We start from the raw sequence: 134,121 nt of genomic DNA on the forward strand, positions 1-134,121 counted from the left end.
CACCAAAATACAGAATCCATTTTCTAAAACACTGTGTATTGCAGTGCAGCTAAGTTCTAGTCTACAGTACAGATCACATCAACGTGAAGGGATTCAAAAAGTATAAAACTATTACTGCTATAGATATATACTGTTTAAATGAATGAATGAATGGATCATTTTAAAGCTTTTAAGCATGTGTAATTAGTGTCACCTTTTAGTCTCAGTGACAATACTTGCACACGGCTTTTGTGTTTCTTTTCACTGCACCCCCCTTGTTGAAAAATAGTTCAAATCAAACTGAAAATTGTTTTGTGGGCAGTGGTTTTTAAAGAAAAAAAACAAAATCCGGATCACTGTGGTCCACTGATAAATGGAATAGATACAGACTTGGTCACTGGGGTCTGTTGTGTCTTTTTGTTTAGAGGATAAAAGAATGGAAGTGACATGAAGCCAGCAGGCGTTGGAGCTGACCTCCTCTTAGCCTGCTGCACTAATGAAGCCTCTGCCACAGCAGCACCAGAACATGAGAAATCTGCTTGTTGCCGTCGTTGCTCCACATTAATTGTAGTGAAATTTGCATTGCACAGCATGTGGTTGATGCTTTAATTACCCACGAGTCATCTTGGGTTGCTTTTTTTTTTGGACTTTTAAGTCTGAATGGCTTGTTTTGTTCTCAACATGAACGTATTACGATCTAAATTACTTCACAGAGGTTGATAAGTCAACATGTTTTTATTAACTCCTTAGCATATAGGTATTTACAATGTTACTAAATTTTAAATAATCACATGTTAATAAGACCTGAACCAAAGTCTGTCGCTTAAGGATTACGTTTAACATTTGTTGAACTTTTGTTGAATTTTAACAATTGTCACACATATTTAGAATAGAATAGAAAACTTTATTGTCATTGTCACCATGTACAATGAGATTAAAAAGTCCCAACCAATCTGTGCTTATTAAAATCACACTTCTACAAGTGATGACTTAATTCAAGGTTTTTAGGTCTTTTGACAACAGCACCAATTAAACTTGCTCCTATTTTATTCCAATTTTCACAGAAGGTTGTGTTTTCTAAAATCTTCAGTATACTAACAAATCGTGAGTATTTGTGGTGTTAATTATTGTTACTTTCGCTTTAATCTAGTAGTCAGGCTTGATCATCGAGCAAGATAAGATAAAGAATATAACAGAAAATGTACACCACACACATCAGTAACATGACTGGGAATAAAACATTTCTATAAATAAGACATACTGTGAGCTCCCTTCCGGACATTGTCTCCTTCAAGGAAAACTTTGTGGAATTGATTCAAGTCAACATGAGAACAAACACAAAACAGCCCAGTCTGCAGTTAAGACTTTTTACCAGGAGAGAAAAAGTATGTCCCTCTATGAAGCAAAGACTCCAGCAAAGAACAACCAAGAATCCTACATGAGGTCACAAAAGGACATCAACCCTCGTTTAAGACTCCAGCAAGTGGTCTCTGCACTGGAGCTGTTTAAACTAGAATTGGGCTCTCTAATATCAACTCATGACAACATTTTCAAGTGACATGAAAATGTGAAAAGTTTCAATGACAACACTGGTCTGAGCCACTGAAAACACAACTTTTTGAGAGCAGCTCTCAAGTTCGAACTTTCCGAAAAACGCTCTGACTTTGCCTCTGTGGAAACAGGGGTAAATGCATCTTTTTCTGAAACGCTGCTACTGTGCATGCACACCTTGGCCATAGTAAAGAGTTCACACATGCAATCCAGCCTCATACGAACGTCCGTGTACTCCCATTATTAATGCTTATTGTTCTCTGTATGGGTGTGTGTGTGTGGTTTCAATACAAAAACAAACAACAGCAACAACTCGTGGCCCTACACGCTACCCTACATCGTTTTCTGCATTTCTGTGTAAAAGGGTCAATATTTTCAAAATGTTGCCGATATATTTTATAAGAATTTTTAAATCAGATTCGGGACTGTTCAAAACGCATGGACTCATCAAATGATACCAGGACTATTTGACACTGACCCAACTCTTAATTAAATTTACCCTGCTTATCTGAGAGACACATGGACTCTTCAAACTGCACCCAGACTCTTTAAACTGGACAGAAACTGTTTAAAATGAGAGTAAATTCTTTAGTTTCAGGCTTCAAGTCAAACATTCAGATCCAACAACAGCCTGGAGACTGATTTCTGTTCCAACCCATTTAAACTGCACTGAGCAATGGACTAATGAATCTCTTCTCCAATAACCATCACCTGGGCTAATAATAAAAATTCAGCAATGGCAAAAACCAGCATTGCTTACTTTGCTATCTCCCATGGCTTCCTCGGTTTGGCCGGCAGCAGGCTTGTAGCCTCCCATCCCTCTGTACACATTGATTCTCTGGGCAATGAGCCCTGTTGGAGGATAGATACCTGGGTACAGAATAAAACATGCCGTTAGGATAGACTGAGAATATGCAGCACAAGTTTCCAACTTAAGTTGAAGTCCCATATGTAAACAGTTCATACTCTATTTGTAACCCATTGAAGTGCATTGACAAAATAGGTCACTTGAATTATATGATCTATTGTGTCGGGTTCTTATCCCAATAGATAAAGTGGAAGTTAGTCCAAATAGATTAAATGTAAGTACATAGCTAATCAGGTCCACATGACTTTGCAGACAAAATCGTGGGAACGATTATTGCATAATTTGTGATATTTTAAACCGCAAAACTTTTTCACAGTTTGTAATTGTCCAGATGGTGTATAACTCTCTCACTGTAGGCATAGCCAGAGGCTTTTTTTTTTTTTTTTTTTTTAACGGGAAGGAATCTGCCACTGCCAAACCTGTCTAAATGAGTGCAATCATGATGCCCAGTAACCAAGACTTACATTGTTATTTTATCCTAGGAAATGCAGAAAATATCACGTCAAAACAAGAAACACAATGCTGCCTTTGAAAATAAAAATTTTTTTAAATAGCATTTTGTACTTGCTTTTGTCTGTGATTTATTTTTCCAGGATCAAAATTGGCTTGATAAATCAAAACCAGATTGAAATGGATCAGAAAGACAATAATTATGAAAAAGAAAAATGATAATAAATCAGATTTGGTCATATTGTCCATGTAAGGTTCCTTATCAGCGGCTCTAAGGTGCGCTACACAATGGAGACACTACTAGTCACCATTGCAAACAATCACCTTGATTTCAGAGGCACCAATATCTTGACAACATTACAGTTTCCGGTGGTTTGAGCATCCCTCTTCGAAAATGCTTTGTGGTATCTCCTGGATACCTGAATGGAGTTCCTTCAAATTTCACACAAACTCTCACTTTGACTAGTTCATCAGGGAGTCAACTTCCCTTCAGCAACAGTTTGGTCTCCAAAAGTCAAAGGTCAGAGGCATTGTGTCTGCTGGCGTGTTTGAAAGAGCAAAGGCTTTGATGCACAACATAACACACAAGATTTTCAATGTGCTTTTACAGGTAACTATCAGAAAACATCTATAGATGTATAGAATACAAATACAGATATACACTCCAGAGAAGACTCTCTTTCGTTCAAGACAAAATGCACACATAAGCATGAACAAATCATCTCATGCAAACCCACGACCTGAGGGCTAAAGTACTATTTTCAAATGTAACACACGCGCCCTGCTGGTCTCCGTGGAAACCAGATTGCATACAGTACAGCCCACACAAACACGGGCCAAGCTCGGTCATGCATACAAAGACAGAGATACTTGAACTCCGCTTGAAGATAAGAACCAACCCTGCTGGTCCCCATGAGTCTCCTCAAACCCGCAGAGCTGCTCCATCTCAAGGTGGCTGGGAGGGATTTTGCGATGGACAAAGCTGTGGGGGTATTTCTCCTCCGGACTGTCCAGCTCCTGACCGTCCTCGTACACATGCTTCAGCACCCGGCCGCTGTAGGACGACGCCAGCTTGAACCTCACCTGCAGTTAGAAGTGAGACGTGACTGTTTGCGCCTCACGGCGTTCCTGTGCTGGGACGTTGCATCAGCGGTTAATGTTCATAGCTTGATGGCTCAGAATAGAATAGTTGTTCGAGGGAAAAGAGCCGTTTGATCAACAAGACGGCATGCAAATGCCTACAGCAGGTCAACACTCAGACTAACACCCAGTCCCTCTTTTTTCCCTCTCTTTCTCCATCTTTGCACTTTGAAAACAAAAAAAGACACCGAGAACTCGTGATTGTGTTAAACAATGTGTCACTTTTTACCTCGACACATCTCTAATCAAACATGACACATTTTTAAAAAGTACTTCCAAGATATGAAGTTCAATGAAAGTAGCTGGGTAAAAATAACTCACCTTTCTGGGCTTGGTGCCTTCATAGCGCTGATTCAGTTTTCTCTGGAGTTCCTCCATGATGGCCGATGAGGGGAGGATGCAAAGAGAACGTCAGTCCATCCAAGAATCTCCCAACCTCAGGTGAAACAACCCGATCCGGGCAGTGTGCAGCTGGCCGTGTTGCGAGGACGTACAGGATGGATGGATTAACGATTGGATTCATGTACAACTCGATGGAAGAAGTGAGAGGATGATGAAGATAGGGTGACGGGGCGTCTTTCCCCGTGTCCTGCCTCCAGAGTTTGACTGCACCTGCTGGTTTTAGGGGACCCACCGTTCTAGCTCTCCGTGTTAAATTATTCACGGTGAGATCGTGTGTACAAAAGGGCGGCTCGGAAACCAGAAGCCTCATCATCAAATAATTATGATCACCAGAAATAGATGGTAGTTGGAGCCTGAGTGCTGCTCCGTGTGTGTGTGTGTGTGTGTGTGTGTGTGTGTGTGTGTGTGTGTGTGTGTGTGTGTGTGTGTAAGAAAGAGAGAGAGAGAAGAAAGGAAACCTCTCCCTCTCTATTACCCTCTTGTGTGTGTCTATATCTGTATGTGTTTGTGTGTATTATTACAGTGTGTGTGTATATCTGTAAGAGGGTGTAAAGGATGGTTCTGAGTTTCCTTGTGTGTGTAAAAGAGAGCGGGGGGGGGGGGGGGGGGTGCAGGCTCTACATCTCTCTACCTCTTCCATGGCCGTGTGTGTTTGTGTGTGTGTTCTTGGGATGGTTGTATAGCTGAAAGTCATTGAACCAGAGCCGAGTGTATCAGTGTTGGTAAGTAAACACCATATTGATGTCTGCTGCTTCATGTCGAATATTATTATCTTTATTTATCACCTTCATCAAAAAAAAAGTGTTTTATGTAATAATAAGCTTCGGGAAAGAATCAAAGTGAAATATGACCTCACTTCATTTTATTGCTACGTCGTGTTTATTCCATTGCAAGCGCAAAAGGAGGAACCTTAGTGTCTTTGAGAACGTCTTCCAGTCCTCGGAGTGTAACGTCGCTCTCACCTTCCATGAAGTGAAGTTTTAACTCACTTTTATTTTTTAAATTTTCCTGCACAAGCCAGACGGCGCTTCAGGGACCTTGTCTCAGACTCAAGAAGATTTAGAGACAGATCTGACAGAAAGATTAAATAGACTTATATCACAAATGCAAATCCTTTACATAGTGTAATACAGAACAAAAAAATTAAGGGAAAAGTTTTCAGACATAAAACTGAGGTGAACTCTACCAAATGCAGCATAAGTTAAAAAAAAAAAAAAAGAGAAATCTTATGGCTTTGCCCCTGTGAGTTCCACTGATGTCTGATGCATGGGGGCCTTCATCTTTAGTGTTTGAGGTGAAATTCAGTGACGTTGGTACTTTAGAAAGTTTCACGCAGTACTGTGGTGGTTCCATGTTATTCCACAGTCCAGAAACACGAGATGGATCAAATATATCTGCAATATAACAACGCGAGGATTGTTCCAGCAAAGTTGGAAATCACAGTAGTTCGGTTGCATTGGAAGTAAAATGGTTCAACTATTAAATGATTAACTTATTCTTTACTCTAGTTTCATTGTGCGATTCTGTGAAGTGGCCCGTCATCCAATTAGTGTTCTAACGAAAACCCCATGTGCTAATTGTGTTCCTGTCAAGTGAGGTGGCACGGCTGAGGAACAACGGCCATGAATTCAGCACTAAATTTATGTAATAACAGGTTCACACAATATTTTAAAGCTTTTTTGTGTTTTTTTTTTTTTTTCAGTTCACATATTTATTCTCATCTGTTCGGCCACCTCTCAAGAATCCTGCCATTTTCTTATGAGGTTTGGATTATTTTTTTTTTAAATGTTCATTAAAAAAAATCACTTTTAGTTTTTGCATCTCGAGTCCGTCTGATTGGATGTGGGTCTGGCCCTCAGCGGCATTACCGAAATGTTGACCTCACTGCAGTCGGACACAATGTTAAAGAGGCGACGGAGCTTTTGCCTTTAATTCCTAATGGTTTTTCCTGATGAGCGAGACAAAGTGACATTTTATTGCTTATTTGCTTTACCTGCCTGAATGTACCCACTCATAATTGCTTTTGATGCAAAATACGAAAGACCTTGAAATGGAATCGTCTAATAAGAAAACACATTAAAGCAGAATTTTCTTTGATGAAAAATCTTGCCCTGCGATGTCCCTCCATTTGTGTGAGTCCGTTTTCTTTTTCTTTTTTCTTTCTCGCAAAGACAAGACTTTTTGTGTAAGCTGTACATTAGCGGTATTAATACATTTAACTTGCCATGAAACATGACATTAAACGATTCCTCCTAGAAAGAGGAAATCTTTAAACGCTGGCATTACATTATGCTTTATGCAGTCTAGAATAACTTCAACTTTATGACCTTTAAGTGTTTTACTGATTAATTCTTTGATATGAGCCAGATGAAATGTGTGTCGAGAAACCACATTTGAAATATTGGCCCCATAAGGGAGGTGATCTTTAATCAAAATAAAGCAATTAATATAATTATAGACCTATGAGAAGCAAGAGTTTTCCCTCCTTAAAATAATCACCTCATTATATATATATATATATATATATATATATATATTTTTTTTTTTTTATTTTTTTTTTTAAAGTACTCACATCTTTTCAATTTTACTCTTTGACATTTGGAGAATCGGCCCGTCTGACTCGTATAATGGCTAATTGGGAGCGATTCATGCTGTCATTGTCGTTTTATTCGCTCGTCAAAGATTTCAATCACATCTTTGAATGCCAGCGCAGAAGCTGAAGTCTCCATTATTTGTGCCGCACCTGTATCAGAGTCCAACCTGGCATCATGTGCACGTCGGTGGGAATCAGTGGAAACGTGCATCTGCTCTGTGTTTGCGAATGCAAATATCTGTATTTGTATATGTATATCTCTAATCCGTAAATACATTTTCATTTTGTTTTTCTCCTCAACACTGAAATGCCACTTTTTATCCTCCCGAGTTGAACTGACGTAGTGCCAACTTTTTCCTGCATCCGCGTGACGCCATTTTATAGAACAAACACTAATCAAACAAATGGATGCCATTAACCTCGTTCATGTCGAGATCAATCTCGCAATTATCCTCACAGATGATTGTTATTAAGCCGAGTGTGAATGAATGGTTTAACGGAGGGAGCGAGGCGAAGAGAGGCGGCATTACGAGCAGACACCGACCCTCTGTAGGATCTTTCCTGACCGAGCGTCAGCTTAATCAGATTGCAGAACAAGCAAGTATGGCTACTCAGGCGAGAAATTGTTTTGGGTGCATCGCAGTGAAGGAATCATTTAATGTGCCACGATTCTGGCTGCTTTCGGTTTAAATGATTGCCACCGTGTATCTGTCTCACTGTGTCTACACATTAACAGTTGGTGTATATTCTATTACCCCCATTATCCTCCCTCAGCACACTTTGCAATATGCAGCTCATCTCTCAAGTAGAAAACATGCTGGATGATAGCTATAGATCTCCATCTAATCTATTTTCGGGGCTCTGATGACATGGATCGAAAGTGAGGAATAACAGTTTTGGTTTCGCTCTTCTGTTGATAATGCAGTTTGGCCCAAGTGAAGCATCATTGGGCCTCACATTTAAACCTAATTGTAAATCTATTACCCAGATCGCCTGATGAAATGCCTACGTTGTAACTGCAGAAGTTTTGTAAACTCCATGAACCAGGTGTGTTGAGGACTTATTGCTCCTCTTCCTTTTTTTTAATAGTTGAAATTTGATGTTGTTTTTTTCTTTTTTTTTTACATGAGCATATGAAAACGCAGAACATATCTGAAAATATGTCTTTAATTTAGTCCATTTTGCAATGTATGATTCCTTTTGCAGGCGTAGTAAGAAGGTCAGTCTTTCCATCGCATGAATCTCCCTGATAACTTCAATCCAATTATCTAGTGTAGGTGCATCTTTCTGTTGCCATTTACGAGTTATTGCCTTTCTTTGCTGCAGCAGTTAGTATTTTCAGCAGGTATCTATCATGTCCTGTCAATCTTTCCGCTAAATCACCCAGATAAAGTGTTGTGCATTTCAATGGGACGTTCTGACCAAAGATGTGCTGTGTGGCTTCCTGTACGGCAGCTCCAGAAAATGCGGTGGTGATCCGCTCCCCCGTCCCCACAAATCCTCCAACATGCACGGCCCACTGGTGTAAAATGTGTTGTCATTTTAGGAGTAACAAAAAAGCAGGCAAGGTTCCTCCAGCAGAAGTCCCGCTAACACATGGAACAGGAGGGAGTACAGGCGGTCTCACACATATTTTCCCATTGTTCACTGGTTATTCTCTCATTTAATTCTCTGTTTGTTTTCCAATTCTTTTTTATTGTTGTATTTTCTGTTGCTGCATTTTGTATTTGGTTGACCGAATAAACGATTTCTACGACTACTATTAATACCACTAGTTTGTGGTCTCTCCTCTGCCCTTTCTTTTTCCCTGATAAAGTGTTGAAATCATTGAGTTGGTGTTGGTGTTATCCCACTGGTGTCTGGAGTTGCCTCATTCATCCTTATTTCTTTTAAGAAGTATTTGCATAATTGTAAATATCTGAAAAATTTGTGCTTTCCCAAATTATGTTTTTCCCTTAGTACCTGACAACTTTGTATCGTTTTCTTCTCCATGATATAAAAATTGGAATTATTGCTCCTCTTTCGATTTTTTTTTTAATCTGCTTCTGATTTGTTTCACTCTGCAGTGAGAAGTAGTTAGACGGCACACCTTAAGTTGTTTACGCCTCAAACCCATCTAGAGTTACTGTACCAAATCCCAGCTTACCCTGCACTGCTGGATGCTCATCATCATAGACATTTGTGTTTATGAAAGCATGCATGTGCAAAGTTGGATTATTCACCCTCAAGGGCTCAAGGACGTGTGTGTGTGTGTGTGTTCATGTGCATGTGTGAACACGTGTCACTCTTAGCACCCGAGGCCAACATATGTCCTTGTGAACTCATCAGACGACTCTGCCTTCCCCGTCTTTGCTCGATCTCCCCTTTTCACTGGGAACTTTTGCTGAGTGTAAAGTAAGTGCATTAAATAAATTCGCTTGCAGAAGGCACGTTGTCATTACTGCTTTTTGCCCCCTCTCTGACGGGGGAATGGTATCGACTGCCTCTCAGCGTCACCGTCACCTATTTTGAGACACGCACAAAAGAAAAGACACGAGTTTTGCCATTTTGAATGAAACCGTCTTTATCTACCCGTTTCAGCATCGACCTCAGATTGTACTTTTTGACTCTGTTGCTCTGCCCTCGGGCGGCTGGCAGGCGGCAAGGAGAGAGAGAGAGAGAGTGTGTGTGTGTGTGTGTGTGTGTGTGTGTGTGTGTGTGTGTGTGTGTGTGTGTGTGTGTGTGTGTGTGTGTGTGTGTGTGTGTGTGTGTGTGTGTGTGTGTGTGTGTGTGGGAGAAACAGACAACGCTGGAAGAAAGTGAAAAGCTGAAATTAGAGATGGATGGGAGCACGAGGGGGGGCGAGCGAGAAGCGATAAGGGGTGGGAGCATAAAAGCTGCGGATGAATATGAAAGACCGTATTTATCTTAAATCATGTCTCCAGACACTAATACCACTTCTTTCCTGAAGGTTACCCATAAAAGAAAAAAAAAAAAACCGCAAGGAGAGAAAAGAAATGAACTCCAGACAATTGATTAGGGCTGTTTTGGGGTACTCTAAGTACCCCTCATGTGTTGACTGAATCGAATACAATTATCTTGTGTTCTTCATGGCAAAGGTCTTTACAATCTTAAGTAAGAAATGCCGTACGGAAGAAAAATAATGCAATGTGACAAGTAAATCCGTTACAATATGCTATAGTCTTTGCCTAATTTCTGCCTCTGCAAATAATGAATTTGCACAAGCATCTCAAAAGAGAATGCATTTAAATTTCTATTTAATTTTAGCAAGCAGTAATAACATAATGAAAGCAATTCAGTTAAATGAGCCCAAAATAAGTCGTACATGCTGACCTGTGTAGGCAACTGTCGAAGCGAAAGCCTATTCCACCACCAAACACCTACACACACACACACACACACACACACACACAAACAATCACCCAGCACACCAATAATTCATATCTAGTACACGTACATATAGAGTGCACACTGTATATTAAAAAATAAACATGTTGGAATTTAAAAATTCATAAGTTAGTCACATTCTATTTATAAAAAAAAGAAGTCTTAATTGACGACAAAGCAGAAATCTTTAACACATAATTAAATTAGGCCACCATTCAAAAATTAAAGCCATAGCAGTGGTGTTTTAAATATGACAAATGCATTTAAACTTCATTATCTTAATTACAGTGTCTATCAAATGATGAATGTTGCAAGTCACAGTCAAGTTAATATTTAATATTTCAGTGGGAATTTATTAATTTTTTCCCATCATCTTATTTTAATTAGCTGCATGCGAGTAATGATGGTGTTCTGACCCTCACGAAACCTTACGCTCTTGTAGAAACACATGTCTGGGATGCTGCAAAGACCCATGACCTCTCCACCTCGCTCTAATTTAATTCTGAGGGGGAAAAAAAAAAAGGTTCTTCTCTAAAATGATGCATGACTTTCTCCACCAACTGAAACTCAAGTCAAAATGAGATTCAGGACAGAAACCCAAGAATCACATCATGGAATCAGCTCATACGTCTAGTGTGGTTTGACCTTTTGTTGTGATGCTCACTTAAAATCTACTAATGAGAAACTGAAAAGAAAACAGCTTCGTATCAGAAAAGTTTTTGACTTTCCATTCATATTCACTTCATATCATATTAATTTGATGGTGTTGGGCTTCAGCTGACATCGGACTAAAGTTAAGTTACACCTTGGCTTGGCATTGTTATATATTCATAGTATACCTCCTTTGTATGGATTCAGTCATGAAACAAAATTCAGATTCAAGAAGTCACCTCTGAGGTTATTTTAGGTATGAGCAGGCATGTTGAGTAACCTCTACAAACCTTTGTAAATCCATAGAATTAAAAAGAATATGTTTACTCCTGTAGAAACAGTTTTGATTAAAGTTTTGGTTTAGAAAAACCTAAGTAACCCATTCTGTTGTTTTCCAATGTAATAATGTGAACAAGGAAAAGAGTCTCACAAGCTGAAACAAACTGAAAATAACTCAACTTTTTGTGTCCAAGCAATGCTTCCCATAGCGATTTGTTATATATTATATAATCCCCCGACTACTGGTGTGTGTCAAATAGATGTGACATGATCCCTCTGTGCAAAATCACACATTTACAGTATATACTTGCAGGTTTTGCAGTCTGTTTATAAATCACTTAGTTTCTCACATTTGAGTTAAGTTGTAGCTGCGTCCACAAATCGCTCGAGACCGGCTGGTAAACGGGCCTGCTAAGGGTTAGCATGACGACACAGTCAGCGAGACGGAGTCATGACTTCACAGTGTTCAGCATGACAAGGCCAAATGTTCATTGCCCCGACGTGACAAATAGGATGCAGCTATAGTGAGAACAGCCGAGAGGCTGAAAGAGATGGCATTGGTTTTACAGATGAATGAACATTTCTTTCCTTGTGACGTTGGCTCTGTGAGAAAAATGTCAATGGATTTCAAATGAGATGGGAAATTAGTTCTGACGGGGGGCCAATGATGTTTGCAGCAAAACTAACAAATGCAGAAGTCGACATCCACGGTTGTGAAATCTGGTACTGATACTGAAACCTGTCAAGATATTTCACTGAAAGGCCCAAATAGGCAACCTGCTGGTGATGCAAGAGATAAAATCACAGGGTTTGTAGAGTAATTAGAACCCATCCTTTGGGAACAATAAATGTCCGAACAATTTCATGGTAATTTATCTCATAGAGCTTTGCCCATAGCATGGCTGAAAACATTAAGGGTCATGATCATTCTGGGTATTTGTTAAAGACTGACCGAAGGAACAGTGGGATCATTATGGATCATTTGTACATGGAACATTTTGAACAGATTACGCCTAAGAATAGCTCCCATTTCACATAATAAGCGTAAGTGGGGTTTGGATACTGACAATGGTCGGTTTCTATTTCTGAACACCTGTACTGAAGGGAGAGCTTCCAAACACCAGAACCAGAATACTAACCCTCTCTACTAAACTCAATGCCGTCCTGCGATGATGAAAAGAGCGACTGAGTGGTGAAGGGGGATGCATGTAAATGCATGAAAAAGCAACACAATGAAGTTAAAATCAAGATGAATATCTTGGTCTGTGACATGGATTATTGGGGATTCCCGTAGGCAACTCAGTGGCAAGAGCCTCGAGCACGACTTCTTCAGTCAGTCACACACACACACACACACACACACACACACACACACACACACACACACACACACACACACACACACACACACACACACACACACACACACACACACACACACACACAAAAAGAGCCTGTATCGTAACCAATTCAACAGCACAGCAGTTTTAAAACCCAAATGATGGAAATTTGTATTGTTCACTCCAGACAGATTATTTTTATGTTTCTGTTTCAAACACCTGCTCACCTGTCAGGATGTATCAGGCAAACTTAAAATAGGCAAACCTGTCACATCAGCATAAGAAAGGATAACTCAATGTTAAATGTCACAACGTTTCCATGGACCAGTTGGGTTGTGACAGACTGAGTTTTGGGATAATCAAAACGTAAAACATTTCAGAATTGACATGTGCCTCAAAAATGTTACTTAATGAGATAAAACTGAAATTAAGTAAAAAGGAGATTTGATGAGGAATTGGTGAAGCTTATGAAATACATGGAGACATACTGCTCTACCTATCATGTAGCAATAGAATAAAACCCTTGAAAGTCAAAGTGTTTATTGTCCTGTGAGGTTTCCCTCAACGACTGTTACTCATGCCGTACGACTTTCATACAGAAGAAAAAAACAAAAAACACACGTTTATATGAAAGTGCAATAGAATGGAAGGCGGTTTAGAAAGAGCAACAAGTGTGAACCGCCAATACAGGTATGTGTCACGTGTGTGATAGTACAGAGTTTGATGATTGTGAATGTTGTTGGAAAGAAGGAGTTTTTCAGTCCTGCATGTGAAACTTGTGTGTGTCTCCGGCCTGACGGGAGGAGTAGAGCTTGAGCAGGAGGTGGTGGGGTTCTCCGAGGATGGCGTTATCCCTTCAGCGGACTCTGTGGTTGTAAACGCTCGCCAGGGAGGGCAGTGGAGTTCTGACGATCTTCTCTACTCTCCGCACCATTCTCTTCAGACAATTTCATTCCATCGCAGTGTCCCTCGTATGTCAGTATGAACATGATGACAGGTGGGGGAAGTTCACATGTTGGTAGAACTTCAGAAATAAGTCACCAGCAATGATTAGAAACAAACGCATCTTGATGATGATGTTATGGAGATTGCTTGAAAAGCAAAAGACACATATTAGAAGAAAGAAAGTAGGTATTGTAAAGTAAAGCAGGCATATAGGTCTGCCACAGAGGACACCACGTCCAATTAAACAACGCATAGCCACATATCAAGACTCCTCAGATCAGCTTTATACAAGGGAGCATCACATACTGAGACCTGTTTCCTGTTGAAGACACGATAATCAGCCAAATAGAGAATATATTCCTAAATTAAATGTGACCTCTTGTTGTTGTTCTTTTTTTCCCCCACCTATTTTCACAAAACTGACTTAATGCCACGCAGCATTTCGTTTTAATCTCTGCCAGATTGCAGAGTTTTGTTGTTTTATTTGTTTGCTTCCAAAAATAGTCGAAGCAGCGGAGAAAACTGTGACAGCCTTCGACTGCCTCAGTCTCCGTCTAAATGTCTGGCTTCGCTTTAGAGAGCTCTTTCATTTCAAGGGGATCTGGCTGCACTGCAAAAAGAGAGATGGCGGTGGCAGATGTCACTTGAGAAGAGGGAGTTTACTCTGGAGTGAAGCCCCTTAAACAGACAACACTTAATCCAAAATGAAGGCAATAGCGGCACGCACCAAAAAAAAAAAGAAAAAAAAAAAGAAGATGAGAATAAAAGTAACGTCCAACACCACCAAATGTGAGGGGACAGAACAGACGTCTGGATTTACACGTCTTTTGACGTACAGACATCATGTCACGTCAGTAAAGACATGTTGTGTCCTGAATTTGCACTTTCAAGTTTGTGTGAGGTGATAGAAAAGCCAACTGAAATTAATTGTTTTTTGTCTTTGCCAGAACACAGCAAACACATAAAAAAGAAAAAAAAGGAAGAAAAATAAAACTGCATAAAAACAACTAACAAGTAGGTTACATTTCTGTGAGCATCTGGTGCAACTGGCGTCTAATGAGGAATCCATGTGAGAGCAAGCGTTACACAATGAATGTTAATTTAAATGTCAGAAATTAATTAACTTAGATAATGAACTGCTCAGACTTTTTGCAGATGTCTCTCTCTCCGCTGTCATACGATGTGCACCTAAACAAAGTTCCGGGCGTGTACGTCATTATCATATAGTTCAAATCCCTTGAAGTCTCACGTTTGCGTTTCCGCCTTGGCCGCCTTGGCCGCCTTCGCCGCCTTCGCCACCTATTCCAATCGCTCTTTCTCCCCGTTTCCCACTCAGCATTATAATTGGACTAATAATGGCGCAAAGAGCCGGTGGCTGGGTCTCTGCACTCAGTGCGTTCAGTCTAACGCCGTGCCTCAACCTGTCACACATTTCCATATTCATTTCAGGGAAAAGCTCATAGTGCTCTCTCTGCAGGCCTCTTGTTCAGAGATTACTTTTCTCCCCTCGCTGACAGAAATCCCCTGCACACGTTTTATTATTATTTCAGAAAAAAGTTGAGGAGGAAAAAAAAAAAAATTGAGAACAGATGCATCTGCATCACCAGTTGAGTTAAAATCAACTGAGATGGAAATGTAATCAACCTAATCCTATTGACTGTTATGGGATCCAAACAATTACACACTGATGACCTTTGGAGGGATATCACTGTTTATACTAACATGAAGCCACGCACAATGGCGTGCAGGGCTTTCCAGCACACTGGGGATAAAAATCCCAGATTGTTCTCGCTTCAGTGGATGGTAGACAAAGAAAAAAAAAAAAAAAAAAGTTTTCACCAGGCCTGGCGTGTCTCTTCAGCAGCCCTGTCTGCGTGCTTCTCAGTCAGGGCGCACACGATATCGCGCCGGATGCTTGTTCCAGGTTCCTTCACCTACGCTGCCCCAGCACAAATCCCCCACTACCTTCCCCGAGGCCGACGCGCACGAGATAAATCCTGAGCTGAATTCATTTCCCAGCATACCCCTGACCATGTACAGTTAGATTATGTGAGAGAAATAGCCCCAAAAAACTAAACAAGTATCACCTCGTATATCTGTTGTACCAGGCACTTATGATTATTACTGCAGCAGGTTTAGTGCTTAATCTTGTGCACATGATATCATATTCCCGTGGAAAAACATAAGAGGAATCTCAACCTGCTTCACCACCTTAAGAAAATGGAAAGTTGCCAGGGGCCACATATTGAGTTCCAGCATTAATATCAGTAGGTAACGTTTCTCTTTCATTTCTTCTTCTTTCCACAGCACATATTCAAAGTCCCATTTACACAACAGTGTTTCAAGTAAAAAAACGTCGGTTTTGTGTTTTTGCTTCAGAAAAGTGTCTCGTTTACACGTCAACGTTTTGAAAATGATTTAGTTTTCATGTGTGTCCACTAGTGGCTGCTGTTGACTGTTTTTGTAATGAAACCACACACAAATGCGCACAAAGAACAATAGGTTATAAACGTTAACAATGGTAGTACACGAACATTCGCATGGACAGAGGACAAAGTTGCATTGCTACCAAGTCCCAGGGAGAATATGGTCTGGGAGTCATGACACTCAGGGGGCAAACATTGTTATTGTCCATCTGCTTACGCGTCTGCTGCAGAAATATTTACTAATGTTGTGGTGCACATGCAAAGTAGCAGCGCCTCCGACGGAGCCCGATCGTTTACAGAAAGTTTCCCTTTGCAGCGTTTACATGATGGCGGTGTTGTAGCGTTTTTGAAAAGTTCCACCTTGGGAGCTGCTCTTGAAAATTTCCATGGTCACCGGACTTTCTTCTTATTACCGGAAAAAAAACAAAAAAAAAAACCTTATCCAGCAGTTTAGGAGGGATACTAGTAAAGATTTCATCCAGGTGTCGATATGGACTGTGGGCCTGAGGCTGATCAGTGGCCCAGATAACGAACAACAAAATAGGGATGCGACATGATAAATATTATAATTGCCATCTAATGTTTTATTTATCATTACATTGTCTTCTGATTCCTGTAATGATGTTTGTCAGTAATTAACATGGCTATGGTGATTTATTTTTATTTTTTTTTTTCTGATCGTTGAAACAAGTGTTGCTTCGAACCCGAGTGCTTGGCTGGTTCGAGGAGCGAGCAGTCAGGGAAACAGTTTGGACTCACTGACGAAGATATTCCGTGTGCATGTGTGTGACAGTTTTTCTCTTCATGTAGCTCATGTTTTTGTATTTGTTTCCAGTACGACAAAAAGCCGCTTACCATCTCCTGGTCGGCTCTGTTGCCTCTCGACAGTCTTCTTAGCCTGACCATCTCCTCCTGAATCCTGCACGATAAGCTTACGAAAAAAAAGAGAGATATTACTGCGCAGACGTGCACAAAAGAACATTTGAATAAAATGATTCAAACAACAATGCAGCAACAATCTACAACAAAACAACTTTCGTCGTGCCAGAAAACACACTGGTGCACGGGCAATTAAAAAGCTGCTGCTCGCCAGCTAAATGAATGTTGGCAATGTAAAAATAATATTTGCGAAAAAATCATATCAGAGACAATAGGTCAGTGCTGCTCTTTAACAATGTTCCTGCTTAACTCTGGAATATAATGCAAGAAAATGAAGCAAATATCTCTAGTGCATGCTTTCTGTGTGTTTTTTGCAGTGTATATTGACTGAATAGTGTTGATACGATCAGAATTCTGGCAGCTATTTAGAAAATAAATATCAGATTGGCCTTCAGGAATGACTGAAATCAGTTCAAGGAAAAGTAGTATTTAAACATGCACGTCCAATTTTTGCCCACAGTCACTCTAGCGAATCATTTTCTGGGTCTATCAGTGTAAGGGCTTTTGTCATCGAGCCTTGGTTTCAGCATAAACACACTATGGCTGCTTTTTTTGGGGAAAAAACAAAACAAAACAAAAAACAACTAATTATTATTTCCTCACTGTGAGTTCATTAGGGACCCTGACCCTCGACTGTCTAAGGAAAACGTGAGAAACAAGGTGTTGCATGGTAATGATACTTATTTCTGCTATTCTACTTTTTTTATTTCAAGTTTTAAAGTAGTAGTGTTGATTTTTTTTATTGATTTTTTTCCCCCTAATACATAGGGGAGTCATAATGAAAGTGTCGAGAAAGAAGTAGACAGCTTTTGGCTGGTGGCTCTGACATATACTGCAAGATCCAGAACATTGTTTTTGTGTGGTGGCTGTGTCTGCGCAACTGAGATGACAAGGTTAATACATAAAATCCTTTTCCTGGAGGAAACTGCAAACGTCAGGACAGGAAGATGCCCCACTCAACCAGGTAAGCCGCTCATTCCTCGATTTTATATATGAATGTCAGAACAGCACGAGAATAAACGCGAGTGGCAAAGGTATGCGTTGCTTCGCAAAAAGAAAAGAGCAAACATGATGAGAAGACCAAGCTCATGTTTGTGGGTTGGCTTTCAAATACTTCTGTCCAGATAAAACTCAGGATTCATCAATGCAGTAGAAAGTTAGAATTACCATAATTTCTGAAGAGAGTGTTTTGAAATCACCACTTAAAATCACCAGCGTTTACAGAGCACAGGAGAAACTTTGCTCTAAAGCTGTGTGCAACTGTCAGGACTTAATTTTTTTATTTTTTTTGCATTTAGTTTGCTTCAACAAGCCTGATTCAAATACATACAGCCGTCATCAGGCTCTGCAGAAGCCTACAAATGACCAATTCCTTTGAAAGAAGAGTATCGGAGCAGGAAGACTTGTAAAACATGCAGCGCAGTCAGCCCTTCGTTGGGAAACACTGTTGTTATAGGGAACAAATGATGGACCGTCAGGACAAAAATACTATACTGAATAAATATGTGGCGGCGTTAAAGCTTATATTTTAGTGTGTAGAACTGACTCTTGAACCGTTCTTGACACTCCTCGGAAATACGACATAAACACTGTGGAGACGAGTTCCTGTTTATCATCTTTCCAGTCCACTGATAGATTTTGACAGCACTGGGCTCAGCAGAGTTTGCGTGAAGACCATGGCGGCTGATTTTTTTATTTTTTCCTCCAAACTCTTTTCCACTCATCACCACCTCCCCCACACCTTGACCTCCATTTCTTCTCCTCCTCCCTTCAGCCCCTGAACTCTCTCTCTCTCCTCTCCTCCCTCTAAGCCTGATTTGCCTGTCACACTGTCGTATCCCGCAGGTCTCTCCTTCTCCTCCCTTCCTCGCTCGACGTGTTCCATCTCTTTTACACTCTGAGTAACACACAGCCAACTCTGCCCGCCTCCGACTTAGACATCCGATTTATTTGATACCCTCAGTCCTTTTTCTTTTTTCTTTTTTGATTCTATACAAAGCTGAGCCGTCCTGAACCGGGGCCGTACATGACACCAGCCACTCTCCTGTGCAAGTAGCTTTAATTACACACGGCTGTCCACATGATTACATGATGAGTGCTGATAGACAATGACGCAAAGCCACAGTGACACACTAAGTGTGGATGAGGGAGTCGTGGAGGAATAAGGAAAAAGACATTTTGATAATGACGCAGGACAAGATGGTCTATTGGACAGGAGGGAAATGTAGGTTGGTCGCATACAAAGAGAGAGAGGACTTGTCTGTGCTTTATTAACATGTATAATAATAATAATAATTCATATGGTTCAGCAGATTTGCTCAACGGTTACTTTTTTTGACGGTATATCCGTCTCTGAAACGGCACTCTAATCACACCCAGGTAATATTCTGTAAATTGCGGCCATCAAATATAACCCTCACAAGATTTTATTATTTGTGTTAACGTTCTAATCAGAAGATATTGTTTCTGCTATTACAGCCTGCCAGATTTTAGCATGGAAGAGGATGGACAGGGAGTGTCAACTGTTACTGTTGATAGAAATAAAGAAGTTATATCGCAGACGTATAGAAAAACAAGGGATCATTTCGTGTGATCTCTTGTTTCACTCAGCACAGTGTGTGCCATGCGGTCAGAGAATGTATAGAGTTATTGTGGCACTAAAATTGTGACCGAGCAATTCACTGAGTACATTTCTGAAATATCTCAAATTCGTTGGCATCCGACTGAAATCATTTTGCAAAGTGAGAAAAACTCTTCAATGAATACTGCTGGTGTTGTGAGGCGTTTGTGCGTGTACACATCTCTCAGTGTATTCATTAGGGTACAGTGATGATTCATTTAAAAGAAGGGATATGGAAATTGTATATGTCTCTACTTCGTCTACTCATATTCTACCTTTGAATTTGACACTTGACTAAACCATCGAAGTCTGTAACTTAAACAGCTGAAGCACATTAACTCATGTATGGGGGGGAAAGGCAGTGATAAACTGCATGTGTAGAATGGGTTTGACATTGCATGACTGAAACGATTGAACTAAAATGTGCAATGATAAGATTGCTGTGAATTACATAAACTTTATATGTAATTTACTGATGGAGTGGTCTGCACGGACTTATTTTGTGGCGTTTGAACGTGTGTGGTGTTTTCCAGGTTTCCCACCGCATGCATTTGAATTCAATAGCTGTCAGCGAGGATCATCTCCAGACCCCTGTGACAACTAAGTTTGATATAGAGATGTAAAAAAAAAAAATAGATACATAATTTTTCCACCGGGGTTACAGGTTCGTATAACTTGCTCAGTCATTCTGGCATCTGAGCAAATGTCTGACTTAACACTGACCTCTTTAAGACATAAGAAGCTCTGAATATTCATTGTGAAATGTAATGTTTCCAAGAAACTGTTACCCATGTGTGAAACTCATTGTGACAAAACTCATTTTCTTTTACTAAAATATAAAAGAAAATTGTTAAGAGAGGTCTATTTTCATTAAAATTAAAGCACAGCACCTCAAAAGATCCCTCTCACCATTGTGTTCATGCACAATGTATTGTTGGTATTCTTAATGCTACCAATACATTAAAGAATAATAACTACATGTGGTTGTTTTTTTTAAACCATTTAATCTATAACAATGGTTTTCCTGCCGTGTAAACATTCAGATTCTATCATATATTAATATGGTTTATCTGTAACACCACAAGAAAACCCACTAAAAGTGCATTTCCATTCAGATCTTCTCTGAAGGCTTATTTCATACAAACTATTTCCAAGATATGGGCTCATATAGGTGTGTGTGTGTGTGTGCGTGCGTGCGTGCGTGCGTGCGTGCGTGCGTGTGTGTGTGTGTGTGTGAGAAAGAGAGAGAGAAGAGAAAGAGGGTGCAAAGGTGATAGATTGTGCCATTATCCACAAACAGGTTTCTGCACCTAAATTTGTCATATTCGCGACCTTGGCTCCTGAAACAAATTGTACCTTTAACTTGCCATGCCACCAAAAACTTTTACCTCCCATATCTTCTTTCTCGCTCTTCAAAAAAAAAAAAGAAAGAAAGAAAGAAAATGGTTCGTACAGCCCTGTTATATCCACCGGTGGTTGGACGTCTGGAGTTGATCTGACTTTAAAAATAAATACATTTTGCACTGATGGCAGGATCGATGAAGAAAGAAAATCATCCCTCGTTCACAAAAAGAAACGTAAATGATTGTTTGGTTTTTTTTAGATTAAAGGGAAATATATGTTAAAACAAACATCATACTGCAGTAGATTGATCAGCACAGATGAAAACCAGGACTGAGACGGAACCATGTGACCCGCTCCTTCAGACAATTTCAGCCTGCGCAGCCATAAACATGCAGATTTCTTTCTAAAGGGCTAATCAGGGTGACTGCTGCAGGGATGTGATCATGCTCAAGGAGGACGAGAGCAGATAAGAACACCCAAGGACAGATGTTTTTGAAAGGCGCTATTTGGAGATATTGATTTTACTGCCCATTTGAATGACCGGATGACCTTGTATTCTTGCTGTTAACACAGTTTCTTCTCTGTGATGTAAATTCTGTCACAGCACTACTTAAAAAGAAATCACTGACATCATTTCAATGCTCACTCCAGCCCCCAACAACATAAACATTACATATTAAACAGATTCTTTCCTTTAAATCCGCCCCCCCTCACTTTATCTTATTCCTTGACCTTTCATCTCCCCCATTTCTCATTCTTCACCCTCCTCCGGTGGCTATCTCCGTCAGCTTGCTGCTACAATCACGTAGCAGGAAGGGGAAGGGTAGTTTCATTGTAATAAATAGAAGCATAGGGCACTTCATGGGAGCATTAGTCCTGAATGCCTTGCAGTTGTAGGGCAAAAGCCATAATTCTGGTATGGTTGTCTCCTGTGGAAAATAGATCTCAGACCTTTCAGTGCCACATTATTTCCATACAACTGTCACAGAAGGTGGAGTAGGACAGCAGTTCTGGACTGAAAGGCCACATATGATATCTGTATTATTTTATTGTATTTATTTTTTTTAGCACTAAATATAAACATCAAATCAAATTGTGCAGGATGCTCAAGGGGCTTATATGAAATCCTACCCAATTAATAAACATCACTGTAATGAAAATAAAAGGTAAAAAAAAAAAGAAAGAAAGAAAACTAACAAAGGAGTTAATAAAAACAGGCATCTAAACCACAAATCAGATCAACACATAATCAGTGAGATCCCATTTAGACAAGAGATAATCAAATAATTTAGTCTTACATAGGGCCAAAGAGCATTTTAAGTGATTAGTCCATAGAGTTCCAGAGAATGGGCCATGAATTGTAATAGAAGGTTGATGTTTTCTTGACGATAGTGCGGAAACCACAAGTCTTTCCAGGTCCTTGTTGGTTTGGAGTAAATGCCTTGTTTACTATTAATGAATTTATACACAAATGTGCATGTTGGTAGAGCATCAACAGATAAAATGTATAAAAGTTTGAACTTGCTAAACAGAGGTGCAGTTAAGTCTTGACTTCATTCTAAAAAAAAATGTTTTAAGGTAAGGTATTTCAGATGCTTCTATTTTGTTTGCAATAAAAGAGACCAGACATTAAATGTTGGGATTAAGATATCTTCCAGTGGCAGCAGTGCAGCTTCTTGTAAAAACGGTGAATATCTGTGAAGTGAGAGGAGCAAAGGCTGGAGGAAGATCTAGTGTTTTTGTCTTGTTCGTCATGATGGGCTTCAGCTGCAAAACTGGCCCCTTATGTGTGGAGCTGCCATGTTTTCCCTGACATCTGAACGAATTGCAGTTCAACCCAATAGTAAAGTATCTACACTGGATGGATGGAGTGTTTCTGTATTATTGAGTAATGATGTCTGTGGTTATGATCAGCAGATTTACTCTAATCTTCTCTGTAATAATTGCAGCAAGTGACCCATTTTGCCTGTAATGTCTGAGCCATTGGACACATGGTTCGGAGAGCTATATAAAGGAACATCCTTTTTGAGGTAAATATCATTGCTGTGCTTCTTCCTTTTATATATTTTGCTGTATGTTTACATTAGACCTGTGAGCTGTCACACAGTCGAAGTTAGTGTGTGGTCATCCACAGTGTGCAGATCAGCAAAGTGCATCCTTCTCCTGTGTCTGTCTGTCATATTTCACTTTATAAAAGCAATGTACCAAAGTGCCACTTGCCAACAGTTTTCCTGGTCTTCCGGCTAAAATGGCACGGATGGTCAAGGACACACTCAGATGTCCTTTGGACCATGTGCTTTGAATCACAACAAAGAAGGCAGTTTGTCTTCATGCAGCCTTGTTAAGAAGATGGGAAGAAGCTTGTTAAGGCACCTTGTGGAATTCCAAACAGAGGAAACAATGCAAAAGCAACAATTCCTTGGATGGGCTATTATCTAATCATTCCCAACGTCCTGCCTTTTATTTATAAAATCCGAGGAGCTCCGTGCACTTTGGTTGTCTGTTCTATTTTCCACTATTTGAGTTCAGCCTGTTTCTCCTCCTCTGTGCCTTGAGTTGTCTCTTGTTATCGTCTCTCCTGCTTGTTCCTTCTTGTACATTGTTCCACTGGACGGCGTCTTTGACATGTCAACTTTTTCCCCTCTTCAGACAATCAATTAAACAGAAAGTTTGGCGCACGGACATATGAGTGCTTCATTTTCCTTTCCATCTTATCTCCCCTACAAAAATATTTGTCTTCCTTTGATTGCATCTGTTCCCTCCCTTTTCTATTTTTATCAGGATCTTTCTTCCTGCCTATTCTTGCTTTCTCCTTGTCATTTTTCTGTCCTTTATTTGTCTCCACCTATCCCCTGCTGTGCTAATGAAAGACTGACTGATGTAGATGTTAACTTGGAGAAGGTGATTGCCATTCATTTCTCCCGGCTTTGCCGCAGGCCACATTCACTTCAACTGCAAAGTTACCGGCAAAGCTTTTAGCCCATGTTGTGCGCACACACACGCACAAACACACACACCCACACGCACACGCACACGCACACGCACATGCACACGCACACACACACACACACACACACACAGCCGTCCCACCCTGCTGTTGCCACTGACAGAGTGATGTTTGCTGGTGTCCCATTGAGTGGGAGTCAGAACAATACTCAGTAATTGAATCCCTGTTGCCACCGTGCACCTCAGTCCCTCGTTTTCATTGCGGCTACAATCTCCCGCAGTCAATCTCCCACTTCAAGTGTGATTCGTTTTTTTTTTTTAGTTCACGTCCAAATATTCTTCCTTTATCTCTACACCCGGCCCTGCCTCTTTTGAGGCCATCTCTTCTCTATTTGCTCAACATTTCCTGCTCTTAACGTTTCTGCGGCTCACCTTCAACCAGCGAACCGCAAAGACGTCACCCATTAATTCAGTCACATCTTTGCGGCGATGCTGATTCTGCGGTAAAGGTACATCTAAAGTGGTAAACAGAGTGATTTCTTCACGTGGTGTTGGCCACTTTAGTGTATGAATCTTCTGAGCAGAGTGACACCTCAACCAGTCGGTCTCCTCCATGCTTCATCGCTCTTCATTGTTTTCTTGTTCGTTTGACTGACACGTCGTCCTCAAAAGATGTTTGCATCGCCAAGGCACTCTAGATTGGACACGCTTGCGCGATCCCAGCCCGGGCTGTGTTTGAAGAAAGACAGACAGTTTGGTTCTGGTTTATTTATAGTCTCCCATACTTGTTCACACTCGGCAGACTATGTTTTGATTAGACGTCTCACAGAGGGAAATTGAGCTCTCAGTAGTCGCACATTATCTTCAATATTGGCTTCGGTGTTTTAAGGTTGGCGAGGTGTGTCAAATCAGGATGAGTTACAGCATTTCATCAAAGTTTGGGGATATAAATAAAAAGCCTATAATGTAAAGACCATAGCGAGCAACACAGCAACAGTTTTCCCTTTGCAATTAGGAACTACAGTATATATGTATCGCAGAAATAATTTTATCAGCATCGCATAGTCCTGATAACAATGTCACTGTCACAGAAAAACAATGTGGGCTTCATTAAAAGTCAATGTTTACTCACTTTTACCCAAACTTCCAAATAATCATTGCTATGTCAGTATTTCAGGTGATCCTGTCTTCATACGTTGTTGAGAGAATGTGAGCAACTCAAGTCCAAGCCTAAATATATTGTTTTGCAATGAAATATCAAAAACGGGGGCCCACAGTCGTGGTGATTATTTTTTTTTAATAAATAGTAAATGTCAATGATTACCAATGCAATTCCTAACAGTAGGAAGCAACTTTCCAATTAACTGTTTTGAGGAGTTTTTCTTGTTGTTTTTTACACTTCTGTTTTTACAATAAAGTTATGTCATTTTATTTCTGATACTTGGATTAAAAATATAAAAAAAGAAAAAAACAGAAATTAAAAGGTTGGAGGCAATAGGAACAGCTGATCTTCATCTTTAAGAGAACAACAGCAACATAAAAAGTAACTAATCATTTGACGGAGGAAAGCGAGTGAACCAATGAATGGGGGATGTTTCAAGAAACACACTGTCGTAAAACCTCTCTCGTCATATCTCCAAATGACAACTGTGACAAGCAAACACACGCTCATCTCGAGGTATGCGATAAGGTAATCCATTTACTGGTCGGGGCTGGCGTCCTGCTATCATCATCCTGCTCTTCCCTGTTCTCTCTCTCTCTCACACACACACACACACACACACACACACACACACACACACACACACACACACACACACACACACACACACACACACACACACACACACACACACACACACACACATTATAGCTTATCTTTTTTTTCAAGGATTAATCAGCTTAGGAGTATATGTAGGAGGTGGGAAATTTACCTTAACCCTGCACAGATAAGTGATTGAATGTTTTTCTCGAGTCACCGGGAAAGCAAAAAGGTCATTCATTTATACGTTCAACAGTTTGCGCTGAAGACGATTGACGAGCGGTGCGATTTGTTCTGAATATACCGTGTGTTTGTATGAAAACAGATTCACACGACGGGCTTATAGGAAGGAAAAAAAAGAAAAAAAAAGCAGATGGAGGCCAGCGCGGTGACTTCGTGTTTGTAAGAACAGCTTACGTTTAATAGCAATATTTCTGGAACTGGTTTAATCACAACATGTTGTTCTTCCACAGTAATGATACAGCTGATTGCACAGGGCCTTCTGGGGGCTCACATGTGAATAAAAGTTTAGGTCGAAGGAGATCAAAAGAAGTTTTCACTCAAGATTTTTTCTTAAGCTTAGAACGAGGGTTTGGTTATGGACAGAAGTACGCTGACTCAACAACAAGTCGGCAAGGGAATGATTGTACATCAATGTCCCTGGAAAGGATGCAGTGTTTCAACCCGACTTCCTCTTTGTGTTTCCTACTTTTTCTCACTCTGTAGGATCGATATGATGACAGAAATGCTGGACTCCCACCAAGGTTTTGCATGTTTTTAAAGATCAATATGTGGTTTTGGAGCTGAGGTGACACATAAACATTATGAGAAGACTGCAGAGATTGTGCCACGTGTGTGTGTTTATTACCAACAATGCAGAGATCTAACTTTGATTGTACACTTCCTCTCTCACGAGGTCGTCCCATTAACATCAAGTAATTCTACAACTGAAATCTTATTGGCTTTGTCTACGTGTGTGTTAATGAGCTCCATAGAGTTAGTTTGTTTTGATGTCTTATTCTATTGTTTATTCTCTTGAAATCTAGTGCATTTGGCACTGTGATCACTTTTCTGTGTATACATAAGTACACATAGGCACTTTTTTTTGTTACTATTTAAATTTGGGGATGTTTGGGGGATGGAGGCTGATTGACTTATGTTCCAGTTGTACCATCGTCCCAGTGGAAATATGAATCAACACAGCAGGACCTTATTCCAGTAAACAGAAAACAGACAGGCTGCAGCTTGAGCTCGTGGTAATTCCTTTAAAACCCTTGAAGAAGCACTAAATCTGGTTTCTTCACTCAGTGTGAGTACTTGACTGGGGAAAAAAAACAAAAAAAAACAGGAATGCTCAAATGCACCGTCTACAGGAGGAAGTATATAATGAATGTCAATTAGTGAATAATTTAAATATATTTTGGCCATCATCAAATATGAATTCATTAAAGTTCTAACCGCATTTTGTGAGATATTTTGTGCAAGATGTCACACATCACTCTGTCTCTTATCAGGTTTCATCATTTATAAACCTACCGGCTTACATCCCATACCTCAAGTGTTATGAGACGCTCTGGTGGAAAATGACAGTTTTTGCTAATTCTCCTCAATACTAAATCCATTGAACAATTATGATAATTTCTCACAAGCAAAGTTGTTTGGAATCATGGGACAAGCATATGGTTTGGGGTTGATTTGTCAATGTGACATTTTAACATTACTTCAAGGATGCATCTTGAGCCATTAATCACAGGTTGGCACATGCCAAGAGGAATGATAATGAAGCAGGCGATCCACGTAAACGTCCTAATTGGAGTGGTACCTGCTCTGATAATCTGATTATTATGTGCATGTTTGCGTAGCAATTGTCAAGTTCCACTTCCCCTCATTCGTTTAGCAGCTCCTGCTGTGCATAATTGGACTTTAAAAAAAAAAACGGGCTTCAATTTCGTTGAGCCTCAAACAGGAACCACCACCAGAGACTATTGAGGCTAATAAAGACTGAACCCCAAATACAACCCCAAAAGAAATGAACAGCAAAACATGGTTATGTTGAGGTTATTTTTCTAGGATTTCTTTATAAATTGTGAACCAAGCACGGAGAATGTTGTACTAAATTCTTGAACAATGTCATTGTCATGCAAGTGTCTGAGATGAGAGGCTGGCAGAAGTGTTTTTTGAGTACAATGTCATACAGATACATTGTGGCAATGTCACATAAAATGATGCTTTGACGCTCTGAATGAAATATTGATTAACAAAATGCCAGCTGAAACCATCAAAAACACTCAAATGTAGAAAACTGGTCACAAGTATATAAGGCTTATTTGGACATACACATTTCTCTTAATCATCTGTTGTATAAGGATGTTTATGTAAATGTCCACATTTGTGTTGGAAAAAGGTCCAAAATATTATCCAAAAACATGGTAAATGGAGAATAAACTAGATTATTTTCTGATGTCTATTACAACAGAGAGTTCAGTCTGTGAGGATGCTCTAAATTAGCTCGTTCCAATGTGACTGAACCCAGTTAAACAAACCAAGAGTTGCAAAAACACGTTTTCAATTGAGAACGGTAAACAATCAGTGGGACCACCTTAAAAATATAATCAAAGAACCTTGCTACAATAGTGCCCACTGTCAAGTGAAAATGTAAATCTTGTGTTGCATTTTGTTTGTCTCTTTACACAACAACGGTGTAACAGCTCATAAGGCGGAACCTTTTGAAAATGTGGTGTTTCTCTAGAAACTGGGGCCTTAAGCCTCTTCTCAAACTGAATACTGGTGAACCAGCCAAAAAGAACAAAAGACGGGAGCAACCAGCCCACATGGGGCCAGTAGAACAGGGTTCTCTTCTATCCCTTAAGATAAACCAGCTGAAGCCTAAACAAGGGAAACAAAGCCACTAAAACTGAACCACTGGGCCCCAGCAGAAACACAAAGGAGAAAAACAACAGTAACTCCTTGAAGTCACACACAATCACTACCCAGCTCTCGCCGCTGCTGTCAGGTCAGAATGAGCTACCGTCCCCTCCTCCTTTTCACAGGGACTCTAATCGCTGAGCAGCCACACCTGTTGGGAAGGAGACAGACACAGAGAGGGATCGAGCTGATCACCAAGCAGGGGCGTATGTAACACCAGCCTCCAAAACTGATGAATAAGGTTCAAGTGGGAGCAGGAAAACCTCCATCCAGAAGAATATCACATCTTGCGTTTGATTGGATGAAGCCTGATATCCAAAGTCCTGCACATATTAGATATCCTCATGCTCCAACACTCCTCAATCTGATCTAATTGGCATCATGACGCTCCGCAGAAAGCCTCAATTTTACTACTGTCACAAGTGCTGAAGCACGACAACGATTTAAATGTGCCCGACAGAAGCACACCAGGACTGGACCACACTATTTTGCTTAATAACCTATTAAGAACTCTATGTTTGAATGATTAGATATTTTCTGTGATAACTTTTAGAGCATTGCAAAAGATTTCGTACCTCACATTCAAATGGTGCCACAATGGTGCCAAAATGCCCCAATTTGTTTGTAAATATATTTTCTGTAATGTTTTTAACTCGCTATTGTCACATACGATATCACCTATGATAAACATGTGCAACAAAGCATTCAGTTTACTTGTTGGGCGTGTCCAAGTTTACAATTCAACCGATGGGCGGCAGAGTTTGTTTTGATGTCTGTGAACCCACCTTTCAAAGTGCATAAAGGTGCCTCATTGTTCCGAGCTACCGGTCACCCTGCGCCTCCTCTCCTCACGCCGGGCTAATTGAATTTAAAGGCTGTTTTTACGCAGAAAGCGGTGCCATTTACGGGGACCCTTCATTACCACGAATTAGCTTCTTCACACTGACCTGAGACCACAGAAAGGTATAATAGCACCTTTCTGGTTTTAAATAACGTTTCCGATTTCTCTGGAAACATGAAACACAAAGGCATCAACACCCGGTGCCGCCATGCTGGCTTTTCGTTTGAGACAGGAATTGATTTGGCTCTGTAACTTCCTCCGCTGTCGGCTTTAATGCCGCAACAACGATTCGTGTCCCTGCCCTGTTTATTGCTTTTGTGCAAAACTGCAAGAGGAAATAATGGTGCACCATTCTGACCCCCAATAGAAGCAGCTTTTCTCTTGGAAATATACTGAATAATTCAATTTTAGGAAAGACTGAACATCGCTTTGCTGGGAAAACATGATGAGAGGGTGAAAAGCCCTATTAGTAATGGAAAATGCCCTATACAGTATTTAATGTGGCGCATTGACATATGAATACTGTACTGATTAACTCGACTGTAGATCATATTGTTTTCATCATTTAATCCACATCATCATACAACAGGACAGCTGATTGCAGAAGGAATAAGACCTGACCATTATGAGTCATCTTTTCAGTTCCATGTTTGTAATTAGGATGGATATTGGATCCTGCAGGCTATTATTGCACGAAGTCCTAATTCCCTATTTTTCTGACGTAATTATTTTGCCAGATGTTGCAGATACGAGTCAGAACCTTTTCTGGTTTAATTATCAGGATGCCGGAGCAGACATTGTTTGTAATTAAGATGTGAAAATGTCTTCGGTCCGCATCTGAAGTCTGGCATGAGAGCAATGACGGAGAGAAGGGAGGACACCACCAAAAAGAGCCTCTGTGACTTCGGTTCATCCTCTCTGCACGGTGGCGACTGCCTTCACAGAGCACACCGACACATTTTCTCTGCACAGCAGCCTTTTGACATGTTCTAATCACACACATACAAACACACACACACACACACACACACACACACACACACACACACACACACACACACACACACACACACACACTTGAAGGCAGCAGATGAAAGAACGCTTACATCAATGGCAGGACGGTGGAAGTGAGTGCGGCATGGAGATTAAAAAGAAAAAAAAAAAAAAAAAAAAAGCATTATGCAACACATGGCAGCCCGCAACAAAGCTTCACGGCCAGTCAGCCGTGCGGCACCCCGCACGCAAATACATACAGTACGCACTAATAGGTCACATGATTTCAGCCACATGTGTGGAGAGAGACGTAAAGAAGACGTGCAGTACAGAAAAACTGATGTGACATTACTGACAGGCTGAAAACGGCCTGTAGGAGTTTTCTCAGCCTAAAGGATGATGATAGGCGACAGCGAAGCTGGAGCCCGTCTTCAAATAACAGAAATCTCTATGACAGCCTGGCCTCATCTTCAAGAAACAGACATTTTTTTATGAGATAACATTATGATGTAACTAATGGATGATGTGGAATAAGTGTTAATATGCCGGTATATAGTAAACAAAACTTCAGGAGAGGGATACTGGGTAGAAAACTACCAAAAGTTTCAGCAGAAAAAGTTATCAAAGAAAAGAAATCTGTCATATTTTACAAGTTAAACATCAATGTTGACGTTACAGTAAAGCAAAGTAAAGTAAATATGATTGATAGATATTATCTCACAGAATTAAAGGATACCATTGGTACTGCAAATTTAACAAAAAGCACAAACGGCTCTACTCGAGAGTTGTTAGTTCTTGATAATATTGTCATCTATATGTGAATTACAAGGGAATCACTGAGCAAGTTGCAAGTTTATTTAAACCTGTACAGAGGTTGAAATCTGTCAAAATCTTTGTGCATTTATTGTTGCGTTCAAGATGAGTCAAATGGCAATTCCAAGCTAATTGCCATTTGACAGAACAGAACCGTTCCCATTGGCCAAGGATATGATTACAGTTCATACTCTCCACAAAACCAAATAATTCCACAAAAAGCCTAAGTGTTTAAGAGGATAATGTAAACAAATGTTGTGAAGTGAAGTCTTATGTGTGAAGGTGTTGGTGTTTAAACAGATAATTATTATCTTGTAATGCAGACAGTGTATTGGAAATGTAAATCTGGGCCTAAAAGTGAAGCAGGAGCTTCTGTGGGGAAGGTGTGTTGTTGGGATTTCTCGTTGCACAGTGAATTGGCGAGAAGTCCTCCAAGCAGGCTGAAGGAATGACCCAAACATTTACTTTGAAGTTGTCACAAGAAAGAAGCCATCATGGCGCCATCAAAGGGAATGTTTATCCCCTCGGGTTTTCTGCTGGATGTTGAGGACTCGTGTTCGGCACTAACATCACACAATGTGGGTCCTCCAAGTCCGCAGGAACAAATCAAAAAGGTGACCATGCGGCAGCAGTATGTGTTGCCTGGGATGTATCGTTTCATAGCTCGCTCTCACATCAAAATGTTCAATTTCCCTTTTTTTTTTTTTTTTTCCAGGCAAAAGATTTTCTAATCTTTTTAAATTGTGCTCTGAAGTTTGAATTTCTGTAGAGGAACTCTATAGGTGATCAAAGAAAAGGCTGGACTGTGGGAGGAAACCAGAGGCAGGAGCTCCTTTTCTGGAGTGTCTAAACAAGAAAGAATTCCATTTTTGGTGAACTGGTGATAAACTACCTCGAAACGTGACCAACATTTCTGCAACCAAGCAACATTCTAAATGCCTGAAACTTCTCTTGTTTATTGTTGTCTCATGTTGCTTAAGTTTACACAAAACGTTCAAATCTGCCACGTGCCGTTAATTCAATTTATTTTACCTCTGAAGCGGCGTCGCTTCTTTTTCCTGCTCAGTGACATCTGGCCGAATTTCCAAAATGGTTCCAAGTAATCCATTGTTGTCCCAAAATTCATTTATAACTGGCTTACTGCTTTCAAAAACATTCATTTTTTTCTTAAAGACAAGCATATAATTCAGTGTGATCCATGACAAATTTGTAAACACAACCCATATTTGTTTATTTTAATTAATGCTGGAGCGAGTTCTGGCAGCAGTTCATGTTTAACAACCTCAAAAGATGAACAGCTTATTTCATGAGGAAAAAAAACAACAAAAAAAAACCACAGATCCACCCGTTTCTTGTCATGCAAGGAATTTTGAGGATGAATTCTTCAGCAAAGAATACAGTCCTGCTGGGGAGCAAACACAGCAAAGGCAGGCAAATCTCGAGCATTCTAATCCCTGTGTGTGACAGAGGTTTTTCAAGTCAAATCATTCCTACAATGGAATCTTCTGCCTGTTTGTCACCGAAACAAAAATAAATAATCTACACGGGCGCCTCCTTCGCCTGTGGGAGTGGAGCGCCGCCAATGAATTCTTAGCGTCCGTCATCACAGTCAAACAGAACCAAAGAGACGGCGACGCAGACTGCTATACAACAAGCTTCTAGCTGGAGGGCTGAATGCCCCCCCCCCCACCACCACCACCACCAAGCCCACTTCCACGATGAGAACGCGTACGAGGAGGAAGACAGAGTGAAAAGCAGGGGGAGACCGAAGCAAGAGGAGGAGACAAAAGGGCATCAGAGAGAGAGAGAGTGATACGGGGAGAGCGAGAGCGTGTGTGTGTGGGGGGGGGGACGTGTGCATGTATGTGTGTTATGTAAACCCCAGGTGGTGCTTGTTGTCCTGGATAGAAGTATCACCAGGGGGACGACTGCTCCGGCTTAGCAGGTCTCTCCACACCTCTCCCTCTCTTTACCCTACTCTCTTTTCCCACAGAACACGAGCAAACAGGAGGCAGAGGCAGAAGAAGAGACACATATGGGGGGAGAAAAAAAAAAAAAGAAGAGCAATGAGGCTGAGTTAATAATTGTTGTTGAGAGCAAAGACAAATCTGCTGCTGACGGAGGCGATGGGAAGGCCAGAACACTCCGTCTTCACGTCCTTGTTTCGGAGGCTCTGTTTTTCCCGGCGACGTGTGCGCCGTTACAGGTCCAGTTGTGACTTCACAGTGCGACTAACAGCCCATAATGAGCACCATCATGGTAGGAGCCATTTGTAGATACATGGGCATGTATCGCACACACGTTTCCATCTGCCAACACACAAACACACACACACACACACACACACACACACACACACACACACACACGCACACACACACACACACGCACACACACACACGCACACACACACGCACACACACAGTCCTCCCTGAGGGGCTGTTGTCGATAACAGCCTGCACTCCACACCTGATGCATCTGTGGGGAAAGTGGTGGTGGTGCTGAAACAGCAGGAAACAACATCAGCGGGGATATTTTACGGTGCGAGTGCTGACTGAGGGAAGGGCTTCACTGCTCCGAATCCTGACCTCTGCTGCTGCTGTGGAAGTCTAACCTCTGACCCCCACGTCAGCACTTAAGACTGATTTCACCCTGCTGGGCAGCTGCAGATCATAAAAAAAAACAACAACCCAGAACCAGTGGCCGAGTTCTGGGGCAACACTGACCCCTAATGGTGCAGACGTGAAGGTGTGTTTGGCAGAGGCTTAGTGATTGTGGTGACATGGTAAAGGGATTTCGGGATTAAGTGTGAAAGTGAGGTTGATATCATTTGCTACTTTGTGGTCCCTCTTGATAAAAGAAGCACGAAATCACATAGTGTGTGAAAACATATGCTCAGTTGCAGTTTTATGAGGCAAAATTAGTCGAAGGTAAAGCGGTCTAATAAAAGAGTTGTACAATAAATCCTACCGTCACATAGATTATAACAAAATTTATCCCTGAGACTGTTATAAGTACATATTGATTCAACTTTATAGTCATTCTGGAGGCTGCAGTTTATGGTGGTGCAGATCTTTATAGCATTATACATAGAGGGTGTCTTTTATTTAGCCTATAGGGCTGCTTAATGAGGCAGGGGAAATCATAAAAATCACCTATTAGTACATAACTGGTTAATTTATTTGGGATGGGGAAAAAAAAGTCGATGCGGTGAAATTTGTCTGGATCGAGGCACAAATCTCCAAAACTCTCTGCATGGATAAATACTGGTACTTTTGCATAAACTGACCCTTCAAAACTAGAAAATTGGTACTTGGGGGAATGGCTTAATGCCCCTTATAATGACAAACGCTGGTGTTAAAGGAGCAATACAATAAGCTTGGAGAGGCTAATAGGTTTGTATATGGGTGCTTAAAAAGTCTGTTTAAATATGGATAAAGTTTGAAGGATTCTGTAGGACGCGCAGAGAGTATATTTGATTTGCAGAGCAAATAGATTTCCAGTTTAGCAGCCCGACCGAGAGCCACTGGTGCCGAGGCAGTGATATTAACGGCACGGTCATAGCACGGGGAGAGAGGGAGGGATTTTACCACAGTGCTCGAATGGAAGTCTGTTTGAAGCAGATCCTGCTCAATAACGACCCCCAGTAGGCATGAAGTAGCAGAGCTGCCGGAGGATTTATCCGTCAAGGGTTTCTTAGAAAACAAGTATAGCTAAAAACGGGCAAACGTAAGATGCAACTTTCCCTCTCGTGGCAGTATTAAGAATATGTAACGTAAAGTTAATTTACGGTGCTCGAGTGATGGTTCTAAATGCAGTTACAAGCTGTTTTAACCTGGTGGGATGATTCCTGTTCTACTGTATACTGAGGATGTTTTCTCGTAAGCCATAGTGAAATCTGTGAGCATATGTTTTTTAAGATTTTTCGTGTTCGACTGGGAATTTGTAAGTTGCAAAATGTTCATCTGTTTACTCTCATGGCTTTGATAGGCATGAATACACAGAAGCAAGGAAGAGTGTTTATTTGGAGGGTGTTCTGTGCAGAGTGTGATTTCAGAGTCCACAGTGGGACACAAACTGGTAGGTGAAATACAACGATATGCAAAGCAGCTTTTTCCCTCTTCGACCGGAAGTATTTTCAGACATGAAGGAAGAAGAAGGGAGGCTTATGGAAAGATAGTTTCGATCCGTTAATGTCGTACTGATTGAGCGTGTTTACTCAAGTCAACCGAAAAAGGCAGATAAGAGTAAAATCCACTTTCATTCATGTGTCACATGACCAGATTTCATCCTTCACATCTCTCTCCTTTTAAACACCAAAACCAATATTCTCCCGTTCCCTATTTTATTTGAAGCAGCTGCCAGGTGAGAGGGCCACATCTGTAAGAGGTAAATTACATATTTGCCCTTTGAGGACCCATCTGTATGAATAACATTTTCATTTCCGTTCTTTGTGGTTGGTATTTCAGGTTCAGGGAACCAAAGCAATCAGGACTGGATTAATAGCAGAACTGATGCCTGAGGGTGAATTGGGGAAAACATGCATGAAAGAATAACAGAAATATGGAAATTGGCTTTTCTTTTCACCAAAACTCCACTTGAACCTGAACTGGACTATAATCAGAGCGACACTGTGGCCTGTGTGGTCGTCACTCGGGTGGCAGGTGGTTGTGCATACTGAACGATACTCTGAAATCTATTGTTCAGCAGTCTAAGTAATTACACTTACTCAAAAGGCCAAATGATTTCTAAAGTCAGAATTAAACAGAGCTCTTCTCTGCTCTTCTAACCCAGGCATCAGTCATTAGGAGTCATTAGTCCGATTTATAGTTATTGTCCCGTATGAAAAGTTGTGTTCTCGTATGCCTCAGGGTCTTATAGCGTTCTGCTCCCTCACATCATGTCCATCATGTCTGAAAGGGATCGCATGCATTACTGTGTCTGGTGACCTTTGGCATGCGTGACAAATTAAAGTGGCTGCGACAAAAAGATCGTGCAAGATTTCATTATTTCTACTCGCTAAAATATGCACGTGTGAGAGAGTTTCATGGAGTCGTAGAATCTTTCAACAATGTTTTACATCGACTAAACTGAAATAAACAGCAGCACAGAATGACTGTATTTCATATTATTGCATGTTCGTCTGGATGCTTCTAGAAGTTTTTTTTGTTTTTTTGTTTTTTAAATTCCTGGCGTCACCAAAACTGCAGCAGCTTTCCAGGGTCGGGTCTCATTCAATGTCTAGAAATTGTTCAGGAGCATTCCAGTGCGGTGGACACGTGATACGTTTGAGTCTTCATCCTCCGCTTCATCTCTCTTATCATCTGACAAACAGCCAGAGGGTAACAGCAACACACCGAGGTCCAGTCCTCACACACACTCCCCTGTGAATACACATGAACGGCAGACACGCACACGCACACACACACGCACATACGCACACACACACACACACGCACGCACGCACGCACGCACGCACGCACGCACGCACGCACACACACACACACACACACAAACACAGAGGGAAAAAAGCACAGGGACATACACAGCAGGAACACAATCAGAGCATAGCGTCACTTATTTCATGTAAAATTAGGACGTTTTAGAATCTAGGATTGTCGTTTTTGCTGTAATCACAATTATTGATATGATTATATGGCCTTAAAGCCTGAGCAGCCAGCAGAAAATCATATGTATCATTGAACAACTTAAAAAAAACAACATGATTCAAAACGAGTAAATATTTTTCTAGTGAAATGAGGGAATGTGTTACTTTCCAATTGCTTATGATGATTTTCCTTTGGGTTGAAGAAGATTCCAAATTGATGCATGTTCTATTTGTTCACAGTCACATAGTCCCGAGCTTATCGGATGTTCAGCGGCTCTCTAACAAGCAGCACACACACACACACATTCACGTGCCAATGTGGATAATACAGATTCTCACTTGAATCTTGAAGCGCTCTCGAATCCCAACTCGCATGGCGAACGTGGAGCCCGGCAGCAGAGGCAGGCACACACACTCCCCATACTGGTGAGCGACGCTCAGGTCCAAACAGCAGGGCATCAGAGCCCCGAGGATACCTGCAAGCACAAGTAGAGAGAAGACAGAGCGAGGAGTGTGTGTGAATATTTCTATCATCCCTTTATTTGATATCTTCTGCATTCAGGGCTTGAGGTAGCAGATCATCTTTAAATTCTGGAGTGAAGTTTTAGGATAAACTTTCCTCTGGTCTTCTACCTGGCAGCTACATCCTATACATTGTTATACCTTTTTTTTTTTAACTACATTCATAACTAAACCATCTCAACCTCATCCCTCTCAATTTGCCACCAAACTGTCAAACGAAAGCAGCACCATTTTTGTACTCACTCCTCATCCTCTTCATTCTGCTCACTTTCAGTGTAAAAACCTTAACGTCATCAGTTCTGACACCTCCAGTTCAGCCTCCGGTGTTTTGGTGAGTGCCACCAACGCTCTATTCTACTCTGGATGATGTTGAAAATAAAACAAGCTAAGTCATTAGTTTCCATGTGACATTTAAAAAAAAAACAAAAAAAAAACACTTGCATAGAATAAAAAAAAAAAAGCAAATAAATGTGGGAAGACTGACGTTTCTTTTAATGGAGGTTTTATGAAAACTGAACCGAGATCAACAAACTGGAAGAACACTAGTTTGAACACTGATGAATTCAGACACATCGAGCCCAGGAGACAACTAAAAAGTATTAAAGCGCAGCTCCCCCCCCAAAAAAAAGCTGTGTAGCCTGTGGGTGTTTGACTCTGGATGCCTGCTGGTGCACAAAGGGAAACATTTACACTCAAAAACACAATACTTTCCAAAGAGTTTCATTCAGAGATGAATGCTGTGCTCCAACTGTACAATTCAGGGAGGGAAAAAAAAAGAAAAAAGAAAAAAAGAGCTCAGGATAGCTGCTGAAAGGCCGCCCAGTATACTGGCAAGACTGCTACATCAGCAAGGAAGTGGCTGAGTAATGATCTGGGGTTGAATAGTGTGAAGTGAAAAGCAAGGTCCCTTTAGGATCGCCAAGAGTGCCAGTGTGACCTCCGCAAGATATATCATCCTGAGCCTTCCAATCTGTTTCAAAAATAAAAAAATAAAAAAGTCCTTTCTCACAAGACAAAACACCATGGATTTGGTTGCAACGGGACTCAATACAGAGTAATGTGGCAAGCGTCACTGATCAATATCAACCACGCAAAACAAACTAAACCAGGACGATCTATCTGAGAGGGAATTCTGTCATCAGAAGACGCGGTTGAAGCGATTCATAAGTCAAACCCCCGTATAGTTTACATGTATAATAGATAGCCATCCATCCATCCATTGTCCGTATCGCTTAGAAAACTTAAGGCTTCAGGATACTGGAGCTAATCTCAGCTGTCTCTTAGAGAAGAGCAGAGTACAGCCTAGTCACCAGTCAACCACAGGTCCAACCAGAACAGACAACCACACACTCACATTCACACCTAAGAACAATTCAAAGTCATCAATCAACCTCAAATACATGTTCCTGAGCTGTCGAAGTACATGTACACACAGGAAGAGCATCCGTCCATCCACGCTCTATACTGCTTTGTCCTATGTATGTTTGTGGACCATGGGAGGAAACCCATGCACACATACAGGGAACACGCAAACTGCATTACCATCCTGTCATTTTTGAATTATTTATCACCGAACTGTATCTTTGCATTGTAGTTTGACGTGAGGATTCAAAAATTCCTAATCTTGCAGATGGTTTAAAAATAAAACAAGACAAGAAATCAAGTAACCATTTCGTCTGCAGAGAACGAGTGCAGCGCTTCACACAATGTGTGCTTGTGTGTTTTGTGTTACATGTTGTCCGGTCTTCACAGACATCAAACAGGCCCGTGCTCCAGCCGCCTCCCGTCTGCGTGACGGTGGTGATGGTGGTTGTGGTGACGCCGAGGCCGGGCTGCGTGAGTACGGGGTCCATGGCGGCGGGAGCTTTGTTTGGAGTCCAGGTGACTTCAACCTCCGTGTCTCCCACTCCTTCAAGCGTGGATGAAGAGGTGACTGGCCGTCCTGGTCTGACATTATAGGTTTCAAAGAGATGAAGCATTTTTCCACCACATAACAAGTCTTTGAAACTTTTGTTGGCGCAGGAAAAGCAAAAAATTTAAAAAAAAAAAACTGTTTCTTTTGTATTGTCATTCATCAAAGTGGTATAAATGAATAAACAGCCTCATTTGAAAGCAGGATAAGATAAAAGAGCTGTTAGCCGGCTCTGCTGTGTTCAGAGGTGACAACAATGTGTAGTGGTAGGGACAAAAAAAAAAAAAAACACTTACTGGTGTGTGACTGTCGTCTCCTCCATGACTAGGAGCTACTGGCATCCAGAGCAATGAGACGAGGAGACGAGAGAGGAGAGCGAGCGGAGAGTCAGCAGGAATGAGGAGGTGGAGGAGGGGGCAGAGTGACACTTTCCCAGCGAGAGGGTGTGTGTTGGAGCAGATAAACCAGCAGTCAGATGGCTTGGCCAGAAGCTGTGTGACAGAGATAAGTCCCATAGTTGTCTTCAGCCTGAGACTTCACTGTGCACCCTGCTAATTCAGCAAATGCAGAAAGGGCAGATACACATCGGGGTGCATGAACATGACTGTCTGGCATAATAATGTGGACGAACGCATTGGCTTAATGGGGAGGGGGGGGCAGATCTGTGGATCCTGAAATCTCGCAGGTAGCAGGCTAATTGCTGGCAGCATACACACATTTGAACAGATCTCAATAGCAAGCATCGGTAGAAACACAATGAAACGCGTCTAACAGACATTCCATTTGTGTGATGTATTGTAAAAGACCGACTGTAAATGTTAGCCTTCCCCTTGAGGCAGCAGAAAGTCCTTTCAGTGAAAAGTTGGGAAGTGAAAGATGTATTTTCGTTACAACACCTGATGTTTTATGTTTTGCCTGAGAGAGGGCGACACAGGAATAAACGGGAAAAGAGAGGCTGAGGGACAGAATTGTCCATAACAAGGCCAGTGGACCAAAACCAGCCTGTCAAACCAGAATCTTTCTGAAACTGCTAAGATCCACTGAGAGGAGAGTCATAAGGCGACGCTGAGAGCCGGCAGGGAACAGCGGATTCCAGCAATGCCCGTAACGTTACCTCGTTTCATGAGCGTGAAAATCACGCTTGGCGCATTAGTGCACACCGACGACAAATTTTTACAAAATTTGAACGTGATAAAAATATTTTTAAGCTTATTCTCTGAGAGCGGAATACAGTGAAATGTCATAAAACCTCCACATCTATTTGCTGCATTTTGTAGCCTTCACGTTCACCTTTGTTTATTTACCCTCAGGAATGATTCTTTTGCTTTTTTAAGACATCAGGAATCTCTCACTGCTGCATCACTGATCTCTCAGTGTTGTGCTTTGTCCATTACTCTCAGCAAAATATCAAAATCCTTGGTTTGACAAATGCTGGTTCTAGTAAGTTTAAAAAAAGAACTCTTTCAGGAAAAAGGGAGAGAAACACACTTTAAAGTCATTAGTCAGAGCAGAAAACTACGGGACTGATGAACTAATTATGAATTGAGTGGTTGTTGAGCAACAACATAGTCAGTACATATTGGAAATAAGATTTAAAAAAAAAACATAGGTGAAATAATGGGTTAATATTAATTAGTTTCTGGTAATATTCGGATTATGAGGTGTTGTCAATACAAACTGCATCAGTAACTGAGCAACTGATTTGAAAAAAATATAAAAAAAGGGCTTTTCACTCCCAACAAAAAGTGATTTAAATATTACTGCACACTAATTGTCAATATCCATTAACTAACAGTTCACTGAGTTATGCTCGCACTACTTTTCCCTCTCTGCAGGTATTGGTACACGGGATCTCACAACACGGTCTACACACTGGCTCTGTTGGTTGTGGAAAAGTGAACGGGAACTCAATCAACGCTCGCCGACTTCCCTGCATCAACCGATCACACACCGACATACACACACACACACACACACTCAGGAGGTGTAGAAACTGGGTGGATGAATTCTCCGGTTTATACGCATCTGGATATATCCTGTAATAAAATGTTTGAAAAAGAAATTGTCATCAACTGAAGCTGATTGTTTAAGAAGCTTTATTTTATTTATTTTTTCTTCCTCTGGAAAAGTCCAACCAGAACCAACCTCGGCGAGAAGATAGGAAAGCTGTGTGATGCGCTGACAGAACATGAGCAAGTTATATATCTCAATGATGTAAAAAAAAAAACAACACCACAGACACATTACCATCCATATGAAAGCATCAGGCCCTCTGTAGGGAGCAGAATAAAATACAATGAGCGACTGTTCAGGCACAAACAGGATCCGTTGGTAAGTATTTGTTCTATTCGTGTCAGAAAAAAAAAAAAAAAATCACTTTTACAGTGTCAAACCTTTTGCTTGTTCACTGTGTCCGACATCAAAAAGTCGACCTTCGAGAAAAAAGACAGAGTACTATACAAGCAAGCATGACAAAAATAAAAACTTAAGATACTGTAAATGGTTTTTAGATTCTGCCTCTCTGAAGTACTGTATTCAAACCAAACTCCCGATGTAACCGTACTGCGAATATATCATGTTATGGAAAACGAAGACGGAAGCGAAAGTTTTCAGGTCCCACGAGCTTCAAGATTCCCTGAGGTCACATTCAGCAGAACAACCACCGGCACACTAACAAAACAAATGAAGGAAGGCATCTACAGGTGAAAAAAAAAAAGTCCCATTCTGTTGGGACTTTTTCATGATGCGTGTCATCGAGTCGTGTCCAGAGAGCTGACGGCTGAATGTGCCTCTGCGTGTCGGAGAGTTTTCCTAATTGACCAGATACACCAGAGTGTCCCCGATGTCGGCGGTGAGGCCGTTGTCAGCCAGACTGATCTTCTTCTCCTCCAGGTTGACGTTGAACACGGATGTGTTGGAGATGGGCAGCTTGCCTTTCTCTTCCTGGCCCAGGACGGGCACCCGGCGAGGCCCCGACACGGGGTCCTCATACCTCATCAGCTTCACTCTGGACAGATCTGTCAGGGAGGAGCGAGACACAGTCAAGCAGAAGTGGCAACCAAAAAAAAAAAAAAAAGTGGGGGGGGTGGGGGTGGGTGGTGTAAGGGATTTGAATCTAAAGAATGATGCAGTGCAAATGATGGTGCATGGAAGATGGAAAGTGATGAGCGAGGTCAGAAAGAACGCAAGTATCAAACATTAAAGACACAGAGAAGAGAATAACTGTCTTCAAAGAAAATTGGCCCGATTATTAACCTGCTCTTACATAAGCGAACGCCTCTTAACATCAAACACGGAGGAGCTGTGGGAGCGGTGAAGTCGCAGATTGTGAGAAAGCTTTCATGAAGACGTGTTTCCCAAATAATTCCATTCAACGCTGCTTGGCAGAGGAGACTTTGCTCATTTTCAATGGGCACCAGCAAAACGCTCAGCGCTGCTGCTCATCCACCAAACGCTTTCTTACAAATGTAGCGCCGTGCAAAAACTAATTATCAGGTTTTTCCTGAAACAAAAAAAAAAATGTCTTTGCGGTTTGTACATTAAGGTAGAATAATAATAATAACACAGAGAGTGAGACTTTCTGAATATTGTGTGTACTGTCATCACATAAAATACTGTAAAATAAAAAACTGACCTTTTAATGTGCCTACATATCTAAAGATAAACCAGGTCTGCTTTCAATAAATTTTTTATTTATAGAACATGCTCTCCGTTTCTCTTCCTGTGAAAATCACTGTCTGATGGCTAATCCAGCTTTTGAGGACATTTCCTGACGGCACCAGTCGGTGCACAGATATTTCCAGACGTCTCCAAAGAGGTTCAATCACATTCGCGTCTTTCTCTCCGACTCCAATCTGACTAGTCTCCTAGTCCCTGCCGGTAAAAAACCTCCCCGCAGCATGATGCTGCCACCACCATGCTTCACTGTAGGGATGGTGTTGACCTGGGCCCGGTTGTTCCAAACTGGGTTATCGTTTTAACCGGCCGTTAAATACATTTAACCGACCGTTAACTTTTAACGGCACTGTTATCTTGTTGTTCAAAACTCGGTTAACTTTAACCAGGCGTTATCTTGACGTTGAACTTAGCGGAGGTGCGTTAACTTTTTAACAGCGTGGTTCACTCTCACCATGCGGTTCACTGGCGGCGCTGCGTTCATGATAAGTTGGACCGAGGACTTAACTTTGATTTAAGTCAATACTGTAATGAAGAGTTATGTCTTTAAGGAGCCCCGGAGTGGCCATAGAATTTTATTTATTTTTTTATAAAATATATATATATATAACTCGTTCCCTCGTGTTATATTTTTTCACCAATGCTGCTTCCATCCCATCATATTTGCTGTTATGGAGCTTTGAGATCAAATGATACGGACCACATTAGATATTGGTGTTTTCTAACTAAAGCATGTGAAATACAGACATGTTTGGGCATTGCATAGTGAATTTCTGCTCCTTTCACTTTATTTCTGGACGTGTCTGAATCAAAAGCTTCACATGAAGCCATTAAAAGGCTCATTTTATGGCAAAAAACTCCAAGTTTTCATTTACAGTAGTTTGTTTAGTAGTTACTGATGAACCAAACAGTTTGCTGTATTATAAAGAAGTTCTGTGGAGCGTCTCATAGCAGAGCGCCCCCTGCTGCCTCATACAGACCTCTCCCTTCGTCAATCTCTTGGCCAGAGATTAAATTATCTCGTTCCCTCGCTTTATTGATTTGAGGTAACGACTTATTATCTCGTTCCCACGCGTTATTATTATTTTTCTCTCTGGCCACTCTGTCCACTTTCCATATCGTTCTCTCGGGTAAAAATTAAAAAGAAGATGAGGCAACATGAAGCCTCGTCTGATCATCCAGCTCAGTTTTCATGTTCCACTTTAACATCCTGGCAGCAGCGTAGTTTGTCATGTTTTATGGTAGTTTAATGGAGCAGGTAAAAACACTGCGCTGCCGTCCACCATGGGCTGTCATGTGCTTGCTAGGAGCTTGTCCTTCTGGGAGCTTCTCCTCAATCCAAAGAGGAACTCTGGAGCTCTGACAGTGACCGTCTGGTTCTTGGTCACCTCCCTTACTAAGGCCCTTCTCCACTAATCGCTCAGTTTAGACGGCTGGTCAGTTCTAGGAAGAGTCCTGATGGTTCAGAACGTCAGATGTTGGAGTTAACTCTGCTCATGAGGGCCTTCAAAGCAGCAGAACTTGTTGTTCTGCCTTCCCCACGTTTGTGAATCAAGACAATCCTGTCTCGGAGGTCTACAGACAATTCCTTTGACTTCATGCTGTCACCTGTGGGACCTTAAAGAGACGGCGTGTGCCTTTCCAAACCCTGTCCAATCAGCTGAATTCACCACAGGTCCAATTAAACAGCAGAAACACCTCAAGGATAATCAGAGGAAACAGGATGAACCTGAGCTCGACGTTGAGCTTCATAGCAAAGCCTGGGAAAACTTATGCAGATGTGATTCCTACGTCTTTTGATTTTAATAAATTTGCAAACATTTGAGAAAGAAAACCTTTTCACATTGATATTATGGGGTGTCGTGTGTAGAATTGGAATAGGGCTGTAACATTAAAATTGAAAAAGTGAAGCACTGAATATTTTCCGGATGCACTGTACCACTCAGAAGTCATTTCACAGGGTCTTTAAATGCAGTTTGTCACACTTGGAGTGCGTTTGGGTTCTCCACGGACACAGACTTTCTCAGTGACTTAGTTTTGCTGCATTGTTCTGCCGTTTCCAAAAGTATTCAAAAGCCTGTTCTCCCAGGAACAACTCAAAGTTTTGGAAATGCTTTTACACGTATGATCCCTGCTTTGGAACAGTTTTATTGCCGCTGCCAGCAGAGAGATCCCCGTACTTAATGCCTTGGCTTTCGTCTGACAGAGAGAAATGTGAGTCCTCATGCACTGACATAAGCCTCTCTAAACTTCTCGGAGTCATTTGAATTTCTCACAGGTGATCACAGTGGCGAGTTCTGTTCCATCACTGGCACTGTGAAGCCACAATAGTCCAACGCACCTCATCCAAATACACGGGTTGTTGTCAGGCATGTGCAGGGCTTGACGGTAACGTGAATACGGCACGTTGGAGCAGGGACATTTCTTTGAAAACCGATATGATAAGGTGAACATTCCAGAAGACGAACAGTCCCCGATTCCATTATTTTTGAACAATGAGAAATTTTGTTTCTGGCGGCATTTTTTCAGTAATTCATTCCAACGTTGTGAGCTAGATTCATATTGATGTAATGATCACTTCTAATCACTAAAAAAAAATTTTAATCGGCCGATACATCAGTTATCGGAATTTGGACTAAAAATAAATCCTTGACAGGTGGAAGCAAAAGGGACAAGGAGAGAGGATGACTTGGATCAACAGTCACAGGAGTAACTCTGGGTGGTGAACATTTCTTACATAAGGAGTGTCTTGTTTATCTGAATGACCTGCCATGATGTTTCTCACAAGGATGATTAATCAGTGAACATCTGAATGCATTTTGACTAAAAAGTACTAAGATATTAAGCGATGGGTTTAAACATTGACTCGCCAAGAACAACTTGTTTTGGATATGTACAGTTTTGACAAACCTTTGATGAGTCTGTTGATCTTGGCGAGCCTTCTCACCACACTGTCCTTGGTGTCGCCTTGTCGGATGTCAACTTTTGTAGAAAACAGACCGTTGCATGGTTGAGGGTTCACCAGAGACACGCAGACTCCAGGCTGGAGAAATGGGCAAAAAACAAGGTTTCTTTGAGAGTATATAAATGTGTTTTGTTTTTGTTTTTTTATCACTGGGGATGCATACATCCACCTAAGTACCTGCAGAGGAGAAAATATACACATATACTTGAAAGACCTGCAAACAAAACAAAATGAGGAAAAAAAGGCACATGAGAAGAAAAATAAGCTCAAAATTCATCCTTTGACACTGATAAAGTTTGAGCAGCCATCACCCAACTAGAAGCTTTTACCTCCGATCTGAAAACGCTGAACGGTTTCCCAGGGCAACAGTCCTCCTTCACTTTGTCATCACCATCGCAGGCAAACAAGACATCAATCTGCTCCAACTGCCGAGGAAAACAACGTCAAAAAGATAATCAGCACTGCACTCCACACGAGATAGGGTTCATACAGGTTTGTTTGTCATGCACGCTGACAAATGCTGGTGTTCTGCCACTTATTAGAGGAGAAACAAAGCAACACGACTGTAAACCAATAAGAGAGAAGATGAACGGTCTGCATGAGGCGAAACGAGGTTAAAATTATTAAAATGTAAAGAAAATCTTTAAAAAAAAAAAACCTTTCCTGGGTCACAGTGTTAGGATTAATGATGAAGGAATGTGTATCGCCTATCTTTAGTTATGATTTATTTAAACGACACACTTTGATTCAGACTTTTTTTTTTGACAAATATGAATCCTTCCTGCAATGCTGTGAAGTCTGTGCTGGTTTCCCTAAGGGATCTTAAGGACTTGCATTTTTTCTGACTAGGCTAAGCCTCAGTGCAGACAAAAGCATTAAGGGATTTTCAGACTGACAGCTCCAGATTGTCTCAACTCACTTTTGCAGAAGTGTGAAACTCAGCCGAAAAAGCGGAGGTATTTCTGAAGAAAGCAAATGCTGCGACTGCATCCTACAGTTTTCACATGCATTGAAAAGGCAAACAAAAGCAAGTGGAGTCTCTCCCTTTTGACTCTGCATTTTGAGATCTGCGTCGGTACCTTTGCAGCCCGGTGTTGTCGTTTCACCTGAACAAATCGAGTATGAGACTGCCGTCTTTATTCAACACAATTCTCCACAAAAGCCTCAGGTGTAGTTGGTGAGAATAGGCAAGTCCTGAGTCGGGTTAAATCACAAAGTGATTGGAGGGAATGCTTGCGTACCTCCAGAGAGTTGGTTAAGTAGACCAGGTTCTCCGTGAGAACAGCACGCTCATTAAACTCCAGCTGCAGATCCAACACTCTGGGTCCGTTCTTCTCCAAGTTTTCCTGAAGAGTGAAAAGCAGAAATAGAATAGAATAGAATAACAGCCAATGCAGGATCTTATCTCTTTACTATAGAAAACATGCTTTCATGGCTATAATTTGGCATCACACGCAACGTTCACCGGTATGTTAATGCCACAGGAGTAAAAATTATTCAAAGGGGTGCTTTATAAGTCAAAAATATGCACCCCCCCAAAAGAAAAACATCAAACAATGTGAGCCGGGAGAGAAAACAACATGAAAGCTGCAAGACCAGCTTGAGAGACAGACCGCGGACCAATACAGAGCTCATCATGATTATTTATTAGCTTCATTCTGTTTGATCACTGCAGTGAAACGGCAACACTTCAACAAAGCCCAGAGCACCTGTGAGATATGACACGTGAAATTTTAATTAGCAACATGCTTCCGTTTCATTTACTCGCAACTTGACCTTTACCGAGTATACAAGCGTGATAGAACAGCGACTATGACCACAGTGCTTCTTTTTATGTGTCGTTATTTGTGATAGTTTCAGCAGTTTTTCCATGTGAATGCTGCTTTGAGATCAAGAGAACAAAATGGTGGAAATGAAACAGAATCCAGAAGCAATGCAGCTCAAAACTGTGACATGAGGGCAAGAAGTAGGAACCAAGACATTCAGAACTTCAGCCAAGTTGTTGACGTAAGAAAATCTAACTTTTTTATCAATGTTGCAGACAAAGAGAAAAACACTGACTGAGCCCGTAAATGTGTTTTGTATCCCTTTGATCAATAAACAGACTGAACACATATTCCTGGAATTCCTTTGTGAAGTCAACGCAGCACTTGTTGAAATCATTTCTGCAATTTCGCCATTGCTTGATACAAAGATCAATACTAAGAAGAAGGAAGAAAAAAACTGCTTTTGAAGTCGAACACTACAGTCTTCTCTGCAAAATGACTGAGGCAAACTTTAAACCGCTCGTCAGCAAAGCTGTGTGCAAACACAGGAGATAAGCCACCTTGTGGAAGAACTGTTGAGTTTCCGAAGCGGTGAACAAAAAAAACAAACATTGCAGAACAACCGAGTTGTTTGGAATCGATTACGAAAAGGACTAAAGCAAGCAGAGAGGTGGCGAGCCGCGTTCTGCACACAGAAAGTCCAAGCAGATTTACCTTGATCATGGCAACAAAAGGCATCACTCTCTTCATGTACTTCTTCAGCTCGGGCAGCGCTCCCAGCTCGGTCGCGATCACTTTGTTGTCGGGGAGGACGCCGTTGTTGCTCTGGAGCGACATCAGGAAAGCAAAAACTGATGATACAATCGGTATACAATAGATTGATCCGGTAACTTCTTCAAATATGGACAACAATGACCCTTGCACTTTTCCTACAAAGAAATGTCAGACTTGACACCGTGCTGAATGTCAGGGAGAGCCGACGTCTCGTACCTTGTAGTGCTTGCCGAGCAGGGATAAGGCGCTGTGCTGCCATGGCGGGTAGCTCGTGGCCACGTAGATGTTGCAGTGTGAAGGTTTGCCTGGTGGCTTTGAGTCACCTTTCTGTTGAAGGAAAAAACAAACACGGTCTGCAACTGAGAGACGGTGGCAGAAAAATGGCTGAAAGCATCTTGATCTTTTGCAGAGAAGACGGAAAACTTTTATCATGACAATATTTTTCAATCCGTGCAATTTTACCTGCAGAATCAATCCCATCAATAGATAAATAACTGAGATTCGCAGCAAAAAAATATATTTCCTTCATCAGTTCGATTTAAATTCTTAACATAGCTATTAGAGTTTTTAATCCAGATTATCTTTAGCGTTTCATAGGCATCATATCCTTTCTAATGGTAAAATTGGCATTTGTCTTATCGATTTCTTGACAGTTGGTCTATAATTTCATTTTCAGAACAAAGCAATAATTTTGTTTTGCACTGATCAAGTTGATGGTCAATACATAAGTATGAGTTTCTGAATAAAAACCTTGCAAGAAACGTTTGGGCTCCAATAAAATGTGTTTGATGACGTTTTCAACAAGTCTATGTAAAGTATATGTGTGCCAACATATTAGATCAGTGATTACTAATGCTATTAAATAATTTGTCTTTATGTCCACGTCACATTTAAATTTTACGTCGGATTTATGAATAATTATACTGTTAAAATTAGGTAAACACATTGAAATTGCAGCTCCCTTTTTCCTGGTTGAGTAAAAACATACTGCAGCCTTCCCAACAGACATCTGGCTTAAAACTATTCTTATTGTACAGAGCAGATTGTTTCTCCCGTCTTTCCATCATGTTTTCATTTTGCCTCAATGGCAACAATACATTTGCAGCAAATCAATAACTATGTCCTGGAACCAGGAGATATCGGCTGTTTCAGATCTTGTCAATAGTCATTTTGCTTTCTTTCCCGCTGCCTGCAGCCATTTATCGAAGTGCCAAACTGTTCATAAATAATGGACTAACTTTCCCACAGTGAACACAGAGACTGGAGATTGTACCATAAGTGTATTGCAAAGAATACTACATGTAGGAGGGTCATGTAGTTGAGTACTATAAGGAAACAACATCGAGAAACTATATGTGATTTGAAGAATTAACCTGAGTCAAATTTTTTATTTTGTTTTATATCTGCTTTATATTTATTTTTGGGATCCAGCTTTAATAAGGTAAAATAGGGAAGTTTGTTAAACTCGTATGCAGATGTGTCTTTACCTCTTTAATAACCATCAGTTCATCATCTTAGTAGCAAATTATACTTGAGCTCGAGAGCGACTTTAGACCTGAAGTGTTCTCTCCAAGTGTTCAGTCGCTCGAAACTGGATTCAGGCATGATGAATTGCTGCTAAACTGCAGCTCCATTTTATGCTGCCGGTGCCTGATATTCCGAGGCTCGTTATTGTGCGGCATTTTTTCATTTTCTGCATCATTGTACTCCACATCAAACGACCATCAAACTGTTAAACAACACCTGAGGGAGGAAAGGCTTTGACATATTGCCGCCTCCAATTAAATCACTGGGCCTAATGAACACTTCGAGACAAGAGCTGGATTTCATAAAAAAAATTTATTAATTAAAAAATAATAATAATTATATATATATATAGCAATCAATTCCAACATCAATATTTATTCCAGAATTAATTGGCGTAGTTACAATAGTGAAGTGAAGACGTAATATCAGACCTTGCTTTTGGGGGGAAGCATGTACGCTTTGAGCCTCAGACGCAGGTCGTGTGCCGTCTCCATCAAGTACTGAGACGAGCGGATCAGGATCTCGTTGACCGGTCCGGCCACAGGCCAAGAGGCCTTCATCAGAGAACCCGTCTGGGAGCAAAACAGGGAGCAAAGAGGATGAGGAGTTAGTGAGGAGGAAAAACAGTTAGTGTGTTCTGGTCTAAAGACTAAAAAAAAAAAATCAAGCTCACCAGAGTTATTCCAAATCTCATAAACTACCCAGGCACATGTCACTCAAGATGTATAATCTTAGAAAAAGGTCTGGTTTTACGTTTGTTGGGTTTAGTTTTAATACAGATTTATGTTTATTTCAAGATAAACCAACTTCTATCAAGACACAGTATAGTCATACTGTACTAATACTCAAAAATCTTCACTTAAAATAGGAACGTCTTTCTTGTTTTTAAACGCTGATTTCCGACAAATAAGATATTTACTATGTTTTACTTATTATTGGACAGTATCAAGTTTGATAGTATTGAAAGTATTTTGATCTAAAAAAAATCAGCATTTTTAGCTTTTAGGATACTCACTTGGGATGACTTATTTCTAGATTTAAAACTCTTATCTCAAGATTTATCAAGTAAAATTAACTTGCTGCATGGGAGAGATAATTTCACTAGTTTTAAGTAATGTTCTTCTGAAATGTATATCTGACGAGGATATGTGACACCTCACACACCGACGTGTGTAGCTGTGTGTCCTGTGTGGCTCTCGGCTTCATAACTAGCGGTGCTGAACACATGGTTGAAGAAAAATACTGGTTTTGGGGCCTTTTGTGGTTGCTAAGCGACAGCTGGGCAAAAAAAAAAACAACCGACATCTCACACACAGCAGCCCTCCTTCATATTCATAAATTTGAGCGTTAAAAATATTCTTGGCTCTCTGTGCTTTTGAAGGCATGTAACGCCGTGTGCAGTCGTTTCAGAGGAAGTGTGAAGAAGACGGGCTCCCCGCGGACAAGCCCATCAACTGTGGAAATGTGTCAGCTGCCGCTGCACAAAGGTAGATGAACAGTGGGATCAGTTCCACTGCAGGCACACACAAACCTGGGAGGTTTAGAGGCTTGATCCCAGGTGCACCACATAAATGGAAATCAACACGGGAAGTCAAAATATTTTCCGTTTCACTTGAAAGCAAAAACAGAAGCCGAAGGGAGCCGAGCCTCAGAATTCAACACGGAGCAACCCAAGCCACTGAGAACATGAAGACGGCAGCGAGACTTTGGAACGACGTCTCTTACCTTCCCCAGCAGACCCCAGGTGTATTCACAGAGGTGCGGGCAGATGGGCGCCAGCAGCAGAGTTTGTCTCTCGATGAACTGGAAGACGAGATCTCTGTGCATCCCTTCGATGGCCAGCTCCCGATATTTATCTTTGGCGGCCTGAATACACACAGTGAACGTGTTTAAAGGTGTTGAAGGGCCTTCAGTGCACACTAGGTACCAGTTGATACTGGAATCCTTAATCGTTTTGTGTCATAAAGTATCCACAATCACAACATCTCAAAACTGGTAAAAAACGTCTACCTGGAACTCGAAAAAGCCCGTCTTCAGCGCCTCCTTGTACATCATCCTCTCATAGTGCTGATCCGTCTTCAGGATGCCTGCATTCATCTCACTGAAGCAAACACAAACATTTTAATCACGCTGCAATATGTACCGATTGTATACCAGCAGGTAATTGTACCGAAAGTATAGTGAAGGTCAAGATTTTCTCAGGAAACTTGTTTACACATCATCGCTTAGCTTGGTTTTCTTCCATTGCAACTAATCACAGTGTGTTTATTTCACCTTAAAAAAAAAAAAAAATCTGCCCAATTCTCCTGATCTTTTCAACCTGTATTAAACAGTGTCAAGATGATCTTTAAAATAACAGCGAAAGGAAAAATATTACACATTTTGAAAGACAGCTATAATTAAATCTTTTAATATTTCCAGGTTTCAGCGACTCCGATGTTATCATTTATACGCACCTTTGGCCTCATATTAAATAAATTAATTCTTCATTTTGGGCAGATGAAACTGATGCTGCTTTAAAGCAGTATTTGGATATTCACTCTACTATTGACATAGTGTACTAGTACTCCAGGGCATACGGGTACCTCGAGATACACTGGAGGTGCATGAATTAAAAAATAAATATATATTCTGTATGTATATATTTATGATTAATCATTTAGTCATGTATTTCTTGTGCGAAATAATTAGACTATAACCCCATCAACAAAAAGTATATGAAACAGTGACCATCCACATTGGTGAATCAATATTCCTACTTTCAGGGATAGACTTCACTACTATGAACCTCAAAAAATATTTGAAATTGAAGGACTTGGTCAGTTAAAAATCTATAAATCTACTGATTTACTTTTTTTTCTACTCACAAGGTCAATGTTTAGTATTCAAGACACTTGATGGCACAATGCTCTAATGCATTTTAATAATAAGCCTTTCCCCATTATAAAGGGCTGGAAATGGTCTGCTTGGCAGAAAGTGTATGTATTTCATGCTGCACTGTAGCTCCATCTATTGTATTGCATGCACTTCATGTCATTATTGTGAGCTTGTGTGTTTTGATTCTCGCTTCTAGTTATCATTTCTGTTTGTCACGATATGAAGCCCTTTGAATTACCTTGTTGCTGAAATGTGCAAAACAACTACAGATGCTTGGGCTTACTTTCACACGATCTCTCCGTTAACTTAAAATTGAATAAGAACTTGCCTACCATGATGTATTTATCCTCCACATACCTGGAGAAGACACGATCATTGAAGGTGTCAGCAGGTCCCGTCCTCAGGTTGTTCTGGTTGGCGATCATCTCCTTCACCCACTCCACCCAGGTGTAGAGACGGAGGATGCCGGCGTCAGCCATGGTCTCCACAAAGTTGGCGTCCTCCACTGTGTCGCCAGCATCAGCAAGAGCCAAACGCATACCTGCCAGAGGAAAAGAGAAGGCGGGTTACATGACAGGCTCAGTGGCCTTTAGAATGTGACTCGAACATCAAATATCCAGGCTCTGAACACAGCATTCCCTTTCTCTGCCAAAAACATTTCGGCACCTACGTGAAGTTTGGAGGCTTCGTAAAAAAAAATTTGTAGCATTTGAGAAAACTTCAGATACCCGGCAGACATCAGCGAGCTCGTCGAGAGGAAGTCGACTTAATACGTCTATCCGCTGTCGGAGCATGACGCTCTCTGCCCCCATGGTGGGATGACTTCAAGAGACATGCAGATCTATTATTCAGCTCTTTCAGAAGGTAAAAATAAAGAAGGTGCAAAACAAACAAAAAGGAAACCAGTCGGGAAAGGCTCAACTCATCCTGAGATGGAGTGAAGATATGTGGGATAGCAGAGTTAATCCAAGTGCCATCGAGGCATGGATGAAAAAAAAGAATCAAAAATATAAGAAAAAGAAGAAGAAATGTATTCTCTCAATGGGAAATTTAAAGTGAGCCTTTTGGAATTACATTTGACTTCAAACATTATTACTCGTATGCTCCTTCAGTATTTGCTTTTCCTCGACATCTTGTTGACCAACAGCAGTTGATGAAGGGATGAAGGTCATGCACATACATAATCCATGATTCCAATAGGGGGGGAAAAAAAAGGGACTGGGACAAGAACTAGGAGCATCTAGCAGGTAAGTTATTCTCAATATACACAGTAGTTCAGTCTCGAACATAAAAATGGATGAAGTGGCCAATGCACTGTGAAAACTCACTAATCTGCTCTAAATGAGCTTTTCTTCCACATTGTAAGATAATAGGACAAAGATATCGAGGCGTGAGAGGAAAACAGTGGAAGATAAGCAAAGAGTCGGAGGAAGATAAATCAAGTAAATGACTGTACCGTCTGCTGAAAACTTGTCTATGGCTTGGGTGAGAGTGAGGAAGTTCCCTGTTGATTTGGACATCTGGTGAGTAAAAACAAAAACACAGATGTTAGCAGTCAGAATCTTTCAAGTCTGACCACCCACACAAGCTCGTTACAAAGTGCGGTTCAAAAAGACCTTAAAGTCTGTGTTTAAAACTACAGACGATTGCAAACCAGCAGTGACAACAGCACGACTCAAGTTCTTGACAGCACACGTCTTTAATGTTAATTAACAAGTTCAATATCGTCATGAGAAGATTGGATTTTTGTTTTGCGGCAAAATACTTAAATGTTTTTGGTTTGTTGGACCAAACCTGCCTCCAAATATCCTAATCTTACAAACACATTGTCCGAAAAATAAATAAATAAAAATAAAATGACAGACGAAGTTTATTCCCAGAACCGGAGGTCTGCAACCTTTACGACTAAAAGAGCCACTTTTGCGTCAATTACATTTTGTCTGCAGCTGCAATTTCTCACTGAAAAAAAAAAAAAGTCTGATGTTTCATCACTACAATTTAGGCCCTGTTTACACGACAACGTTTCACGAGAACCACGACATCCGCATGGACTGATGACACATCGGATGCTATCAGGGGTGAGTCTCAACTATTAAACTACTGATCTGGGCGATAAAGCGAGATTATAGGCTGCGAGTATTACCACTATGGGGCCGCCATGTTTGTGTACAACTGGATGAGCAGGAGGGAGGGGGAGAGATGTGCATGCGCAGTAACAGGCTCTGTAGCCTCCGGCAGTCTCTGCAGGAGGGATTTGCACCGTGAAAGAATCTTTCCACCTTGGGAGCCGGATTAAAAACTTTGCGGATACAGTGCATCCGCAAACTGGTGCCGTGTAAACGGACCCCCCCCCCCAAAAGTGAAGAAAGTTTTGCGGATACACTCGAATTCGTTGTCGTGTAAACGGGGCCTTAGATTAGACATGTATTTCTTCGGTGGCTTTGTTTTTTGAATCATTTTTTAAAGCCATTTTAGTTGATGAAGCTGTCAGCCTCAGCTGTTTTCACTGTTATTTAGCTTTTTCTTTTTTCTTCTTCATTTGAGGCCACTTTTGTAATTTTTTTTTTTTCATCAGTTTCAGCTATTTTAGATGTTTCACTATTTTGTCTCTTTTAGAAATTTAAAAAAACAAAAAACAAACATAGTACAATATGCTCATAAAATGAAGATTTCTTTTTTTTTTTTTTAAACGTTATATTTTCTGACAGCTTCGTGGAGCCATTACAGCGGTGCTGAAAAGCCGCACGTGGCTCCAGCGCCCCAGGTTTCAGACCCCTGCCCTAAAGTGACTGTCCTCGGCTCTTTAAGCTAAACAATCACAAATCAGCCTCAACTATGATTCTAATAATTTCATGTCTGAAAAAAAAAAACACAGCCATAACATTCGATTCTTTAAAGCCAGAAGGTTCCTTGGTGGAAATGGCTTAATATACATCCGATGACGTTACATTTCACACCATTAATGCAGGACACACCTTTTCAGAGTTCAGCAGCAGATGTCCATTCGCTCGCACAGCTTGTGGCCACTTCCCGCTTTGAAGGAGAGAAAACGTTCATGGTGTGATTCAACACCTTCGTCATCAAGTTAACCTCGATTTCAAAAGAGCACACATCTTGTATATCGAAGCATTTCTTTGTCTGATATGAGCCAACCAGGGCTGGGCACATAATATTAGTAAGAAAAAGCTCACATAAACGAAAAAAAAAAAAAAAAAAAAAGGTATAAAAAGACTTTGTGTAAGCAAAACAAAAAGGTCATAATTTGATTAACTCTCAAGTACAATTGAGATAGAATTGAGACATTCAGACAGCAGAAGATCGACGAGTAGGGTGACATTATGATCCAACACAGTCGTAATTCGATTCTGCATATTGAAACTGAATTATCACATCTAAAGCAGATTTTATGCGTTTCTGTCAAAAAGTCCCTTTGTTTTGGGATTTTATGAACACATCCGCCTGGCTGAATACAGACAAAATTATCACACAAAAAAGGCTCAAACAAGCAGAGTTAATGCAGCTCCGGTTAAATGTGTCAACTCACTTGTCTTTAGGCCACATGGCCACATGGTTGTACAGGTAGTAAGACAGGTGGTTGGGCACCAGGTCTTTTCCAGACACGCGGACGTCCACGGGGTACCAGTACTCAAACTCCCTCCTGAGCTTCTGAAGATGCTCTTTTGGGATGTCCGTCTTCGGGAAGGGAGACGTCTTGAAGAAGATGAAGTCCCAAACCTCCCTGGTCATCTGCTGTGGCCTGTCGAGCAGGCAAAACAGAAACGTACCGCAATTTTGTCACAGTAACCGGAGACGTGTGACAACAAACACACTGGGGGCATATTTATCAATCAATGTGCAAATAACTTGTGATATTGTAGGACAGTAGAAATAAATAAAATTTGTCAAAAACATTTAATAACCTCTTATTTTTCCTTCCCATTTGGACAATTTTCAAAGCCATAAACCATAAAATGGGTGATTTTCAGTGAGATTATAGTTGTTTTTTTTCATATTCTTTACAACTGATAGCATTTTTTGTCTCTCTCTCTTTTTTTCTTTGGTGACTTGAAGTCTAATACCAGAACTGATCCATGGAATCATCTTCAAAATGTCCTTAAGGTTCACATGTCCCACTTTCAAATAGCACTTTGGTGATCGCCCAATAAGGGGTTGAAAATAAAGGGGGGGGAAGCATCTGCTATCTGAAATCTGTAAAAACCAATATTGTAAATTAAAATAGAATGCAATAAAATCTGCTGTTGCAGGTAAGCGGTTGTTCTTTAGGGATCATGTCTACGGTCTTTCGAAGGCACTGATGGAAGGGAAAGTGAAAGGAAGGCACACGAAACGAGGCTTCATTCAGGGCACAGTACAGCTTTAGTGTGTGTGTGTGTGTGTGTGTGCCTACTTGATTCCCAGCGGCGACTTTCCCTGTCCATTGAGCACGCCTCCCTGGAGGAGGTGCGCTACGGTGTAGTAAGCCATGTAGATGGTGGAGTCCGATAGCGACTCAATCAGCCACTGCTCGTCCCAAGGCAGCCGCGTTCCTATGGTAACCAATCGCCGTGCACGCACACACCCGGAGAGACGGAGAGACAAACACACACACACACACACACACACACACACACCCATGTAAAAGAAACAAATTGCAAATGGAGACAATGGCTAGCCCCCGTCTGTATTGTCAGTCTTGTTGAATTTGCCCTTTTGTTCAAGCTGCTTATGTCGGAGCAGCCAAAGAAAACATCTACGAAGAGGAATTAATTTACTGTAATTCCTTGTAAACAAACCAAGATGTAACCATTGTCAAATACTCAGAATTAAACCACATAAGGCCAAACTGTTGTTTTGACAGATGACGCATTAATCTGTGCATTTTTGCTGATTTTCACAACATTTTCTTCAACTTTAAGTTAGAAATGAAGCAACTAAATCGGGTACCAGTCTGCTAATTGCATGTTTGTGTCCGTCTACAAAGATATGATTGCAAAACTTCCCTTTTTACATTATTTCAACAGAGCTTTTAAGAAAAAGTGAGAATGTGCTTCAGTGTTACAACACAGACTTAATGTTGAACTTTAAAGGCAAGTGATTAAAGAACACAGTATATATGAAAGTGGCTGGGCTGAGGCACATGCACCCATAGGCCCTAATTTCCTGTCAATCCCCATCGTCACTTTCAATGAAAAGCATTCAGATTTATTGAGAGTAATGATTAAATTGAGCATTTAGTAGTTCAAATTTGCACTTTGTTCATATGCTGGAGAGCTGCATTTAAAGATGTAAAATACTGAGGTGAACAGTGAAAGGATAAGACGCGTGAAACACGTCTCCAGGAGAACTATCGAGAATAGCACACCAGACAGTTTTTTGTTTGTAGAACTCTGAGCTTCATATTCTGACACCGAGGGGTGTGTCTGGAGGATGCCTCGACTGTGCTGCACTGTTTGCCAGCTGGCCTTCAGTCTCCATCTATTCCTGTCGGCAGGAACAGGAGAGGCGGACTGTTTTTGTCATTAGTCCTCTGTCTCCACCTATGGACCGCAAACAATCCAGCCCAAGGTGAAATTTCATGAAGCTTTTAGACCTATTCATCGCTGACAAGGCGATTCATCAATATCAAATTGAAGCAGAGTTAAATCTAATTTAGGTCATGACATAATGACCATGACGTGTCATCGGACACCACCCACACTTACCAAGCCCGTAGGTACGAGAGCAGGCGTGCTCCTGCAGCCACGCCAGAGTCGCCTCAAAGTTTCTCCTGGTCTCCTCGCAGAACCTGTCGAGCATGTTGCAAAAAACTGTTTTGAAAATAAGGTTCAGTTAAACATCTTTTTGTACTTTGAGATCCGCTCCAGCCTTCCACTGACAATGACGAGCAGTAAAAGTATTTGAAGTTATTTTCTGTCCTCTGTTGTAGATTTTTCAAACCTTCAGAAAATCTGACAAGCTTTTGAAAAAAAACCCAAACAGACAGGATAGACTATTTTTGTCTCTCAGCTTTATATCTTACGTTTCCAAAGACTTGAGCGCTTCGTTGGCCTGCTGCTTCCACTCGGCATCCCCATAGTCCAAATACCTGAAAGAAAAATACATTTGATGATACAAAACTAGTAACACTTCAGTCTTAGCACAGTGACATACAAAACAGGTCTACTATAGATTCTGTCTTCTACATGTTAAGAGTATTTTGAAACAAAACAATATTCAAAACACTTCTCAACATAACTCAGTACCCCTGAACACCAAAGGATTTGTCTTAATAAACAGTGTTGATCATTTCACACTAAACTGAATCACGTATTAGTAAAGGCAGAATATACGGGATTTATCCTGATTTCTGTGACAATAAGGTACAACAGTGAATCTATTTGAATAAAAACACCTTTGTACTTCAAAACATAGACGAGCAAAATGGCTGTCGTACTCACCACTGGTCACAGAGAGCCACCACACACTCGTCAACCGAACGAGACATGACCTGCTTCTCAGGCTCCATGTAGATCATGGCCTCCCCCTGTGATTGAACAGCACATTCAATCACCATCATTCAGACAGAAAGACACTTTAAAAATAAACCAATTATCTCGAAATGCACAATAAACATTGCTGGACTGCAGTTCATCTTCACATTGAATTTGAAACAAACTTACCCTTTCCACCATCATCTTCTGGATGGGCTTCTTGACGTCCTGGACCTTCTGCCCTTTGTATCCCTCAACCAGCATAATCTGAAACAGGAATTCATTCTCAGAGAAATCTCACACTGCTGCAGGTCTGACTGGACCGATTCTGATCTTGTCCACTGTTACTGCCTTTCCGACAAAGCCGTGGACTGAATGCACGCATACTGTGATTAAGTCCCTTCAATTCGTATTTATCGATGGATTCTGAGATGGCAAATGTCAAATAAAAGAATCTGGCCTATTCCGGTTGAGTGCCATGCAGTGCAGCTAACTCTTGATCTTTTCAGCATTGCAGAGTCTAAACTAAACTATCCGAGTGTCGCATGAACCTAAAAGTCTGTTAATGAATAATTTATTCTGGCTTTAAGCTTTAAATTACTTGATTTGTGTCTGGGAGATAAATCCCACACTAAGTTGTATCCACCAGGGGTTTAGCAGAGAGGCAGCGTTTTGCTGACCTGCGTTAACGGGGTTCTACTCATTAAGCACCACAGGAACTCACCCCCTCATAAAATCCCTTCAGGTACACCCTCTCCTTGGCTTCCGCCAGCTTGTCCTTGTCGTTCTGGCTCTGGATCTTCAGCTCGTCACACACCAGAGGAGCAGACAGATCGCCATATCCTGGGATGTTTATGATGGGGATCTGAAGTACAAACAAATACACAGACAAATGTTCCTTTCTTTTTTTTTTTTTTTTCTTTCATTATTTGCAGCCGAGTCTGAATCGGTACTTTCAGAGTATTCTCAGTGGAAATCGACCTGACATTTGCTGGATTAACTTACCGGCTCAAAAGGCAAAACCATTTTGTCCTCGATCCCATACTTCTCGCGTAAAGCCTTTGAGGAGAGAAATTAAGTTTAATAAAGGGAGTAGAATATAGTGTGTTTTCAAGTGATAAACAAGGCACGAAAAAAAAAACAGGTTTTGGGTGCCTGAAAACTTGAAACACATTTTAAATGGAATTTCTTAAATATGGCTGGTCTGTGGCGTCACCTGTTTTTTCTTGATGTCTCTGAGCGCAGCAATATCATCAGGAGCATCAGATGGTACGCTGGTAACTACTCCAGTGCCTGAGGAAAGCACAACAACACATATAATCCATGAATCCTGGTCTTTCTTTCTTTTTTTTCTTTTTTTTTTAACTTCACTCTACACTTTTTCCAATCAGAAGCCCAACAATCCCATCACAGCAGAGAATTATAAACAAATTAAGTGAAAACTGATATTCACCATGTCACTCATTAGTCTCTTTTACTTTAATAGAGGGGAAACGAGGTTCAACTCTCGCTCACTTTCTGACGTTTCAACTCGGTCATTCAAGGAATTCCAATTACGATTGCGGAAATTCATCAACGGGACACAGAACACAAAGAGACAAACGACACCCCTCCAGCAACAAAGACCAGAATAGATAATACTGACGTCTAACAAAGCAGAGGAGGTCTGCAATTAGGTACATTTGATATGTTTGCAAATGGTCTACCTAGAGGGAAAACAGCAGCCATTTCTCTCTTCATTTGACACCCAAGTAAAAAAAAAAAAAAAAACACTTCTGAATCCTATGTTGACCTGCTTTTCTGAGGTCCTGGTATGTTTTGTGCCCATCATTTTAGAATTAATACAATATTGTGAGATCGTGCATATTCAGAAATGAAAATTTTAAAATTGATTACAGTTAGCTTTTGTTGAACTCTTGACAAACCACTACAGAGGAGAGCAAAGTGCTACACTGCAAGGTATTGTTATCCCTTCAGAAACTTTGGCAAAGAGCCACAGTTGTTCATAAATCCAAGAAGAGTATTTATTAATGCACATACATCCAAACTAAAGTTTGCTTGGCAGCTTAAATCTATAAGCAGTAAGTAGAAATGTCTACGATATGCAGTAATCTGCTGTGATAATCTGAAAAAAGCTTAAAGATCAAAAGCTTTCAGTATATTAGGAGCTTGAATATAAAAATAGAAAAAAAGTAATACATTGACAATTAGAAAAAAAATCTGAATTAAGTCCAAAAGGTTTGGACGGAGTAACACGCTTCACAATACAACACGGTGTGACTGATGTAATGAGATTATGTTTATCAAGAACATCCAAAAACAAAACTTTAAACAGTGCAGTTTCCTGGTTATCGGTGTGATCAGAGTTTGTTGAGCCGTACCTTTGTCCTCCTTGATGGTGAGCATGGGCAGAGCATAGATGATCTTGTAGGAGGTCAATGGGGCACTCAAGGCACAGCCCAAGATATCCTATGATAATAAGAAAGAAATATATACATATATATATATCAAGCAGAATCTGACTTATTTGTTCAAAGTTCAAGGGGTTACATCAGAGTGTCATGCTCATTTTAGTTCAGGGGGCATATTTACGGCCATATTTCCTCTTGAGTGAGCCAGACATGTAAAATAGTTCCACGAAAACCTTGAAATTTAAACCTTGAAATTTTTCCTTGTTGTAGCACAGAGTCTACATGATAAAAAGTTATTTATTGTCAGAAAACCAAAATTGCTACAATTTTAACATAAAGATAATGTTCACGATACTTTATGGTGCAAAATATAGTGAAATATCCCCAAACTGTCTCCTATAAGCCATTGCATTTGGTAGCAAGCTTTCATGACTGCATCAATGATCACTGATATGTCAGCGTTGGTCTGTGTAATGTTGTGTCCACTAGTCGTCAAAAAACTGTAAAACGTTAATTTCCAGGGACGAATTGGAGCCTCTTGTGGGCTGGTTTTCGACCACATGAATAATGTTTAATACACTTGAGTTAGAGCATTTCAGAAGGCTTTGATAGGTTCCATGTTTTGAAAGCACTATCTCAGAGATATTTTCATGCAAAGGAACTGCTTGGTTCTTATATATCATATTCTATTTTATGCCACACATTTTTCTTTATGTTTGTTGGAATTGGAAGCAGCACAGAAGCGAAGTGAGTACCTGCCCCAGGATCTCCATCACTACTGGTACGACTCCGTTCTCCTTGGTGAAGCCCTGAAAAGACATATTCCTGGCAGACCTGCCGGTGCAGATGAAGATGTCTCCATTGATCGTCTCGAAGGCGACGTACTTCATATCTGGCCTCACCCAGCAGTTGGTCTGACCAAACATGGTCTCTGGTCTCAAGGTGGCAGCCACCAGGAAGATGTTTTTGCCTTTCATGCCACTGCAGGGAGAACAAGGACTTGAACTGTACATATGAACTCTGCCGTATTCAGAATGAGGATTTAAAAAGAAAAAAAATAAGTGCAACACTATCCATATTGAAAACAGTCAACAACAGTACAGTGCCAAGTCTCTGTTACCTGCTATAGAAGACTTTGGATTTGAACTTTGCTGTGTATGGTTCAACCATCTTCATCTTGATGAGCGTGTACTCCTGAGGGCCAACTCCCTGTAAGTGAAGGACAGTCAAATGAAAATTGACTTCACATAACTACACACACAACTACAAGATACAATCCTGCTAGAAAAGTGTTTAATAAAAAACAATGGCTGAAAGTTTAGTCCCCCAAAAAAGTAAGTGACTTTACCTCTCCAGTTTGCCTGTCATGGTCCATACATGGCTGCCCGTCCTTTGGTGAGTAGATGGTATACCTGCAAGACAGTCCAGGGTTGTCATGGGTAAAGATCCAAAATCACACAAAAATCATAGTTAACTACCTAAATATGAACAATAATCTCAATTATTTAAAGGTTTTAAGTTTGCGTTCACTTGGTGAAAACAAAGACTCACAGGTACTTCAGGTAATGTCAAAACAAACAAATACAACTTTGTTCTCTCCTTAATCTTTCCTCCAATCATGACTAGTTTACAGGACTACTTTACCTTTTACCAAACTTGATCTTTTTTCTTTCCTTCAGCATGACAAACTGCCACCTGACAAACGAGTCGTAGAAAGGGTTCACGTCCGTGGTGAGGAATGAACGCCTCCAATCAACCTGAGACAATAGCATCAATTATTTAGACTTTACTCAATGCTATTAAATCCTGGGGTCTAGAAATGTTAGTATGTGTGTCCTTGTACTGTATTAGTGTTAATATGAAGAGTAATCTTAATCACTTCAATCAAAGCATGGTTCATCTCAGACAGAAGGCTACAAAAAATAAATAAAACTGCAGTTCTTTACATACATTATATCATCAGAATTAGTCACCTTCACTCCCATCTGTCTGAGGTCGTGGACAGCCAAAGGAGGGAAGTACTCAAGCCAGTGGTCAGCATTGGCAAACTGGGAAATCTCATTGTCTTTCAGGCCCAAAGACCTCATGATGTCCCATTGGTAAGTGGCAGATCCAGATTTGGCCACAGCTTTACTCTAGAGTAGAAGAAAAAGAGGCAAAATAGTTATGTCTGGCAAATATAGAACTAAAAGTCAGAGCGAAAAGAATCGACAATTCTTTTTTTCTTCGATACTGACCTTCTTGCCCTTTGCTTTGTCCTTGATGATGATTTCGTCAGATGCCTGTGGCTTCTCCTCCTTCTCTTCCTCTTCATCAGGAAACTGAGGAGGGTTACCATACAGCTCCATCTCCCTCTTCAGCTTGTCTGCACAGGCCTGGCGGATAAAATATGGGGTTCGGATTACTACTGGAAAGTGCACTAAAAGAGAACAATTCCAATGCAAATAATGTAAGGATAGCAGTACTAGTCAAGTTCCAACTTCCTAAGAAAAAGAAATTGCTGCAGGGAGCGACTTGTATACTGTATTTGTTTCTTTAAAAAGTGGCCATGTCAGATCTTACAATTTCGATAAAATGAACAATTATTGTTATAACACCGTGGCAACAATGTTTGTTTGCAATACCTCCTCACATAATGGACTGATGCAACATCTTACTTTGATTGGCATTCCTGTGCAGTGCAGCCCAAATGGAAAGAGGCAATTCTTTCCTTTCAGACGCTGGTAACCGACAGCAAACTGTCAGAACAAAACGGGAGAGCAGGACCTCAGAGACAAGTGATCTTAAAACATCAAGTTTAAACAAGCCAAACAAAGTTCTGCTCGAAGTTAATGTGCTTGTTCTTTGCATCCTTACCTCGCATTTCGACAAACTGAATGTATGACCAAGGTGCAACCGACCATTCATGTAAGGGTAGGGGAAGGTGACAAAGTACTTGTTTTTGCTGGGAGTGAGAAAATAAACGGTAATTTGTGAACAAATAGGATTTGATGCAGGGATGGATTGTGTTTTTTTTAAACTAGCAACAGGCTCGCCCTGTACTTATGATCACTGATTATACCTGCAGAGCTTGTTCTGATAAAAACAAAATATGCATGAGGAACAAAGAGTTCTTTGCGCATTGTTGCACTATACATACTTTGAAAAGAGAAAGAGCATCTGCTCTCACATTCCTCAGTACAACGAGCTCTTTCCTTAGCAAATGCATAGCTAGGTACTAAAGTCAAGAGGGTATGCAGTCCATTTAAGGAGCAGGTTTCTCACTTTGTGCTTTCCCCAATTGTTGTTGGTGCATCGAGCTGAAAAGCTCGCTCCTTCTCCCATTTCTCCTGGATTTCCACTTCAATCTTCCTCAGAAAGTCCAACTTCGCTGTTCCTTTGCGCTCCTTGAAAACAAAACAGCATTGCGAGTCAACGTGGTGCGATTCATGAGTAAATTGGTTGGCCACAAAAAAAACATTAAATCTGCTGTTAACATCTGACCAAACGAAGCCAAGTGTCTTTTTCTGCAGAGGTTTCGACAGCTCATGCTAGCTCACTTAGCTAATAGCTGCCTTAAGTTAATGTCCACAGAGGGAAACGCGTATCTTCTAAGCATTTATCAGTCTGAGGTGTAAATAAATAAGACATTGACGTACCGTCATTTTAAGCCACGCCACCAGTTCTTAGTTACACTGTGCTTTAATGAGAAATAGAAAGAGTTTGACAAGAGGAGAGCCACGCCGCCGGTGTATGGCTGACGACACACAGGATCAACCTCCCGCGTTGCTTTCTGGGTAATGTGGTTCACGCACTGTGAAAATGTAGTCCTCTTTTCCTTAAAACTATGTTTATTATCCATTATTTGATTTGAATCACCCTTAGATGTTTATTCGTGCGTTGCATACTTTGTCAATATTTTTATTATTATTTCTCTGACCGCTGTTTAAAAAAGAGAAAATATCCTTCTATGGCACTTTTTGTTTTATTCACACATTTTCAATAGGGCAACAGTATGAATTGCATTCAGTGAACAGTAACACTTTGACACTAACAGTATATTTATAACAGTAGAATGATCAAATAAAGATAGAAAGGAAAGAAAGAAAAATGTTGCATCTAATGCTCGGGGCTTTGAGTATTATAAATACATTCCGTAAAGTACACAAATCTATTTTTTTTAATTGCCTTTAGTTTGTCAGATTGTTTAATTTAAATGATATAATGTTTGGACTTGTTATGAAAAGCAGGTAAACGTGGCTTTTTCCCAGAATATTTGCAACAGTGCATGTAAGACATCAGGGGGAAAAAAAAAGGTTTATCAGGTAAGTAAGATTGCTTTTTAGCACACAGTCAAATCAAATAGTCCAAACAACATATTTCCCCCTAAAAGGGGTGAAATGATTTTCAATATTTCCCATATTTTAATATTAAATGTTCATTTGTCGTCAGGCGTGCGTTGCGACAGCTGAACTTGTGTTGTCATGCCGTAAAGCTTTTCGTCCGACCTGCGAGTGAAGAAGACAAGACTGAAGGCCTTAAAGCTTCTAAATTCATAGACGATGAGAGCAGAGTTATCAACGTGCACTTTCTTTTTATAGACAGTACTGCAGTCCCCCTCACGATGATCATAGAGAATGTGGAAGCTCTGAAGTCGTGGCTGGCAAAGCTCCTGGAGCCAATGTGAGTGTTTGAATTGCAACGACATTTAGCATCGCATGCTACCATTAGCCGGCTAGCCTGTGGGGCCAAGCCACACATCAATGGGGCAACTGATGGTGGATTCCTGCACGAGTTAGCCAGCCGCCGATCCCCGCTAGCTGGCCTGTTTCTGGGCAGGTGGGGAAATGTCGATGTTTATCAGCCAGCAAGGGTCGACGGGGTCCACGTTGTGCACCGTGTAGGCCCATTTGGCTTTATTAGTCGGTTATTTTCGGTTGGGCAGGCACGCTGCTGGTGGAAAGATATGTAACTTTATCACAGCTGTGCAGCGAGCCCCATTCAGCCTCAATACATGTGCTTTATTTTTAGTGTCACCTCCCAGGCTGAAGGTTTAGCTGTGAGATGCTTGTGAGCAAATTAAATACAAGTATGTATTTGATTGATTTTACCTCGTTAGATATTTGACACTACGTGTTCGAACTTGGGTGCCAGTGGGTCACATGTGCTCCTCCAAAGTTGAGTTTATTGAACATTTCCCTGCGTTTACATACATTGTTTTCAATAAATTTGGACTGAGTTTAAGTTATCAGGTTGATGAATAAAGATTTGTCATTTCCAAAAAGCCTATTGCTCAAAGAGTCAGAATACTGTTTGTTGTTATTGTTGAAGAGAGAACCCCTGCCTACAAACTGTCACGTCTGCCCTATCCTTTTCCCTCTTTCCCTAATCCCAACTGGTTCTGCAGAAAGTCTCCTCCTCTGAGTCTGGTTCTGCAGGTTGTTGGGTTTTTCCTGGTAAAACTGCCTTGAGATTACCATTTCTTGTTTGGCACTGTAAGAAATTGAATTGAATCGTTAATGACAATGAAACTTTGACGTGTGGTCCATGCATGTGACACATTATAAATATATATAAGAAGGTACAAGGTTTAAAAGAGATCAATCAAATGGCTGTAAAACATCCTTATATAAAGTACACTCTTGTACAGCATACAACAGTCGGTTATTGCACGTTTCATCCAAGTTGCAATGAGCTGTTTGCTCTGATTGTGGACCTGTGGTATAAGATGGTTCAGAGTCCATTTGTCCTGACTCCTGGCTTTAAAGGTTCTGCACTGTCTGCTTGAGGGTAGCAGTTGGAACAGTGGGTGACCAGGGTGGGATCTGTCTGAAAGGATGAGCTGTAAAGTTCCTTATCGTATTTTAAGCCACATCAGTTTTTCATGGAAGTTGTTCCTGTTTGTTTACATTATCAAAGTCCTCTGATTGCTATTTAACTAGACGCTCATTTCTTGTTTGCTCAGGCTCAAGTGACAAATATGATGGATTTTATGTTGTGTGCATTTTGTGAACTAGTGGCTGTAAATTTCTATATTTTTTTAATACAATAGCTGTATTTTGTTTTTAGTTTTTTTGTTTTTATCAAATACAAAATGTCTTTGTGAAGTTTTTAGTGAATTATTTATCTGACTTTCCAGAAAGATTTTGATTTCTAATTTATGATTTATTTATTATTGCAATATTTTGTCTCACAGTCCTGATGTGGTGCGTGCATGGACAAAGAGTCTTTCCACCCCCCTTTCTTGTTTCATAAAACAATTATTTCAGTAAATGTTCTTTGTTGTGAACAATGTTCAGCATATAATTGATCAATTTTCTGGACTTCTATTACTGACTATATATGTGTTGACCTGCAGATGTGATGCTGACCCCTCTGCATTAGCTAACTATGTAGTGGCCCTTGTGAAGAAGGACAAACCGGAGAAGGAACTACGAGCCCTTTGTGCTGATCAACTTGATGTCTTCCTGCAAAAAGGTACACACTCGACATGAAGCTTGTTTTTACCTTGTGTGAGAAAAACACAAGATTTTTACAGGTGGTTACAGATTTACTTTTCTCATTGTGCCAACAGTGAAAAGGGGGCGTTGACTACTCTCCTGTAGCACAGCAGAGTGTATAGAGTGCCGAGTTATCAATTCAGACCGTGTTTTAAGTTATGTTTGTACTAATAAAAACTAAAAGAAACCTTCTAGCATGTTATTAAGGAGCCATCTGGTACTGTATTTATAGAATGCAGTCCTCGAGGGGATATCATGGTAATAAAGTGTTTGTTTGAGAAGTCACCAGACAACTAAAATGTATAGAAATCAATGGTATCTTTTCATTTTCCCCCAAACTAGAGTGTCTAGTTGTATATTCAGCTTTACTGTAACATCATGGACTACTTATAAATCCCTGAAATGTCCACCAGAGGGAGTCTTGTGCTGTAGTCCTTTTTGCATGTTTCTATAAAGTTGACTCTCTCACTCTGTCTCTCTCCATAACATTACAATGGCATCTTGACATATCAGGAATATAGTTGGAAATCAAATAACAAGACTTGTTTCTGTTTGGTTTGTTTTTTAATCTTTTTTGTCATGTTAGTACTGTTGTCTGTGCAGTTCATTTTCTTGTTATTATGTTGTGGATATATTTAATGAGGGATGATTACTTGGGCTTTTCTTTACTTACAACTTTTTGTTTTTATCTTTAGTGTGAGTGAGCTCAACTGTACACATGAAATGCACCGGCAAGGGATTCATCCTGTTCACATGATGTGTTTTTTTTTTTTTTTTTTTTGTCCTTGCAGAGACTATGGGATTTGTCGATAAACTTTTCGAATGTCTGACAACTAAGAACTACCTTGGAAATCCTGTTGCCAAGGAAGCTCCCAAAGAGGAGATTAAGCCACCTGCTGTGAAGCCTGATGCCGTTGAGGTGAGAATGGTCAGTTTGTAAATGACTGGCTTAATCTGAACTGACAATGAGTTGCTTTCCTGTGAAAATGAATTGAGCTTCAATGTTGAAAACTTGTTTTGTGCTTTGGATAAAAATGTTTGATAAAGTTAAATTGACATCACTGTTGTTTTTTCTCCTACAAGGCTGAAATGCCAGAGGAGGAGAGAGAAAACAGGCGAAGGAGAAGTCCTCTGAGAAATCGCCCCGACTTCAACGAGTCTAGGTATGGCGGCCCCTACCAGGATACGTTTGACGTGGGGATACAGCTATACCCACCCCCCCACCCCGCCCCCCCAAGAGTTGCTTTTAGCTTGATGAAGACCCAGGTGTCCAGTGACTTGTCCCATGGCTGTGACACACACATTTACACATTGTAAGGATTCTATACTCTGCTGCTGTTTTCATGTTTCCTTGTAACTGAAGTGATTTGTCATATTTTCATTTCGATTGATCATTGGAATTGCATTTTCATTTCAGCTTTTTTCTTAAGAATAAGAATGAAAGTGAGTTTTGAAACAAGTCTCCTCTAACACACAGGAACCGTGAGGACAGGCGGCGGGATGAGCGCAAGCGCCGCGACTTTGATCGGCATGGGAAAAGCAGCAGCGACTCCCATCGCGAGCGGGAGCGCCACGAGCGCCGCAGGGGCAGCCCCCGTGGGAGGAGCTACAGCCGGAGTCGCAGCCGGAGCAGGAGTGGCAGCCGAGGCAAGAGCAGGGACAGGGAGCACAGGGGAGGCAGAGGTGAGGCAGCCCTCCACCTTTAGATCGCAGAGAAGAGGCGGAACACAATCCTGGATGTCCGTTCCTTTTGTTGCTCAGTGTTGTGGGGAAGTTGGTAGAAAGTAGAACGGGAGGAACAATGTGGAGGGCTTTGCAGTCGCACTCGTGGGGAGTTTGCAACACAAGTTGGAGTTGGCCGTATTATCCACAAGGTTAATCTGCAAATGGAGAAGAGAAAAAAAACAGCTACTTATTGATCAATCAAAATGTAAACATTTGTTTGGTGAAAATGATGCGGCTATGATACTTCCTGACTAACATTTGTGTTTCTTTAACAGACTTCAAGACAAAGTTTGAGGTTGAGAGGAAGGACACCGACGGCTATAACTCGTCTGCCACCTCCGGCCCCCAGCAGCAGCACCCGCCACCTCTCCTGCCACTGCCGACACCTCACCCCTTTTCTTCCTCTTCGTCCGTCGGCATCCCGGGAGCTGGAGGCGTCCCCATTTCAACCCCAGCTCATCTGCCCGACAGCACCACCGACAGCTGGTCAGGCTACTTCGGCGCGCAGAGGCAGGACGGCCCCGGCAAACCGTTCCCCATCAAGAACACTTCTCTCAAACAACGCTGCAGAGACTATGACGGTGAGAGAAAATCTTTTTGCTTTATGCTTTTTTTTTTTATCAGTTGCTTTGATTTGCACTTAAATACATTAGCATTCCAATAAAAAAAAGGAAGTTAGTTTATTTGAAAGCGAACGTGTCCTAATAAATGATGGTTACCATAAGAACTCAACCATTCTCATCCCATGACGGTTCAGTGCCTTGTTTAGTGTCTTCACTAATGACCACTGTTGGCTCTCGCTCCACGGTCCCCTGTGGCAGTAAGCAGTGAGGAGACTCACACGTAAAGCTACACAAGAGAGTTTAAACTTACCGACTGTCCCTGAAGGACTCTTTCAGTCGCAGCACCAGGGACCCAGTTTCTTAATGAGGCTGTGGGGGAAATGCAGGTCCTGTCTGTTTTATTTTCTGCTGCCTTCAACTCAAACATAGGTACTTGCTGATTTTTTTTTTCATTTAGTTTTACGTGCTACTTTTGTCAGCATTATCAACCACAGACGCTAATAGTTTTTTTTCGTTTTTTTTTTTTTTTCCAACACAAGTAATACCAAGTACACGTTCTGTGAGTCTGATTGTGCTCATGCATTGTTCAGCATCTCTGCTGCACCTGAAAATAAGACCATCATTTTAACCTAAATAGATGAGCTGGTTACCTGTGGAAAAGACACTTCCTGTAATTATTTATCTGGGATTTATGTGCATGATTGAACTGTCATATATATATATATATTTATTTATTTTTTTTTTTTTTTTTTTTTAAATGAGCAAAATAGGGAAACCTGTGGAAGAAGAAAGTCACAAAAGAATCAAATTGCATGAGATGTCTGTGGCGGGGAGAACGAGTAGCTGAAGCCTTCTGCATTCAACCACCCTTTTCATGGTTTAATCCTGGCAATAGAGAATGGAAAAGCTTTATGAAGCTTTAAAGTCATCAGCAAACTGAAATGGCTGCTAAGACTGTTATTCCAAGTCTTACTTTAAATACCTTCTCAAGCCTTTGTGAATCGTCTTCAGTTGAATAAAAAAAAAAAGTCGAGCCAGTGTTTTCTCACCTTGTATCTGATCTGAACCGTCTATTAAAAGATTCTTTGCTTCCTTTTCTCTCGACTCTTTCAGAAAAAGGATTTTGTGTCCGTGGTGACCTTTGTCTCTTCGATCACGGCAATGACCCCCTCATCGTTGACGACGTCAATCTACCGAACATCATTCCGTTCCCGCCACCGCCCGTCATGCCCCCCGCCGGCCTGCCCATGCCCCCCATCACGGAGCCGCCCCCCTCCCTCAGGATGCCTTCTATGCCTCCCTACGCCCAGCCCCCACCACCAGGCATTTTCCCTATGACGAGTGAGTATCACTGACAGTGCCGGGGGAGGAAACTCACCACTAACCACTCCACATGATTTCCCTTGATTTAAATACAAGTGCTTTGTGAAAAAGTTCGAATCTAACTAACAATTTAGAGCAATTTCATGTCATCTATTTGTGACTCGCAATTGTCCTGAAATTCATGTGCAGCCAAGAATGCAACGAAATGATGAAACCCACTATGATAAAACCTGCTGACAGATCTTAAATCTTCTCTGCTACAAACTAATGTCGGTTAAGCCTGCCCCTTCTCAAGGCACATAATATCTACATTAGTCAGCATGCTTGATTTCATCTCTCTTCCTTAATGCTGTGGCTTTCATCTTAATGCTACTTGACTTGCAAAATCTGAGTTAGATTTAACGGCTGCATCACTGATCTCTGGGCTCGGTTCTCCGATCTGAGGGGACAGTGAATAAAGTAGTTTGCTGTTATTTCCTTTTAAAATAATTTTTTATTTTTTAGCATTTTGTGAAGTTATCCTCCAGGGCTCATTCTGGGTGCATGTGAAATTTACCTTTTAAATGACTTGATGATAAACCTAAGCTGCTGCTGCTGCAAGAAGAAATCTTTTTTTTTTTTTTTTCTCCTTCTACGTACTCTTCATTGAAGCTCATATCTTTTTTGTGGTATTAGTGGGATTACTCACTCTCTCTCCTCACTTTTACCACCCCACATTACTTATGATTACAAGCCCGATATATATCGAGAGTAATCGAATCACTGTAATCATCTGATCTGACTTGTTTACGTGCACTTCACAAATCCTAAAATTAAAAATCTCCAGTTGTCCCATTTCAGTCCATTATCCGATCTTTTAGTGAGGCAAGACTCAAATGTCCTTATTTTAAAAGCGTCTGCTCTTGTCTTGTTGAAGATGGTCTTAGTTCAGGGATTTTCAATTCATTCATCATGAAAGTTGTCAACTCCTCACTCTTCCACTCAGTTATGAAATTCTGAAATAAATCAGATAAACAGGTATACATGCATGAAGGGATCAAAGTCGTCGATGTTCAACAACCAATACTTTCAATTTGATAGCTACTGTTGTCTGATAAAGCATCTGGTATTATACTGTTGGCATGATCATTTGAATAATCTGATAACTGGTGGAAGAAAAAGCCTTAAGTTTTCTTTGCATCTTCAATTACTGAGCTACTCGGTTACTGGTTGTATTGAATCAACATATAAGCTGCTTATTCAGCGCAGTGAATAAAAAAAATGAATACATTTGATATTCGGCTTCACATTTACTACAAGGCACACAAACGGTACGTTTGTTAATTAAAAGATTTTTTTTAAAGCTGAAGTATTTTTATATGCTCAATAACTTCCTTATGACACGCAAGAAAACACATTAGTTAAGTAATGACCAATGACATGAATTCCGATCATAGTCCCACTTTCTTTTATTCTGGCAGCTGCTTTTTTGGTACCGATTCTTCCTGACAGTGAGTGCAATGCTTTTCTTTCTTAATGATGTTTATTGTAAATCATGAGGTGTGCTGTCATGATCCGGGTCAGATCAGCGGTTCAAATCAAAGCGTGAAATCGATGTCATGCCTGCACAGTACCTGAGACATCAGCTTGGGCTTGTGTCTCCCTCAGGACCCCCACTGATAGCAACCAGTGGGATTGAAACCCCCAACCACCAATCTACCATCAATTCTTCTCCTCCTCCTCTCGGACCACCTGGCGTGGGGTTGCCACCTACTCTTCCTCCTCCTCCTCCTCCTCCTCCTGCACCTCCCTCCTCGTCCTCATCTGTGTCCCTTCGTCCCCAATATGTCCAGTCTGAATGTAAGCACAGAGGCGTTTCCTATTCAGATTGGGGCTGTGTTTAGAACAGACTCTTGCTTTTTAATTCTTTTTCTTTGGATTAGGGTTCTTAGGATTTTTCTTGTTGCCTCTGTGCTCAGCTATTTACTGTAAGAATTTATTATGTTAGTGTTTGATGTCTGTGGCTGCAATGACAGTTGTGGACCAGAGGGTAGCGCTGTTTGTTAACTAAAGAGGGGGTGTAGCTCTGAAAGCCAAAGAAATACTAAAAATGGGAGGTTCAACTTTTCATTTTTCTCTTCATAAGTACTTTATAATCCAATGTTACAACTGTCATGAGTTTCATTTAGCATACTTACAAAGTTCCAAGACTCCATTTTATAGTGTTTTATTATAGTTTATTGTGTCAATATGAATTTCAGTTATTTTTGTCCTTTTTTTTTTTTTTCCCATCTATAAAAAGTGTACTTAAAGCTGTATTCGCCATGTCATGGTAACACTCCAGTTTACTAATATAAACTATTTATATATCGATATATTGTGGGCTGTTTTACTGTTGATTGTAACGGCTTGTTTCCTCTGTCCTCTTGTGTTTGTGTGTTTACTATTTATACTCAGATAACTACGATCCGGAGGGATATAACCCAGAAGCCCCCGGCCTGACAGCTGCCGGTCGTAACCCATATCGTCAGTTCATTCCTCGGGTGCAGAGTCAGCGCTCCAACCTCATCGGCCTCACCTCGAATGAAGGACAAGGCTCCAGAGGTAGTATGTACTTCTTTCTTATTGCTATTTAATACTTCCTTTATTGATTCATGACTTTATTTTGAAAAAAGCAGAAAGCATAAAAAGAATGCTTGTGATTGTGTTTGTGTCCGCCAGCTGCCAACATAGTAATCCAGACGGAGCCTGCCACTGCAGCCAGCAACCCTGGAAGTAATGTGTCGCGTTTCAACTCGGAGCAGGACAGCAGGAAGAGGCCAATGGGAACCAATACATCCGAGGCACCGGCCATTAAAAAACCCTGGATGGAGAAGTACGGAAAATCACACATGCTTGCATTTGTAGTTTTACTCCAAATCCGATGGGAACTTTTGAAAAGGCAGTCCCCGCTTGTTAGAAGGAAATCCCGAGAACTAGGATTGTATACATTCAGTGCAAGCGTTTCTCTGTAACTTGAAGAACAAGGGCATTTGCAATTTGATCAATTTGGTGCCGCACCCCAATTCCCTTTACTGCTAAACGAAACCAGGCTACCTCAGGTCAGCAGCTGCTCCTCCTCCGTCTCAGTTGTGGTAAGCAGGACACACACAAATATCCCAACAACGAGGGTGCCTTTCCGCTGTAAAGGCCCTGCCTGTAATCCATCTTTTGAGTCTGGCAGGTTGAAATGGAACCTTTTTCTGCAAGCGTCTCCCATTATATGGCAGGAAGGGTTTGGGTTCGCTGCAGAACTTAAATCTCAAGTCATCAGTCTTGGTCCTGTTTCGGTTGCCGTCATGTGTGAGATGAACATTGAAATGAGTCACTCTGAGGTGATTTTCTCTTGATATCTTCCTTCAGGCCGAACTTTAACAACCAGCATAAGGGTAACTTTCCCAAGAGGAATCACTACGTCAACACAAAGCTGGAGGTGCGCAGGATCCCGCGTGAGCTCAACAACATCACCAAGCTCAATGAGCACTTCAGCAAGTTTGGAACCATCGTCAACATACAGGTAAAAAGGGTGTTTTGCTTTTAAACTTCACTTTGGACTGTTGCACGCAAGCATCTCACCTGGAGTGCGGCTCTGATCCCAGGTGGTGTTTGGCGGAGACCCAGAGGCAGCCTTGATCCAGTACACAAAGAATGAGGAGGCGAAGCGGGCCATATCCAACATCGAGGCGGTCCTTAACAACCGCTTCATCCGCGTTTACTGGCACCGTGAGTCCAACACCAACAACCCAGGCTTGCAGGAGCAAACCTCCGGGAGTCAATCAGCTGGGTCGGCGCCCAACCACACGCCACAGCATGGCAACATGCATAAGGTCAGCATTTAAAGGATGAAACAAACCTGTCATTTCATGAGCATAATGTTGTCTTTTTTTGGGGGTTGGAATAAACTGCTCATTTAATGTTTTGTGGTTTTTTTTCCCTCTTTTTATTTTTGTTTCGTCTTCCAGGGGATCAGGCAGCACAATCCAGCTGCTTACGTGCTAAACAAGACCGTACCAAAGCATCACCTTCCGACAGCCGGCCCCCCTGCTTTAACCAAGCTGGACGGTCTGAACGCAAACACAGAGTCTCCTAATGTATGTGTTCATCTGACATCAGCACCCTGCAGAAAATGTCACTGATGTTATCTCGGTTAGGAATCTGTCTGATTCATCTGGTGCTAGTGGTCCTTCAGTTAAGTGACAGAAACAATGTTAGAACTGTGTCAGAGTGCGACACTGGTATCGTTGAAACTTGAAAATTGTATTCGCATGCAGTGTAAGATGTTTTCTATGTGATTGCAGTTATGTGGCTTCTGTCTGTTGTCTTATCTTGATGACCTAATTTAGTTTTTTTTTTCCCTCTGTGACTCTTCAGGTAGCACCTGCGCTCACAAACCCACAAAAGGGTCCATACTGTTCCACAGCCCTGAAGTCATTGTCAAAAAGCCTCGGCAAAACGGGCAAAGCTTTGGAAGCACAGGAGGCCCTAAAAAAGAAACAGGCATGTCGCTCAGTTGAGATTGGCCTCCGGGTTTATCTTGGGTTTTCTTTTTATGTTTTGTGTCTATCTAAGCTATTTTTCTCCTTCTCATGTAGGAGGCTCTAAAACTTCAGCAGGACATGAGAAAGAAGAAACAAGAGATGCTGAAGACCCAGATCGAGTGTCAGAAAGTAAGACATTGTCGTTGCACAAATGCCTTTTGGAAGCGTTTTGCAGCCTAATTCATCTCGTTGCCTGTCCCTCCTCCTCTTCCTCCTTCTCCTCCTCCTCCTCCTCCTCCAGGTGCTGATAAACCGCCTGGAGAAGAACCGCGGTATGAAACCCGAGGACCGGGCCAACATCATGAAAACCCTGAAGGAGCTCACAGAGAAGATAACCCAGCTGCAGAATGAAATGAACCCGGCCTCCCAGCTCTCCAGTGGCAATGCCAACCACAACCAGCCCAAAACCAAGACGGATGTGAGTCTGGGCCACTTTGACTTTATGTGTTTTTAACTCAATGGTGGCAGAACTCCTCCTTTTTGCATGTTTCTTCAGAATTGGCAGTCTAATATAGTATACTGAACAAAACATTTGTGCAGGCCCAGAAGGAGTTACTGGATGCTGAACTGGACTTTCACAAGAAGATGAGCTCTGGAGAGGACACGACGGACCTGAAGCGAAAACTGGGGCAGCTACAAGTCGAGGTAATGCGTTCAGCCACACGGACAGCTCACACTGCCCCAGACACACACACACACACACACACACACACAGATACAACGAGAGAGGCGGTGACAGTATCTTGCATCATGAACACATTTCTTGAGAGCTCGATTAGAGGATGTGTTACCAAGAAAAGCCCTAGAGGAAGTTCGCAGAAACAACTGAATTCGCATTGAAGTCAGTCCTGCAACTGGAGCAGAGAGTTGAATTCTGCACATGTGGCAATGGTCTGAAGTCAAATTAATACAATATTGTTTTGTAACACCAACAAGGAGTAAGAAAGATGGAATCTGTTTTGTTTTGTTTTTTTTCATCAGATACCTTCATGTTTTATTGGGGGTCGTGTACTGAGCGTGCTCCATTCTGCCTCAAATGTTACACATTACATCTCAGTGTTGGCCGCATCACAGCCATACAGCGACTCTCGGTCGTAGCACCACTTCAGGACGTGGACATGGCCACGCCACAAACTTTAATATCTGCCATCAAACTGGAAGTTCAGTTTAAATACTGTCTGATCTGGCTCAAGCTTAATATGTTGAATGAGAGACCAGATGTGATCACAGCCATATGATGATGACCACCATTGGCCATAGCGCCACCTGTCGGAAATGGGAAGTACTGTGTAAATAGACTGAACACGATCTATTGTACCTCAAACTTTATATGTTGAATCTGAGTCAGGATCTGATCACAGCTATAGACATAGTATCGGTAGACGCTTCATTCAGTGTGGTAGAGTGAGCCAGCGTCTCCGCCATATTGGATGGGGCGTCTCACCCTCGGGCAGGCAGCACCAGAGTCAAAGCAGAGAGAGCAACTATGCCCCTATTTTGTTTACAAAAGGAGAAGAGCTTGATATTTGAACCAGGGCGAGAAGGTCAAGCGCTACTGATATCGTCTTGAGTTTGTCTCTGTCCGATAAATCCTGTCTGGTCCAGATGAGTTATATCTGGTGTGATGCTTTTGAGTTTCCAGCCTACGATTGAGGCGAACAGTTTGTAGTCTTGGTTTAATAAACTAATTGGTGTATAATAAGAGCAGCATCATTTTTCCTTTCTGTCCTTCGGTATTACTGCAATAACTGCCTCTCGCCATATGGGGGCATCTCACCATTAGAGGTACCCAATTAAAGGTTCTAGGTGGAATTTGAGTCAATGGTCCTTTTTTTCTTCCATTCAGCAGTTTATCTGTCTGTTCCTGGGGATTGGTTTGATTTGAGTGGTGATGTAGCCTTCTCCACTTCTATAGTGGTTATGTCGGCCTGTAATATTTAGTTTTCACCATCAGAAATTTCCATTCGATTGAGAAAATGAAGGAAGAAATCTGTCACTTTATCCCCTTTGTGTGTGTGTTTTTGTTAAGAGTAGAGAGTTTCGTAAAAGTTTTCAAAACCCTGACCCTGGTTTTAAAAACATCATTTCCAGTGTCTGTATCAATTGAATAATTTTATCATAACTTATAGTTATAGAAGTACTTAACTATTTATTTACATAAGTTGTACTTTGTTTTTTTATAGTTGCCCATGTTTAGCATCAGCTGTGAACTTCACTGGTCCTGTACATGGGGGGTTAGAGTAACAATATGGCAAATATTGGTATTTCCCTGCTCAGTTTTTTTTTTTAAAATATTGATACAATTAGTACTATAAAAAGAAATACTATTAGTGCTGTTAAGCAGAATGTTTTTAGCCCAAAAGCACAGCAAAGTTGTAAAAATGTCACTTTCCCCTCTCGTGTCTCACGATCAGACAACATAGCTTTTGTCACCCTTTTTTGTGTGCGTGAGTGTCTGTGTTAACCTCCAGGTCCTAAATTAGCTCGTTGTTAAAAATGCATAGATGCCCCCACCCCCACTCCCCCCCACACACACACACCCCCACCCCATCCGTCCGAAGCCAGTCTTCCGTCTGCACATTAAACTGGAGCCACTTAAGCAAGCCCAGAGGAGCAGCCCCTAACGAAGCCAAATCCGACACAAGTCGTACACTGATGGAGCCACGTCTCATTAAAGTTTGAGTCGCTGGGCCCTTGTGAGGAGAATCGCGGGATGACAATTAAAGGCAGAAGTGAGGGAAGGAGGGACAAATGGAGGAGAGAGTGGCTCTGAGGTTACCGAGTGGTTAAGGAGCAGCGAGATGCTGCTTTAAAAATGGAGGAGTGACGACTAATGGTGACGGGACAGACGGGAGACCTCTCCAAGACGGCTGTTTATTTTGGATTTTTTTTCTTCCCCTTCCACTGGATGCTTCTTTGTACTATTTCTTGTGATTAGATCATCTGGATGACGGTCTAGATCAGAGGTGTCGAACACATTTTAGTTCAGGGGCCACATGCAGTCCTCTTTCATCTCATGTGGGCTGGACCGGTTAAATAGTGCCATGATAAACTTTGAATTTAAAGTTTTTCTTCGTTGTTGTGCAAAGTACACGTGATGAAAATGTTTTTATTTTTGCAAAAAAAAAAACTAACAATTGCTACTGAAAATGTACAACTTCAAATATTAAGCCAATTTGAATGATACCTTCTGGTGCAAAATACAGTGAAATAGCTTTAAAAAAAAAATGTAATCTCTAATTAGTTGAATTATGGGTATTTTTTATAATTTTTTATAATATAACAGGCCTGATTGGAGCCTTTTGCAGGCCGGTTTTGGCCCACAGGTCTTATGTTTGACACCCCTGCTCTGGATGATTTTTGATAATATTTTCTTGTAAACTGGACAAAGGCTCGGCATCATGCTTTTTTATGAATTTTTAATATAATTTTGAAATATAAACTAACACGATGCCTTGTCACTAATGTCCGTGTGTATTGAGTTAAAGAAGCAACATTCAGTAAGGTGTTGTGCAACATTAAACCTCTGGATCTGTCCTCCTCCTCCTCTTCCTCCAGGCGACCAGGTTGGGGCTGATCCGGCCTCCGGCGGGTCGAGGACGAGGACGGGGCAAGATGCCGCTGGAGCCGGGCGCCATGCACGTGGGCCGCGGCCGGAGCCGGAGCCGAGACATGATGGGTCGCGGCGGGACGGTGAACCGGATGGTGGTGGACCACAGACCCAGAGCCCTGGCTATTCTCGGGGTCACGCAGGAGGAGAAGGAAGAACTGATGCCGCACTTTGTGGTGGGGGAACGCACGACGTCCAATACTGGTTTTAATATGTATAGATCTCAAATCTCTTCATGTTTTAATGAGTCGACTCTCCCTCTTCTTAGAAATTTGGTGAGATCGAGGATCTCCGTGACCAAGACGCCACCAGTGTCATCATGACCTTTAAGACACGGAGCGAAGCAGAAAATGTACGTCACACGACCCCACATCAAACGTCTTTGCCCGTGTGCGCCCCTCCGCGCATTCTGAAGCAAGTTTCGACGTTTTTGTGTCTTTTGGTTTCAGGCAGCCAACCAGGGAGCAAAATTCAAAGGTCGCGTCCTGCAGATTTCCTGGTACAAGCCCAAGACGCCCTCCGTTACAGCGGAACCCGACGAAGACGATGCGAAAGATGAAGACAATACGGTACGACGCGACTTGAATCGTATCTTGCGGAGCAGTGGCAGATAGTCTGGAAAAGAGGTCAATGTGCAGCACAACTTCAAACTTTGGGAAGTTCCAGTTATATTCACAGATTTCTACTTGTACATTTCTATCGCCGCTGCTTCTAAATTTTTCACCGGGGCTCCCAATGGAAAATCAGGACGAGCCTCTCAGTACTAAGAGCATCTCGGCCCCTTGAGTGCAGCTGCATTACTGTCAGGTGGAATCCTTATACGTAGTTTCATGTTTTCAGCTGCGTTTTTGAGGCTGCAGAAATTAAGTCGGGGCTTCCCGGCCTCATTTCATTTCTTCGAGACCCATTGTGTAACTTTCAGCAAACTGTGATCGTCGTTTCCTCTGACCGCTTCTACCCACCTCATCCTTCTTTGCTTTCGCTGCAGAAAGAGATGGAGGAAAATGCAGTTTAACATTCAAATAAAATAGGCTTTCCCATAACGGCGGTGCAACACAACTGACCTCGATAACTCTGTATTACTCAGCGCTCCGCGTTGATGACATTTTCTCTCCAAAGAAAAGGCCGTGGGCCAAAAGCAGCCTGCAAGAGGCTCCAATTCGGCCCGCTAAACCACCAAACAAGTTGTAAAAACTTAAAAAAAAAACACATTGTTTATTAAAAAAACACATTTCTTAAGAAATGAACAGTGAGATGTCGGTGACGCTGCCTTGTTGTTATCAAGCTGGCCTCAAAACCAAGCTGCCTGGGTGAGTGTGTAAAACAAAAAAAACACCCAGAATGCAACAGTTATAAGAAGATTTTGCACAATTCACTGTATTTTGCCACGGAAAGTATCGTTCAAAGTGGATCTATGTTGAAATTGGGGTTATTTTCAGTAGTAATTGCTTGGTTTTTGGGGGGAAATAGACACATTTTCATCCCGTACACTCTGCACCACAGCAAATCAATGTGTCAAAGTTTAAATTTAAAGGCTATTATGGCACTAATTTACTGGTCCAGTACGCTCCAGATGAATGTGGGCAGTAAGTGGCACCCGAGCGAAAATGTATCTGACACCGCTGATAAAAAAAAAAAATTAAATAAATAACAATACAAAGAAGTATCTTGAGATAAAGAGCTTCAGTCATTGTCGGACACCAGAAAAATAACCGTTTCCTCCATTTCAACAGAAGGAGGCAAGCTCCTATCTGCCCGGGGAAGAGGAGGAAGAAGAGGAGGAAGAGGAGGACGACGATGAAGACGACGAGTACGAGAGCCGGTCTTGGAGGCGATGAAGAGATTGGCTTTTGTGATCGGCTCGTCTCCAGCAGAATTAGTGGGCTTTCCCCCCCCCTCCTAAAACACCTCACGTTATTATCATTATTTTCTCTCCTCTGCAGTATTTTTGAACTAATTTTAGACTCTAATCAAAGTCACGACATCTTTACTTTATTGTACATCAGAAGAAGTTGGGAGGCGGCAGTTCTTGCGTCCCTCGTCTAAACTCTTTGAAACGTCTCACTTTTGCTGAGAAAGATAAATGTTAAGTTGTTCTTATAGATAGAAGAAGAAGAAAAAACAAACCTATGTAAGTTTTAGTGTGCTTACCAGATGCTAAATATCAGTAATGCACAACATTTGTGTCTACTGTGAATAGGTATTTTTATACATACTGTATTTAAGCTCTTTTCTCACCAGTTTTTTGTAAAAAAAAAAAGGAAAAAAAATCTCGTCCTCAGTTCAGGGACAGCCATTCCATCACCAATAAGAACGTTCTCTGTCGCTACCAGAGAGATATTTATTTATTTTTCCACCGCATGAATGCACTGTGCCGTACCGTTATTGGCAGAGTACGGTATGGTCCACAGCTTCACAGCTTCACTGGTCCGGTGGTGTGGAAATCCCCAAAAAGCCCCGCCCCCAAAAAAAAAAAAGAAAATGTGTGTGTGATAGTGACTCCGGGGTGCTGGTATGAATCATGAGCTTATTTATGCTGCTTCTTAAAAGACTCCACGCCCTCTTTCATACTGTACCATCACCATATTGTAGCCAATGCAGGTACAGAAGGATGACAGTGCAATAGAGAAACCCGATGTTTACAAATTGCTGTGTCCACACATGTCAGATACAGTCATGTAATCAATATTTACCCCCACCCCCACCACCACCCATCTTCTTTATGTTTTCCCTTAATGTCCAGTGCCACTCTGTAAATACACACCTCCAGACCGGCGGTTGGCATTTTCAAAGAGTGTGTAACATTTTCACTTGTTCTACTCGGTCCCGCGGCGCCTCGGCGAGCCGGACGGGACAAAGATCAGATCGCCCATTTCAGAAATGTGAGATCCATAGACAGGTGTTTGAATGTAATACTGAACAGTTGTTTTAATATATATATATATCTATATATGTATAATTTCTTTGCCTTACACAATCAGCGGATTGCTGAGTTTTTACAGGATTTGTGATTTACTTTTGTAAATTTTGTAAATGCTTGAGAGAGGAAATACTGCTTTGTTTTATTTTTGTTTAGTTTTTCTGGTTGTGTCAGATAGAAAAGTTCAAGCAGAGAGTGATTATAATCTGCTTGTTTTCATGAATTTAGCTTTGTGTTGGTCCATCTTGTGATTTCACAAAATTTGAAATTTTGTTTTCCAGAATTTTTTTTTTTTGTTTGTTTAGTTTTTTGCCTTTGTGCAGCTTGGCCTGAGTGCAACCGTGATGCGTGAGATCTCGGGACAAATCTTCTATTTGACCTTCCTCACGTTTTGAATCCTCGGGGTGGGGAGAATTCGATACATTCATATACATATAGAAACAAACGCGTTCTGTCGCTCCTGGTCAGTTAACAACCGTTTACATGCAACCAACCCGAGTTCTGCTCGGCGTGTTCTTATCGCAGTCGGATCGCTCATATCCGCTTAAGAGAAGCAGGAAGGTAGAAGCGCCAACATGTGCAGCACACGTGATTTCAGGCACTAAAGGAATCGCTGTCCGTCGTTCTCATACGCACAACCGTCGACGCGGCCCCCACCTACTGTGTTGGTCCGGGTTGCATATCTCACTGCCAGTGACCTCATTGTCCCATTTTGAGCTGATGTTTCATCCACGCATCACGTCAGTCAAAAGGAGGCTGACATTTTCCTTTTGGCACTTTGTACTTCATTTTTTATGTTGTTTTTTTTGGGTTTTTTTTAAATGAGGTCACTGACTGGTTGAACAGCCCATGTAGGCGGGCGTTACGTCCACGTGAGGATTCAAGAGAGGGTCTCTCCCACTTTTTTTTTTTGTAATATCTCCCTGTATGCTACCATCACACAAATAGTTGTAAAAAATGTATAATGTTTATTGGATAATAGTTTTGGATTTGTTACTGTTTATATTTGCAGGATGTGGATGTATTTTCTTCATGTATTTTGTTTGTAAAAATGGATTTCTAATTTACTAGCATGTCTGCTTTTGCCAATAAAGTTGGAGGAATGGGGTGCTTGTAACACGATAAAAAAAAAAAAAAACAGAAAAGAAAAGAAGGAAAACAACTATAAATTGGATTTTGTTGGGAAAAGTTGAGTTAAAAAAAAAAGAAAAAAGAATTGCAGAGGAAAAAAAGTTAACATTGGCGAGGGGGAAAAAAATGCAAGCAAAAGCATTCCTGAGAATATTACCCTATACCCTTGTCTGGTCTCCTTCTTTCTGGATGATATATTCACTTCATGAATCATGTGCAAAGATATGAAAATTCCAATATATTTATAGTTCTATTATAAAATAGATGGATTATGAGAATCTACATGGCTCTGGGTCCACATACGGCTCTCCAGCCGCTCTGCAGTGGCTCCCTGAAGCTTTAATCATATGTAATGCAAATAATAAAAAATCTTTTTTGTTTACATTCCACACTTGATTTTCAAAAAAAAAGCTAAAAAAAAATCAGCATTGAGGAAAAGAAAGTTAGAATAGCTAAAACAGTTCTAACCATTAGGAAACAGCAGCTTTAAATAAAAGGCTGGAAAAGCTCAGATGAGGCATTAAATGGCTAAAGTGGGAAAATCCATAGAATGTTGGGTTTTTTTCTTGGATGTGTATTTTAAGTTTCTTTCATTTCTGATAATTACCATGTTTTGCAGCTACAGACAAAGTTCATATGGTGCAAAATTGTGAAAATGGCTCATTCGGGCATAAAGGTGGCAGACCCCTGGGCCAGGCATTTTGATCAGGGGGGGTCAAACAGAAGGCCCGTGGGCCAAAGGTGGCCTACAACAGGCCTCAGTCCAGCCCACTGGTTTGGTGGAAGATTGTAAATATTTCAAAGAAAACATATTTTTGGACTTTGGATTGTGTTTTTTCACCGTCTTGCTCAAGGACACGTGGAGAGGGAATCAAACACGCAACCTTACGATTACGAAATAATCACTTTACCAACCACAAGCCACAGTCGCCCCCATAAAGATATAAATAGATAATAATAAATAATGCGTTTTACACGGAAGTTCAGAGGCGTCAATGAAATGTGATATTGGAGATTGTTCAATGCAGGAACCCTGAACTGTTGGATCATTCAAATACTTGAGATGTAGAGTATTTATTTACATTTCCAAGGCAGAAAAGACAAAAATACCAAAACGCAAACTGGAGACAAATTTAAAGACAAAAGTACGGTATAAAGATGAAATATGAAGACAGAACTAAAGCTACAAAAACCTGTTTACATACATAGTAAACATACAAGATCAACGAGCGTCTTACGTCAGCTGTTTGAGAAATGAACTGAGAAAAGGTGTGATGGAAAGTTGTGTATAACTAGAGAGACAATGTCTCATCCTGGAGTCTAAATCTAATCGAATGGAAATCAAATATCAAAGTGCAGATATTAATCACAGCAGACAAAACCTTCTAAATGTGTTTTTATCAGTCCACCACGACGCCGAGGTTGATATGAACTGCAGATAATCCAGCTGACTCGGGCTGCACATCATGCAGGTCTGAAAGTTTGGCGGCAACAAGTTTGTCTGGTGAGAAAAGGTCTTTGGCCGTTTTAATCTCTGTAATGAATAAGAACACGCCAGCGTGGTAATGGATGCCTGCCACCGTGCCGCTGAATTATTCAGGGTCTGAGAAACCAGAGAGGCGGCCAGGAGGATCGGATGGACCCGCTTGTGTCATCAGCCCGCCTCTTCCCGCCTGGGTCTTCTTTCGGCCCGTCCTAACCCGGCTGCACCAGCTTTAACCAGGCAGCCACATGAGAACCTGCAAAGCCGCTCTGAGGATGAGACTGTTCATGGGAGGAGACGAGGCCGAGGCCTCCGGGTCAACTGGTCAGTTTAGAAACAGGGGCTGTTTGTCCATGAGGGCTATGTACTGTACATATGAAGTCTACTGATGACATATAGTTTGAAATGTTCTGCACTCAATTGCTATTTTGCTTTTTATTTTACTTTTACTTTACATTTATTTATGTGATTCTCTGTGTGAAGACTCAGAAATAATGTATACAATACAATTTTCAAGTTTGGGTCATATTCTAATAGCATTTTAAAATTCCTTGTGTATAATTCAAAGATAAATTACTGGCCTGCAGTTGGCCTGAGTGTTTGGTTCAAAACATGCACGTGTCCACCTATTGGTGAAAAATCATTTCATTGACTCATGGGGAAAGGCCCTGTTCAAAATGTTGTTGTATTTAATGTACATCAAGAAAACTCAGCTAATGCGCTACTGGTAACTAAACAGGTTAAAAGATATGGTCATAATTATTACTATTATTATTATTATTTATAAAAAAAATTGGCGCAAACTAAATGCAAATCTGTTTATCTGAGAATGGCTTCTTCATGTTATTAACCCTACAACAAATCTTTCACGGAGCTACATCATCTGCGTGACATTATTTTCCATGAAAAGCTTGATGTATGGAAACCCAGATGAACTGCACCAACACTTTCTCTGTGTCTTCTGTGACCAATGCAGGATCCATCTTTACCTGAACAGAACAGTTTCCAGAACAAATGAGAGTCTGGGTCCAAAATATGAATAAAACGAGTGGAAAGTTCTTCTTCCGCCATTGTCAGTGTAGCATGATAAATTCACTTCAGTAAAGGGGGGGGGGTGCTTGAAATGACTCAAGGAAAATTGTGTAACAGAAAGTGGAAGTTTAATAAATTAAATTGTGCAGGAGTTTTTTTTTCTCAATGTAACAATGATGATGCCAATCAAATCATATGTAAATTAAAAAATAATATTCTTTTAACTTGTTGGAAGGTTCAATAAATGCAGCAGAGGTGACTCATTTCAGTCCAGGGGACATACTGTATATCTCAAGGGAGCCGGATCAGTAACATCACATGACCTCTTAAATACCCTTTTTTGGTCAACTTGACATGTTTTTGTACAATGACGCTGATAAGAAGTTAACATTTGGTGTAATGTCTTTTTTACAAAACCTAACAAATTTAATTTTAGAAACAACGATAAGTACAATTTTAACATCTGTGAAAATTCTTTGTCCACATCGACCCATCAGGCCGGTTTTGACCCCCGGGCCGTATGTTTGACACCTGTTTTGCAGGGTTATATAATGACATTAAACTCATAAAGAATATCCCCCAGGGATTAATAAAGTATTTCTGTTCTATTCTAAATCCCAGAATTACAGAGCCTCTTCTGGGTGCTGGTGCGCTCTCCGTGGTGCTGAAATCATGAGCCGAACAGTTTACCGCATGTGATGGATGCATTTAACTGTGCGACCCTTTTTAATTCCAAGAAGTGACTGTTTAGGCTGGGATAAGACATGTGATCTTGGAATAATACTAGCGACACACACACACACACACACACACACACACACACACACACACACACACACACACACACACACACACACACACACACACACACACACACACACACACCATGTAATATGAATATCAGATGGTTTCTCATTATTTGCGACGCTTGCGCAAACAGGCCACATTTTGCGACCTGTAAGAGGAGCAGAGAGGGAGGACGAGGAGGAGGAGGAAGATTAAAAGAGGAGGGGGAAGGGTGCAGGGGTGGAGGGGGGTGATGCCGGGAGGCGCTGCTGATGTGAACAGCTCAGTGTAGCTGGTGAAGGAGAGCGCAGGAGCTTTGCGCACAGCTGTCCGCTCCCCGGTTTTCATGTCAGGGGCCACACTGCTTGCGAGGTGCTTGCGGGGAGGAAGATGATGATGACCATGAACGGCAAGCAGGGCTTCTCCATGCACCCGGCTCTGCATGAGCCCAAGTATCCCGGCCTGCACTCAGGCTCGGAGGGCATGCGCAGAGTCTGTCTGCCCGCCCCGCAGGTACGTTCAGGTCGGGGGAGAGTGTGCTGGGTAAAGAGGAGGGCAAAAATATCACACTGGAAATGTCTGTAAAGTTGATTTGACAGGACTTTGTTCTATCTGCTATTTCTCCCCCCACGCTCACTCTCTCTATCTCCCCCCACTGTCTGTGTCCAACCCCCCCTTCCTCCCATCCTCCTCCTCCTCCTCCTCCACATGTCTGTTCAAGCAATGCTCTTGCTTTCATATTAATTTTTATGACCTGCGCTTTGAGGAGGGTTTCTCTCCTCTCCTCGGCGCTGCTTGCCTTTGGAAAATGTTTTTTAGATCCTGAGAGCAGCCTGACAGAATTCCCCACTGACTCCAGTATGCGCACTCTTGCTTGCAGCTGCAGGGCAATATATTCGGAGGCTTTGATGAGAGCCTGCTGGCACGGGCAGAGGCTCTGGCGGCTGCTGACAGCATTGTCTCTCACGGCAAGAGTCACCCGTTCAAACCAGACGTGACTTACCATACCATGAGCAGTGTCCCCTGCACCTCAGCCGCCTCTTCTTCCTCCACCACCGTGCCCATCTCCCACGTCCCCTCCCACCACCACCACCATCATCACCACCTCGGACAGACCCTGGAGGCCGGGGACCTCCTGGACCACCTCTCCTCCAGCCTGGCCGTGACCGGGATGGGGGGTCCGGAGCCCCCAGGGATGACCACGGCGGCGCATCACCACCAGCATCCTCACCACCACCTGCAGACCATGGGGCAGCTGCACCAGGCGATGGCCACGATGGCCCACCCCCACTCCCTGTCCGTGCACGGCGGCATGGCGTGCGTCAACGACGTGGAGTCGGACCCCCGCGAGCTGGAAGCCTTCGCCGAGCGCTTCAAGCAGAGGAGGATCAAACTCGGCGTGACCCAGGCCGACGTCGGGTCAGCGCTGGCCAACCTCAAGATCCCGGGAGTGGGCTCTTTGAGCCAGAGCACCATCTGCAGGTTCGAGTCCCTCACCTTGTCCCACAACAACATGATCGCGCTGAAGCCGGTTCTCCAGGCCTGGCTGGAGGAAGCCGAGGCTGCGTACCGGGAGAAGAGCAGCAAGCCGGACCTTTTCAACGGCAGTGAGCGGAAAAGGAAGCGCACGTCCATCGCCGCGCCGGAGAAGCGCTCTTTGGAGGCGTACTTTGCCATCCAGCCGCGGCCCTCCTCGGAAAAAATCGCCGCGATCGCAGAGAAACTGGACCTTAAAAAGAATGTGGTTCGAGTCTGGTTCTGCAACCAGCGACAAAAACAGAAACGAATGAAATACTCTGCGGCGCACTGAGTTTCACCCATCATGAATAAAATAGCCTACTACATTTTTGATCGAGTGATTAATAATAGCCTAAGTAGCCTAACTAACAGGGATTTATCACCTCTCACCTGGGATTGTCTCCAAAAGGACTTCAGTTGTTTTTTGTTTTTTTTTTCATTTCGTGTCTCTCACTTGACATTGTTGCACTTTTTTTCCATTTTATTACTGCGAGACTTTTAAATGTGTTTTAGATATGTGAGGAGGCTGATATTGGTGTTGTTGGTCATGTATTTTGCACACACTAAGGATGGTTTTTCATCTATTTCACCCTGACGTTTTATTTATTTATTAATTTTTGTCACATTCAGGGATACAACGTTATTTTTTAAACACGTAAAATGGAGTTTGGAGTTTAGATTTACGCTCTGTTTATTTGTCAGCGGTGTTAAAATGAAAATAGAGAACGAAGTTGTGTTTTTGTGAGGGGAAAATGTGATTTTTGATAACATTGGCTCGCATCCCGGTTTGTCTTCATCATTAATGCACAAATCCTCAACTGTCGGCTCCTCTTTTTTAACGCATATGGAGAGTTTAGAAGAATTGAACGGTCAAATATACACTTTTTAAACCACTATTTTTGCAAACTTTGTGAACTGTGTGACGCACAAAACAAAACCCATGTAACTCTTTCACAAGGTAGCTGTGGCACCCTGAGTCTATATTTATCTTGAATTATTTAGAAATGACACCGTCTTATATTGAGGCACATCCGTGTGGCTGCTGCTATATTTTAGTATTTTGATGTGAACATTGTTTTTGGAGCATTACAGGGGAGCTGTAATCATTATATAGCTCTGATATATACAGTATATGCCGTACATCACCTAATTTAAGTATTTATTATTTTTTGCCTCACTCTTGGTTTCACTTGAAAAAATGTCTGAAGTATAAATCTAATAAATGATTGGTTATTTTCTAATATTTCTCTGAACCTATTTTATTTTACTCTTTGAAAAAAAAGATATTAATAACACAGGAGGCGCCACAGAAAAGGCCTTTAGAGGAGAAATTCATCCAGAGACGCACCGATGGGCGATACAATCTTTGTAAACTGTTTGTTTTACCGGAACTCGCCTGGCTGTTTTATTCATAAACCCCCAAATCTCTACAGGGATTAAATATGTATTGTCGTATATGATACCGGCGCCACAGAAAACGAAAGGTGGTGGTGCGGGGCCTCCTTTTTCTCAGCGATTTCACACCGTGGAGCAGAGACCGTTCGTCCTCGACAAGCCGCTAATGGCCCCTTTCTCTCTAATCAGTGCTGTTTTTAAGTGCACTCTTAATTATGGATGCCTCCGTGTCACCGGGTTATGTCGTGCACGCAAGCAGGCTTTGAAATTATTAAGTAATGACGATGCAATATTAATTATATATTGGTATAAAACGAAGTAATGTGGAGGAGTTGGGAGTAGAAGTCTGAGAACTCCGGTGACTCTGGGGACATACGACAGATTGGCCAGGAAAAGAAAGGAATTTAAAGATTTTATTCTTGTAATTTTTTTGCTTTTCTCGTTTGGCTAAGTAAGTATTATTTTTATTTTATTTTATTTTAATCATATTATTATTTTTTCGATAAAGTCAAGTATTGGATTTCCCGCGCGTAAAGACGCACAGCTTGACGTGCTATTATTAATATGTTTAGACTTTTTCTACAAAATATTAAGCCCAAATTCCAGCTTCTTTTTCTTCTTGAGCATTATTCGCCTGATTTTAATGATTAATTTTAATTAAAAACAATGTGAAATAAAAAGCTTCCTGTGGATCCCCCCACAGTCTACATGACCTGAGGTTGTGTGATTTTCCCAGAGAGACTGTCGGCCGGTTGTTTCAACGTGTATGGGGATCAATACACGGAAACGTTTGTGGCTCTTATTAATATTCTCTTTGATGATGATGAGGTGATTAATCGCAGTCCATAATTCATGGTGTTAAATATGGTTTTGTGTGGAGGAGGAGGAGGAGGAGGAGGAGGAAGGGCAAAAGGAAATGCTAAATTCTTGTTTCTGTGGCACATTTTCTGGAGTAATTACAAAAAAAGACAAAATGTTCGGGAATAAACATATAATCCAGGTTTGTCTGAATAAGGTCCTTCCCAGCCTGAAAAAAGCAGTCTTGCAGAGTGAATAATTGATCTTTGAAATACACAGTATTGATATCATAACGGCCCCGTTGCGCGGTAAGTTGAGCTGAAGACTTGTGCGCGTTTGCAGCATGTGGCGACTGAGGGCACTTCAATTATTCAGCAGCAGCTGAAAGGTATATTGCATTTTCTCCTGCAATAATCAAGGTGTGTTGGAAGGGCCCGTTTGCCCGTTTTCTGCATCAGAAAATAAATTTGGGGTAAAAAAAAAAGAAAAAAGGTTGTCATACACCAGAATTAGAGGCTTATAAAGTTGATTATTATACTGATAGAGAAAGAAAGGGGCAACTATCATTGAGTCTGAGATAAATTCACAGTGCTTACTGTGTTTTCATGCAGGGAAGACCCTTTTTGACAGAATGAGGATGAAAGCTCTGTTTAATTGAAAGAGAATGCGCACTAACGCACACACACACACTCTCTGTCCCACACCCTCGATTTAACACACACGTAGGGTGGCTGTCATCCGTGGGAGCAGACTGGGGGAATGTGAAAGGAGGGGAGAGACAAGTCACCCCAAACTCAATAATTCATCCGATGCCAGTAGCAACAAATGAGAATGTGACCAGAGCGAAAGAAGACAGCTACCTCTGCGCTCTCTATTAGTCACCTCCTGTTATCATCACCAGCAGCCAAAGCAGTGCAGGACACACACACACACACACACACACACACACACACACACACACACACACACACACACACACACACACACACACACACACACACACACACACACACACACACAAAGATCGAGTTACTCTCCAGAAACATGAAGCTCATGCAGGTTGATGAGTGTCACGAGCAGAAGATGCATCTCATCAGTAAATCCTGTTGTCTGCTGTTCTGTGCGTGTGAATGAAAACTATTTGTGGTTTCGTTCTCTCTCCTACAAGGCAGACCTGACCCTTTCTGAGTTCATATAGAAATTAGGGACTTCCGGTTAAAACTTCGATTTGAGTATCGGCCGATACCGATACTCTACCGATCCGATACTTACATTGCTATTGCTATATTGCGAATATACCAATACTATATTATTGTACCAAAGAAGTTGCCTAAATCTAAAAGCTTTCATTAAAAGAAGCTTCATGCAAAATGAAATTTTATCGGCGGTTGAACTGTTTGCATTGTCTATCTTAAAATACATCTAGACTGCTGACATGTTAGGAACTGGATCGCTACTTGCTGCCTGCTGCGTGGCTGCTGTTCATACGTCTCTTCCAGCAGGTTGCAAACAGGGATCAGTGGACAACAGCTCATGTAAACAAAAAAAAAATCAGTGAAGTGATCAGCTGGATTTATTGACACCTGATCAATTAAAAATGGATAATATTGGCCCTGATCCGAGATCCAGTGATCTGATCGAAAATTCCCCAATACAAATCTAAAACTATACTTTACATCTTTACAGTTAAAATGAAAAGAAAGTTGTTCATACTTTTATGGGTGTCCACACACATTCACACCAGCTTCTCAGAGATCCCTTATAACATGCTTTATCATGTGTAAAACAGTCTTTCTTTCTTTTTTGACAATCAGCTGCACAAATATGCCTAAAATAACAAACTATATTTAGTTTTAGTTTATCTGGAAAAACCAAACAACAACTTTACCTCCATGACATTCAAAGTGAACTAAGTTTCATTTGTCATTTTCTGCCTTTAAAACTAGGATCTGAACGTGCACAACAATAAAGGTAATTGTAAAATTTCTGGGCTCATTTTAATGCAATGATGGATTTTTGAATCTCTTCAGTGCACGCGGTGCAAAGCATTCTGGGACACTGTTTCTAAGGAGTATCCCAAAAACAAATATTGTTACAAACCTTAATGCTCTACAATAAATCAATCAATTCACTGTCATATGTAAAGTCAGTTTAAGAGCCTGCAACAACTTCCTTTACACAAAATATTGAACATTTAGAAAGAGATTCAATAAGATGCATCAGTTATTATGATTGTTCTTAATCGTTGTATGTTGTTAAAACCAGGAAATTGATTTCAAGAAACTATGTGACACGTTGATTTTCCTTAAAACACAAACTCCTACAAACCATTTTGGCAGCTATTTGTAAGGTTTTCACATTTCTTAACTGGCTTTGCGTCAGATCATTTTTTTTTAAGTGTTGTTAATTTGAATATTTTGATTCTCGTTCTTCATAAAATCTCACTTGGCAGCCATTACCAATAGTCTGGATTTGATGAAAATACATTGAAAAAAAAAAGATTGAATCAAATAAATTAAATGATAAAGATTGTTGCTGGAATTTTCCAAAAAAAAGGTTGAAACATGCTGACTTTGAGCTTTGTAGTGCCATCGGTCCTGAGCTTTTCTTTCGGGTTTGTAGTAAATAAATTATAGTTACACGCAGTTTGTTAGATTCTGTGTCCTTTAAAATCAACATTCAGGGGTTTTAACTGCTTATCAAACCGTCGAATTATATTGATAGTATCGACGATTACAATGATTCGGCAACAAGGGAAGTTGTGGCCATGATGTGAGAGAAATAAGCTAGTTGCTGGAGGGTTGCTGGTTCGATTCCCACTGTGTGTCCCTGAGAATGGCCCTTAAACCTGAACTGATCCTTGTAGCTGAAGTTAGCGATGAGAGAGAGAGAGAGAGAGAGAGACAACATCCACAAGTTGATAGATTTTCCATCATATCATTATTTTCTGATCTTGCATCAGTGTAGAGAGAGAAAAGAGAACTTCTGTGAGTGTCTGAGCCTTTTTGAGGTCAAGCTGTCTGCCAATAAACACACCATGAATTATACAGAGATTATTGAGACGTAGACACAGAGAGCGAGAGAGAGAGAAAGACACTCAGAAGTTGCAACAGAGTGAGAAAAGCGAGGAATCCTCACTGCCTGTATTTCAGCATACATCATGTATTCTTCCCCGCGAAGCTGAAAGTTTGTGCACCGATTTCAAAAATAGGAGCATGGAAAGGAAAAGAGAGGAAAAAAAGAGTGGTATATTAGAGACACTCACAGAAACTCACTTATATGCACTTGCTTAATTCATTGGGTGGGTTTGAAGAACAGTATTATACACCCCATTCATTATTCAAGTCTTCTCCATTATCAAAGTGCCCAGAGAAATAAGACTAACCCAGCCAGAAATAACTCACTGTGGCGTGATTTTTTTTGCTCTCCCTACAAAGCACTTAGCTGGTCAGGTGCAGGCCTGCGCACAAACTCAGACTATCTCAACATATCATCAACATTCAGTCTGTGGAACATGATAATCCTCTTTAAAGAAAATGTATCTGCAGTGTAGAGAGAGAGATAGAGAGAGAGCGAGAGAAATGGAAAAAGTAGATATACAAAATTACAAAAAAAAATACAGAAAATGTAAGAGTGATTTAAAACTAATAGAAGAGAAAGTGGAAAATTATAAATTATACAAAAAAAAAAAAGACAATCTTGAAAGTGAAGATGATTGAAAAGTGAGAAAAAGATTGAGAGACTCTGGAATGGCTGACAGGTCTGAGTTGAGTTCTGTTCCGAGTTGATCCCGTCAAGGTGAGTGCGTCCCCGCCGGCTCTGACAGTAAAGCCTGCTGACAGCAGGAGCGCCGGGACGAGCCACCGCGAAGACAACAGCAGGCTGCAACCCCAACCGCAGTCCATGTGGCGTTCCAATCCTTCAAGGCCTCACGTCCAACTTTGTTTGATTCATACTTCTCATTTTTCTGGCATGAGGGGGGAAAAACTCCACAATCGTCATTCAGACTGTATTGCTGTTGCCGTGGTTACAAAGCACAGAAATTGATACTTTAATGGCTCTTGAATGCTGTAATAAGTCACTCTTTGACCGTTTGCTTATTAAATTTCACCTGTATTTCATCATTTTAATATTTGCTTCTCTGATTTTCTGTATTTCCAGAGCATCTCTTACCTGAATCATTTCTTCTTCTGTTTGCTTGTCATTCCACATTTTGGTGAACCAAAGCATTAAACTTTACTTTTAAAATCTATGATTAATGTTATCACTGAGAACTTTGCAATTACCAAATGTGTTACCAGTGTTTCGGAGTCAATTAAAAGAAGCGGCTTCACAAATGATGTGTTGTAGAGGAATACAATTCATCCTAGCAGGTCTGTAACATACTGAAAATCCAGTTTTTATTTTAGTTTCATTCTTTTTTTCTTACGTACTATCAAAAACAAATACGAACAAACGTTTTTTCTAATCATACTGTTACACTGCACTTGTTTGATTGTTGTTGGGGATTTTTTTTGTGGGTGAACTCTTTGTAAACTTGGTTTTCAACTCTTTATGAGACGCTCATTGAGATTGTTGACAAATATGAAACTATAAGATTTTGCAGTCAGTGGGGATAATAACCCTTAAATGCCATTTTTATAACACAGCCTGCTGAATAGGCGCTAGATAAAAAAAAAAAAAAAAAAAGATTTCCCCCTAGGTTTTGTCACAAGGTTTGCTGTATGATTGACCTGTGTATTCATTTTGTTTATGTTTCGTATAATATGGAATTAGTCCCATTGCTGCCTTTTGGCTACGACATGTTTGCAAATGAAAAATGTTTTCCGGTTGTCAAACACTTAACATGGTGAAATAAAATGCAAAAAAAAAAAAAAAGAAGAAGAAGAAGGAGATATAAATGACGACGAACTGGAGGGTTTGTGTGTGTTTCTTTAAAAATGAATATGCCGTCACTTGCTCTGCTTTTAAATGCGTGGTGCATATGGTCTAACATGTTTTAAAAATACATAAGAGTGTGAGAATGAGGCAAAACATTACAAGCACTGATCGCGACATTTTACACTCCGAGATCATCAATATACAATCATTTCTTAGGGGGACTAAACAAACCAGCAAGACGCTAAATATGGGAAACTACCCACAAACAGAGGTTAAAGATGCTATGTGAGGAAAGGTATTGTCAAATCTACATGTGTTACTGTTTGTATTGTGTGTTTCCGACAGTGCGGAGGCTGAGGAGTCGCTCGGTGTTGACGTGCCTCATCACTCCAGCATGTTGATGGAGGGCAAATGGGAAAATAACAATGGTCGTGCCACTGTCGATGTGCAGTCTTCACTCTCTCTCCCTCCACAAGAAGCAGCGCCTTTGAAGATCGACTTGAAAAACTGAGCCAGGCCACAGCGGGGCCCCTGAAGGAGGTCCCCTAGCAGATGCAGCCCCCCCCCCCCCCCCCACTCCTGTCTGCTCCCACAAGCCTCAGGCCCTGAAGACAGCCCCGAGGCTAATCGACCAGGAACACAATGAAAAGGCAGCAGAGGCAGCCGGCTGCTGAGCCTGGATGTCTCTGCGTGTACAGATCAAGGGGTTGAACGCAAACTAAATGATATTTATCAAGCTACTTTCAATACAAGCAACGATCCAGAGCTGGCCTCTCTCTCACTTAGAGTTTTTTTTTTTTTTTTTTAAATATATAATTGTGATGAGCGAAGAATTGTCCCGAGACGTCTGACAGGGAGGATTCGTCGGATGACAGCGTGATAGATCCCGTCAGATCAAGAAAAAGTCGGTGTGATTCTGTTGAATAGCAGTTCAGGTTTTATTGCCAGGGGGTGAATCAAGCTTATTTGCATTCCTGCAGCCTCGTCCACGTGGAGGCTTCATTTGCAGTCGTAGTGTTATTTTCTATAAACTAAATAATTTTTTTTTTCATTAAAGAGCAGGGCATGCTAAGCTCTTTCTTTGTAGGTCTAATGGTATTAGACACAAAATTTGCAAGTATATTTCGGTTCACATTATTGTTATCATCATCACTAGGATAAAATATGTTCTGCAAACATCAAAAACACAGTGGGTCAATGAATAAATATATCAAATATGTGGAAAGAACTATGACATGGACAAAGTAGGGAAGGAGATAATATCCCTGAGAATATTGGTTTGGCTTTCATTCATTAGCTTTTGGCTTCACTGGGAGGTTTTGGCAAATCTGGGAAGAAGAGTTTAAGCCCTCTAAAGTCCTCGGAGAAACAGACAGAAGAGAAGCAAAGTGTCGGGAAGATTCCAACCGGGTCTATAAAAAGCGGCGTCGAAAAGGAGAGTGATTCTCTTGATTAAGTAATGAGGCAGCCGCGGTTCAGTAGCACAGATACACAGAGACCCGGCCACCGCCAGGAGCGGGCCTCCCCAAAGCTCTCACATTGCATCAAGTCACTGAATGACGGGTACATTGTCCAAGGCAAGGGGGAAAAGAGTGGTGAAACATGTTTCTTTCAGAGGGGGAACCGGCTCACCACGGCCGGGGCTGATGCAGCTCCACCGATGTACTTCCAGGGCGCCCCGATTAGCTGAGTGCTACTCCACGGAAAAACAGGGTTCTCCGGAAGTTCTTCGTGGGCTGAATGATTTACACGAATCGTTAATATCTGAAGGATCATTTGAACTTCTAAACGTTTCCACGTTGCTATTTCAGGACCACCGGGGCTGCTGCTCACATTTATCGGGGCTTGAAATGTAAATGAATGAATTTTAATCTCCCATCATTCAGTGCTGGCACAAGGACAGCCGGTAATCGTACTGCAGTACGCAGACTCACGAGTTGTGTCGCTTTCCATGAAGGATTGTTTCTGGATTTATTTCCACACATGCACAATGTTTTAAAGAAACCAGAGTGAGTATATATGGTGAATAATAACAAGGTTTATAGAGCATTACAGGTGGTTGATTTAATGTGTTAGAAACTCGTCATTCTTGATCCAGAACTTCATTTCAAAGGGACAGCAGCATCTTGTGGAGGAATCTAAAGTCCTGGGTTATTTGTCATGTCAGAGAGTAAAGAAAACCTCAGTCTCGAGGCGCATGGTGGTAAAGAGTGTCCAACACATTTTAGTTCAGAGGACACATAAAAGTCCAACTTCATCTCGAGTGGGCCGGCCCAGTGAAATAGAGCCATAAAACCCTTTAAATTTAAACTTTTGTTTTTTTCTTTGCTGTGTATGTCTATAGTTTCACAAAACCAAACAATTAAGTATTAATACGACTACAATCTCAAAAATACTAAATACTGTGAAATGTCAAAAAAACCTAGTGTTTTTACAACCTCACCCTGAAAGCGTGGCTTTGAGGCGAGCTTTCCGGGGGTAGCATCACTGATATCTCAGCTCAGGTTTTAGTGTTGCGTCATGTCCGCTACTCTAAAGAAACGTGTTTTCATAAAAAAAAAAAAAAAAAGTTCTTTTGAAAAGTATATATTTAAATAGTTTCAGGATCAGAAATCAACATTTCCAAACAAGCTCCACTGATGGGCAAAGAGATTTATTATTCTGTAAACACATTTGTAAATAGAATTTAAAATACATTATTAATCCCAGAGGGAATGCAGTGAAAGAGAATTACAATACAGATAACTTATGTTAAATAATATGGAAAACTATGTACAAAGGTGTAGATATCAGATCTGCATCATCACATTAAGTTGCTACAAAAACTGCTGAAGTTAAAAGGGAACGCGGGGGGACCACACACCCCAGATAGGTTGGAGTTCACCGTTCCTGCAGGTGCTTACCGAACACACAACACAATCAACAATAACCAGAATCAAAAATCCGATTGCCCACTGACGCTCTGTCATTATCAAAAAAAAATGCATCACGTACGGAAGTCTCAGTTTGGACAAACTACGACTCGCGTGAAAATGCAGTCTAATATATATATATATGAGCTCTTCAGCCAACAGTTTTCATGGGTGCAGTTCCTTTGACGAGGTTTGTAGTCTGTATGCACGTTTTTAAGGACGCCAGAAAATCCCCCAGAGGTATTTCTTCCTCACTCATCCTCTTCTCGGGCACCACTGGACAGTTGACCTGAAAGACAAGACAATGAGCAGGTTCAGTCATTTCGGTAGAATATCTCCCTCAGTAAAAGAAATAAGCTAAATCTGTTAGTGTTGCTCAGCTGTATAGTATGAAAAAAACCTACTTTAGTGCCATTGAGGTAGATCGCCAGGTTTCTCACAATCTTCTCTCCCGCCGCGTTTGCCCGAAATGCAGTATCATTCTGCAGGATGTGATGCACTTTGCAGAAGAACTCGTCCTGGAGGGAAAATTAAGCTTTTTTTTTTAAGTACAAACCACATACATGTGTACCTACAGGTACAAATAAAGTCACCTTGGCAACTCGCAGTATTATCTGTGCTACTGAATGCATTGCAGGACTTCTGCAGTAGAACCGATCACAGATTTCTAACTTTGAGTCAAAAACCCAAATCTGCCATTCAAAATGTAGTTGTTTTTTTTATTTATTGTGAGAAATGTTAAAAGTGATCCTGGACTAATAGAAGCCTAAAGCACTCACTCATTGCACACTATTTGACGATTTTACAAATAAGAAATGAAAATCAATCCAAGCGGTTCTCACCTTGCATCCAGCGCGTGTCACTTTCTCCACATACTTGTGCTGTCAAACGAAGAGGAAAAAGAAAAAAAAAAAAAGTTATTTAATCTTTCACGATAATACACTAATAAATAATCGTGAAAAGAGACTAAACGGTGGTGGAATCAGCTCTTACCTCATTCAGAGTTGCATTTGTGCCGTTGATCAAGTCAATGATGTGGTTGAGGTTGGTGCGAGTTCTAGCAGGAAACATGAGAGCAGAACCGGCCAGCAGAGCCACAGCGGATATAAGCAGAAGCGTCTTCATCTCTACGGGGTTTTTTTTTTAAATTTTTTTATTCTGCTTGTTAGCTTTAGTTGGACTTCAGAGGTTGTGATTTCAACGAGCTCTCGCCGTCTAATTTATACTGGATTTTCAGCCCACGCCTCGGCTAAGTTCCCCCATGTCAAACAGATGCCGGTTGCAGTGTGTGATAAGATTTCGTTGATTAAGTCGTGGTTGATGAGCAAACCTCACCGAAAAAAAAAAAAAGAAGAAGAAAAGGAAGAGGCCCTTTTCCATGAAATGAATCGATAAGGTTTCCTTCGACCGAAAAATACCCTTTTGCCGAAAGTGATGAAGTCAATCAGTAGAAACTGTCATTTATTAGTAGAACATTGCAATTCTTAAGTCCCACAAAAAAACTCTCTCAACAGGATTCTTTCTGTTGCCACCAGATGTCTCTGTGAAGCGGACAAACATCAACACGGCTCCAGAAATGAGAGTTGCAAAGATACAAATGACTTCTGAATATCTCAAAAAATAACAATGCTCATAAACACAACTTGAACATCGGTGCATTATTACTGGAAGCTGCTCCTGACGTGAGGATAACAACATTTTACTTTAAAGTCTTTTTTTTTTTTTTTTTTAAACATTTGTGATGATATCCAATACCTATTGAATCTCTTTAATGTTATTAGAAGATTCTCTCCGGAGAACTAACATGGAACCTGATCAACTTTGACGGAACAAACTGAGCTCTTCACTTCCAAACGGTTTCCTGCAGCCACTGTGTCAGTGGAGATAGGCGGAGAGCGAGGAGATGCTGCACTTGGTGATTTCTGAGTTCTGGTCCTGGTTTTTCCGGATACGATAGAAGTGTTCGATGTAGCTGGACCGTCCCAGGAGCTCCACAAAGTCCTCGTCGTGGGTGATGATCAGCAGCTGGAAGTTACGCTGGCGAGAGCGACTCTTGATGATCCTGGACAGGAGAGCAAGAACAAAGGGTGAAGCACTGCCGCAGGTCTCTTTGATCCAATTTCAAACTGAAAAAACTCTGTACAAACAAACAAAAACATATTTTTTTGGGGGGCCAATGAGGGTGGAACCATTCGACAGTTCAATTAAAAAAAAAAAAAAATAATAATAATCTGCAACAATAATCATCCAGCAGTGGAGGGCATGGGGTCAGGCTGAGCTGAGTAACCTCAGACTAGTCGGGCGTCAGATGGATCGATATTAATGATCTGCCCCTTTGCTGGAAAATGAGTTGGTCGGTATTTAATACATGTACAAGGTGTTGATGAACTGTTACGCAGCTGTCCATCACTCGCTCTAGCTCCAGCAGGCACACACACACACACACACCCCTAGTGGCCAAGATGGTGAAGTGCTTTGATAGGCACGCTTGGTTGAAAAAAGGATCACATCACAAATATTACATTTGTATATCATGTGGTCTTTCAACTGATTAAAACGTGTTACAATTAAATTCTACATTTTTATCAACCCGGCTTTTGAAGCAAAATGATGTCAAGCTTAGTGTAATGTGCAGGGACATCACAGGTGCAACACTGACCAATCATTACTGGATAGATTAACATTTACTTCATTGTAGTGATATTGTAAAGCATATAAACATTTCCCATATAGGACTCAAAAAAAGTTGAAAATTCAACAACACACGGGAAGACAAACACGGAAAGAAAAAACTAACTACCGAGTTACTGCAAGTGAGAATAAGTGCATGTCTGCAGAAACTAAGGAGTTAGTGGGCGGTTCACTGCTGACTCAGCAGTTCAAGACACAATATAACTTATTATACAGTAAAGTTACTCTTTATTAATCATCAGGCCTTCAGAGGCACAAACCAGACTACTGTGGTGTCTGATCCATATCGATACAGCGATCAAAGTGTGAAGTTGGCTCAGCATGATCAAAAACTGTCTGTGTGTTCATGTGTGTCCCTGTCCATCTATGTGTGTGTGTGTGTGTGTGTGTGTGTGTGTGTGTGTGTCTCTCTGTCTATAAACGTGTGTCTCGCTATACGCGTCTTGTCAATGTGTGCTTGTGTGTACTGACTCTACAAGGGCGTGTGCCAGTGATTCGATGTTTTCTCGGTCCAGGTTGGTGGTGGGCTCATCCAGGGCCAGGATGCCACAGTTCAGGCAGAACGTCTCTGCCAGGGCCAGACGGATGATCAGGGACGCCAACACCTGCACACACACACAGGAATTCCTCAGATCGGGACCGCACATTAAACCAGGTGCACATTATTTGACGTTTCTCCTTGAGCGTCATTCCACGAGCCCCAAAAGGATGTTAAAGCCTTCACAACTCTCCTGGCCAGACGGCTCATACTGATCATCTGGAAATCAAGTCCACCTCCGTCTCATACTCGCTGGATAAGAGACATTTTATACTTTGTTATGCTAGAAAAGATCAGGCTCTCAACTATTGGCTTATCCAATAAATTCAGCAATGGGGGGGGTATGTATGTGAGTGTTTTGGGTGTTTTTCAGTTCTGTTGTGTGTTTATAATTCACAGATTATGTAAATGCAGCCACATAAGCTTCAGCTCACCATTTCTAATTACAGCGGCTTATGTCAGAATTCGTCTTGTTGAACAACTCGCGGGTTTTAAATCATGATGAGGAGCTTTGTGGTATACCTTCTGGCCAGCACTGCAGCGGCCCCTCATATCTAGAGCCGTGTCTCCTTTCACCATCACCACTCTGTAGTTGTAAACCCTCCGCCTCACTCCAGCAGACGAGTTCTCAGCCACATCCGACCTGATCTCCACATATTCAATATCTGGACAGAGAAAAAAGGGTTTAAAAAAAAAAAACCCAAACAAATAAAGTAAAGGAATCAAAGTGTGTATGTGGGGGTGGGGGTGTGTGTGGGTGGGTGGGGTCACACCTTGACCCCGGTAGGTGCTGCGCCACAGATCTCTGATAATCTTGTTGATCTCGTCCATCTTCATGCTGTGAAATTTCATGATGGTTCTGTGGAAAACAGACAACGTAGGTAAAACCGAACTGGAGATCTTTTTTGCTCAACAGCTACTGCAACTCCAGGGACTTCTGCACAAACCCCGAGTGGTGACAGACGTTTTGATTATGAATCCGTATTGCACTATAAAAGGATGCCTTCCGTTTTCAACAATTCACACGAGGAGGGCGCATGGTGCGAGACACCGGTGGGTAAACAATCTGCTGAATTTCTTTTCCTGCGTACCAAGAAATAAATTAGAAATCGAGCAATCGGAAAAAAAAATCTTAATGTGGTTTCAGCCTACAGCATTATCAGCACTTATTCCACAACCTCTGTATATTGGCCCATGAACCACACAGAGCATGCTTTTATTCACCCACACATGAGAAGGCTTAACCTGCAAAGACACAACAAGCCAACAAGGAAACAAAAAAAAAAAAATCACAAAACATGATCAAGTCAGAAGAAATTGTCATCTTGAGGACATATAATGTTTCCTAAAAACACTCTTTTGCTTCGTGTGAGGCCGTTTGGACTGCTGTTTTTTATCTTAACATGTCTAGATGAACATTTTGAACAAGACAAAAAAAAAAAAAAATGGAAATAGTTAAGACAATAGTTAAGAGCGACAATATTCAAACGGAAGAAACACACACATGTGATCTGCCCTAATATGTACAAACAATTTGTTGCACGCCAAGCGATTCATTATCATAAATTACCAAATCAGTTTCTGCGTATTCATATAGAAACTGAGGATTGGATGTCTGGTCTGCTCAGAGGCTGCAAATGACTGCGTTCAATCTTGATAAGGCAGCAAACAGCGATGCCTTCACTAAGCCACAGACACGAAGAGAGATGCTTCTGCTTGTTTCTCAGATAGTGTCCATAACTGTGAGTTTACACTTGTTTTACAAAAGAACGTTTATTGTCAGGCACTTTTTCTAAGCTTTAAAGTCACAGAAGTATTGGTGATTTCACCCTCGTTTGCGTGGTGCAACAACATTTAATAAACTTCTGACCTTAATCTTTTCCCAATGCCTTACTCTGCAGACACTCAGACAATGCTGCTTTTCTATCACAGCAGTCAGCAAATACGAAGCCGTGACACCACATGAAATGGTCCCAGTGACAGTGATGCAGCGGGGGGAAAACAAGTGCAAGCGACTCAAGAAAAGATCAGAGCAAGTTCAAAGTCTTTGCAACTGTTGTCCTACACACTGTTCTGCTTCAACCTGAACATAACATCACTTCGCTACAAGTGGCAAACTGCACGTGACAGACAGAGCACTGGTGTGTATTCGTGTCACACAGTCGCAGCCTGAACACATTTATTTAAAGCTGCTCAGTTGAAAACACACAGTTGTTTGTCATTAAGTACCGACTGTGACTCGGGAGCGGGCTGCACGGTGGTGTTGTGGTCCGGGGCCATTCCTGTGTGCAGTCTGCATGTTCTCCCTGAGCGTTTGGGTTTTTCTATGTATGTTGTTTCTCCGTCAGTCCAAAAATATGCGTTGAAGGTAAACTGGTGGCCAAATGGCTAAAACAAGAACTCAAAGTCTTTGATAGCTTTTCAGGTTTTTAAAAAAAACAACAAAAAAACAATGTAAGGTATTGTATGCCTGAGTGTTGGACTGAGGAACATATATTATGCATTAATGTCGATGCCTGGGAGACAGGCAATGCCTGAAATGATTTCCCCTGCATCATGAGGCTGCTAGTCTGAAGAAACCGAGGTTATTTTGATGGAGCGACTTCAAAAAGGTCTGATAAAGGAGACAACAGGCGGATGTCTCATTAATGTAATATGAACAGTGTGCAGATTGAAAGGTCTCTAACATCACTTCCTATGTGTAAGTGTAAGAAGCTGTTGAAGAGCGCTCGAAGACAATAGATTTAAGCACAATAGAAGCATGATTGATGTCAAATAATTGCACAAAACAGTGAAACCGGAGTGTTCAGATTGGATAGATTCAGAATATTATTCACACTTACTGGCTTGTAAACTGGTTTGGAACAACTTTTGCTTTCTCAAATCTATTAATTCTTTATTAAAAGGATGAGGATGTTGGAAACAGGCCTCAACAACATTGCTTGGCACAGTTTCTGCGAATTTGGCAGCATTATTGCAACACTGATCTGCCAAAAACCCTTTGAAGGATGTGGGCACTGTCGACGTATGTGAGTGCCTGTTGAAGAAAGACAAGATGACTGAAGCTTTGTGGCATGGTTATTCTGCTGCAGGTAGCCATCACAGGACAGCAGTGGGGAGGGGGTCGGGGTTTTAACCAGTTTTCACAACAGCCCTTTCGGTGTGGCCGAGATGAGTTTTGGGGCGGCGGTACAATGCGACAGGTAGCTGTGAACGCCGTCTTGGAGGGACTCCAGGTGAACTCTGGCACGGTGTCGCGTCAAGTAAAGGTCAGCACCAACTGCACCAGCCATCTGAATGAATGTGTATGTGGATATTGTGTATGTGGATATGATTGGAGAAATTTGTATACATATATATATTTTTTCCTTTTGGATCTATGTGTATTTTGTATATCATTTCCCATGTGTGGCTGTTAATAATAACAAATAAATGAATTAATTAAATTAATAACCATAATAATAATAATAATAATAATGACTAGGGATGTCCCGATCCGATCGGTAGATATTGGATCGGGGCCGATATTGGTGATTTGTGAGTGATCGGGAATTGGCAAATCCAGCCGATCACCCCGCCGATCTAAAAAAAACCAACCTTTTTCACGTCAGCTGCCGTAAAGCGAGCCCCAGAGTGGTCCCAGAGTGGGTCAATTCTCAAACCCCTGCAAAGATGACCATCCGTGGAAAAAAGATGACATAATCCCCCCCGCCCTCCTCCTCCCCCCATCGTGGTCCACAACGTCACCAAATAACCACAACAATCACGGACTACAAGCTCCGGTCAAGCTGCAGAAGCTAGATGCAGGCGGAGCGGGACCATAGACCTATAAAACTAGAGTTAGAAATAGACACTTTGAAGTGGAATTGGGTTCTTCTGATTGGTTTTACTGAATACTGTTTGTTTTAGTTTTTTATAGTTTATATGTTAGTCAAACTGATTCACCGGGTTTCATTTTCAAATGTTTTTTATTTGCCACAAAATCCCGGTGAAGTTGTTTAAGTTAACATAAATAAGAGATACAAGACTGCAGAGTGTAATTGGGGTTTTTGTTGTTATGACTGAATAAAGTTTAAATAAGTTCTTAAGTCATTCTGAGAAGAATTTTGATTCAATAAGTGAGTTTTACAATAATTTCTAGCTAAACAAAGCTTCTGCCAACAGTGCTTTTAACTTCAGACATCTTAGTTGCTCCAAAAATAGACTATTGAGTATCTTTGCAATAGTAATGTGAGTATCGGATCGGGAAAGTATCGGTATCGGCCGATACTCAAATTCTGAAAAATCGGATCGGTATCGGGGGCCAAAAAGTGTGATCGGGACGTCCCTAATAATGACATATTAACAAGTCCAGCTGACCAGATTCAGTCGCTTTGAGATGCATCCGACCTGGATGAATGAGAATAAACATAGAAAGTGTTTCTTTTTCAAATTAAAGTATTCTGTTACTGTAGCTCATTGTAGGTTCAGAGATTCTGCGACTTTTAACATCTGGTTGTTCAAATTAACTCAACTTCCCATCATCTGAAATGGAAGAGTTTATTTATCACAGAGGCAAAAGTGACTTCATTTTCAAGAATCCAGTCAGCGAGAAAAGAAAATTTCTATGAACGTCTGATTCACGTCAGCACCAGCCCAAACATGACGACGTCACTGACATCGTCATCGTTGTGAAGTGGGTGGATAAAGAAAGGAAACGTGTGGTTAGCTCCTTCCCACAGCACTATAGATATTAGTTTGTAATGACACTTGGTTGAACGTCTATACTAAACCTAAGTGGATTAGAGTGAGGGGAACTCCTGTGCATTTGGAAAATTACAAATCTGTCATTTATCTGTGGTTTCAGTTTGATCGATCAGTTCGATCTCTTTTAGTTTGAGTAAACTGTTTTTCTTCCCTGGTTGTATGATCTCCTGAGAATAATACTTGAACAAAAATCATTAAAAAGGTAGACATGTATATTTTACATAAAATTCTAAGTACAAATCATTGTAATTGTTAAAAGGCTGGTGCATGTTGTGTAAAAACTTACTGATCGAGAGCTTTGTAGTAGAGATCCAGGTCTTTAATGACGAGCTCCGTGGTCCTCATTGTGATCATCTTGTTTCTGTAGTGCTCATCGGCTTTGTCATACTGATCTTCTCGCAGCTCTTTTCTGCAAGAAATTAAATCAAAATACAAACTAAGAAAAAAAACGAAAAACTTGTGGACTTTAGCAAGTTTTCCGGAGTTTTAATGAGTTTTCCCAGCATCATGAAGGGTTCACGCACAGGGTTTTTATATTGCAAACTAAACGATCTGCCTTTACAGATAAATAACGATCAATATAAATATTAGGCAGGACCACGCAGTGTGGCTTTTCTGTGCAGCGTTTGCATGTTCTCCCTGATGGGGCAGAATGACTCTTAATGGTCGGATGGTTGTTGGCAGCACGGACCTTTTATCAAGTTCAGATTCTTGAAAAAGAAATAAATATAATTTTCTAATTATGTATGAATAAACAGTGAGATGTTAGCTGAATCTAAAGGGATGCAAAAGATGTGATCAATACCTCTTAGAAAACAATGGAAATGAAGCATCTGATTAAAGAATAACTGTAGAACAACAGCTTGAGTTTGTTCTGTAGCCACGACGAACTAAGGACTGAATCTCTTCCTTTCTTTAAAAGGACTCTTGAACTGGACTGTGACCCTGAATGGGCTTCACTAAGGGGGATTAAATATACTTAGAGCCAGCTCTAATAAGCGATCTAAAATGTGCTGCTTAAATTTAAAACTTGAATGGATCCAACACGAACTTCCTATCTGTTTGGGGTTTATTTTTAAATTAGAGTCCGGGAAACTTTTTGAGGTGTAATGACCTCAATTTCCTTTCATGACCTCACAAGAGTCGGTGCGAGGCTTGTCCTTTGCAATCTAGATTATTATCATAATAAGCTGCCTGCTGAGGAACTTTTTGCATACTTGAACTGTAGTATCTCCTCCTCGAAGCCTTTCTGACGGCCCATTGCGATGCTACGGTTCTTTTTCAAATCTTCCAACTTTCGCTCGGTGTCACGACGTTCCCTGGAAGAAACACAGAAAGGGAAGTGACCAAGCATAATTAAACTTAAGAAAAAATAAACAGTCTGAGCCACATTTTCACATTCATGCATGACAATGATGAGAAATATTAGGATAAACAGTCATCTTCTGTGTGGGTTTGAGACTCTAAGGGAAGTCACATATAAATTATCTAAGCGGAAAGAAATAGCAAAATCCATCGCAGTGTTACATAAACTACAATTTTCTCTAAATCAAACTTCTTTACTCACTTTATACAACACAATGATTTTACCATATTTAACTTACTGTGTGGGAATTTGGGGCTCGACCTGTAAAACTTATACACAACCACTGTTCATTTCACAAAAAAGGGCTCTGAAAACAATATAGAATATAATATATAGAGATCCATCAAACCCACTATTTATCTAATGTAAGTCACTAAATTTTTTATGATATAGTTAATTATAATGTTCTTCAGGTTTTGTATAAAGCTAAATAAAAACACATTGCCAATGAACATCCAAGAAAGGTTAAAAAAAAAAAAGAAGAAAAAAAAAAAAGAGAGTCAATATTATTTGAAAGGAACAGACGTCTTTAAAAAAAACGAAAACAAAACAGCTTTAACTCCAAAGTAATGGAACGAACTGTCACAGTGACTGGACTCAGTTTATGGAACGCACTTCAGAAAGAAGTCAAAGAGTGAGGAACTCTCCTGGCAATCACGAAACACATAAAATCAGCAATGTTAAAAAAGTATGAAAAATAGATTTGAATATAAGTAATAATAAATATATATATATATGTATGATATGAGATATTAGTTATTTGATTTGAGCAAACATGAAAATGATGGTTTCTCTTTCTTTTTGTGTGTGTTTTCTTTGTGTCTACTGTAAATACTGGACATAGAATTCTTAAATTCTAGTAAATATATATATTTAGAATGTTGAACATTGTGAAGGTACCGAAAGGCAACTAAGGGGCAGATATAATAAGAGCAATCTTCTTTTCTGCTCGTTTTACGTTCAAAATGTGAACGGGAAGTTTTGCTACGAAGACTGTTTATTTTTACTTTTGAATGAAATAAAGAATAAAAAAAAAGAAATAAGGATGATATTCTCTTACTGGCGAAGCTGCATGACTTGCATGTTGCCCATATCTTTCTTTAGAGCCTCGCGTTTGGCCACAACTTCCTTCAGCTCCTCCACACGCTTCCTCAAGGTCAGATTGTCCTGTAGCCATCGCTCCTGGACCTATTCATTATGAAAGAAGATTTAAACTTCCTGTGTGACCCTGCAGAATCTCCTAAATCAGGAGGTGTCAAACACATATTAGTACCGGGGCCACATGCGGCCCAATTTCATCCTGAGTGGGCCGGACAGGTATAATAGTACCATAATAAAACTTCAAATCTAAACTTTTTCTTTGTTTTTGTTGTGGCACAGAGTAGATTTTAATCAGCATTGAAAATGTCTACAATCTCAAAAAAAAAAAGCCAATTTCAATTAAACTTTCTGGTGAAAAATACAGTGAAATGTCCAAAACACTTCTCTTATTGATGTTGCATTATGGGTGACGGCATGGCTTTGAGGCGAATGCTGGTTTGCTAGTTTTCCAGTCAGCATCACTGATATCTCAGCTGAGATCACAGTGTTGCGTTGCATTCGCTACTCTTAAGAAATTTGTTTTAAAAAAATATTTTAATTAATAAGAAAAGTGAAAAAAAAAAAAAACTGTCCACACAATTTGCAACCTAACTAACAAAGAATAATATTATTCCAATGTTGTTTCTCGCAGAACTTCATGGTTTGAATGAATGCAGGTTCACTTCAAGTCTTTATTATAATGGACTGGAGTAACTTTGAAACAATGCGTCGTGCACCTTTTGAGTGTCTATGTCCTGGCGTATGTTTCCCATCTCCTTACTGATCTTCTCTTTGTGCTTCTCGGCCTCGTGGAGCTGAGTGTTGGTTTCTTGAAGCTCAGTTTCTTTTTGCTGCATAAAAACAGAGCGTTGGTGAGATTTTCTATTGCCAACTTTAAGAAGTGATGAACAATTAAACTGAATAATAATGTAAAAACAGAAAATTCAACTTTGAAAACTGAAAACAGCATCTTGGAAGGGAAGCTTTGCTTCACAGACAGAATAACTATTGAGGAAACATACTTATCACAAACAGTTGTAGTAAAGGTTTTACCTCTTTGTATTTCTCTTTGCCCTCCTTGGTGTACTTGGTGATTTCTCTTTCGAAGTTGGTGACTGCCTTCACTCTCTCTTTAATGGAGCTGATCTGTACACAAGTACAACACAGCAAAAATAAATAGAACGCAGTTACTTTAGAACACATCTAAGAGAGAAATGATCTAAAGATAGAGTAACACTAGATGGTATTACTTTGACCTCCAGTACCACTGTGAGGAACCTGGGAGTTACTTGGACCAGGACTCATCCTTCGACTCCCACAATAAACAAGTCTGCGAGACGGCTTCCTTTCACCTCTAATGTCTCTAAAATCAACATGTTGACTGAAAGTGATGCTAAGAAATCAATCCATGCATTTGTTACTTCCAGAGTAGACTATTGTAATTCCCTATTATCAGGGGGTCCGATTAACTGTTTATGAAGACTTCCATTGATTCATAATGCTACTGACTTCCTGTTAAATCTAGAATAGAATTCAGAAATTCTTCTTTCAGCCTATAAATCTCTTAACCAGCAGTCTCCATCGTATCTTAAAGAGCTGTCAGTCCCATATCACCCCAGAAGAACACTTGGTTCACAGATTGCTGCGAACTGGAGGTTCCTTGCTTTTCAAAATAGAATGGGAGGCAGAGCCTTCAGCTTTCAGGCACCTCGCATGTGGAACCAGCTCCCAGTTACAGTGAGGGAGGCTGACACAGGCTTGACTTTTAAGGTGAGGCTTAAGATTTCTCTATTCATTAAAAGTTATAGTTGGTTCAGGCCTTCCTGAACCATTTTCTAGTGAAGCTGCTATAGGTTAAAACAGTCTCCCGCCTACACTGAGCTTGTTTTCCTTTCTCATGCAGCATGTTTCACTATTTTCTCACTTACATCTGCTTCTCTCTCTCACTCACTCTAACACCCCGCTACCCCCATTGCTCGCCTTCTCCTGCCCTTCTTCCTGCTTCTGCTTCTTGCGCTCCACAAGCTCTTGTTTCTCCTGCTGCAGCTTCTCCAGAGCAGCAGACAGAGGGGAGAGCTGCTCCTTTGCCTCCTGTTTGAAGAAGAAAATGGATTATTCAAAGAAAAACGTATTGTTTCACCAAGCATTAGTATGAAACAAAAATTACCACGACAGGAAAAAAAAAATATATATAAAAAAAATAAAATAAATAAATATATAAATATATATATATATATATAAAAAAAGTCGCACTCGCACAATGTAGTAAATGCGGCTTGCGTTTATTGATTTACAGGAGTCTAAATATGCATATGTTGTGAGACATTAGGTGTGCAGACGTACCCTGATGTCTCTGGTTAAGGCCTGTATCTCAGTGCTGAACTCGACACACTGCTCCTGCAGCTGCTGCTGCTTCTGCATGTCGCTGCTCAGCTGGAGCTTCTCGGCTCTTGTCTCATTCACCGCACTTTTCATCATCTGGATCTGATCCTGCTGATCCTGAATCAGCTTACGCTTCAAATCCATCTTGCTGGAAACTGAAAAAAAAGAAAAGAAATACAAATACACTTAAAGAAAGAAAAAAAGCCAAAAACCAATAAAAGGCGTTTATGTCATTATATGAAATCTACACTTACATGATTTATTTGAGGAGTAAAACAGAATAATAGACCAGTAGAATGAATTAACCATACGGCTCCTGGAACTGAGCGTGTGTCTGCAGTGTTAACTTACTGGTGTCCAGCTTGTGCTGAGTTTCTTGTTTCTCCTGACTGACTTGCTGGATGGTTCTGGTCAGGTCGACTCCCTGGAGCTTTGCTGCCTGCTGAGCAATTTTCCTCTCCACCTCTTTCAGGTCCATCTGGAGATAGAAACAGTGGCACAAAGAAAGAAAAAAAAAAGAAAATGGAGGGACCTGACAATTTCTATTTTTTGTTGCCGCTGCTTACAGATTAGACGCGAGGCAAAATCGAAAAAGAAATGGGAGGCGTGAGCGCATGAAAATGGGTGTTCAGAGCATGGTACCAGATATCTGTCCATGAGCAATATGTCATGCTGGCAGGCCTTGGCTGTTTCCTCCTCAGACATCAAGGTACCCAGCAGAGTCTCCTGCTCCTCCACGTCGCCCTTCAGTCTCTCAATCTCTCTGTTCACAGTCTGCAGCCGGTTCCTCAAATCGGGAATCTCCTTTTCCTGAAGCTCTGTGATGGAGTTCCTGGAAGACACAACGTAGGAATGTAGATCCAGCATAAAAAAAGGAACTAGAGCACATTTATTTAAAACGGTGGATGTCCAACAACTAGAAAGAACACATTGATCGTACAGCCAGGCCAGAGTTTGATTGTTTAGTGAAGGACATCAGCTATTTTGAGCTGTTTTGCATCTCTACATATAATTATTTAAGAATAAGAAAAATATTACATAGATATTCACAAAGTTTTAAATTATAAATGACTATAAAATAAAGGGCGCAAACTAAATCTACTGAAGACAACCACAAGATGGAGCTCAGCTCTTCAAGAAAATGTTTAATGAATAACATGAAAAATGGGAAAATAGTAGAATCCTTAGTTAAAAAAACCCTTTATCAATAAATAGATACGAATTGAATGTGTACGTTTCCATGGACATCATTTACAAAAACATAAAAGCTACAAAAGGGGTGATAGAGGTTCCTGACCGAGTTGACAGAAATGTACACATCATGTTAGAATCTGGTGCCATCTAGTGGAGGAAAATAAATCTGCTCTATAAGTTAATGAAACTCAATTTATCTGAACTCAGGATAGATCATTTCAAAACATGCTGAAATGTTATGCAACTTGCAAAAGCCCAATGATTTGTTCAGCTCAGCCGTATCCGGTGGTTGCAGTTCGATTCCCCAACACAATCCTGGCACATGATACCTTACAGGTCTGAGAGACATCATCTCATCTTTCTTCCTCTCCTTTCTCTTCAGGTCCTGCTCTGTGTTCTTCAGTTTGTCTGGCACCAGGCGGAGCTTGGACTGCATGTCGCTGATGACTTCCTGCAGATCCGGCTCGGAGGGGAAGGTGCGCTGGCACACGGGGCAGCAGGGCTCGCGCTCCTCAGTCAGCTGACTGATGAACTGAGTGTACACTGCCGTGGCTCCTGCCAGCATGGCTACATGGAGAAAGAGAGTGGAGAGGAACAGAAAACTAATTCAACAAATATTCATTTACTGCTTCGGTTCCAAACCTAGACCAGCAACAGACCTGGGAAGATAACTTATTTGAGTGGTTTGTTAATATTAGCTCCATTTATCTGAACTGAGCCAACACATATGAACCCCCCCTGATTAATCTGAAGTTCAAGAGGGTTCATGATACCCCATACTTGACTACAAGAAATTGAGCCAGCTTACAAAACTTGCAGTATTTTAGACTTTAGGAGCATCTAGTTTGAGATTTTACCAAACGTCGACACCAAAGGCTTAAATCTGAGAAACTCCTCAGTCATTATTGTACCTCTTTGTTTGGACACTTTCTCCAGATCTTCTTGCAGTTTGTTCAGATCTTGTTCCAGATCCTGACTACCACAAACATTGAAGAACTTCTCTTCATCAGTGGATAACTGCTGCTCCTTCTTACGCAGCTCGGCAGCGATGTAGCTTTTATTCTGCTCACTTGACGCCAAGTCTTTACTGAAAATCACAAAAAAAAAACAAAAAAACAAAAACAGTGGTCAACAGCAAGGAGAAACATCTTCTCCAAAGCTTGAATGCATCTTACTAACTTGAGTTTCGCCAGTCTGTCTCTGGTGCCGTTGATTTCCTTGGACTTGTTGTAAACCCACTCGTCCAGCTCTCTCTTGTTGGGGAAGTGGCCCAGTAGGGACACCAGGTCTTCATTGTGACGAGATTTGATCCTACGCACCTGCTCCTCTTTCTCCGTCTGTCCAAAAATGGACAAAAAAATGAGTCGAGCAAGCAGAGAAAAGAAAAGCTGACTGGATCTAAGAGAAGAGATAATCTAACACAGGGATCACCCTCTCGAGTAACACAGCTTCACTTCAAGACATCTGAAGCAGCACAGTGCAAGTTCAGTGTTTTTGTGGCCTCTTTATATAGAGGAAGCGGCTGCACCTTGAGTCAGCGAGTGAAAATAAAATTGACAAAAAGTGCTTCCAGTGACTGCAGGCAGCACATCACCCCACCTTGTCCTTCTTCAGCATGTCCATCTGCGTGCGCGCCGTCGTGTGCACGTTGAGCATCTCCATCTCTTGATCCAGCTGCCTCTGTGTGCGGTCCAGCTCGACCTTTTCTCTCTGGAGCTCCACCACCTCGGCCTTCAGCTCCTCCACGTTGGAGCTCTGCACTGCACTCTGCAGCTCGCGCTCCTGAAGAGGAGAAACAAAGACAAGACGAAAACACTTCAAAGAGGCCACGACTCTGACTGCGCACATGGCAAGTTGACACCTATGTTTGCATCTTAAGAAAAGATTTCCTGCATTCTTACCGCCTTGGTCAACTCGTTTTCCAGCTCTTGGAGTCGGGTGGATGAACCTTCCAGCCTCTGCAGGTCCGCCCGGATGTTCCTCAGTTCTTGGTCCCTTTTTTCCTGCAGGTCTTTCTTCAGCTCCACCGTCCTCTCCAGGCCCGTCTTCTTATCTCTCATTTCATCAATGGATTGCTGCTTCTGCTGCTCCTTCTCATGCAGATCCGCCTGAGAGGAGGAATTTCATGTGTATGCAATTCATAATTGTTTTGGAGGAGTTCAAAGTTCTGCTGCACTGACAAATTGTCTCCTTTAAGTTTTAATATAGAGCTCTTCTTAAAAAGTGTGTTGTGCCAGCTCAGTCAAAACAAAAAAGCACTAACAAAAAAATTTGACTCAAGTCATTAGTTTGGGAAGGTTTTTGGTTTCACTGTAATAAACTCAGATTGATAAGAGATTTACAGTTACGCTCGACACTGTTTGTTTCTTTCTAGAAGTCAGACATGTAGTGTGGACACTTCTGCAAATACACAAATGTCAATAAAGATATTTCTTAAAATTTAAACACAAGTTTTTAGCATATAAACAACTATTTTCTGCCAAGCGGGCCAAATGAAGACAATACTGTCCAACATCAATACACAAACCTAAATAAGAATGATTTATTTTCCTTTTTTGCTAGTTTAAAGAATTTCCCTCTGAGATTAAAAAAGTATTTTTCCATTCTTACCATCAATAGTTTAAAATCAATCCTTTCTTACCATAACCTGGCTAATTATCTCTTTCTCGTGCTCCAGTCTCTGTGTGACGTGACGATGAAAACTCTCCAACTGGAGAGTGGTGAAGGGCGGCCGGTCATAACCTTCCATCTCCAGATGAGAGGACAAAGAGCGAACCTGTGAGACACGGACATCAGGGAAAATAATGGCTCCATTTTAACTTCTTACTGTAACAAATACCCTTTACTTTTAGGGCTTTGGAATAATGAAAGAAAGACCAGAAACATGAGATGGATCTGCACAATAGTGTAACTGGTAGCCCTCTTGCCTCATATTGACACTGTCCCCAGTTCGAGTCTCGTTTAGTCTTGAGGATCTCTCTGTGTAGAGATTGCATGTTTTGCCTTTGCATGAATGAGTGCTATGGTTTTCTTCCATTAGTCCAGAAAGATGAATTCCAGGTTAATTATTGCACTCTAGATTGCCATAAGATGTGAATGTGTGTGTGAGACCGTCTCTGTTTACTCTGTGATGAAACTCTGCATTGTGTAACGTGTATTCGCCAATATTCAGCAGAGACTGACTCTATGTTCCCCCTACGTGTAAGGTATGTCAAAGTGGGTGGTTGTCCGTCCGTCACTGTTTCCCCTGTGATGGACCAGCCTGCCCTCATCCGTAGTAAGCTGGGATTGGCTCTCATTATATTACAGCGATTTGCAGCATCCATGTGAAGCGGCAGATTTTCAAACGGAAAGATCAACACTGAAACACCAGTGTGCAGAGGGCTTTCTGTTTTTAACTCTCTCACCTGAGCATCGCGGTTCTTGATGTTTTGAGTGTGGCGGTCAGCTTCCAGCTGTAGACGACCTTTGGAAAAAGAAAAAAAAATTGGAATTTTTCACCAAGAGGTGTGTGTGTGTGTGTGTGTGTGTGTGCGTGCGTGCGTGCGTGCACCTTGCTCCACCAGGAGATCCGCCTTCACTCTGTTGAGCCTCTGACACTCTCGGCCAGCTCTCTCCTGCTCTTTCTGGCAGTCTATCAGCCTGTGCTCCTTCTCCTTCACCGTCCTCTGGTGGTTCTGATAAAGCTCCCGCAGCTGCTCGTCTGATCCCTGAAACACCTGCAGCACAAACCCGTTCCCCAGGCTTAGGGCAGCTCTGAAGCTCAATGTGCACAGCGAATACCGCACAGAAACCCGTCCAGACAGATGTGACACCAGTGACCATTCCCATCGTAAAAGATACATATGCACTTATGAATAAAAGAGGCATCATAACACGCACACGTCTTATAAGAGCATCGAGAGGTCGGCGCATAGACGTTGAACAGGGAGTAATTGGCACTGAACGACACAGAAAATGTAATTTAAAGGAAAAACTTTCATGTCCCATTCTCAGGGGAGGGGCATGTACTGATGGCCACCAAAAACAACACCAGCTCTTCACCACAGCTGTCAACATTCTAAACAAGATGTGATTTCATACTTGCAGTTCAAACGAGCACATTACTTCAACACAAAGGAACACTGGGCCAGTGTGGCTTTCACACAAAAACAAGCTCTTCAAACAGATGGAGGGGAGAGAGAAGGGCGCCCAACAGACAAGTTTCAGCAGCAATAAAAGACATCCATGTCATCACAGAGTCGAGACGGATAGACTTGTCAGAGCAGAAATTTGCACTACCTCGTTCACCATCTGCAGTTGTTCTGTTAAGTTTCTCACTTTATTATGACACTGCGCACAAAGTGGAATGCAGAGAGCGATAAAACAGGTGTTTCGCCAAATAAACCCGCTCACTGATAGATGACAGGAGGCTGCATGTTCACCTCTGCTCATGCGACTCATTTTAGATGTCAGTTGTTTTCTCACCGCCCGCAATTATCTTCAAAGTGTCTTGTCAGGTTTCCAAAAAGCACTACATCAGGGCTGTCAACACACATTTAGGTTCAGGGGCAACATACAGACCAATTTCATTTTGAGTGGGCCAAACTGGTAATCTACTACCATACAGTACCTCCTGCGCTACCTGCGAAGTAATGCTAATAATAGCGATCAAATAAATATACGAGATCAAATCAAATAAAGATGATCAACCTGACAGAAGAACGAGAGTATTTTACCTGTTACACATATAGTGATGTACGTATATATACAATTATAGATACAATATAAATGTTTCATCAGTAAACCAACAATGAGTGTAAGCATGTTAAAACATATTGTTTTACCTGTTCCATCGTTTGCTCCAGCTCCCTGTTGTCTTCTTCCATCTGTTTCTTCCTGCTGTTCAGAGCCTGAATTTCATTGTCCAGCTTGATCACTTTCCCAAGCTGTAAGTCAATATCCATCATTCGAGTCTGAAAAGAAAGAAATGAGAGTTTAACAATTACATCATACAGGGATTGTTGATAGTTTCTTTTTTTTTTTACCAGTTTATTTCTTAATGGGTTGGACATCCTTAGTTAGCTTTGTAGGTTTCACTTAGTTTTAATATACACAACTCAGAGCATTAATTTAGGAATCGTCCTGATGTTTTATTCATTTTCTCAGTTAAATTTCTACGCAACAATACCAAAATTATTTGCATAAACCTCAAGAAAAGCCAGTATTTTGTAAAACACTAACGACCTGTTTAATTGTCAATGCATGCCTATTTGTATACTATTTAATAAGCACCACTCTCAGTTGCATGCGGTCATGAAAATCTACAAACACAGAGGCAACACCAGCACACCTCAAGTGGATCAATCTGGCCCTCGATGCGCTGGACGCTTTCTTTTGAGGCCATCAGCTGAGCCTCCTTGGTGGCCACGGTATCTCTGATCTGATGGGCTTTCTCCTTGTTCTGCTTCAAGTAGCGAAGCTCCACCTGACACTCTCTGACCGTCTGAGACTGCTTGAGACGCAGCTGGCGCATCGTCTCCAGAGCCTTGATGTACCTGTGACAAAGAAAACGGACGACAGAAGTTCCCTGTATCGGTTATATTAAGAAAATTGTGTATTGGATAATACATTTTAATCACGCGAAGGCTTGCTTTGATACATTCTGGGTAATGGTGTATTGAACGTGAAAGTATTACTTGGTCGCGGCGAAGATGGAGTCAAACTTGTCTTTGAGTGCTTTGCCCTCACTCAGGGGCCAGTTGGACTCTTCTTGGTGGCAGAAGATGACATGATTCAGCACAGGCTTGGAAACCCCCAGAGAGGAAATCATCTCCCGATCCAGCTCGCCACACTTAGAAGGCAGGTGCACCTTCTTCCCGTTCCTGAATGAATGAATGACATTACCGGAGTCATACTCAAAAAAAAGAAGAAAGAAGCTTAATGTTTTGAAACCGTGCGTCAGAAAACTTGAGACTTCAACTTACTTTACTCTTGTGATGACATTTTCTAAGGTTTTGAACTGGTAGTTTTTTGCCTTCTGAGTGCAGGACATAGAGCGCTGAATGGTGACTTTTTCTCCATTAACGTCTGAGAATAACAGTCGAATTTGTGCTCGCACATCTGTCTCATGTGCGTCCTGAAATTAGAGATGGATAGATATATATTTAAAGACACATGAAGTGTAAAAATAACCATGGCAAACCCACTTTAAATTGTTTGTTATAGAACATGTGTCGGTGTATTAGACCTACATAGAACTGAATGTTTTCAAATCCCAAGAATTGACATGTTCAGATCATCGTACAGTTTATGGACATGATCCTAACACTTTTAGTGAATCCAGCATCTGTAGTGACATTAATTTGACTTTGGCACACAGTGTATTTTTGCCTCTTTAATTTTCTTTGGTGAAAAGGTTAGAGAAATAGAGACTTTAGAAATACATCAAGCTCGCAGCCACAAAGAAAAAGCAAAAAAAATCATTTACCTTTCTCATAAACATCATTCACAAAACGCACCCCCTTTTATGACGACTGCAGCAAAAACAGAAACATTTACCGAGTAATTGGCTCAAACAAACCTTGGGATCATGAACAAAAGCACCTCCTTTCGAACCAGGGGGAAGTTCTCCTGATGTGGCATACTTAAGGCACTCAATAATAGTCTGAAAACAGCAAAGAGGAAAAAGTAATTTTCAATATGAATGAATGAACACATCACAAAAACACACTAGTCGACAGGTCAAGCTTCATAATCAGCTGAATGCTTTCTTACCGTTTTTCCAGCTCCATTGGGCCCAACCAGTACAGTCAGAGGACTAAAGAAAGTGATGACTTGTTTGTCTTTATCCTCAATCCCAAAGCTCCTCACGCCAAGGATGCTCATCTTATCAATCTTCGACATGTTTGCTATGGGTAAGAGAGAGAGCACATTAGTTTGCAGTGATAAAAACTCACAAAAACACAGTTTTCCTCCAATTAATCTGTATATTTACTCAATCTACATTGTGTTGATGTTTAGGTGTGTCTCTCTGCTGTTTTTTTTTTACATATATCTCAAATTTAACCTATGATCTTAAAAATTGTATCTTAGTGAAAGCTTGTCTTGAAAAGTGTAGACTGCTGGAGAACAACATGCAAGGAGAACATTGGAATTTGTTTTTCCATCCACAGTGTTTCTATAATATCATTATAAGGTGTACAATGGGATTGGAGAGCTGCTTCTTTCCCAGTGCAAATGAAGGAAATGCAAAAAGCAAGAATAGTGCAATAAGACAATAGGTCCACAGTTGTTTGGCAGCAGATGTTTGCATCGTTTGCAATGAGCGGATTGTGTGTGAATTTATGGTGGATATGGCTCTGGCAATGAAACTGTCTCTGAGTCTGCTTTTGTTTTGATAGGGTTAGGGCCGCTACAATCTTCTGTGAGCCTCTGTAATACAGTTCGCCAGCAGGCTCTGGCTGGAGGAACAGTGGACGATCAGTCGCAGATCAGTGACCAAGTTGTTCTGCTGAGCCTTCCTGGTGACAGCTGTGATGTGATTCGTCCTGAGCGATCAGCAGACATGAGGACACTCAAGGAACCTGAAGGTGTGAGGACATTTTCCATACACTGCATCGATGTAGAGGGGGGCTGGGTCTAGTCTGTGCCTCCTGAGAGTCCAGTGTGATCCAGATTGTGAAGACTCGTTTACATTTGACTTTGTATTATTTAGCTTAGAGTCCTGAGTTTCCTCTTTGTTAACACGAGACTGTTACACTGGGTTAAAAGTAGGACATTTGAAAACATGTCCCAAACACAGTAAACTAAACAAAGTAATCACAAGGAAACTGTTTAACATTGCGTTTCTAACTTAAAACTCATTATAAAGCATGATTTATCTTTATCAGGACCTTAAGCTGGAGATGTTCAGTCTCAGACTGTTGTAAATTTGAACTTTGTTCTATGTTTATTGACTGCAGCAACTTTACCATCTAGCTAACGACCGAATCTGCTCCTCGTGCAACGTTACGACGTGATGAATGTAAAAACACGCAGCGCATCGCCACTGTCACACAGATGTGACTTTGACTGATGGCTGTGGCCTACGGTGACACATATTTCTGCATGAATACAGCTCACCTCGGAGAGTTTTTCCTCAGTTAGCTGCTCACACATGAAACTCCACTTTTCGCGCTCCGGCTCACTTCCGGATACGTCATCATAGAGCTGGAACGCATAGAAACACAGATCCGCTAAATAGAGAGAAAAATCCTTTTTCCACTGAGGATGTTGTTTCATTAATTCATTAAGTCTACATGTAACATTAAGGGTAATAGATGCAATAAATTTCAGATTTATTAAACAGAAGTTATTTTGGTTGTTTAGATTTGTATCACCCTCTACAATAATTTGCAAATCTATGATGAAAAGGTCTTAAAAAAAACCTGTTAAAACACGTTCAAATAATGAGAAATTACTTAAGTTCTGTGGCACATTTGAGAAATAAGGTGATTCAAAGTGCTCCATAATAACAGCCACGTGAATCTACAGCCTCACAGCGAGAGGTGGTGCATTCAAATAAGAGCCTTTCTGTGTGGAGTTTGCATGTTCTTCCCATGTATACGTGGGTTTACTCCCAAAAACATGCATGTGAGGCTAATTGATGATTCAAAAATTGCCTATAGATGTGAGGGTGTACCCTGGCCATAGTTTGCTGGCATTGTCTCCAGCCCCCCGTGACCATGCACAGGATAAAGTAGTATAGGAGATGGATGGACAAACTTCAATAACAACACAATTAATAATAGATATGAATAAATGAACTTTATACGTATCAATTGAAATATGATGATACACACAAACATATTTGAAAAGATGTAGGGAGGAGTATAAATGTATTTAATTCCACTCCTTCTCCATCAGTTATTAAACACACCATGCTTTGATTTAATGTTATACAAAAAGAAGAACATGCAAGATGTGTGCAGAAAGACCTGCTTGTCCTGGTGACTTATTTTTCACCACAATCCTGGCTCGGCCCTCATAATTTTCTCTCATTTCTGCATGCAAGTTGAGCCAAAAACATCTCTGTTATTGTAGTAATTTATACCATGAAAAAATTGGTCTATTATTCTACTGTAACTGTGGAATCTAGTGCTTTATCTCGGGACTTCAACATTTGAGGGGAAAAACCTCTGTTGAAACGGACTGCTACATATTTGACTAACATCTATTTTGTTTAGGGACACACGTGTATTTACTGCAAAGTTAATTGAAAGTATTTGGATGTTGCTAAGATTGATATATTGACTTTGTATGACACATCAACACTACATCACTGCATTTATTTTGATCAAATGAAAAATGGAAAATTAATTGATTTCCAATCCAGTCTACATCTGCAGGTCTCATCCTGAAGGATGTTCGTATTTATTCCTTGACTCTATAGCGTCAACTGTTATTGAGGCAACTGTCCTCTTGTGGCAACTGTTATAATAGTTGCCACAAGAGGACAGTGTTTCCCTGTGGAGAAGCTCCTTATCGTCCTCGCCTCTTCTACACTCTCCTATGTCCTCTCATTGCTCTGTGCCCATTTCTTGGCTCATTGCTGTGACAGGTCCAGTGCTGCCACTTACATCAGACTTAGTGTGATTTTTTTTAGTTTTCTTAATCATAAATCATAATAATTCTAACATACATTTGTATCAGCAACACAACAGTGTGTGTGTGTGTGTGTGTGTGTGTGTGTGTGTGTGTGTGTGTGTGTGTGTGTGTGTGTGTGTGTGTGTGTGTGTGTGTGTGCGCGTGTGTGTGTGTGTGTGTGTGTGTGTGTTAAAGGATGTCACTTGAAAAGCTGTGCGCTTGCTCGTGTGGGTGAATTTGTAATCTTTCTTTGTGTAATCTAATTGAAATAAAGAGGCAGGAGTTATTTTGAGCCTGCGTTTGAGGCTGAAAATCATTTTGCAGATGTTCACAGGGACCTGCAGGACTGGTGTTCCCCACCTGCAGCAAAGCCCTGAAAAACCCAAGAACATCATCTCTCCAATTCTGCCGGTCTGCCCCTTCAAACACTGCAGCATGTGCACACACACACACACACACACACACACACACACACACACACACACACACACACACACACACACACACACACACACACACACACACACACACACACGCATGTGTACACCCACAGACCCACACACACATGCATGTTCGCGCAAACTGCCTTCTGCTTTCAGTCCACTGATTCAGTCCGTCTGTGTTATCAGCCCACTGACTCATTGTGCCTCAGTCTGTCCAGCTCATGGCCCTCTTTCTATTTTCATCCTGTCCTGACATGAAAATGCCATGACCTTGTGTTTTGTGTTGAACCACTGGAGGGATATGTGTGTGTATTTTTTATTAAGTATATATGTGTTGGTGTGAAATCCTAATCCCTCACGGCCACGGTCACCCTCCCTGTCTAAATGGCTAATGGAGTTGGTTTACACTGCATTTTTGATAACCACACAAACATCCGTTGGTTCCCCTTGACTCATCTTCAAAATGTGGCGGGAGAGCGCGAGAGGAAATGTGTTTGACAAAAAGAGATTATGCAAAGTAAAAACAAAACGTTTACTGGACAATTTAACATAATCAGTAACTTGCACATTTTTTTACTTCTAAACTAACAATGACGATCTAATGATAATTACACAAGATGTGTAGTAATATTTGCGTGATTATTTGAAACAGATGCGGTTTGTGCTGGATATTTGGGATTTGAGCAAGTAATGACAAAGCATGACACCTCTGATTTAAACGTCTCCTGTAATTGACCATGATGGTTTTTTTTTGTTAGACCCATTGCTCTGGAAAAACACCTATTTTCCCCAGTTAGTGTGCAAGATTGTGAAAATCTAATAAAATTAAAAAAATTATTACACCATATTTAATCACAGTAGCCATAAATGGTGATAATCGATATATTAGATAATAGGGCATGTTTTACAAACTTTTTGTCAAGTAGCACAATATTTTATTACTTCTTACAGAAACTCATGAAAAAAATATCCTTTTCAAACAAATGTTTGATAAGTCATACAATATATTTTATTGTTTAATGTTTTACTATTGATAAATGGCCCATAAACTTTGTTAATATTAACTTTTGTGACTTTTCTATTGATTTCAGTATTTCAGTGAACAAAAGTAAATACAGTAGTATAAAATAACTCTGCTTTTATTTCTCTTCGGAATGATTCAATCAAATGTTTTGACTGCCAGTAGAGCGCTCAATAGCTGCCAGAGTGGCAGGCCAAACGTTCACTGAACTGTCTCATTTGTTTGATGTTGTGTGACGTCCTCCTGTTTGGGTATCAAATCTGATGTTTGAGCTGCTCATTCACTGTAAAGCATTTTAAGGAAGACAGAGGGAGCTCCTCACGTAAAGTCAAAAATGTCATCGATTTACCGATGCGTCAAGAATGTGGTTTGAGTCCAAATGCTGCACGAGGCTTTCAGATGGCGTGTTTCATAGATGTGAAAAATGTTCGGTGTTGGTCATACCAGAATGAATGCGGGGACTCACTTCTCTTTGGTCAGCGGGATTCAGAGGCTTCTGAGCCGAAACCAAATGTATAAAACAGCACTTCCTTCATTCTCATCGTTCCTGAATCAAATGAATAGTGACTTATCCTTTTCTTGCCACCCCAAGCTCCCGCTATTTCTTTTTTCTTTTCTTCTATTTTTTTTCTTAACTTGCATTGCGGGCTACAATCACTTTCAACTACAAACAAAAAAAGAAAGCCCAGCATTTCAAATGGATCATTATGGCCTAGTGTCTCTATATGTATTTATCTATCTCTTGGAAAGATCTGCACACTCCAGTGCTCGGTGTGGTTTTGTGACTCGACTCAGTTGGGAGTGACATTTTTGACTTCAGCTTCGTAATGCGCTCAGGGCTTTACGGTAGGAGCACCCGAATGTCTCTGAACATTTCTTCCTTCTTTTTGATTTTAAAGCCCTGCTGTTTGTGCGTATCTTGCACAGTGCCTCCCACACAGTCAGGCTTTGTCAAAATGAGTTTGAGGTTCAGTGGAGGAGGCTGTCTCCTCCAAAAAAAACCAACTTGATAGATTTCAGGTCAGTAGGAAGGAATGAAAATAGAACTGAAACATGAACCATTGTATTTTCTTTGACACATTTTAACACAAAAATCCATTCATAACCAGCCCCCCCCCTCCCTTTTGCACAGTGGCACGGGCTCCTCTTCTATAAAATCCCTATACATTTATTTATGAATCCCTCTTAGTATTCTTTTTTGTGTAGCATCTCTCCCTCTTTTGTTATCGTTTTAGACCTCTTATCAGCTAAACAGAAATGCTCCCAGACCCTTTTTGGCTACTTTTAGTGTGTCCTTCAATAAGGGCTCTCTTTGTCTTCATGCGTGGCTACACATTTATTCACTGAGTTTGGCTCAGAAAGACAGAAAAGGACATGACTTGATGACAGGATTGAATATTATGTAAGATAAAGACAGGATATATCCAGACTGCGTCTCACTAACAGCACCTTTGCCAACAAAGACAGCTGATGGATGAGTAGATTATGACAGTAATATTGACATGTTCAAAATCTTGACGGGTCATTTTGAGACGGGCAGACAAGATCAGATTAATGACACAGAGTGAATTCATAGACATTGCATGTAAATAATTACAAAAGCTTAACACATCCACAATTATCCACACCCGTACAATGCATGTGAGCATGTGAGCATTGCTGGGTTGAGATATTTGAGACAGTCCCATCAAAGAAATATTTATTTTTCATCTCTCAAAAAATATTAATAATAAAAAAAAAAATCTCCTCCAGCATTTGGAAAAAATGTCAAATTTACAGGATCAGCTCATTTGTCATTCATACGAGCTTCAAGCTGCAGTCATTCTGATGTAAGACAGTGAAATAACAGAAAGAGTGGAACATCCTATACTTACAGATTCATGTACGTACAATAAGTAACAGCAGCAGCAATAACAAGCACAGTTTAACTCACTGGATGCATTTTTCTTGCGTGTGATTGTGTCCCCACGTGTATTTGTCAATGGAGACTGGTGCACTTTTACAACCTGACCATGCACCTGGCTGCATCATTATGGGGTTATTGAAGAAACGCATCACTGCACCATGATGCTACAGTCAAGCATAGATGCACGGATTCAGAAAAAGCTATTTTTTTAAAGGAAATTTTAAGGTAAATTTTATTTAAATGATCAACAAAGCAGTTTCATCAAAAGTAGTGGTACCAAACATGTGGCCTCTGTGCCAAAGGAGGATTCAATTTGGCCTTTCGAAGAGCAGAACTGAGTGGGGGGGGGGGGGTATCCTCAACGGGATTAAAAAAATAAGATTAGTTCAGTTACTTTTTGAGTCTTGAATCCCTGGAAAACATGGGTTGGATGAAAGCAGTATAGAAGATGGATGAATGGTAATGCTGCTATAATTGAATCGGTTTTCCAGTCAGTATGTGCCCTCTGAACTCAGATGTAAAGTACTCCCCAGTAAACTCTCTGATTTCAGGTGTGACCGTATTTTGTTCTTAATTGAAGCAAATCAAGAATGGCACAAAAACGCATTGTTAGTCATCAATAGCCTCAGATTTGTGTTCATGAACACTAGTATCCAGAGACATTCTGCTGTCACTATGTGAACATCTTACAGCAACTTTTGAAGTGAATGTTGGTATGCACGCTGTTTGTTGTCAGAGTTGGGCAGAGCGTGGTCTTTGGTGTGGTTGAGCTCGGCTCCAGCAGAGAGAGAGAGAGAAACAGAGAGAGAGAGAGAGAGAGAAAGAGAGAGAAAGAGAGAGAAAGAGAAATGTGGTCTGCACAAGCTGATTTCATATGCCTGTGAGCTGGAAGATGTGGCACATACATATTACAAGGATCAGGCCAGAGGAGGGGAAAAGTAAAGCTCTTAGACAAATTTAAAATACAAAGTTTATGTTGGTTGTGTTTGTATACACTCCAGTTTGCTGGATCGTCAGTCCAGAGAGGCAAGAAATTGCATTTGTGTTTTTGCAGGTGAGCACAGGTTTGAATAAAAGCTTTTTGAATGCTCCACACCTGCCTGACTGAGTCTGTGCTGAAGTGAATCCACAGTGACAGAACATCTGTTAGAAAGTCCTTCTCTGTAATATAGAAGAAACAAGAGTGCAGCGATCCTCATTAAATGATTATTGCACCCCCCCCCCCCCCCCCCCCCCCCCCCCACACACACACACACACACACACACCTTTTGTTTCCCAGTGTATATGACACGCAAACAGTCTGGAATTTTGATGTGGTCAGACAGACGAAACAAATGTTATATATTTGGTTGTTTGTGCAACAACAACAGAATCTGATGCCACTTCTGGTGCAGAATTGTTTGAACCACTCAGTCTGTCAAATTCATGGGAAATCATGTGTGAATATTTTATACGGAGAAGTGTGTTTACTGAAAGGGAAAATACTTGTCTGTTGGAGGAGGATGAGCTATAACACCTGACAAAGACAAACTTCAGCAGCACGGAAATGTGAGTGAAGCAAAATACTATGTAAGCAATGCAATGGATAGCAGCACCATTTTCTTTCTTCTTAACATTTTCTCCGACATTGATCTGTGTGCTTGCAATATTTAAATAATAAAAACTAAATCCATAGTTCAACATAAAAACAACTTGCAGGGGCATTTGATTGATTCGGGAAAGCAATTACGCAATTCTCGATAAAAGACTTACTCCTGTGCCCTCAGGTCCATTTGCACTCCTTGTGACTTTATTCTCATCTGACAGACAAAAGCATTTCATGGATTTTAAACCTGACCTAGTATAATAAGGTATGGATACAGTGACCCCTGTGGGAAAAGAATGTGTGACATTAATAAAAACAACAGACCTGACCATGAATGTCAGTATTTATGTAACTGAAGTAGATTTTGTTATTCAGCCGAGGCTTTTCATTTCAGTACCTACGAACTGCTGTGCAGAATGACAATTAACAACAATGTGATTTCATGCAGATTCATTGGGCAGCTACCTCTAATTCATTGAATATTGTGTGCATAATTGGTTTGCATGAGCTAATTATCAGTATTTGTTTAACAATGCAGTGGTACGTCTATAACAAACAGAATCATTATTTATCGTGGCTGCAGCTGTTATACCGTCCCACTTCAGTCAAGACTGTCTACTCTCGATTGTTTTGAATATGACCCTGAAGCCACAGCCGTGGCTGCACAACATTAATCCTCACTCCTTTTCATTGTGTCACCTGTCACTTTATTGTTCTTCCCCAAAACTTGCTAAGTCACCTATCATTTGGAGGTTTTACTATAAATGGAGGGTTTGACATTTTGGGATTATGCTCATTTGCATGAATGAGATCCAAACCACCCGAGCCAGAGCTGGAAGACAGCTGGGTTATTTTAGTAGAGAGAGACTGAGCACAGGGAGACAGTTGGCCTGGTACAAACACACAACAAACCTCCACAACAACGAAGAGGAGGTGGGAAGAAATAAGAAAAAAGAGATGAGAGGAGGTACATTATGGAAGGAATAAAGATTAAGGAAAGAAGCGGGAATATGGGAATTGCTTTTTTACTATCTTTACTCTTTAGCCAACAGAGTGGTTCAAATTCCATATGCTCGACGTGTCACACGTACATTACAAAGGTCTCTGCCAGCTGTGGAGGGAGGAAGGAATTCTGACAAGACCAACTGTAACCACAACAAACAGAGAGGAAAGTTATAAAACGGTAGATCCAAGCATGTAATCAAAATTACATGCAATCCCATGTGTGGCCAGGAGGCAGCTGACTGCCACAGAAGTGCCAAAGAGCATCAAGCAAATTGAGAACATTTCAGAACCGCGTGAACATGCTGACCCTGATTTAAGAGAGCAATGTAAAAGATGACGCCATATCACCAACCAAAGACTAAATGGTCAAATCCTGTAATGCAACATCACAACCATTTCGGAATTTTACTACTTACGATTCAAACTGCAACTGCAACAGCAGAGAAGAAAGTAAAACAAAGAGAAGAAAGTCTGAAGAGAGTCCCTCGCCAACCCTAAATCGTCAGCTGAGAAAACTGAGGATTGTCATCAAAGTTTGAAATGTTAAAAAGTAAGGGAAAAATGTCCTCAACCTAAACAACGTACATGACAGATATAGATGTGGCTGCAATGAATTGCTCAACAAGAGTATAAAACTGGACTTAAAAAGAAATCGATCGAGGATGTGTTACAAGCTGTGAGGAGACGGTACAGCAAAGGATCCAGCTATTTATAGGTCATGCTTTCACTCATCATGTTTCTGTTGGTTCATTTATTTGTTGAATACAAGAAAGCTTCTATTTGTTCATTCAGCTTCTGTAACTGCTTAATCCAATGTGGGAGGAATAGATCATCCTTCACGGGTACCAAGATCAGAAAGCCTGTTACTCAGTGATTTAAGTATTGGTATTAGATTTCTTGATTTAGAGGTAGAATGACAGTTAAACGTGTCCTTAAGAAACCCTTCTATCCTGGTGGGGCAAACGGCTGAATGTGGTTGAATCAAGCAGACTATTACCCTGTGGGACTTTATATAACAGGCTGACAATCAGTCATTGGTCAACCAATGGAATGGTTGGAGAGGTGTGGACGGTCCCCGTGGTTCGAGGAAAACGAGACACACTGACCTGCACACAAGCGGAAGAAAGTGGGTCCATCCGACCTCGGGTACGTCCGAGATATCCGCTCAAGAAACAGCTGGTGCAAAACCCCTCAAACTCCAGAGTTCCGGTAAAGGATCTGAAAACAGTCCCTCGCCAACCCTACATGTTTTATCAGCTCAGATTAAATGGAGGCTTGGATCACAAAGGTTTGCTCACTTTACTTTATTGCTCCAACCTTGTCAACTCAACTGAGTTTATTTACTGTGTTCAATAATTGATGCCAGATGACATCATGTAAAATTTTGTGGCTCGATATTTTTAGAGAAAAGTAACTTTTATTGAAATGAACCAACCAACGACTATAACCAACAGCAAAAGTCCTGCAATGGGAGCCTGTGCGCCTGTCAAGCTTCCTGACACTTGTAATTTTGCACTGAGGCATTAAATTACTGTCTGCCTCTCATTATTTCTCTTGCATGTATTAATTACTTTATCATGGGGCAGTGCATTTCCCTTGTGTTTCAGGGGGTGAATGTGTTTCTATTTTGGAGTACCTGCATTTATTCAAGCAATAACAATGATCAATGAGTCCGTGAGTTTGCAATGCTGAGCTTCCACGTGGAAATGACTCCGTGGTATCACTCCTTTTGCACATTACCTTTACATTTCAAATTTCTGTGCATTTTTAATCCACTTTTCTCTTATTATTTGCAAATTCATATTAATCCTACCAAGTTTACAGTCAGAAAATTGGATTACAGACAACACTCAAGGCCATTTTGTGATGACTTGTACAGTGGCAACAGGATTCATGAAAACTGGCTTTCAGCTTCAGTGGATCAAAACAGCTGTTCTGATGTCTTTCTGTAGGACGGTTTCATCTTCCGAGCTCCTCCGGGTTCAGACCCAATCTCTATAAAGCGATATCAGACAGAAAATCGATAGTCTCTGAGTTTGATTCAGTCTACGTAAGCCACAAGACTATCACTGTGACGAGCAAATAGAAAGGTCAACCTGCTAATAAATATGTTAATTGAGCTTCAACTGTGACTAATGAAACACGTGGCATTTCTACGTTGATGGATGTCCACAAATTTGCACATTTTGCATCGGTCACCTGGAAATTATAAATGTCAATGTGTTTGTTTTTAGCACTATGTGGCTAAATGTTGACACCATCCATCCATCCATCCATCCATCCATCCATCCATCCATCCATCCATCCATCCATCCATCCATCCATCCACCCATCCATCTATCCATCCATCCATCCATCCATCCATAAAATACAACACAGCTGGCAAGCAAGTAGATATGGTAAGCTCTTCCATCCACATATAGCCCTTATCTCTATTGCTTCTCCTGTATGTATCCAACTGTGTGCGTGTGCGTGTGTGTGTGTGTGTGTGTGTGTGTGTGTGTGTGTGTGTGTGTGTGTGTGTGTGTGTGTGTGTGTGTGTGTGTGTGTGTGTGTGTGTGTGTGTGTGTGTGTGTGTGTGTGTGTGCGCGCGCGTGCGTGCGTGTGTGTGTGTCACTTGAAAAAACACAGACATCTGCAACAAGTGATGTGATCAGAGCCTGTTACTTTGAGGCTGATTTCCTTGGCCAAATACCACTTCAGACGATCAATTCAAGCAGTGTGACAAACTCGGACACACTTTGAGAGGCACTTACTTTTCTTTTGATTTTTCTCATGTAATAAATTATCCTTCGGGACAATCATTTTTTTTTCCATTGGAAAACCTATTTCCACTCTGTGCCTTTGTTAATTCAACATTTTTCAGGGCATGACTGCCCATTGCTGCGTTTTCTTTTTTCATAGCTCACTACTGATTATGCCCTGTGGCTATTATTCCCAGCTGCCTGTGGAAAGATACACTGGTTTTATATAATTTCAATCATTCAAAAGCCAGATTGAGATGAAAAAAGAAAGTTGGGAGACAATTGGATTGCTATAATAGGATGTTCAATCATTATCTTTATCATGATTTTCGGTGTTACTACTTGTTTCACACTCCTCTATATGTGTCTACTTAATCACCACTACTATACAGTAGTCTACTATATCCCTATCTGTATTAGAACATCCCAGATTTGGACTTCAAAACAGCCGAATCCCGTGTGGTCAGTTTGACAGTATGGTTTAGATGGTGCTGACTTGAATTTAAAAGAATACTGTGCTTCAGTCTGCAATACCTTGGTGTAAAAGCCTCCAGTACTGTGTGAAGTCTCTTGTAAGAAGATATACTCACATGAAAACTCAGAGTCAAGAGACAGAAATAAAAGAAAAAATAGTGGCTTTGAGAAAAGAAATTATTCCTCTGAACTTTTTCAATTTTAAGATTCATAATAATGTTCTCAAACATTCAGTCTCAAAGCAGATTTACAGTCTTTTTCGACATGCAACACGACACCAACATGTGGCACACCCTAAAACATCTCTGAGACAAACATTGACAATTATTGCACCATGCACACTTCACTGCATCACTTCAATTTTTAACAATCCCAACAGCCTAAAGAAAACGAGTCAGAATCAGAATCAGAAAACTTTATTGTCATTGCTATAAAACAACGAAACTTTGTCAGTGCAATCAGACTTCTTCAAGCAGCAGATAACTCGGGAATATATAATAGTATAATACAAATCTTTGATAAATAAATAAAAACAGGTACATAAAAACAATTGCACTGTCCCAATTACAACAAAACAAAACAATGCAGATGAATGTCATATTTATTCCATGAACCATTTTTGTGAATTGTGTGATTCATTTGTGACGCACATGACAAACGGTACAGTGGTTGTAGCACATGGTGAGAATGTCCCCGGTTCAAGTCCAGGTTTGGCTTGGGGTCCTTTCTGCAGAGATTGCGTGTTCTTCTTGTGCGTGTTTGGGCTTTATTTCGGTACTCTGGTTCGCTCCCTACATGTCCGTGTTAGCAATGGATGACCTGTGCAGGCTTGTTTGGACCCCGTGTTAGATCAAGGAATATAGAAAATAGAAAAGCAATATACGGTAGTATAGCAAAGAAAGAGATCCCATAGAGACACCCATGAGACATTCAGGCGTATATACCATACAGTGTAATGCTGTCGGGCTCTCAGGCTCATGTGTGATGAGGGAGATTGCTGGAGTGATTTTATAATACAAACGTTAGGAGGATTTTTGGTATAAAGTTGTGGATCATGTCATGATCTGTGGTTTTGGTGCTTTCCACGTGTGTTTCGTTGTCTGTTTTCCCTGTCTGTCTGCTCCTCCTGTGTTCTCCCTCCCCCCACTGTGCTGGATTGGTTGCAGGTTGCAGGTGTGGATGATCATCATCAGCTCCACTACTTAAGCCGGCTCTCTCCAGTCAGTCGGCGCCAGATTATTGTCTTCCCCTCGTGGCTCCTCGTCAAGACTACCTGTGCTCCTGTGTCCTGTCGGCTCCTCGTCCATGGTTCCTCTCTGGATTCACCTCACGCGTGCTGGAAAAGGGTTTTTGGGATCGTCACCTGGATTGTTGTTTCACCGCTCACGTATGAGCTTGGACTCTCGCTCACCTTTGTCACTAGTGTCACCTCCCCGTGTTATATTAAATCTCCACTAAAGACTACTTGCTCTGTTTCCGTGTCGTGCATTTGGGTCCAGTTCTGAAAACCGTAACAGATCAAGTCTTTTGATTGCATTGAGGATGCTCATTTGAAGTGTGAAATAAAGTGTTCTTCACATAACCTTGATTGTAGGCCACAAAATTCTTGCAACATAAAAACAGACTGTAAATAGAACAAAAATTAATACATGATAGAAAAAAACTGGTTTTGACAGAAATCCATCAATAGTACTTTGTGATTTATTGACGTTTGGCCATGAACAGTGTAGAGACACATCACATTGTTTGAAGGTTACAAGTGTTGGGATAAAATTAGGTTATGGGTAAGACAAAGAGTTTAGGTGAGGCATTTTGCTGTGATGGTTTAGGTTAGGGTGTTAGAGTAAAGTGACAGGGAATGCATTATACCAATGAGTGTCGCCATAAAAATAGAAATATGAACATGTGCGTGCAATATGCTTAGAGATTAACCTTTTGCCAGGATGCTTCTGCCACTTTACTATAAACCTACTTCAACAGATGAAATTGTGACCAGATGGTCCAAATATCAGCTGCAGAGAGTCTTTTATCCCTGGACATAAAGGAAGGGATGAGGGAGAATGAGAACGGGAGATAAAATCGGTGTATGTGCATGACTGGAAACTCACTGCACTGCAGAGATCACAACGGTGCTCAGTAAAATGGCGCCATCAAAGTTAAGATATTTTTTAAAAGGCAGTGAAACTTAAATGTACTGGGTCTAATGCTTGCTCTTTTTTGTTTTATAAAGTAGACTATTGAAGCCTCGCTCCAATTTTTTTATAACTGCGACTAATGGCGAAAGTGTATTTTAATAGCACATCTAAGCTTGCCATGACTCCATTTTTAGATGGTGTCACCTTTGTCCCCATTATCTTTTATAGTTTGAATAAATCCCCTTTTAGCTCTGAGGGAGTTCAGGCAAAGCTGTAATTATAGTGCTTATCGACTCCCTGAGATCCGTTCCAGGTCTTTTGGGTCTCGTGCTTCACATGAGCGGCTGTCACACACGGTGTACAGCAACACATGCATGTTAGGACGTATGCA

General features: G+C 41.1%; 7 protein-coding genes and 1 long non-coding RNA gene across 16 annotated transcripts in view; 2 read left to right on the top strand and 6 right to left on the bottom strand.

Moving 5' to 3' along the window:
- grxcr2 (glutaredoxin and cysteine rich domain containing 2) overlaps positions 1-4,628 on the bottom strand; it is an 8,166-nt gene extending 3,538 nt beyond the window's left edge. The window contains exons 1-3 of the mRNA XM_080482663.1: positions 4,310-4,628; positions 3,748-3,931; positions 2,291-2,400 (exon numbers count right to left, since the gene is read on the bottom strand). Coding sequence (XP_080338789.1) covers positions 2,291-2,400; positions 3,748-3,931; positions 4,310-4,366 — 351 coding nt within the window. The 5' untranslated portion in view covers positions 4,367-4,628. The remainder of the gene's footprint in view (positions 1-2,290; positions 2,401-3,747; positions 3,932-4,309) is intronic.
- A 30,573-nt stretch (positions 4,629-35,201) lies between these two features.
- Positions 35,202-39,640, bottom strand: plac8l1 (PLAC8 like 1). The gene is made up of 4 exons (XM_080483768.1): positions 39,533-39,640; positions 39,057-39,271; positions 37,142-37,278; positions 35,202-36,578 (listed from the first exon to the last, which is right to left on the bottom strand). Exons 1-4 carry the CDS (start codon positions 39,556-39,558, stop codon positions 36,447-36,449), a joined length of 510 nt encoding a protein of 169 aa, XP_080339894.1. The 5' UTR covers positions 39,559-39,640; the 3' UTR covers positions 35,202-36,446.
- Positions 39,641-41,310: 1,670 nt separating this feature from the next.
- On the bottom strand, positions 41,311-65,465 carry lars1b (leucyl-tRNA synthetase 1b). 2 transcript variants are annotated; one of them, XM_080483662.1, is made up of 32 exons: positions 65,340-65,465; positions 64,966-65,087; positions 64,558-64,645; positions 64,359-64,439; positions 63,939-64,076; positions 63,675-63,836; positions 63,346-63,458; positions 63,050-63,113; positions 62,822-62,910; positions 62,457-62,682; positions 61,672-61,759; positions 60,507-60,583; positions 60,296-60,349; positions 60,015-60,155; positions 59,480-59,557; positions 59,258-59,343; positions 58,840-58,905; positions 58,523-58,605; positions 57,229-57,367; positions 56,365-56,577; positions 55,796-55,853; positions 54,277-54,340; positions 53,178-53,361; positions 51,954-52,044; positions 51,669-51,809; positions 50,375-50,515; positions 48,633-48,743; positions 48,357-48,467; positions 47,118-47,222; positions 46,206-46,301; positions 45,822-45,954; positions 41,311-42,253 (listed from the first exon to the last, which is right to left on the bottom strand). In XM_080483662.1, exons 1-32 carry the CDS (start codon positions 65,343-65,345, stop codon positions 42,048-42,050), a joined length of 3,555 nt encoding a protein of 1,184 aa, XP_080339788.1. In that variant the 5' UTR covers positions 65,346-65,465; the 3' UTR covers positions 41,311-42,047. The 2 variants fall into 2 exon arrangements, with proteins under 2 accessions (XP_080339788.1, XP_080339789.1); XM_080483663.1 differs by lacking the exons at positions 64,359-64,439; positions 64,558-64,645; positions 64,966-65,087; positions 65,340-65,465 and having other exon boundaries at positions 63,675-63,834; positions 63,935-63,990.
- A 705-nt stretch (positions 65,466-66,170) lies between these two features.
- On the top strand, positions 66,171-82,422 carry rbm27 (RNA binding motif protein 27). 8 transcript variants are annotated; one of them, XM_080483989.1, is made up of 21 exons: positions 66,188-66,363; positions 68,039-68,157; positions 68,972-69,099; positions 69,264-69,493; positions 69,658-69,827; positions 70,181-70,486; positions 71,582-71,809; positions 73,439-73,630; positions 74,228-74,377; positions 74,492-74,645; positions 75,173-75,326; positions 75,409-75,636; positions 75,772-75,900; positions 76,181-76,306; positions 76,402-76,476; positions 76,589-76,765; positions 76,888-76,992; positions 79,906-80,133; positions 80,226-80,309; positions 80,407-80,526; positions 81,691-82,422. In XM_080483989.1, exons 1-21 carry the CDS (start codon positions 66,305-66,307, stop codon positions 81,793-81,795), a joined length of 3,267 nt encoding a protein of 1,088 aa, XP_080340115.1. In that variant the 5' UTR covers positions 66,188-66,304; the 3' UTR covers positions 81,796-82,422. The 8 variants fall into 8 exon arrangements, with proteins under 8 accessions (XP_080340121.1, XP_080340120.1, XP_080340115.1 ...); XM_080483993.1 differs by lacking the exon at positions 73,439-73,630 and adding an exon at positions 73,252-73,281 and having other exon boundaries at positions 69,264-69,343; positions 69,658-69,863; positions 74,228-74,374; XM_080483990.1 differs by having other exon boundaries at positions 69,264-69,343; positions 69,658-69,863; positions 74,228-74,374.
- Positions 82,423-83,084: 662 nt separating this feature from the next.
- Positions 83,085-84,168, bottom strand: LOC308121315. Its single transcript, XR_013936091.1, has 2 exons — positions 83,709-84,168; positions 83,085-83,564 (listed from the first exon to the last, which is right to left on the bottom strand). It is a non-coding gene; the product is annotated as an uncharacterized lncRNA (long non-coding RNA).
- Positions 84,169-87,595: 3,427 nt separating this feature from the next.
- Positions 87,596-90,066, top strand: pou4f3 (POU class 4 homeobox 3). The gene is made up of 2 exons (XM_080483186.1): positions 87,596-87,822; positions 88,190-90,066. The coding sequence occupies exons 1-2, from the start codon at positions 87,700-87,702 to the stop codon at positions 89,117-89,119; spliced, it is 1,053 nt and encodes a 350-aa protein (XP_080339312.1). The 5' UTR covers positions 87,596-87,699; the 3' UTR covers positions 89,120-90,066.
- Positions 90,067-98,539: 8,473 nt separating this feature from the next.
- LOC308122123 (uncharacterized protein) lies at positions 98,540-100,006 on the bottom strand. Its single transcript, XM_080483782.1, has 4 exons — positions 99,807-100,006; positions 99,656-99,694; positions 99,218-99,331; positions 98,540-99,102 (listed from the first exon to the last, which is right to left on the bottom strand). The coding sequence occupies exons 1-4, from the start codon at positions 99,936-99,938 to the stop codon at positions 98,965-98,967; spliced, it is 423 nt and encodes a 140-aa protein (XP_080339908.1). The 5' UTR covers positions 99,939-100,006; the 3' UTR covers positions 98,540-98,964.
- A 239-nt stretch (positions 100,007-100,245) lies between these two features.
- On the bottom strand, positions 100,246-120,991 carry rad50 (RAD50 homolog, double strand break repair protein). The gene is made up of 28 exons (XM_080484031.1): positions 120,914-120,991; positions 119,567-119,700; positions 119,373-119,456; positions 118,777-118,928; positions 118,489-118,674; positions 118,143-118,347; positions 117,637-117,765; positions 116,364-116,529; positions 116,218-116,276; positions 115,452-115,586; positions 114,712-114,918; positions 114,410-114,592; positions 113,990-114,147; positions 113,722-113,897; positions 113,140-113,377; positions 112,259-112,448; positions 111,968-112,094; positions 111,578-111,771; positions 111,215-111,325; positions 110,288-110,380; positions 109,972-110,085; positions 109,215-109,342; positions 108,006-108,107; positions 107,075-107,197; positions 102,816-102,901; positions 102,565-102,707; positions 101,976-102,109; positions 100,246-100,875 (listed from the first exon to the last, which is right to left on the bottom strand). Exons 2-28 carry the CDS (start codon positions 119,693-119,695, stop codon positions 100,689-100,691), a joined length of 3,939 nt encoding a protein of 1,312 aa, XP_080340157.1. The 5' UTR covers positions 119,696-119,700; positions 120,914-120,991; the 3' UTR covers positions 100,246-100,688.
- Positions 120,992-134,121: the final 13,130 nt, after the last annotated feature.

Source organism: Lipophrys pholis, assembly GCF_963383615.2.
Source record: "Lipophrys pholis genome assembly, chromosome: 16".
Taxonomy (NCBI): Eukaryota; Metazoa; Chordata; class Actinopteri; order Blenniiformes; family Blenniidae; genus Lipophrys; species Lipophrys pholis.

What these genes read in the sequence shown, in the direction of transcription:
- rbm27 (XM_080483989.1), top strand. Translation starts at nt 66,305, where the DNA reads ATGATCATAGAGAATGTGGAAGCTCTGAAGTCGTGGCTGGCAAAGCTC. An exon ending in AGGACAAGGCTCCAGAGGTA is followed by an intron (nt 74,378 to 74,491) that starts GTATGTACTTCT and finishes TGTGTCCGCCAG; the next exon opens with CTGCCAACATAGTAATCCAG. An exon ending in AAAAAACCCTGGATGGAGAA is followed by an intron (nt 74,646 to 75,172) that starts GTACGGAAAATC and finishes ATCTTCCTTCAG; the next exon opens with GCCGAACTTTAACAACCAGC.
- pou4f3 (XM_080483186.1), top strand. Translation starts at nt 87,700, where the DNA reads ATGATGATGACCATGAACGGCAAGCAGGGCTTCTCCATGCACCCGGCT. An exon ending in TCTGTCTGCCCGCCCCGCAG is followed by an intron (nt 87,823 to 88,189) that starts GTACGTTCAGGT and finishes TCTTGCTTGCAG; the next exon opens with CTGCAGGGCAATATATTCGG.
- plac8l1 (XM_080483768.1), bottom strand. Translation starts at nt 39,558, where the DNA reads ATGGAGGAGACGACAGTCACACACCA. An exon ending in GAGACGACAGTCACACACCA is followed by an intron (nt 39,272 to 39,532) that starts GTAAGTGTTTTT and finishes CTATAATGTCAG; the next exon opens with ACCAGGACGGCCAGTCACCT. An exon ending in CTGTGAAGACCGGACAACAT is followed by an intron (nt 37,279 to 39,056) that starts GTAACACAAAAC and finishes TTGTGCTTGCAG; the next exon opens with GTATCCTCGGGGCTCTGATG.
- lars1b (XM_080483662.1), bottom strand. An exon ending in CGGGCTTTTTCGAGTTCCAG is followed by an intron (nt 51,810 to 51,953) that starts GTAGACGTTTTT and finishes GTGTGTATTCAG; the next exon opens with GCCGCCAAAGATAAATATCG. An exon ending in TCAGCGTTTTCAGATCGGAG is followed by an intron (nt 45,955 to 46,205) that starts GTAAAAGCTTCT and finishes CCATTTCTCCAG; the next exon opens with CCTGGAGTCTGCGTGTCTCT.
- LOC308122123 (XM_080483782.1), bottom strand. Translation starts at nt 99,938, where the DNA reads ATGAAGACGCTTCTGCTTATATCCGCTGTGGCTCTGCTGGCCGGTTCT. An exon ending in CAAATGCAACTCTGAATGAG is followed by an intron (nt 99,695 to 99,806) that starts GTAAGAGCTGAT and finishes TTCGTTTGACAG; the next exon opens with CACAAGTATGTGGAGAAAGT. An exon ending in TCTACCTCAATGGCACTAAA is followed by an intron (nt 99,103 to 99,217) that starts GTAGGTTTTTTT and finishes CTTGTCTTTCAG; the next exon opens with GTCAACTGTCCAGTGGTGCC.
- rad50 (XM_080484031.1), bottom strand. Translation starts at nt 119,695, where the DNA reads ATGTCGAAGATTGATAAGATGAGCATCCTTGGCGTGAGGAGCTTTGGG. An exon ending in AGGAAGAAGGGCAGGAGAAG is followed by an intron (nt 110,381 to 111,214) that starts GCGAGCAATGGG and finishes ACTTGTGTACAG; the next exon opens with ATCAGCTCCATTAAAGAGAG. An exon ending in GCTGCAGTGCTGGCCAGAAG is followed by an intron (nt 102,110 to 102,564) that starts GTATACCACAAA and finishes GTGTGTGTGCAG; the next exon opens with GTGTTGGCGTCCCTGATCAT.